This window comes from Myotis yumanensis, unplaced genomic scaffold (assembly GCF_028538775.1).
Source record: "Myotis yumanensis isolate MYYU_CA2020_CCGP unplaced genomic scaffold, mMyoYum1.0.hap1 SCAF_13, whole genome shotgun sequence".
In the NCBI taxonomy this organism is placed as follows: domain Eukaryota; kingdom Metazoa; phylum Chordata; class Mammalia; order Chiroptera; family Vespertilionidae; genus Myotis; species Myotis yumanensis.
This window is the reverse complement of record NW_027223764.1, coordinates 23,224,094-23,348,367: the sequence shown is the minus strand read 5'-3', so window position 1 is coordinate 23,348,367 and position 124,274 is coordinate 23,224,094. Positions and strand designations below refer to the sequence as shown.

At 42.0% G+C, this 124,274-nt stretch overlaps 2 protein-coding genes and 1 pseudogene across 4 annotated transcripts; 2 read left to right on the top strand and 1 right to left on the bottom strand.

The window, feature by feature from the left end:
• The first annotated feature begins 21,443 nt into the window (after positions 1-21,443).
• Positions 21,444-61,891, top strand: LGI1 (leucine rich glioma inactivated 1). Of its 3 annotated transcripts, none has more exons than XM_070432680.1 (8): positions 21,445-22,184; positions 22,573-22,644; positions 39,435-39,506; positions 39,607-39,678; positions 50,294-50,365; positions 52,867-53,048; positions 53,326-53,490; positions 56,282-61,891. In XM_070432680.1, the coding sequence occupies exons 1-8, from the start codon at positions 21,718-21,720 to the stop codon at positions 57,115-57,117; spliced, it is 1,938 nt and encodes a 645-aa protein (XP_070288781.1). In that variant the 5' UTR covers positions 21,445-21,717; the 3' UTR covers positions 57,118-61,891. The 3 variants fall into 3 exon arrangements, with proteins under 3 accessions (XP_070288784.1, XP_070288781.1, XP_070288782.1); XM_070432681.1 differs by having other exon boundaries at positions 21,622-22,184; positions 52,879-53,048; XM_070432683.1 differs by lacking the exon at positions 39,435-39,506 and having other exon boundaries at positions 21,444-22,184.
• Positions 61,892-79,774: 17,883 nt separating this feature from the next.
• Positions 79,775-96,621, top strand: LOC139021490 (solute carrier family 35 member G1-like). Its single transcript, XM_070431879.1, has 3 exons — positions 79,775-80,003; positions 84,524-84,704; positions 95,750-96,621. Exons 1-3 carry the CDS (start codon positions 79,811-79,813, stop codon positions 96,486-96,488), a joined length of 1,113 nt encoding a protein of 370 aa, XP_070287980.1. The 5' UTR covers positions 79,775-79,810; the 3' UTR covers positions 96,489-96,621.
• Positions 96,622-108,372: 11,751 nt separating this feature from the next.
• Positions 108,373-116,985, bottom strand: LOC139022179 (protein LSM14 homolog A pseudogene; annotated as a pseudogene).
• Between the last annotated feature and the right edge of the window lie 7,289 nt (positions 116,986-124,274).

Below are 124,274 nucleotides of genomic sequence, written 5' to 3'. Positions count from 1 at the left end.
GGAGAGGAAGAAGGAGAGGGAGAACAACAGACTCAGAGAACCTACCAAACCAGAAAACAAAAATGTTGTATCATAGCAACCAAGGGAAGTGTTTAAAGAAAGAAAGTGGCCAATTATGTCAATACAGAGGGAATGTTTCTCAAAATGTGTGTGGCTGCTGGAGCAACCACGTCAGAATCACTCAGGGGGATGTTAAGAATTCAGATTTCTAGGCCTTAGCCACATGTGGTTTGTAATGTCTGGCACTTGAACCAGGAATTGGTATTGTAATAGGTGCCCAGGGATTTTCATGTGTGTTCTGGAATTGTGTTTAAACATGTGAGATGTGGAATCTGAGCCAGGTTCAATTTTGGTGCCTTCATTTGAACTGTTGGGCAAATTATTTAACTTCTCTGAGCCTAGTTTTTTAAATCTGTAAAATAATGCCCACTACATATAGTTGATATAAATATGGTAGGCAGTTAGACAGACATGAGCAGAGCAAGGATGATGGGCCGGGTACAGAAGGTCGCCAGGGTGGAAAGCCTCAAGTGCCTAGCAATAGGCAAAACTGGGAAAACAAAGACCTTGCCCCCAGGGTAACCTTTCCTTCCCTAGCATATCACTGATCATGCAGTTTGAATCCTCTCCTGACCTTTCATCCCCTGGCATATAGGGACAAACAAGGAGTCAGGAGCATGGTCCTTAAGCATTAAGTCCTCAGGACAAGGAGGTTCGGACCCACATCAAATATATCTAGGTCTCAGTTGTGTTTCGGCTCCAGGCTGGGAAAAGCAGCAAAACCATACAAGCACCAGCTACATTGACTAATGACCCCTGCCCTGAGGGTGACCAATCAGTGGAGACCATTAAAATTCCCTGCCCTTAAAAGCCCTTAGGACAGAGGACCCTGTGCTCTCTTCCTCACCCTCCTCTTCTCTTTTCCCTTTATCCTTCTCTCTCCTAAATTCCAAGGGCCCCTTCTTTTACCTCTGTAGCTTATTTTCTGAGCCCATTTCTTCTACTGCTCACTTCTTCTACTCTATGACTTTCTAAATGAACTTTCTCTTATAGTTTTGAGTCTTGACTCTGAATTCTTTCCTAGCCAGAACTCAAGTACCAAGGTTGCTGAACCAAGGTCTGATCTAACTCCAATGGACTAACACCTAGTTCTGTTCTTGCTGCCACTAACATAAGGATAACCTTCACATCACATGTATACAGTGCTTAGCACAATACTTGGAACACCGTTAAAAGTCAATGACTATTGACTGTTATTATTACACTAGAGGCCCGGTGCACAAAAATTTGTGCACTCGGGCTGGGGGGGGGGGGGGTCCCCCAGCCCGGCCTGTGCCCTCTCACAGTCTGGGACCCCTCGGGAGATAACGACCTCCTGGCTTAGGCCTGCTCCCGGGTGGCAGAGGGCAGGCCCAATCCCTAAGTGCAGTCCCTGGTCAGGCTCAGAGCAGGGCCTATTGGGGAGTTGTGGCGCCACCCCCTGTCATGCACAGAGCAGGGCGGATCGGGAGGTTGCGATGCCACCCCTAGTCACGCTCAGGGTACGGCCGATTAGGGGGTTGGGGCACAGCCCCTTGTCACACTCAAGGCAGGGTCGATAGGGAAGTTGCAGCGCCAACCCCTGCCACGCACAGAGCAGGACCGATAAGGGGGTTGGGGTGCTGCCCCCTGTCACTCACAGAGCAGGGCCCATCAGGGGGGTTGGGGCTCCGTATCCTGTCACACAAAGAGCAGGGTCGATCAGGGATTTGGGGAGCTCCCCCGTGTCACCCACAGAGCAGGGCCCCTCAGGGGTTTGGGGCGCTCCCCCCTGTCATGCACAGAGCAGGGCCGATCAAGGGGTTGAGGAGCTCCCCGCTGTCACTCACAGAGTAGGGCCAATAGGGGAGTTGGGGCGCCGCACCCTGTCAACACAGAGCAGGGCCAATCAGGGGGTTGGGGCACCGCCACTGTCACACTCAGGGCAGGGCTGATGGGGAGATTATGGCTCTACCCTGTCACACACAGAGCAGGGCCCATTGGGGGGGGGGGGGGGGGGTTGGGGCGCTGCCCCCTGTCACGCTGATCCCGGTGCCGGGAGGCCTCGTGGCTCCACTGATCCCGCCCGGCAGGGTCACAGATCCGGGTCCCAGACCGCAGACAGCCTTGCCTGCTGCCGCCTGCCTTCAGTATGCAAATTAGCCGCCATCTTGTTGCTTCAGGGTGGGGGTCCCCACTGGGGTGCCTGGCCAGTCTGGGTGAGGGGCTGAGGGCCGTTTTCAGGCTGGCGGGTGACTGAAGCTCCAAACCTCTCCTTTTTTTCTTTTCTTTTTATTCTGGCATTTATTTACCTTCTATGTCTGTCACTGGAGCTGAGAGCTGACTTTCTCTCTGAGGCTCGGCTGAAAGCAGGTTTCTGGCCTTTGTTTTCTGTATTCGAAACAATGTTGCGACTCCAGCTCTGAGATCCCCGCTGACTGACAGGAGTTTTCTGAGGTTTTGTTTATCTTCTATAAATGTTACAGTGTTTCCAACTGAATCTCAGAGGCCGGCAAGGCAGGCAGGGAACGTTGGAGTCTGCAGTCACTGAAGGAAGCAAGCCTCCCTGTTCGCATCAGCTGCCTGGCTGCCGGCCGCCATCTTGGCTGACAGTTAATTTGCATATCTCCCTGATTAGCCAATGGAAGGGTAGCGGTTGTACGCTAATTACCATGTTTCTCTTTTATTAGTGTAGATAATAAAAAAGGGCAAGGTTGAGAACCATGGAATCTGGGGGAAAAGGGGGTAATTTTAAACTTCCCAGATAGTTTCAGGAGAGCAGCTTTGGAAGTTTCTGGGCATCAAAAAGGAAATACATGGATAGGAAGTAGAAGCAGCAAGTGAAAATCACAAGTTCAAGTTCAGGAAAGATTGCAGCAGGAGGAAAGACATTGGTAATATTGGTAAGAAAAAGGTTATTATTAATTTAGCAGTGGTGGGAGGACGCCTGAAGGACAGAGGAAGGAGTTTCAATGGTGCAGATAATTGAAGCACTAGAGGAAAACAGGCACGAATAGGAGCTTGGTCCCAGAGAAGATGGGAAAGAGGTTCAGAGGATAGGTATTGGGGAAGGTATGAGTCAGAGAGGCTAAATTGTTTCCTCTGAGATCAGAGGGGAGAAAGAGTGCAGGAGTTCACCAAGTGTGAACCCTGGTCCAGCAGCATCAGTACCACCAGAAACTTGTTAGGAATGCAAATTTCCAACACCAGGGGGGTGAGGGCATGAGTGGGAGGGAGGGTGGGGAGGCAACGGGGGGGGGGGGATAAGGACACATGTGTAATACCTTAATCAATAAAGAAAAAATGCAAATTTCCCAGCTCCAACCCAGACCTACTGCATCAGAAACTCTGGGGATGAGCCCCGAAGTATGTGTTTTAACAAGCCCTCCAAGGGATTCCAATGCACCTGCAGACTGAAAACCACTGAATTAGGGAAGAGTTGAAGAAGCAAGGATCTTTGAGACAAAGCGATGTAGTGTCCTGGGGAAGGTGATCGCCCAGAAGACAGAGAGAGTGGAGTGGAGGCCAAAGCAGCAGAGGAGGTCTGGGACAACAGTTGTAGGCATGTGCCAGAAAGTTAGCTCGAGATAGGTACATGCAAGGCTTGCCACCCCACAAGATGCCGTAAGAAAGTTTGTCTTACAATAACAACACATCTGAGTCAACTAGGGAAATGATGCAAAATATTCAAAAAGCTACATGTACTGAGATTTATAATATTGAAAGACTAAACACTTAAATTGTCCAACATTAGGGGAAGGGTCACCACTTAAAGGAGAAAAGTCCCAAGGCATCCAGTATAGCTTGTGAAGACTATGAGACAATGAAAGAAAACATCTGTTATACAATGCTGAATGGGGCATGGGGGGGGGGGGGGTGCCTAGGTAGTGTAAATTATGTTTACCCAAAAAAGTTCTCTTGGGGGAATGATTAGAATTTCTCAATAGATTGTCAAAGGCCACTGGGGCCAAGGACATGGCTATTGAACTTGTCCCCATGGAAGGAATGCCTGTTGTTAGGTATAGTTAGTCAGTGAGGACTTCTGGCTAAAAAGGGCTTTAATCGGGGAGTTGACAGCCGTGGGGTGGTATAGGGGACTGGGAGCTGCTTTCCATCAGGGGCACTGGCTCAGAGCCAGAGCAGATAAGATGGAAGCAGTTAGGTTTGTTCGGAGCCTGAGGCCACTGATTTGTCCAGAGCAAAGGAATGCTATAGAGAATAACAAGAGATGGCCTTGGGAAGCTAGTGGATGACATTTAAAAACTAAAACTTGGGACTCAAGGTCTGCCAAGTTTCTAGATGCTATTGAAAGTGTGGGCCAGCATATTTAAATCTGGGCACTCCTGAGAAATGTGAGACCAGGGCGGTCAGCAGTTCTAGGAGATCATTTACAGTTGAGACCTCAGCCCCCAGTCATTTAGACAAGGAATATGAAGGCAAGGGAAGTGTAACAGCTGGCCCAAAGCCACACAGCTGCAAAGATCAAGGTTAGAGCTAGATCTCCTGGTCTGTTTTTGCGTGTGTTTTTTAAAATTATGTTATTTTTATTTATTGTAAACTTGATAATATTTGTATTTATTCTGTGAATTTTCAGTACACTGTCTAGTCCTCTGTACATAATGATAGTTTCCATATTTAAAAACTAAATTGAAATATATTTATTTGTTGTTCCACTTATTTATGAATTCATTGGTTGCTTCTTGTATATGCTTTGACTGGAGATCAAACCTGCAACCTTGGCGTATAGGGTCAACACTCTAACCATCTGAGCTACTTGGCCAGGGCTAGATCTCTTGTTTTTAATACCATGCTTTCTGGATAAAAGATTCCAAGCCCTAGGCTAAAGAGTTCAGATGAGATGTGACAGGTAATAGGAACTCATGATAAGTCACTGCCTAGGGGAGCAGTATAGTGAGTGGAGTGTTTGTGGAAGGACAATGATGTGTGAGCCGGAAAGGCAGAGTCTGAAGGGAGGGGACCTTTGGGGACCAGCAGCAACCAATGGCCATGTGGTTAATTAGGACCTGGACCAGATTGCTGGCTGTGAAATTAGACAGGAAAGAACCATGGAGAGACATGGCATTCCTCATTCTCACTCCACACTTTCTCCAATTTCCTTCAGTCTGTTCCTTAGAATTCACTTCATTTACCTTCAGGCCTATTTGTGGATGCAACTCAGCTCAAAATATGGCCAGCTTGTGGTTCTTTTAGATATTTTCTTTGCTAGGCCATGCCATGGTTTATATTTTTCAGAGCCAGTGCTATACCCACTGGGAGATAAAAGGAATCAGACCCACTATAAATTTGAGTGGCTCTGAACTTAATGCTTTTTCTACAAATGAGGTGGTCTTTAACTAGGAAGCTGAGAAATAGAGGAGCCCAAGAGTATATCACCCCAATGCCACTCTTTCTTTCCCATTTCTGGCACCTCTGACACTCCCTCGAGCCTCCTGTTCCCTTTGCTTCTAGGGGACAGTCCCTGGATTCATTCAGCACAAGATGGGAGACATTCCATTCAGACCATTAGCACTGAAAGAAGTCTTGGGAGTCACCCAAGCTAAGCCCTCTGGGACCCTGGACCCATGAAGATGAAAACAAGATCAGAACCCAGGTGTCCTCGTGCCCTCTCTGAACTACAACCTTTCTCTCTCTCCTCCCCCTTCCTTAAATGCAGCCTGAAATAAAGGGTTGAATTTTTTTTAAATTTCAGTTTAAAACTGTACTAACTACACATACAGAGAGAGAGTAGAGTCAAAAGAAGGAGATAAAGTATGGTAAATGCATAGAAATTTAAATTTCACCTTAAATACAGTAATTGAATAGCATTCCCTAAGTCTCATTACTTTAAGATGGCGGGGAAGTGAGGCTCTTTTTCCTTTACGTTAGACCTGCCATCAGAAGGGATTGGTCCACACATGCGTTTCTTTGGTGTATTACTGGTCCTTCTCTCAAAACTGTTTATGTTATTCCTTGCATTTTCTTCTCAAGACCCAACCAGCTGAAAGCAAAGGGCTTTATCTTATTTATCTTTGCACGCCTCCTGGCTCTTTGCGTTGTTCTTGGCACATTGTTTTGTTCTTCATAAGGTTTTGGCACGGTGTGTGCTCTTCATAAACATTTTTGGAATGACAGTGCATAAAATAAACTGCATCCTACATTTTCTCAACTTTTCCCTTCTCACTTAAAGGAGAAAAGTCAAATAGCAAAATGAGTGTGCCGCAGCAACCAGAGTCGGTAACAACCTGCGTTTTAAAGGGAGACACCTTAGTAAGTGGTGGGTTCAGACATCCAATTGAAACCCAAGTCACTTCAGATGAGTCTGAACAGTTGAATCCAGTCTTTTGAAAGAAGTTACAAATGGAACTCAAGGTAAATTTTGGCAGAATCAAACAAAAGATCAAATTTCATGTAAACCAATTTCCATTTCTATAATCAATAAGTTGTTTTAAGTAGCGCGCGCGCGCGTACACACACACACACACACACACACACACACACACACACTCAGAATGGGTTTTACTAACAATCTTTGTGAGAATCTGCCGGCATGCTTTTCTGGAAAAGTGAGAGAGGAACAGAGCAGCTTCCTGGACTCTCCTCGGAGGCTTCAACTAAAAAGTGAAATGAGCACCGGTGCCAATAACTAAAAGTAAGGAGAAAAATTATGCCAAATCCATGGCACCAGCTGCAGCAATTAAGTAAGCAGCTGCTTTATGCTTCATATGCCATCACCCACCCCCACCCTGCTTCATTCATGCTGTTTTCAGTGGAAGGTTTGGGGGTTTTTTAGGTTTTTGTTTGTTTGTTTTTTAGGATAAATGCATCTAATTGCACAAACACGCAAACCTGCTCTTTTCTTCCTTTTTTCTTTGGCTATCCTTAACTGGGGCGAACTGAGTGCCATGAAGATCCTGGCAAGGACAGGGTAGTAAAGGCATGTCTAGAATCTAGAGCTTTAGAGAATGTTGGGGGCAAATGCAGTCATGGCAATCAGGTCTGATATGAGAGTACTGATGTATGTGTGCTGCTTGTACTAAGCAACAGATTACACCACCCCAAGGAGACCCTGCAGGTGAAGATGTGGATTAGATTTTCTGGAGGCAAGATTTCTGTTGGCATCATCCTGGACCTTAGCTAAGTAATAAAAGCAAGTTTCTCTGCAGAGTTTAGGATTGAAAAAAAGACGTCATCAGATAGTTCTAGACTGTTATCAGCATAGGACTAGCCTGAGCATCCGATGAGATATGAAAGAGTTGACAGTGAGTTGAAAAGTTGAAAGGGTTATGCAAATGTGGAGCAGGTATGAACGTTAAAACTGTTCATCGAAATCCACCCACTAGAAACCAGAGAGAAAGCATATTTGTCCCTCGGAAGTGAATTAGCATTATTCTGTGCCCGGAGCTATCATTTCCTCTTCCCCTTTTGTCTTATCTGTAAAAGCTGGCTAATGATGCTTCTTCCATCAGAGGCAACTGGGTGGCTTAAATGAGACTAAATGAGATAATGTATGTGAAGCACCTTGCTCCATGCCTTGTACATAAAAGACACTTAATAAATGTGAATTTATTTCAAGGGGAAAAATCACATACATTATCCTGAGAATTCTTCCTGCTTGCAGCCCATCAATAGATGCTTCACATTAAATTACACATTTCCAACAGAGAAAAACAGAAAGGTCACACTCAATAGGACATAATCAGTGAGGCCAACTGCTTCTCATGGGAGAAAACAGATGTGAAACAAAGACGTCCATCTTCAATCTGCTGATGTCAGAGTAGCGCGATTGCTCTCTTCCCATACTGATGACTACCACTCTGTTCTCCTGGGGTAACCTTAAAGCTGCTTTCGAATTCCCTCTAACATAGCTAGACGGCACCAGCAAAAGAAGGATCATGGAGCAAGAACTTTCGGGTACAGACAAGAAGTTCCTTGAGGGCAGTGATCCCTCTGCCTTGTTCTCGAGAACATACCCTAGTTTTATCACTTACTTGCTATATGCTACTTGGCAAGTTACTCCCCCTGTCCAAAATTCTGTTTCTTCTGTAAAATAAACATGATGATGAGCTATTATGGCAGAAACAATGTGTTCACTAAACTCTGTTTCTTTTTCCATGCGGTCATATACCTCCTGGACATTTCCCAGACTCCCTTGCAGTTAGGTAGGGCCATGTGACTGAGTTCTGGCCAGTGGAATATTGGCAGAAGTGGTGTATTCCACATCCTGGCTTAGGCCTTAAGAAACCTCCCATGGGAGCCTACCTAAGTGCTCTCTCACTCTCCCCTCATCCATTGGCAGGATGCAGAGTCAATGGAGGACTCCAAGGTCCTGGGAAGGGTGGGGCACAAGCAAGCAATCAGCCTTTCCCATATCAAGTCACTGGTATTTGGGGATTGTTTGTTACGGCAGTTAGCCTACCCTGACTAATACAGCAATGGTGAGGATCAAACAAGATAATTGATTTATAAGCACAGTGTCAGGAACCTAGTAAATGTTTAGTGAGCAATAGCTATTTATTATCATGTGACATCTGCCCTGCTTTAGGTACATAGACTTTTCCCAATGCTATTTCTTCCCCTTTTTCCAGTGACCGTGGCATCTCCGGGTGTCTAACCCTGCTTTGTCTTTAAGCCTGATCACAGTGTTAATGTGATGTTCCTCTGGACCTTGCTTTCCTAATAGCATTTCCTTACAAAAAATATGGGGACAGGGGAGATGCTTCTATTGACATGATAATGGTTCTGAAATGAGTCACAAGCATGAGGCAGTCCAGTTGGCACTGCTCGTCACAGCTCCATTTCTGCTTTCCCTGCTTTTCCCTACGAAGGCTATAGGGCTGAGAGTTAAATTAGCTCAAGAACTGACTTGGATGAGCAGCACAATCTGCTTCACTGGAGACATTTTCGTAAAAACTGTTTCTGCAGAATTTTCATGAAACTTCCAAATTTTAATTAGAAGCAGATGGGTGGCAAAAGGAACTTAAGGTAATGAGGGAGCAAGTCTTCATACAATAAGGTTAAAATCAAGAGCCATGTGACTAGCTGGCTACTTCATCAGCATAATGTAGGAGTTCTAGGTCCCCATAATTTCCTTCATTGCATGTTGGCAATGCCTGATAGCAACCCTTCCACAATTACATGTCACTTTACATAACCTCTCTTAATGTTCCCAATTCACCTGCAAGGTAGGGTTGTAAGTATGGACCTCAAGCTCCACAAAATCAAGTGATTTGCACAAGATCACACAGCTGGTAAATGGCAGAGCAAGGACTCTTTACGTGTCTTGGCTTAAGGGTTTTTCCCTTTCCACCACAATCGCTTCTGCCATTATTAAGGCTTTATTTCTTTGGGTTAAATGAATCTCTAATTAATTGATCATTCACATTAAATCTTACCTGAATCTTAGTGTATAAGAGAAGTTGTTCTGGCAGAATTGTATTTACAGGAAGAGAGGCAAGGAGAAAGAAAGTCAGGGGAAGTAGATACAAAGCCTTAGAAATACAATCTGAAAGCCACTAGGTTAAAGCATCTGCCCATTATTTCAATGCAAATGGCCTTAGAGGAACCCCTTGCTGTCATCCATACCCTATGTCCTACCAGATCATTTCTTACCAGCTGAGACAAGGAGATAGAATAACAGAGCCAGGCTAAAGAGCCCTGTCAGTATATGGCAAGGTGGGAAGGAAAGAAAAGTAGAATAAAGGATAAAGGAACAACTTTACAATCTACTTTAGGTTTGCTCTGTCTGTGGAAGGAATCAAATCCTTCTGTAGCTAATAAATATTGTGATTCCTGAACATTGGCACTTTAAAGCTACTAATACAGAGATCTAGAAATTAAAAAAAACAAACCTCAATCCTAAAAGGCCTTATATCACCTTAAAGTGTGATATTTATATTCTAGAAATATTAGAATTCCTTGCACTTGCTAAAGTATAGTTTTCAAAAGTCAAAAACATAAATATCTGACATATATTCATTCTATATTTGTATGAACACATGTCAGAGATTTAGTCAACTCAGTAGTGACAGAAGGGGAAGCTGGTTCTAAAGATAATTAGAACTGGAATCATATAGGCATTGGAGAAAGAATCTTAGAAGAAGACAGTTGGATTAGCTATAAAATTGGCTAATGCCCTGCAGGCAATAGAACCATAACTTGAGAATTACATATTTTACCTTTTAGAATTCATTTACTTCTCTACTGGGCACAAGTCCAGTAGTGCAGAAGTAACTTTAAAATTGGCCTTTGATCAACAGTAAGCAGAAATTCAAGCAAAGGTTCACTCCTCAGCCCAGCTCATTGTTGATCCTTGGCACGCCTGTAAACAGTGTTCCACTATGACACTGAGAAGACACGCAAAACTCCCTTTGCCTTCTTTCCAAGTTTTGAGTCCCAGTGGCTCCAGTTGGGTTCAGGCAGATCAGAAGTTTTGTAGTTCAAATTCTGAGTTGCCTTTGAATGTGTGAGTTTGTTCAAACAATAAGAAAAGAAGTGGAATTAACATTTGTATTAGTCTGCTAGGACTGCCATAACAAAATACCCCAGACTAGGTGGCTTAAACACAGAAATTTATTCTCTTAAAATTCTGGAAGCTGGAAGTCTGAGATTGAAGTGTCAGCAGGTTTGGTTTCTGCTGAGGCTTCTCTCCTTAACTCGTAGATGGCTGCCTGCTCACTGTGTCCTCACATTGCCTTTTCCATGTGAGTGTACCCCTAATGTCTCTTCCTTTTTATATAAGGACACTAGTTCTATTGGATTAGGGCCCCACCCTTATGACCTCCTTTAACCTTAATTACCTCCTCAAAGGCCCAGTCTCCAATAATAGTCATAGTGGAGAGTAGGACTTCAACATATTTAGCATTTACTCTGTACTAAGACTTTCAAATACACAACCTTCTTGAATGCTCATCCCACCTTTGCAGAGATAGGTGCATTTTGCAGATGGTCCGGAAAGTTAAATATCTGCCCAAGATCACCTACGTACCAAGGGGCAAGGCTGTTGTCTGACTCTGGGGAGACCATGATATAGGGAGTCAGGTTATGGAAACTCCCCAAGCTCCTCCACTTGTGGAACTTGGGAAGTTTCCACCACTTCTATAATGTCCTTATATTTGCTATTTATTGTAATCCTCTGTCCCTTGAGATGAAAGGTGCTATGGGTGTCTCTTCTGGGCAGCAGCATCTAAAGATGCCAAGGAGACTGAATCACAGGAGCAGCCAGTGCTGAGACCTAAGATTTCAGAGACCAGAGAAAGTGGGGGAAACCAATCACTCCCCCGCCACCCCCAATTCCTGGGAGCTGCAAGATGCAAGAGAGGAGGACACAGGCAGCTGACCTGTGACTGGATTGGTCAGGGGAAAGCCTGGAAGGGTCCTGATGATTTGGGAGAGACCATCTGAGGGGCTTCATGAATTCCCTCACTCCCTTCTTCATGCCCTCTCTTACTACTTACTCAATTCATATTTATTGAGCTTCTCCTGTGGCCAGCACCACCAGGTGCTGGAGGATTTACAACTACTAAGGGTCCCTTTCATGATTCTCCCTAAAGGTCCCTTTTTAAGAACAATAGTGTCTCCCACCTCCACTCCTGCAAAAAAAAAAAAAAAAAAAAAAAAAAAAAATTGCCCCTTACTAAGAAATGATCAATTAATTTTTCATTTTCCTGGGTTCAAATCCTACCTCTGCCATTGGTTAGGTTGATGGCCTATTTCACCTCTTAGCCTCAGTTTCCTTACCTGAAAAAATGGGCTAATACCTACCTCACCGAGTTAAGAGAGACAAATGATATAACATAATAGACATATGAAGGTTCTTAGCACAATGTTTAATACCCAAGCAAAGCCCGGTAAAGAAGATGAGAGTATGTTACCCCAAAAAATGCCACTATTTTTAGAATTGTTTTGAGCTGAAAGCAATTAGCTCTCTGCCCTTTCCCTTCCTGTCCAGAAGCAGGATATATTTCCCTTTGTAAAGGTAACATAAGCTCCATTTGTAAACATGTGCCCTCTCCAATATAACTTTTATCACCTGAGAGGACTCTTATTTGCATAACAAACCTTACTAACTTACAAACCTTTTTAACATAAAATTTTCTAGTCACCTTCCCATAACTTACCCACCTGCGGTTGAAGGGTATAGCCTATGTCAGGAACGCAGTCATGCTAGTCTGTTCTCCCCCTCCTCTGGCCTGGTTTCTCCTCTCATCCCTCCTTCCTCAGTTACTTTGACAACCACAGGAGGGGGGCTCTAATAAGGGTACTTTGAATAGTGGGAGACAGTTCAAAATAATAGTAGCCTGCTATGTGACAGGCATTTTCTTCCATTACCTCATTCCTTTTTTATATAGCCATCTTTGAGGTGAGTACTACTAATTATCTCCATTCTACAGATGAGGAAAACTGAGGATGAGAGTGTAAAATCTTGCCCAAGGTCACTGAACTGGTAAATGGCAGTCAGATAATGAGTTGTAACCTCCTCACTAGATGGCATTCCACTGGGTTGGGATGGCCCAAGAGATCTCCCAGGAATCCCCAGAGAGCCTCTGGAACTAGGACTAGGTCAGCCTCAGTGGTTTCCATGCCGCATATTAACAAACGATACTGTACAGACATTTTGCATAATACTTGCTTCATATGGACAAGGCCTCAAGAACTGCCCATAATTTCATACATATCAAAAGTAAGGAATCACATGATAAACATTTTGGAAACAGACAGAAGTTAGTTTGAAACTAAATAGTCTTGGGGAAGTCATTTAATCTCTGTGAGCTTCTGTTTCCTCACTGTAGAGTGAGGATGATATTGCCTCACTTGCAAGGCAGGTAAGATGATCAATTGAGCATCTTTCCTGCTGGAAACCCAGCAAGCATTGTTTCCTCCTGTTGATGTTCATCCTACAGTCACTTCCTCCCTCCACTGCTGGGAGCAGTAGGGGCAGTGCTAAACGTGGGGCATGGGAGGGGGCTGGTGCAGAAGCTTGATGCTTCCCTGTTATTGATGCCCATCCTGTGGTCACTAATCCTATGGTCATCACCAGCTCCGTCATCCCCTTGCCATTTTCTTGGGTCAAATTCCAACCTTCTTGGGTCATCATTCCAACCGAAACTAATGGGTGTAATACAGGCCACAAGTCACAGGCAACAATGGAAAGCTCTTAGTTCCACCAGAATGACAGTATAAAGCCAGGCAACACAAAACAGAGCCTTACTAAAGGGATAAGACCAAAGCAAAAGCCTGAAATCCAACATCTTGAAGTTCAATTTTCCAAAGCATGTTTCTCCTTTTAATTTCAGAATGTTAAACCAAAACAAACAAAAAGCAGTTAATGGTCTCCTTGAAAGGATGAAGGAGTGTCTGTTTTAAGAAAAAATGACTGCTAATAACTATCTTGGGAGTGATTCAGGCACAAAGTAGAAGAAGAAGAAAGGAGAATAATCACTTTTTCAACTTTATAGTCCAATAAACAAATCCCACGCTAGGGCAACAAAATCACCCCAAATTATACTTCTGGCTCAATTATGTTCACCTTTCCCATGACTTAGAATTATGTTTGTTTTATTCCCTAACAGCTTTTTTTTTTCTATTCCAGTTTAGCCAGTAGGAAGAATGGCCTACCATGGCCTTGCCTGCATTTTTGATGTTTGATTCTGAAAAACTCAAGCACATTTCCAGAGAAAATGCTAAAATCATACTTTATCAAAAATATTTTGGGATCATTTGCTTCTGTATATTTTGATTTGTACTTTATCATATCCATTTTGCTTAACTGCAGTACATGTGTCTACCATACACAAAAGAGAAAAAACAAAGTTTCTCTAAGCTTTTATTTTTACAAGGTAGTTCTCCTTTCTGAGAAGAGAAATTCAAAAGTTATAGAATGTTAGTGCTATAAAGATGGAGAAACTGAGGCCTAAGGAGATAAAATGTCTTGTCCACAGCCACACAGCCTCTCCACAGCTCTTGCCAGAGGATAGCTGTCTGTTTGTTTTGGATTCTGTATGAAGATCATTCAGCTTTCCTGAGTTAATGGATTATTGATTACTGTTTAGAAAAATGCACAAAGGAGATTTTTATGTTCCCCACTATGGGAACTTCTTTTTTTTCCATCTTGGTGGGAATGCTAAGAGCATTTGGGACAGGACAATTCTTTGTTATGTGTAGAGGTCCTAAGAGTTTCAGGATGTCAGCATCTTCAGTCCAATAATTGCAGCCAGAGTAACAGCAGTAATGCCCTCAGGCAAACACCTCCTAGGAGGGCAGCAGTGCTCTAAATTGATGCCCATAGCACCTGATGGGAATTCTAAGACCAAAATGATGAGAAGTCCTCCCCCTCCCCCTTACCCTGCCCCAGGGTCTTATTTAATTCTCTCCTCACTAAATAATCATTCATTCTGTCTTTGCAAGGTTTCTTGATCATCCAGGAATAGCCACTAGTAATGTTTATCCATTCACCAGCTTCAGGCATATGGTGCAACATGAAGCAAGAGGCAACTAAGCCCAATGTTCTCAGAACTCACAAAACCCAAATAGCTACTTACTTGTGGACGTGCAAGAACGTGCTCAACATTCTCCTTGCTTTCTAGTAATGTACTATCCAATAGGGTTCCTGGCAGGGGCAATACATGTATAGGATCCTTTCAGATCATCTAGCCCAAGAGCTTCCTTTGAAAACCAGAGCCTATATCCCAGGTCAGTGGTTCTCAAAACTTAAGAGTACATCAGAATTATCTGGAAGCCTTGTAAAAACATAGATTGCTGCACACACACCCCCTCCTCCCTACGAGTTTGTTTCCATTTGTCTGGGTTGGGGCCCAAGAATGTGTGTTTCTAACAAGTTCCCAGGTGGTGCTGATGTTACTGGTCTGGCTACACACTCTGAGAACCACTGTTCAGGGGTGGCTTCAGTACTAGCATACATCCTCAGAGATTTTAATTCAATCAGTCTTGGGTAAGAACCAGGTCTCTGTATTTTTAAAAACATTTCCCAGGTTATCCTAACATGAAGCCAGGGCCAAGAACCACTATTAGAATCTGTTATGTCTCCCTCCCTTGTTTCTTAAAAAGTTCCTTGAGCTAGTCACATTTTGATTAATCTTTATGACCCAACCTGAATATTCCCTTCCCTTAAAACCAGGATTCTCAAATTTTACTTTACTTTAGAATTTCATGTAACTTTTATTTTATTTTTTAAAAATACATTTTATTGATTTTTACAGAGAGGAAGGGAGAGAGATAGAGAGTTAGAAACATCGATCAGCTGCCTCCTGCACACTCCCTACTGGAGATGTGCCCACAACCAAGGTACATGCCCTTGACCAGAATCGAACCTGGGACCTTTCAGTCCACAGGCGGACGCTCTATCCACTGAGCCAAACCGGTTACAGCTCATGTAACTTTTAAAAGTCTCAATGTCTAGGTAGAACTACAGGCCAAATAAATTAGAACCTAGGATGCAATCCAAGGATTTTTAAAAATTCCTCAGGTGATTCCAAAGTGCAGCCAAGTTTGAGAATGGGTGCATTACAACCGCCTTACTGATCTCCCCACAGTATGCATTTCTAAATTAAAAAACAATCTTTCCCATGGTAATTCCCAAGGTCTTCCTTTTAATACTGAAAAATGCACAAGATATTTTAACCTGGAATCTTGCCATTTCTCTATCTACTCCCACTTACATCTGCATTCATGCCTCAATTGTATAATCGTCCTTTAGAGAGACCAAATTTTGCCACATTTGCCACTAAACATTTTTTATACAAGAAAGTGAGGAACTTTTGGTGAGGAAGGGGTTAAGATGATAGCCTAGTTGCATGCTGGGAACTGTAGTTCAATAGCACTGCCTAACTAGTGAAGCACTGTGCGCATCCAAAGAGGTACCCAGTTCTCCACATCCCACACAGCCTTTTAGAGAGGCAGTGACCAGTAGTGGCTAATACCATGGACATCAGAGTCAGAATGCCAGGGTCAGATCCCAGAGCCACTACTCACTAACTGCAGCACCCTGAGCAAACTACCTAACCTCCTAGGCCTAAGTTTCCTTTTCTATCAATAGAGAGGAAATAATAATACACATATCTAGACCTTGGGGTTATTATGAGAATTAAATGTGTATATATATATATATATATATATATATATATATATATATATATATTTTGCTTAGAACAGCAGCTGGCACATAATATGCATTCTGTAAGTGTCAGCTTTCATTATTATTGCCTTCTCTCTTGGCCAAAGTCCTATTCTCTTGGACCATAAGAATTGAAAATCCCCTGATTCACAGTCAGGACATAGGAGTTTAGCTGTCCTGTGAGAAATTATCCATATCTATTTGTCTTAATGGTCCTCTGGTCATTTCTCTTTAAAATCCTGAGGTTGGGTTTAAGGTGATAGGCTGGGGCGGAGGTCAAAGATATTAGCTAACAGATCCTGGCATATGTCCCATACTGAGTGTCCCTTGGTTTTGCCTGTCCAGCATCCATCCTCTCTGCTTCTGGTAGGAGCACCAAGTTTCCTTTGAGGAGCCACCCCTCTCTCATCATGTGCTCTCTTGGTGGAATTGCCACCAAGGTGCTCTGCCTCCCCATGGCAAATAGGCGGGCACTGGACCCAGCTCAGTCCATTGGGCTCTCTCCTCTGGGGAGGAACACGGGGATGAGAACTGACTGGAGAAGATTCACCTGAGGAGACTGCCCATTAGTTCCTGCCACCTAGATCCCCAAGCTCCCACAAGTTTCTCCATTGCTGAAGCCTGGTTGGACAGCCCTTACCTGAGTTCTGCCAGTCATTCTATTACCAAGGCAATAAGACCCTTTTATGTTTAGGTTGCCAGAGTCCATGTCTGTCACTTACTACCAAAGCGTCCTAAGTGACACACTCCTTCCTTCCTTCCTTCCTTCCTTCCTTCCTTCCTTCCTTCCTTCCTTCCTTCCTTCCCTCCCTCCTTCCTTCCCTCCCTTCCCTCCCTCCTCCCTCCCTCCCTCCCTCCCTTCCCTCCCTCCCTCCCTCCCTCCCTCCCTCCCTCCTTCCCTCCCTCCTTCCCTTCCTTCCTTCCTTCCTTCCTTCCTTCCTTCCTTCCTTCCTTCCTTCCTTCCTCTCTTCCTTTTTTTTCATAAACGGATTGTAAGAAATATTTTACATCACACACGCGTGTACACACACACGTACACACACACACAGACACAATGGAAACAAAGGTTTCACAAGGCAATAGTTACTTTTTAAAAGTATTTTTATTTCTTGATTTGAGAGAGAGAGAGAAATAGCAATTGTTCCACTTATTTATGCATTCATAGGTTGCTTTTTGTATGTACCCTGACTTGGGGTTGAACATACAACCTTGGCATATAGGGACAACACTTTAACCAACTGAGCTACCCGGCCAGGGCCAAAACTACTTCATTCTTTAAAATTCTGCTTATACAATCTGCTTATACTAGATTGATTTTGCAACTCACTAACGCGTCTGCCGTGTAGCTTCAAAAACCCTGCTCTGTTGAGAAAGCTGCTTAAGCTGACACCCGTTTGCATGTCTGAGTGTTTGCAAAAGGAGGCAGGGCCAAGATGGATCTTTCAAGTCTCATAATAATGATTTGTTTACTTGTACAAAGTGTGTTTCCTAGGCCACACCAGCCTGAGGGGAAAACTGAGATCAGAACCACAGCACAGGCTGTTCCTCTTTCTCTCGCTCTCTCTCTCTCTCTCTCTCTCTCTCTCTTTGCTCTCATTGGCTCTTGCAGAATCGCCCAACCCTCCACAGAGACCCCTTTCAGTTTCTGAGGATGCCTAGGGAACACTGCACATGTGCCCCCAAACATCACACTCTATCCTTCATTTTCCTTCTCTTCTGCTCCAGCTGCCTCACGGATCATTCCCCAGTCCCTCTGATGTCTGTGGGCTGTCACTGCTGCTTGGCCACTAGGGAGGAGCTGCTTTTGGTGGAAAATCCAGTGACTTTGGTGATGTGTGAGCTGAGGGCCTGGATAGGGATGCTATTGGTCTCATATCCTACAGCATCTTTGGTGCTACAGCTCTGTAAGTAGTTCCTCCTGATCCTCAAAGGCAATGCCACAGTGCCCACCAAACTGGAGAGAACTCCTTTTACTACAAGAATCCCAAAGTGGATCTCTCTTACTTTCTCTAACTTACACATGTTCAAGGGCAGGGGGCAGAACACAATCTCAACCTTGCACTCAGACCACCTTCTCTTTCTCCAGCTCCAGACCTGTTCTTGGACTAAGATTGGATGTTGCTACTCTCATCCAAACTGGTGAGTTCTTTCTTTCCCAGGAGACTCCTTGGTTCCTCCGTGCAAATAGATTCTTGGCAAGGCCACAGTCTGTCATCCTGCCCAGAAGTGCCTGCTTTCTAGAGTGAGCATAGATTTAAGCTAAACCCATTTTTATTTGAGAGCTTTGCTTCCCAGGTATCAGGAGTCACACGTTCAGCAATCAAGTCCTGTTGCAATGATGATGATGATGACAAGCATGACGAATCTTTCCCAGGTATCAGACCCCTTGCTAAGCACATTAGATACATTACTGTATTCATTTCCTCAGGAATTCTGTGTGGCATATACTAGTATTATCCTCATTTTACACAGGAGAAAACTGTGGCCCAGAAAGGTTAAGTAGCTAGCCCATGGTCCATGGCTGGCCGTGAAGAGCCAGCCCTGGACCCGCTCAGCACTCCTCTATCGCTGGGACTGGGCACTGAGCTGCCTTGGCCAAGGCCTTCAACCTCCCTGGGCCTCCTTCCAGCTCTGCTTTCCTCCTTTCGAGGGCCCTCTCCCAAAGCCCCAGGTGGGGTGCCAAACCTTATCCAAAGGTCTTCAAATGGATGGAAATTCCTATGCTTCCACCCTCCCACTTCCCACAGCCCCTCTGGGCCTGGCCAGGGCTTCTAGAGGAGGACTGGTCAGGAAAGGAAGGTTCATCAGCAATAGACCTCACCCCAGACCCCTCAGGGCTTTAGTGTAGCAACTTGCCCTCCTCTCAGTAGTCCCCTCCTCAGACCCAATTCTGGAGGCAGGAGTGGTTTCTCCTCCCTAAATGGCCATCAGCATTCTGCATTACAGTTAAAATTCTGCCCGATCTTAGTTGAATAGGGAATTCAAGTCTGGGCTTAAATGCCATAGAAAAAGAAAAAGTTACTGTCTTTTCAGAATGCCCATTGTAACTTGTCCTTAGGATCCCCCTTTCCCCCGCCCCTTTCTCCACCCTCCTCCCCCCAATCACGGTCTTTTTCCACTTAAATTGACCAAATGAACTACCAGAGAAATACAGCTGCACAGTGAATAGTTATGGGTATGATTTCTTTCCCTCATTCATTTGCCCTCTCAGCTTAACCAAGTCAGAGAGTTTGAAAGACCACTCACCGTTTCTTTGATTATGTCCACAGAGTACGAAGCCAAAGGCTGATGAACCAATCTTGATAACTTGACACATTTGAAAGTGGAACATGGGGAGTGAATTATCCTGATTGACTACATCCACCAGTTTAACCAAGTATCTGCCAGTGTCACCCCATGCAGAGTGGTGGTTCTGCCACTCGCCATCTGTGTGACCTCTTAGCACCTCAGTTTACCCATCTGTAACATATGGGGATTGGATCTGAGAACTCTAAGATCCTTCAAGTTCTCGGAGTCTTTATTTTATAGCTACAAAACACATCCTTTACAAGTGAGATAAGGTAGGGGGGAGGTGATTGTTTGAATAAAAATGATCCTCTCTATAAAACTTTCACCACATAATTATTTTATAGAGCACGTTTTCACTGTGTACTTGATGCAGGATCCAATTTACAAAATACTGACTTTCGGCCAATTTTTTAAATGACACTTTTACTGTTGCAAGTGGGACTTGCCCGTAAGTCACAGTTTCTAAAAACACTATGATAACTCCCTCCCTCCAGAGAATCCCTGACAGTGAAAGCAGTAGAATCCATTCTAAAATCATTACTTCTCTTGGACGGAGTTTTTCTTTTCTTTTCTATAAAAATTATATTTATAAACCTTCCAAAACTGTCTTAATTATAATAATCTATTGGTCCTTTTGAAGCACAAACCAGATATATCACTTTCCTGCCTAAAGCACTCCAGAGGTCTCCCATTGTTCTCCAGGGTCCTGGCCAGGTGGTGGCCAGGCCTCTGCATGTGCTGTTCCCTGCACCTGGAATGTTCTCTCCAACTCTCTCATCCTCCCTACCTTGGAACTCTGCTCTCTCATTACTTCTTCAGGGAGTTGTCAGATCCCTTTATGGTAACTCTGAGGTGCGATCTGACGTTTCCCGGGATGAGCACATCCTGACCAGGAGAGCCTTTTCCCTCTATGGTTGCTCATGAAGGCACATGGGTGGCTCTCTGCATGGACGACACTGTCCAGGCACTGACTCACAGCAGGATCTCTACCTTCATGGAGCCACCTGTCTTCCAGGTAAACAGTCGAGTACAAGAATGAACACGACTACCAACCACTGCTCTCTCCTCACAGAGCTTACAGAGAATTAAATGAGTGATTAGAGTCATTGTGGGGCGTGCTATGAGAGGAAACGGGTAGACTGTCCATGCTTCAGGTTCCCATGTAGGATGAATTTATGTCCTAATCACACATTTGCTCAAAACAACACTTTTATTACTTTCAATCTAAGCAGCTGAGAGAGAAAGATCATGGGTTGCCATCCCTGGGCCAGCATGGTAAGGGGAGCCAGGGTCTATTTACCTCTCTCCATCCTAAAAGTCTTCCCAAGCTCTTGGACTACACCGCCCTGCCCCAATGCCAGCACCTCATTTGTTTCTTCTTTAAATGAATTTCCGTTCCAAAGGTGCATACCCTTTCCCAAATACGACAGTAGTCCAGCCTACCATTTTGATTTCATGTTCATAATATTTACAGAACATCGATATCATCCCCACTTGAATAGATCCAGAGATATGGGCTAGATCATGGCAGAACTGGGACCTCAAAGCAAGTCTCCGGCTCTTGGGCCAGCGTTTCCCCCACCCTGTCTCTGCCTCCTGGGCTAAGCCAGGCCTTTTTCAGAGCCCTGAGAAGCCTAAGTTGGCTGTCTCCTGCTGGCAGAGAGTTCCTGCCAGGCATTGGGTGCTACTGCTAAAGAAGAAGGGGTTCCAGAAGCAAGAAAGGTGGATTATGCACAGAGCCAGTCTCTGCTTCTATTTTCCTCCCTCATCATGGGAGGAGGGAATGGCTGGCACGTTGGAGGTGGGGGTGGGGGACTATGAAAACCAATAATTCATGACAATTGATAAATGTCAGAAAAGTACTTACTCACATTCATTCCCTGAAAGTCTCATTCTCCGTGTGTTCTTATCTGTCTTTTAACGGTGGCATTAGTCAGGTGAATTCAGCAAGAAAGACCAACGTTTTAGCCAAATGCTGCGGAGAGAGGGAGTTTGATTTAACTTCATTTTTCCAGCCAGGGCTGGGTCCAAAGCCAGTTTTTCTGACTGGGTTGTTTGCCACACGAAAAGCAAATTCCCAGAGGTTTCTGAGACTGCCGAGCTCCGATGCAAGATGACTGCTGCCACCCACCCGCCCACCCACTCACTAATAAGACAGAACGCCGTCCTATTTTTGGTAACAATTACAGGGCCTCCCGGTGCAAGCAGAAAGCTGTTTATTTTCTGTTACATCACTTCACTTTGCCTTCGAAGGCTGGTCTGCGCTCAGTGTTTTCCTGGTGATGCAAGTCGGCTCTCTCCTCCGGCAGTTGGATCCCTCCCATCTCGCAGCACCTCACAGGTCTCTTCCCCGAGCAGTGCATTGCTGGATCGAGGAGCAGCTCACGAATCAGCTGCAGGTCCCCGTTTTGAAAAGCAGAGATACAGAGGCAAAGGGAAAGGGTGGACTCCTATGTGACCTGATCTCAGAGCAAGACAATCACCAGCTGAATTCCAGAAGCCCTGTTCATGTTTGGGGAGATTTTTCCGACTGCATGGAATCAGAGAGAAGCCAAAGGATGGGAAATGCCTGCATCCCCCTGAAAAGAATTGCTTATTTCCTATGTCTCTTATCTGCGCTCTTGCTGACTGAGGGGAAGAAACCAGCGAAGCCTAAATGCCCTGCCGTGTGTACTTGTACCAAAGATAATGCTTTATGTGAGAATGCCAGATCCATTCCACGCACCGTGCCTCCTGATGTTATCTCATTGTAAGGCCCGTAAGCATTTGCTATCTAATTTACGATTTAAAAATTCCAGCCAGTGTATTTGGGGCTTTGTATGTACTGGTAGAAGGGCATGGAGAGAGAGATTCCTCTCGCACACTTGGCCATTTGACAGTGCTAACATTTTGCTGCATTTAGAGATTTTGATTTTGATTAGCTGCTACGGAACATGCTTAGGTACCCCCCACCCTTGAACATTATTATGAGGAACCTGTAGCAGATTCATTTTCTCCTACTTCATCTGGGAAGGAACAGTATGGTACTTCATAAAATAGTGTCAAAATAGTGACTGTTTTTGCTAAACTGGATTAACACAAGGTTTGTTCTGTGTGTGTGTCTCTTTGTGTGTGTCTGTCTGTTTGTTTTCTTTCAGATCCTTTGTGAGATCTGGTTTTACTGAAATCTCAGAAGGGAGTTTTTTATTCACACCATCGCTGCAGCTCTTGTGAGAAATATTTATATCATAACTATTTTTAATATAGCATATATTTGGATAAGCCCTCTAGTAAAACAATCTTGATAGTAATGTTGTTGAATGTGATTATATTTCTGGAGAGAAAAAGATTATCAGTAAAGTGAGAGGTCCAGGGGTTTGTTTGCAGCGTGACACCAACGGTGCAGGTTGATTCTTGCAATGGGAAATTCGCTAACCTGTAATGCTGTCTACTTTCATGGCTATGTATGAAGTTGTGGGAACGTTGCCACAATGATTCCAATTTCATTCCACTATTTTACTTTCATTTTTGACTTGGGAACTTTGGTTATTTTGCCCTGGAGTTTTTGAATTAGTCAATACAGAACCCAGCATAACATATGTGCTCAAGATGTTGTCTCCCGGGGATCTGGGGCAGGCTGCTACTCTGTGTGATTTACCATGGGGGTGGCGGCAGGGGGGGGGGGGGGGGGGGTCGGGAGGACTTGGTTCTTTCTAGGTAATTCTGTAAAAGATTCATTCTGGAAAGATTGTTGTCTAATCTTATCTAATTTATAATTAGTTCCCTTGCAAGAAGGGAAAGAAAATAATATAGGGTAGTGCAAAGGATTAATCTCTGCTGTTGTGTTTTGAGTTAGCCACGAGGGAACTACATATTCAGTCTATGTCTCAAAATAGTCAAAAAATAATATTTGACTCAGGTCTCCCCACAGGCATAATGTCACATGTACAATTTTTTTTTTTCTAACGTGTAATGTTTGGCTATCGGAGTGCTAGTTCTCAGAGTAGGACCATGTGGAAGTCAAAAGGTCCCCCGTGCTTAGATGTCAGGCAACAGATCGGGCTGTCGTTAACATGCTTCAGGAGGGAATTGTCGATGAACTGCGTTTTGGTTATCTTAACTGCATGATTTAGGACCCAAGATTTTTTTTTTCTCTCGCCTTAACTGGCCATTTTGGCTGTGTGAGGTTATACATAGAGAGGCAAACAGCATGGTTTTGAAATTAGAGAGATCTGTGTGTAAATTTTATCACCACTTACTAGAAACTAGATTTGAATCTTGTGCAAATGACTAAATCTCTCTGAGCCTCAGTCTCCTCATCTGTAAAATGGAAGTGATAACACATTAAAAGATTGTTATCAGAGATAAATAAAATTTTAGTAGATAAAATGTTTGGCATAGGGTCAAATGGTTACACATTTTTAAAAAATCTTTATTGTTCAGATTATTTGGTTACACATTTTATAAATGGTAGGGTTTTAAATGTTTACATAAAGCTAAAAAATCCCTTGATCTATGGTTTTGTCTATATGAAATGCCAAAACTGGTTTGATTACTTTATTAATTCACAGATATAATCAGGTGTTTTGATATTATGTAACAGTGTTGGCTAATGCCCTTCTACTAGCTAATGTCTTTGAATGATTAACAATTAGTAGAATATTCCTAAGGGATTTATGTGTTTGATTAATGGCTAGTGATATGATTAGGGGAAGCGTTAGCACATTGAACAAACCCCAAAAAGATAGTTTTTAGCACTTAAAGTATCAAAGTCTCCAATGCTGAGATCCTTCCATACAATAAGAATTGATTGTATCTGAGAAAGTGATAAATTGTGCTGTTGTTCATTTTTTAAATAAATGGCTCATTTAAAAAGCATCCTTTTTGCCCAGGCTGTGTCTGGCCCAAAGGTGTTGACCTTTGAACTAGGAGATCACAGTTCGATTCCCAGTCAGGGCACATGCCCAGATTTCAGGCTCAATTCCCAGTAGGGGATGTGCAGTAGGTAGCTGATCAATGATTCTCTCTCATTATTGATGTTTCCATCTCTCTCCCTTCCTCTCTGAAATCAATAAAAATATATTAAAATTAATAATAATTTTTTAAAAATAAAAAGCATCCTTTTGATGAGCTAGGGCACTTCTCCCCCCATCCCCCCCCCAACCTCCCTGGATAGTTAAAGAGATAAGTCTTTAAAATTCAAGAGGTGTCAGTCAACACATACTCCTGATATTCCTACACTAGATGGACTTCAGCTCTGACACCGAAAGCCTGAATTGATCAACCTAATCAGTGAGCACATCTCCACTCTGCTTTTGCTGGGTGGACCAGCCTCGGCAAGCACAGATGCTGGACAATGTTATAGAAATAGTTCCCGGCTGCTGCAGGGTAATGTGATTACACGTATTTAGAATCACAGAGGGAAGCCAAGGAACTGGTTTTTAAATAGCCCACACAGAGTGTGTGCCATGCCCCTGTGTCCCATGCTCCGAGTGCCTATGGAACATTCCAGCCCTTATTTCTGAAAGCAGTTCAGGTTTCAGAAATAACAAAAGGGAGAGCAATTCCTACCCTGTAGGTCCTTACTTAACTCACGTTGGCTAACTTCCACGTGACAGATTTATGCTGGTGCTGATCTTATGCAGAATGGCCAGGGGTCAAAGTTTGTCTCTAATCTCCAGGACCCTGTTTCTGAAAGATTTTGCTCCCATTCTTCCTACCCGGTGTCCTCTGCTTCCTCCCATCTTTCCTGAGGAAATAGTAAGCTCATTTTCACTGAAGAAATAAATGCTAAGGCTCCAAATGTGAACTGCGCTGTAATCATAGCAGTGGTGGATATGGATAGTTCACAGACAAAGAGAGTTCTTCTGTGACACAGAGCCATCCAGTGCTCTGAAAACCCGCTATGGGCTGCCAACCCCCAGTAGGACAAGATGACCAAGGGGCCCTAATTTGCCTTTGCATGACTTTTGCCATTGCTTGGAGTTTGCAATGAATTCTAACAGCATTTGTAACAGATTACCAACCTGACCTGTCATATCCTGCAAAGTGATAAACCTCAGAATCGATTCTGTTTGAATGACATACAAAGTCAATTGGTTTCTTGCCTGTTGTTGAGCAGGGAAATGTCCCATTCCCATCACCCACCCTAACAATCTGATAAATTCATTATGGCCCCAAATGCTTTTTCAGACCTTCTGTAGAGACATGATGAGAAGTACTTTTGGAAATGTCGGCCTGGGGTACTGAGGGAAACAGTTCCTCCTTAAATTGCACACAGTGTCTGGGGAAAAGATCCTGATAGGTCGTGGCTGACAGTGTGTGTGGGAGAATAACAACAACAAAAAGCCGACACTTAGTAGAGAGAGGAGAGAAGGAATAAAATTATCCAATAAAAATTTATCAGATTAGTTGTATAAAACATATATTTTTTAAAATATCTAATTTATTGTTTTAAACAACCTTTTCCAAGAAAATGCAATTTCATTGATGTTTTCCACAGGGCAGGTTGTGAAACATACCCAGTGAGAACAATTATTCATCCTAGTTTGCTTTTCGTGATAGGGAGTGATGCTTGTAATGAATGCAATTTACAGAAATGAATGTGTTTTCACAATTACAGTCCTGTTCTTCTCAACTACAGACTGAAATCCCCAATGATACATACTCATTACAGAAGTAAAATTCAAATTTAAGAGTACAAAATGTGGCCACTTTGCCATTTGTTTATAACATTTTTAGTAACACAAATGCCTCCAACTCTTAAGAGAGTTCTAGCCCTAGCTGGTTTGGCTCAGTGGATAGAGCATTGGCGTGTGGACTGAAGGGTTTCGGGTTCAATTCCAATTAACTTGGGCATATGCGTGGGTTGCAGGCTTGATCCCCAGTAGGGGGCCTACAGGAGGCAGCCGATAAATGATTCTCTCTCATCATTGATATTTCTATCTCTCTCTCCCTCTCCCTTCCTCTCTGAAATCAATTAAAATATATATATATAAATTTAATAAAAGAAACATTTTTTAAAAGAGAGAGAGAGTTCTATTTGCAGGAAGTAAATTACAGGGCTGGTGCTGGTAAGATGCTTTAAAAAAAATCTGCACTGCTGAAACCGGTTTGGCTCAGTGGATAGAGCGTCGGCCTGCAGACTGAAAGGTCCCAGGTTCGATTCCGGTCAAGGGCATGTACCTTGATGCCCTTGACTGTGGGCACATTCCCAGTGGGAGATGTGCAGGAGGCAGCTGATCGATGTTTTTAACTCTCTATCTCTCTCCCTTCCTCTCTGTAAAAAATCAATAAAATATATTTTTTTAAAAATCTGCACATAAAAATTCAGTGTGACCAGAAAAAAAATTTCTATTTATTCTAATAAGATTTTATCTCATTTGAAGCAATAGAACTGACCCCTCTGGGGAGAAATTTTATTTATTTTTTTATTAATCCACAATCAACCTAAGTTCATAGTCCATAAAATATCAAAACTGAAAAGAAATTGGGGTTTTGTATGTAGCAGAGCAGCTCCCTCGCTGCGATCTATTGAAAGTCAGCCCTCGACACAAGGGTTTGTAAAAAAAGAAGATTAAAAAAATTTTTTTTTTCTAATTTAAAAAAAATTTTAAAAAAACCTGAAAATAAAAATGCTAACAACATGAACAAGATAAATAATAAATCCATCCTTACTAAAGATTTATACTTTAGTCCTTCAAAATATAATTTGTCCAGGTAAAAATATCCATGGCCTATCTCACCTTTATAGGGATTAGCCTCTTTTTCTATTCCTCTTTATATTACAAATATAAGACAAATGTAGCACTCTTCAATGACTACTCAAGCCAGACCTATTGGCTAAGAGGGCTTCTAGAGGAATTATTAGCTTCTTATGGATGAGCATGCTTCAGTTTGTGCAGAGCTGATGCCCCCACAGACCAAGAAGTACAACGGACCAAGAAGTAAAAATTTTAATCATCTAGGCTGTTTTGTCTAAAATTTTCCCAGTGACCCATAGCTTTGATTTTTAAATTTTTAAAAAATATATGTTTTTACTGTTTTTTTAGAGGGGGGGAGAGAGAGAGAGAAACATCAATGTGAGAAAGAAACATTAATTGGTTGCCTCCCACATGTACCCTGACCAGGATCAAGCCCACAACCTGGATATGTGCCCTGACCAAGAACTGAACGGGTTACCTTTCAGTGCATGAGACAACCCTCAACCAACTGAGCCATGCTGGCCAGGGCTAATTTTTAACTGTTTAATTAATTGTAACTGTGCAAACTAGCCCTGTACAACAGATGTTTTCTCTGAAAGTAATTCATTCTCTCAATTCTTCAGGCAAGAAACTTAGGAGTTACCTGTCCCTTCTCCCTAATTGTCCACTTCCAACTGGACAAGTCCCCTCTGAAACAGCAGGAGAATCTGTCACCTCTTCTGCACCTGAGGGCCATGGCCCTAACTGAGGCTGCACTCATTGTGTCACAGGCTGTTGTGGGAGCTTCTGCACTGGTCTCCCTACTTCTGGTTCCCATCCTACCCACTTCCTTAATGTTACCTTCCTGAAATACAGATCTCATCATGTCACCCCCATGCCCTGAAGCCTTTAAGGGGTTCCTAGAAACAGAATATCTGAACACCTGATTTGATATAAACAGAATTTGGCTATTTGTCCAGAGTCCTCTCTGACAATATTGACACCACACACACACACACACACACACACACACACACACACACACGATCAAAACAGACTAAAGTACCTAATTCCCTGGCTTCTGTTTTCTCAAGTTCGATGGGCTTAGCTGATGTCTCTAGTACTTTCTGTCATTTTGGAGCTATTTGTGCCTTATCTGCCTGTGTCTCTCATGAAGGATTACCTAGTGCTAAGCTCCTAGACAAAAGCCTGGATATTGTAAGCCTAGACCTTGCTAACCACATACAGGGTGTCCCCCGCAAAATGTATAAACAGGTTAACAGCTGATAGCTCAATTTTGAAAATGAAATGTATTTTAATAAACATTGCCTTTGTAATTATTCAAAGTGGGGACATATTATACATTTTTGGGGACACATTATATTTGTTGAATTCAATCCATGTTTCATAGATTTTATACTAAAACTCCTGTTTTTCTATCAGTAGATAGTCTTGGTTGTGTTCACACTCCTATGTTTGGTTTTTGCTCTTCTATTTCATAGAAACTAATAGTTTGGAGGTTGGAAAGTGGTCTGAACCAAAAAAATGCGAGGAGATATTTGCTTATTACATTATGGCGTCAAACATCTTAGAGATTTCCAATGTGTCAGAACTTAGAAGGCAAGGTCCAAAGCCTGTCCTTAGACCCACTGGTGGAATCTTTTTTTGTCCCACTCTGACTTCCTTTATGCTTTTGACATGTAAAAATATCATATTTAGGCTCTTAGGTTCTTTTTGTTAAAATTGAACTTACTGGGGTAACTTTAGATAATACAATTATATAGGTTTCAAGTGTACAATTCTATAATACATCAGCTGTATATTGTATTGTGTGTTTAGCCTCTTAGGTTCTTCATTTGATTTTGGAGGCTGACTAGTCTCTCCTATGAAGAATAGAATTCCCCTCTCTCCAATCTGATAGGACATCCTACGGGAAATGCTGGTTAAGTAAGCATTATGAAGATGAAAAAAATTTGATTAACACAAGGATAATTTCCTTTTTGACTTAATTATACTTGCTTAGATATAACAAGTACTTATTCACTGTTTAGCTGCAAGCAGTAACAAAATGAAATCAAAAGCTTCTCATTTCAGCAAACACATTTGGGGTTCCACTGTGCAACAAGTACAGCGCTGGGCTTTGTGAAGGACACAAAGATAAGTGGCACCTTTCCCTCCCACCTTGATATGACAGCTCTCAGCTGGCAGTGATCTCTAAAAGGGTAAATTATGTTCTGCCTGTATTGGAAAGTACTGTAAGGTAGTCTTGATAAGCTATCTTGTTTTGTTCAAAATGTTATTCAGTTGAATGGTGGTGATGGCAGTGCTTGCCAATTATTGATCCTGCGGCTGCAATAGGCTACAGAATGATTGCAAGGGCTTTACAGTGACAGCTGTGGTATCAAAATGACTAACCCTAGTGAGCCAGCAATGTGGCAAGTAGCAAAGAACACAGGTTTTTGTGGTCAGATAAACATGGGTTCAAATCCCCACACTAGTTCTTGATTTTAGATGAGCTTAACCAAGTCCCATTATCTGTATCTACAATATGGGGAATAATCATAGTACCTACTGCATAAGATTACGGTAAGAATTATATGAAAAAATACATGTAAAGTGCTTGGCACAGTTCCTATAAATTGATAAACATTCGCTATCATTATAATATCTGAAGATCACTTTAATTTGAACGACCGTAACATCAAATTAGCACCTGATCATGTAGGCTGGGTTTGCTTACAATCCCAAATTGATATTTTTGCTGTTCCACATGTAGGTATCCATCAGAACCTGCTAAGAAATCTTTCCTTCAACTACTTCTCATGGGAAAACATAAACTATTTACCTTTTGGGGGTAGAGGGAAAGGGGCTGAAATAAAACAACTGGCACCACACTTTGTAAAACAGATCAAATGTTGTTTACAAGATTAGCACTGGCCAGTCTTCAGATGAGTGGTTCTGTGGTAGGGTAGTAAAGGCCTGAACTAGAAATCATGAGAGATGGGTTTGAAATCCAGTCCAGACACTAATGGGCTGTGTGACCATGGGTTGGTCACAAAATATTCCTGGGCCTCAGATGTTATATGTGTAAAATACCAGAGCTAGATTAAATTATGGTTCTCAAATACCAATGGGGACTGGAGTGATAAGGTAAATGAAGGAAACAGCTGAGTATAAGACAATAGAGAATGGTAGTGACTACAATAAGCCAGAGAAGACATGTCTTATCTAAAAATGACATCCTCGCCCAGGGAAGTGGCTCAGTTGGTTGAGCATCATCCTGTGTACTACAAGGTTGCTTGTTCAATCCCCAGTAGGGGAAAGTACAGAAGGCAACCAATCAATGTTTCTCTCTCTCTCTCTCTCTCTCTCTCTCTCCCTCCCCGCCCCCCTTCTTCTCTCTAAGCATGTCCTTAGGTGAGGATTAAATAAATAAATAATAAATAAATAATAAAAATAAAAATGGCATCCTCAGGCCCCAAACGATTATTGCTGATGAGAATGTGGTAAATGAACATGAAGCCATATTTTCCTAATTTTCAAGGGAAGGCAGAAATCTGGAAGCAGATTTTGAAACAGGATAAAGACCAAACAAAACATAAGTTGGCATCTGAGAGCTTCACATTTAATTAACTACGGTCTCTTCCTAGCTTAAAATTCTATTTCACAAACAGTTACTATAATATAATATAGGAAAATGGTCTTGTTAAGGAAATGGACACAATTTATTGTATCAATTCTAACAAACCAGTAAATTAGATTGTTAATTGGAAATTTTTCATAATATGAAATTGGCTATTACGAAGTTATTATTATTTTTTCAAATAGTTTTTATTGACTTCAGAGATAAAGGAAGAGGGAGAGAGAGATAGAAACATCAATGATGAGAGAGAATCACTGATCAGCTGCCTCTTGCATGCCTCCCACTGGGGACCAAGCCTGAAACCTGGCATGTGCCCTCGACTGGAATGGAACCTGGGACCCTTCAGTCTGCAGGCCGATGCTCTACCACTGAGCCAAACTGGCTAGGGCACTAAGTTATAAAATAATAACGTACTTCCCAATTTCCCAAGCATTGGGACTTTACCGGGACTTCTACATGGTGGATGATGATAACACAATGTTTCAGTATCTCTCCCACAGGGCAAGGGGTGGAAAGGAAATGTTGGGCCCGATTACCTGGCAAGATGGCAGGTGTCTGCCTATGCACAATGTTATTAAAAGCAATGAGACTTTAAAAAGCTAAACAGGTTAGCATTTATATGTACAAAGAACTCCTGACTTACAGAGAACTCCTTGTAGGAGGCCATAGATTCTTCCACCTGTACTTCTGTGGCTACCATTTCTAGATCCTTCCTTGAGAGAATTGTCTTCACTGCCAGTATACAAGCCATGCAATTTTTTAAAGCAGTGAAGTTTCGTTAGAGGGCATTTGTCATTTTTATATTGCCGGATGCTAAGCACGTTATATATCTTGTCTTTTCTTTCTCCATCACAATAACCCTGCGACGGGGTTTGATTATCTCCATGTTGAAGGTAAAGTACTGAGTCCTAGACGAGTTAAGTAACCTCCTCAATGTCACACCCCTAATAACTGGCAGAATGGGGCTTAAATCCACATCCTCAATTTAACCACGTCTATTTCCTCTTGAACATGAGTCACTAGGCTTGACTTTGCATAGTTTTGTCCCCAAAATCAATTTCCCTTTCAAAGGGTCAGCCTCTGCCACTAAGGAGGGTATTCAGGAGAATGTGTCCTGATTCCTGCAGACAGTTACTGAAAAGGAGTTTCAAAAGCCCTTTCAAAGAGTTGGAGCATTGCTGGCAAGAACATGTGGTTTCCCTAGGACTCAACTCTCATTTGTATGTGTAAGCTATGGTCCCAGGGGCGGGGGGTGGGAGGAAAGAGAGGTAGGGAGGGAGGGGGAATAGACAGAGAGAGGGGAAGAGAGCAAAAGAAAAAGGACTCATTTACTTTAAAGTTACACCTTAGGCCAATGTTTTCTAACCTTGTGTCCCATCAAATAGTTGTCTTGAGAGAAAAGGGTTTTATGCTCACATAAATTTGGAAAACTGCACATTCGCTCTCTGTTTGGCTATGAACCTTGGCATGGAAAAGGATCTGGACTTATTTTATGTTGTTTCGCTTTTCTTAAAATCCCATAATATAGGTTCTGTGGCCTACACTTAGGGAATCTATGCCTTTGGTAGTCATTTTATTTATTGGCTTAATGATTTATACTTCACCTGTTCTAGAAAGTCTTGCTAGCAGAGCTTAAGGCAGGTAGAAAGGAACCCATCCTAAAAGCTACCTTAAGCCATCTATCTCCACACAAGGAGTACCTGGCACTTCGGTTAGTGCAGGTTCGTTAAGTGTGGTATCGGGAGCTCAGGCCTCACCACCAGGCTGTCCACCTGGTTAAGCAGCTCGGCACACACCAATTCTTTGGGGACCTCCCAGTGGATGCTCCATCTTTAGATGGACGTAGACTCTCACTGGCAGCCCATTCATTAGGAAAAAGACCCCTGAGCTTAAATAGACAATCTCACTGTTTTTGTATGGGGTGGGTTCCATCACAGCTATTTCCCAGACAGCTAAACCAGCATTTCCCTGGATGCATTCCATGGAATATTCGTTTTCTGTAAAGCTCAAAGCTAAAAGGGTCCCATTTTCCATAAGACTGGGAAACTGCATATTTAGTTTCCTTCTGAAGAGTCTCGTTTTACTTAAGGATAGAAAGATGCAAGTAAGTAAGAACCTCAATTAACTTCACTTTTCCCAAATTAATTAATTATTTCATGTAAAACCTTTCTACCCCAAAAGATCTTGCATTCCAGGGCATACACTCTGGGACTACTGGGCAAGGCTCTTCTAGATTTGCAGCAGATGCGGGGCCGATCTGATGGGACTAAAAAAAGGAAGCACAGACTTGCCTAGGACTGTTCCAGCCACCCTGGGAAGAGCAGGCCTGAGAATAGAGTCCCAGCTCTGCAGTTACAAGCTTCATACTACCTTACCTCTCTCACCTCAGTGGAGAATATAAAACCTACAGTATAGTGTTCATTTGAGGCTTTGAATGAGAACTCAGATCCTCAGAGGTGGTAAGCTGCTAAGGATGAGGCATAGTACAGAACAGGTTCTAGATAAAATTGAAGTCCCTTCTTGGTGTTTCAGGACCAGGGCGATGCAGATTGAATTTTTACAACACGGGAGACGGGCTGTTTACTAGGAGTTATGCCAACTTCTAGAAAGGAAAAGTTTGACTGCCCTGGGATGAGAGGTAATAACTAAAAGCAAAGAGGTAGGGCCATACTCAGATCTTTGCTGGTGGACATGCCAAGAATAGTTGTAAGGGAATCTTTGCAAATCTAACACCTACATTCTCATCCTGGCCCTGCTGCTGACATGGGTTAAGTCATTTAACTTCTGCAGGCCTCACTTTCCTCACCTAAAAAAAGAGGAAATGAACTATATATCTCTCTGGGGTGCCCCCACCTCAGATTTATGTGGAGCTAAAAGTAAGATTATTTATTCCCCATCAACCCAGGTTGAAGAGGTGGTAGTAGACTTAAAGATCAGCTGAATTACACTGAAAATGTTTTTCAAGGATCAGAGTCAAAAAGAACTGTGAAGCAATGTGCTGCTGTGTGATGCTTTCCATTTTAATGCTTTCCTATCTTGAGAGCATATCTTTAAATATTCAAATGTAAATTATTCAAGTTATTCCACAGCACCTGAACTTACTGTGCACATTTAACTAAAGTCATCAGCCTATTATTAATTATCATTCAACCATCCCTATTCTTTTGGAAAAAGGAGGATATTAGTAACAACCAAAGTGAATCATTCAGGCAGAGGCAACTCAACAAGTTGGCAAGCCCTCTAGCTGTGCCCACAAATATTCCAAAAGCTTTAACCTGTGCATCTTGCTCTTATGTACATATAAATGCACATATAAACATACAGACACACATCTGTACCTGGAAGTGTGCACACTCACGTTTATTCACACTGCCCGTGGTCGCCAATTCCATGGTGGTGCCTATCACAGTCCCCTTGGGCAGGTGACAGTCTTACTGAACCATTTCCCTAGCAGTAAAACTAAAGTCCTTCACTGTATCTAGAGTTCATCCAGCCCTGACATTTCATGCCAATTTGCTTAGATATTCTTCGGCAGAAGCACTGGAGACAGGCTCATATACATCATCTCACGCGAGTCTTAAAAATCTTCCAGGAAGTCTTTTTGTTATTATAATACTTATTTTAACAGGTGATGAAATATATTCACCTACTTAATACATCATGTGCATAATAAGTGGCAGCTACAAGCTTAGAAACTAGATTCTTTATTCTCTATCTAATCAATGCAGTCTTCAGTGACAGCCTGGTGCTCACTCTTCTCTTCTTCATCCAGAATGGTCCTCACTGAGGTGGGAGGGGAGAGGATATTGTATGGGACAGCCCCCTAAATTATCTCCCCTTCTTAGACAGGAGAATCTGCTTTGGGTTGGGAGACAGGATACAGCCCACCCATGGGCCAATGACAATTCTGATGGTAATCAAGATGTCACAGATGACTAGACAGAATTTAAAGAAGTGGGTGTCGGTAGAGCCATGGGACCCTGGCGTGACCATTTGAGCAGTCTGATTTGAGACAAAGAGAAATTTTATCAGCAGGGTTACCATTCTCATGCAGCCATCTATAGACTTAACACTCCCCATGCAAAGCCCATAGCTACTATTCCAGGAATGAAGCCCACAACGCTGCAAGTAAAGAATCATGCATCTCTCAAGTTAGAAGTGACCTAAAAAGTTATCTAGTCTAGACCTTTGATTTGACGATATAGAGAGGAGGAGTGATGCTCAAGGCCACTCAGAGGATTCATGGCCATGTGGGAATTATAACCAAGGCTACCTGGTTCCCTCTTCAGAGTGTTCCTTCCTAGTTCCTAGAAGAGGTGAGAAGCAGGGTAGGAAAGTGATTCAGTGACCAATCAGGACACGCATGTGCTTGTCCAGTACTTTCACTTCTGTGGACCCCCATCTCTGGCCTCTCAGCTGGATGATGGGCAGCTTTAGCTTTGACCTCCTTCTGATGTAGCTGGATCCTCATTCTCTGTCCTCTGCTCCCCAGGCATAGAATATAACCAGAATCCCTAAGGTTGAGAACAAGTACTAGTATTTTTAAAGCTCACCAGGTCATTCCAAGTGTGACCAAGATTGAGAAGTACTAGAACACAGATCTAGAGGGCTCCCTGCTCCAGCCTTCACACACACTTCCCTTTTGCACACACATCTCCTCCACATTGTGCTCTCTCCTAAGTGTGTCTTGTACACACTTCTGCCTGACATGGATTTAACTCAACCCAACAGCATCCTTTCTATTCAGCCCTTCTGCCAGCTGGCTCTATCTCTGCTGATTCCTAAACCCCATGAAGGGACTCATCTTTAGTCCAACTCATCTTTTTGACCCAGGCTACTTGGGCTATGCCATGCTGACCAACCTCAGAATTAGCTACTCTGGGTAAGAAACTGAGTCCTTTTTGCCCTAATAATCTGAGGAGAGAGACAGAGGTTGTATGGTATAAAACACAGCTACCTGGGCTGCCCCAAGTCTATTGTTTGTGCAGATGGGATGGAGTGGGCACAGTTTTTCTTAATAGGGACTGTGGGATTCTTTAACATATCTGATACAAAAACAAGTCATAATATTGAAATCAAACATATTCAGAAGAATCCATAAAATATTAAGGGTCAGAGTTTCATCCACTTTATAGGACATGCGCTTGTAGAGTCTTTTTAGCTTTACAGAAGATAATTAAATGGATAGCCCACTAAACTGATTTAGAATGCATGTATAATTTTACACATCCTTATCCATGGAATCCTTGTCCACAGAAAACCACAACTGAATTTAGAATTGAAGGACTGATATTCATTATTATCTCAGACAAAGGGAAAATTTTTCACTTTTATAAGAAAACTTTTTATCGAAATATCATATACATAAAAGTGCAGACCTGGTCTGTGTGGCTCAGTGGTTGAGTGTCAACCTAAGAGCCAGGAGGTCATGGTTCGATTCCCAGTCAGGCTAGATGCCAGGGTTACCGACTCGATCCCCAGTGTGGGGTGTGCAGAAGGCAGCCAATCAATGATTCTCTCTCATCATTAATGTTTCTATCTCTCTCTCCCTCTCCCTTCCTCTCTGAAATCAATTAAAAATATTAAAAATAAAGAAAAGTGCATATACCCTAAGTATACATCTCAACTTTAAAAAATTAAAACTTCATATTTTTAGAGCAGTGCTAGGTTCACAGAAAAATTGAGAAGGCTTAGAAATTTCCTATATACCCCCTACCCTGACCCATGCATAGCCTCATCCATTACCAACTTCCCCCAGCAGAGTGATAGACTTGTTACAATTGGTGGACCTACATTATCGCCCAGAGTCCATAGTCTATATTGTGGTTCACTCTTGGTGTTGTACATTCTATGGGTTTGGACAAATGTATAATGACATGTATCCATCATTATGGTGTCATACAGAGTATTTTTACTGCCCTAAAGTCCTCTGTGCTCTGCCTATTTAACTTATCCCCTGCCATGATTTTTCAATAAAGTGAACATTCTTATAACCAGCACCCAGAAACCAAACATTACAACTATTGCCAAAGACTCCCTTTGTGTCTCCTTCTAGTTACTACTTGCCTCCTAGGGTAACCACTATCCTAACTTCTGCCAGCATAAATCAGTTTTGCTGGGTTTTGTTGCTTATATAAATACTATCTTATAGGTCCTATATTATTGGAGATACTTTATTGTGCTGTGTTTTCTTTTCCTGGACTTAAATTTGTGGAAGTCATCCATATTTTTACATGTAGTTTAAGTTTTAACCAGAGGTTTAATCCTTGAAATCTAGTTCAGCGAACATTATTCATCCAGAAACTGTGCTCAGGGCTGGGGACACAAAAGCAAATAAGGATAAGTCCTTGCTCTAAGGAACATTCAACCTAGTAATGTGGTAATGCCCAGAATTTAATGTAGAGTGAATTCCTCTTTGTTTAACAAATATTTATTCAGTGTCCATTATGGCACATGTAGTATTATAGATGCCAGGGATAAGCAATGAACAAACAGATAAAAATTCTAGTGGAAATACCTATGTTTTATTTCCCTGACATGCGTGGGCAGGTTCTGCCCACTAATATACATTTCCCACTCTGTTTTACATCTGATTCAACATAAGGAGAACTAGTGAGAGAAGCTATTTCTTCTGGTGACTTGAAGTGCATGATTATGAAGTTGCTGGTCCACCCACGGGACAGTTGGCAAACCAGTGAGCATGGGGAGTATTTCTCTGTATCTATTTCTGCCTTATTCCATTCTCTCCATCCCTGATGCTGTCTGTACAGAATGAAATGAAAATCTGGAGCCTCAGGAAGTCTTTGGATGTTAGCTTATCTTGGAGTAAGGGCACGTAATCTTCTTGTTTTACAGAACCATGAAGTAAGAGGAGGCAATTGCCAAAGTTGTGACTAAAATCATATACACTTGAATTTGTTTTAATAACTAAGGGCATCTAAAATGTATGACTATTCATCAGTGTTGACTTTTCAGTGGTGAATTACTTGAGTATAAAGCTATGACACCGGAGGGAGGAAGGTAAAAGAGAATACATCATCACTCCAGGATTGATAATTTAGGAAGAAGTGCAAGAGATCATCTAGTTTCATTTGCTTGGTTCATGTTTCCCCCCATTTTTATGAAAAATTTCAAGCATATAAGCATATAAAAAGTAGAGACAGCAAAGTTCACTTCTGTGTACCCATTTTTCAGCTTCAAAAATTATCACCTCATGCTCAATTCACCTCTAAGCCATTGCTGTCTCCTCCCCTGATTATTTTGAAGCAATTCCAGATATCAAATAAGTTATTCATAAATGTTCAGAAAGTGAGGTCTCCTCCTTTTAATCTCATTAGTTAACAGGCTCAGAGAGATGAAGTCACTAAACTAGTTAGTGTGTGTTATTTTTAATCGCTAGACTACAAAAGTAAAGGTCAAAAGTATAATAACAGAGAATATTGAACTTTTAATAGTACAATTAAACAGTATATATGAGATGTGAATTGTCAAATCATGTCTAACATCTGGTCTGTTCCATGATCATGGTCACATTTTGGACAATAATTACAGGTGGAATATGAGATTCCCCTGCACAAGAAACTTAACATGTAGACCGAATGTCATTTGAACCCATTATAAATTTGTCATCAGTACATTTAAAACCTTATTGTTCATTTGTATCAATACTTTATCTAATGATTTCCAGAAATTAATGCTCACTCTAAAAATAAAAAACCTGCTTCGTGTTGTTTAGCCTATGATCACCTCTTTTAAGCCTCCCATTCAGAAAATTGGCAAGTTTTCCAAAGAGTTCGACAGGGTGTGAGGACTGCTGGTTCATGTTCCCTTTCATTGGTAATTTTGAAACCAAATCCCTGTGGATTTTGAAATTGTAAATAAATTTGTTCAAGTTAGTGTTCTTTTCAACTATTTAGTAATAAACTGGATCTAAGACTCTTCCTACACCTCATTATTTCACACCTTCAGCCTGTTCTGTTTTTTAAGTTTATTTATTAATTTTTTAAATTTATCTTTATTGTTGAAAGTATTGCAGATGTCCCCTTTGGGGTTTTTTTGTTTCTTTTTCCCCATTAACCCCCTCTCCCCTGCATCCACTTTTCCCAAGTCTTCACCATACTATTGTCTGTGTCCATGGGCTATGCATATATGCATATACATTCCCCAGTTAATCTCCCACCCCCACCCCCACCTTCCCTCTGAAATTCCTGTTCTATTTTCATAGAAGGAGGTTAGTTGATGTTCATTGAGCCAGTGTCAATGGCTCATCTAAGAGATATCATAGCGGCTTAAAACCCAGAAGCACCATTGTTTGGGCTGGTCAGAATGTTCCAGAAGTTTTTAGGGCAAAGGAAAAATTCCTAGTGTTTTTTTTTTTTTTAATGAAAATGCATAAAATGTTGATTTGGCTGTCATAGTGCCCAAATTGTATCTCAAAAAGTTACCGAGTGCATGTGACATCCATCACTGTGAGGAATGGGCCACAAAGCCCGCCTTCCTGGATGAGCATTTGGTGAGGAGATAATTGGGGATTTTTTAAAAAGCTACAAAAAATACCTAAATAAATAACACTTTAGAAGGCAGACATAAGACATTTTTCTGTACACAACTCCCACTCGTTTCTTTGAGAGATAAAGCAGCATAAATTGACAATCTGTCAGTTTAACCATTTTCATTGTGTACTTTTTCTGGGCAGGTTATTCACATCGAACTCCTTTGATGTGATCAGTGATGATGCTTTTATTGGTCTTCCACATTTAGAGTATTTGTAAGTAAAAACAACAACAACATTTTTTAACATAATGATTCAGGACAAGTGCTCTCAGATTTTTACAGCTGTCTGACAAAAATGTTATAACCTATTGCAGATTCATAGAAAACAACAACATCAAGTCCATTTCAAGACATACTTTCCGGGGACTAAAGTCATTAATTCACCTGTAAGTATGAAAGTTGCTATTACTTCTTAAGTTTGCTAATAACCTGTGGTTAAAGTGAGCACTTTGTGGGTATCCACGAACATTTAAAAAACCCAAACAATTTCTCTCCATGCACATTTGTATCTCTTCATGCACACTTGTATTAGCCAGTGTGTGTCCAGGAAATTGACTGCTATTAATATGATGAGTCTAAACCAACCGTATTTAGGAAAACAATCTAATGCAGGGCAATTGTGTGACTAAAATAACTTTCTTATTATCTAAATCATTATTCACTTCATGGATAATTATGGGTTGATTGTATAGCTTAATTTGATATTTTGCTGATTTCTTTTTCTGTATATGCCCTGACTTTATATATATTTAAACATATATTATAACCACAGGCAAAGTGTACACAGTACCTGACAACATGTTTATAAATTGAAATATTTAATTATTCAATGGGTGATTAGAGGCTGTTGTTCTTAACAGGAGGCAATTTTGCTTCCTAGGGAACATTCAGCAATATCTAGAGACATGTTTGGACATGTTTGGTTGTCAAGCCTGGAGGGTGTAACTGCATCTAGTAGATGGAGGCGGCGATACTTCTAAATATCCTACAGTGCACAGAACAGCCCCCACAACAAAAGATTCTACAGCCTAAAATGGCATTGTGCTGAGCTGAGGTGGAGAAATCCTGACCAACATGAACCAAATAACTTGTTTCTCCTGGCCTCCCTGCCCCCTTACACACACACACACACACACACACACACTCACACTCACATACACACAGATGTAATCTTCAGAAAACTAGAAGGTCATGGGAAGAAAAGACATTAACATTTATAAGTGACTACTATTATATTGGCCATTATGCTTTACTTCCTAGTGGACACACTAGGATGTAGGCTCAAAGGGCAGGCATTGTGTCTGCTTTGTTCCCTGCTGCACCTGGGCCTAGAGCAGAGCTGGGAATAAAGAAGGAAGGGAGGGAAAGGAAGAAAAAGAGGGAGAGGAAGGGAGGATAAAAAAGGGAGGGAATAAGAGGGAGGAAAGGAGGAAAGAAAAAAATCTGTACACACCATAGTGAAGAACATTTATTTGTTTGAGTAGAGCCTATTATATCTATCAACTGAAATGGAAATTTAAATTTGGCTCATAATGATGCCTCTTCTGTAGAGGTATGAAGACCATAAGAAAGGGACATTAGTACAGCATGTACTTAATATTTAGACATTGTTAAGTTCAAGAGAACACCAAAGGCAGCCTTAAGAGAGAGGTATGAATCTTAAGGGTCAAACAGACAGTGCAAGGGAAATCCCACCTCTCTGGCCAGGTCCTGGATATGGGAAAGAGGTATTTATGGGAACAGGTTAAAACTGACTGAGTGAATATAACCCTTAGATCTCTTGTATCTTTATCTAACACTGGGGGTTGACTCATATGGCATTGCCAATATTAGACTGTTTTTGTCTATAAAAATGGCAATGCCATATGATTCATCCTAAATAGTCTCTAGGATGTGCCACACAAAGATGAATAAGATCCAGTTCCAACCTGGAGGAGCTCAGTCTAACAAGAGGAATTGGACAAACAAATATGTTCTCTCTGGTGCCTTTTCCCCCGAGTTATTTATTTCTGCTCTTTTCTTATTCTCTCCTTCCTCCCCTCTCTCCTTCCTTCCTCTCTTCCTTCTTTTCTTTTCTTCCATTTTTTCCTTTCAAGGAGAGATGATGAGTAGAGAGGATTTGAAACCCAAATGTTCCCCTGACTGCTCAGTACATCAAGTTCATTTTCCATTAATTACCACTTATAAATAAATCTGACATTTGTTTGAGCCATTAACTTCCTTTTTTAAGATTTTAGGTTTCAGAGTGCACTTTTCTCCACCTCAGACTAATTCTTCCCAAAGGCAGATATTCAAGCAGTGAGGAACCATCGCCTCACCCTCTAACCTGCACATGCTGCAGGAAGAGTTTACAAAACTTTTTCATATTCTTGACCTCATATAGTTTCCTGATGGCCTTAAGAAAGAGACGGAACAGTAGCACTACCCCTGTTGACAAATAAGAGCATGGCGACACACTCTGAGTTTAAGGAGCTCCCACTTTAGTAAGCAGTAAAGCCAAAGTTTCCCAAGGTCTTCACTGAGCCACCCCGTGCCCTCTTCGCCGTCAGTTGTAGCAGGACCAGAAAGCTCTCGAGCTAGTGGGATCCTTCCATGGCACATGATTTGAGGAGCAACCATGGCTATGGAAGAAAGATAAGATCCTGAAGACAGAGGCCCTACCCTCACTCTTAATTTTCAAAAGCAAATAGTTGGGATTACACATATATTTTAGATCCAAGTAGTTCCCATTCTAGCCTAACATTAAAGCTGCTCTGAGGGACCTATCTGAGCATTTATATAAGTTCAGTTAGCTCCTAAAAAAGCAATGAACTAAAAAAAAAAAAGCAATGAACTTATCTCACCTTCTTATACATGTCTCAATAGACTTATCTTCTAAAGAGACATTTATAGACAACTTAAAAATTACTCTATGAACCCCTGCCTCCCAAGCTAGCCCTTAAAAAAGGGAGAGTTTTTTTATATTTAAGTCCTTACAAAGCAAGTCAAATCCTGGGACCCTCTCTCAATTATTTTATTTTAGATACTGTCCTAATGTTATATATGATTAACTTAAATGTTTGAGTAGTTTATATATTTCAGTAAGGTTTGAATTTTTCTGATGACTGTGTATTACTTTTGAAATCAGGAAAAAAATAATTAAAAAATAGTTGATGGCCAATGATGACAAAATATCTCAACATTAACTGGTTTCTGTATATACCCATGAGTTTTTTAGTAATGATTCCCCTGGGCATCCCATAAGTGTCACCGTGACTAAGGCTCAATGGAGGCGGGATATTTGCATGCATTTGGGAAAAACTGTCATCAATCTATACATGCTGTGAAGCACCTCCTGGTTGCTCAGCACTGTGGGAGTACAAAACCCATTAAGAGAAGCCCCCAAACTAAGGTGCCTGTGTGTTCCCAGTCAGGCAGCATGTCTTCATTTCAGTTTCACAACGACATGCATGTAGAGAGGCAGTGAGATGTCGTGGCTAAGAGGGTGATCTGCGCACCAGACTGCCTGGGTGCAAAGCCTGGTGTTACCCCTTACCAGCTGGAGGACATCAGAGGTCACTTAGCCTCATTGTGCCTCACATTTCTTATGTGTGAAATGAGGGTGATAATAATCATCTGTAAGAATGGGGGCTGGGAGAATAATGTACTTAGGAGTACCTAGATCCTACGGTTGTTATGAGAGTGAGTTAATTTTTGCAAAGTGCTTAGAGCAGAGCCTGGTATGCAGTAAACTCACTGCCTAACCTCTCTATTGGTCCTCGATCAGGATTCCAAATGCTGCAGTGTATTTATGCCCTTTAAACATTTTGTATGCAATTAAAATAGCTGCACTTTTGAAGCACCACAAATTCAGTGAGACACCAACTCAAATGGAGGATCTGCACTGCGAGGAGTCGGGGAGCACCCAGATGGCCGTGGGCGATGCTTTCTTAGCAGCAGAGCCCAGTGGAACTGAAACAAACGTGCTGTCTGAGCCAGTCTGGTCTGCTTTAGAGAGAAGACTTCCCAGTAGTTTCCATAGTCATTATCAGAGGTTTTCTCAGGTTAACCATGAAAACACCGAAGTGGAGGAATGGTCATTATCTCTGCTGGGAAGGAAAGGCTGCCGCTGAGAATGCTTGAATCTTCTCGGCTGGCTCAAAGCAACTAGATGTTCATTTGGGCAGTTTTCTGGGTGTTTTGAAGAATGTTTCTTAAGTAGGCTCTGAATCAGGACCTAGAGCAAGGTGCTTACTTGAAGACACACTTTAAAGAGCTTCCCCATTGCTTTGGAATTATTACCAGTGAGGCTGAGAGGAGGGAGGGCACTTTTGGGTCCATATGACATGAGGGTGGGTGACCATGGTAATTCACAGGGCTCTGCACTTTCTCCTTAGCTCAGTGCCTTGGTACAGGGGGCCTCTGCTCTTTTCTTTGTCTAGATTGGTGCCCTTCCTTTCCTCCTCTCCAACCTGCCCCATTCATTCATTTCAGTATCTATTGAGGGCTTACTTTGTGCCAGGCACTGGAGAGGCAATGGTGAGAGTCCTTCCAGTAACACTACATAATCATCCTTAAAAAATTAACATTGATGAAATGTTTCTCAAACTTCTCATTGCTTTATCTTCACTCCTCTCCCAATCAGTCCTACTCATCCACCTCCTTCAGATATTCCAGTGCACTCCTGCCCTCTATAAAAACCCATGGTCAGACTCTCTGACTCTTATCTATGGAGCTTAAAGTATTAACTCTCTGAGTATCATTTTATTATTATTAAAGATGAAGCCATATGCCTCCCACAGTGAAAAGTACTATAAAGATGTGATTTTAGAACTAAAAAAGAGCCTGGAGATCATTCTGACCAAGTGATCATTCCCTTTGTAGAAAGGGAAACAGCCAGAGCTCAAACCCAGATATGTGATTCCGGGCCCCATACTGTTTGCACCATACTCTGCTGCTGAGTCCAGGGAACCCTGAAGTCAGGCTGACAGGCAGTGGGTCAGCTTGGGCAGTAGCATAGTTTCCTTCCATCATACCATGTAGAAAGTCTTTTTCCCATCAACTCTAGTAGCTACCTCTATGTCCCTGCCTTTCTCTCCCTCGGTATTTTAAGTTTTCTTCCTCTTATTGCTGACAGAACTCATATTCAGTTTTAATATCCAGCACTGACGTGAACCTTGCCCAGCAAAAAGACTTGCAGAGGAAGGAGCTCTTCCACATCAATCCAGGATTCCACTAAAGGAGACAGAAGAAGATCTTAAGACTTGGGGAGTACTAGACTGGCTCTCTGGACACACTTGTTTTCCACATTAATGCCCCCATGAGATGGGCTTTGTATTAATGATTAAAACAAAATATGACAAAATCTTAACAGGGGTTGCCTCTGCCAGAATAATTATTTTTTTTCTCCTTTAAAATTTTTTTTCTTGTACTTTCCAAATTTTATTGAAGTGAAGAATAATAATAGCGATTACATGTTTGTGTTTATAGGTATGTATATATATGTGTACATGTGGTATGTTACACATAGATATAACATAGATATCAGTAAAAGATGGGACATTTAAGAATATAAGGCATAGAGTTCTTTCTACTCAAAAAAAGACAGAAAGGTGATTTCATCCTCCTGAGTTGAGCATTTAAAAGTGCTTAGATATTAAATATTACTGGTTTTGACATCAACCACAATGAAAAAGATTGATTTTGTGGTCTTGACATCTGACATAGGCATAAAAATTCAGCTGCAGACCCCTAGCCGTTTTGGCTCAGAGGATAGAGCATCAACCTGCAGATTGAAGGGTCTTGATTCTGGTCAAGGGCATGTATCTCTTTTGCAGGCTCAACAACCGGCCCCCAGTTGGGGTGCCTGTGGGACGCAAGCAATTGATGTATCTTCTCTCACATCGATGTTTCTCTCTCCCTGTCTCTCCCCCTCCCTCTACTCTCTCTAAAAATCAATAGAAGCCCTAACTGGTTTGGCTCAGTGGATAGAGCATCGGCCTGCGGACTGAAGGGTCACGGGTTCGATTCCGGTCAAGGGCATGTACCTCGGTTGTGGGCACATCCCCAGTAAGGGGTGTGCAGGAGGCAGCTGATTGAGGTTTCTCTCTCTTTGATGTTTCTAATTCTCTATCCCTCTTCCTTCCACTCTGTAAAAAAATCAATAAAATATATATTAAAAAAATAATAATAAAATAAAAAATAAAAATCAATAGAAAATTATCCTAGGAAGAGGATTAACAAAACAAAAAAAATTTACCTGCAGATACAAAATTTTCCTGGAAACCATTTCAAAGTATGTGTATAAAAATATTTGTAGCTACAGGTGTTAATTTTCACAATAAATGAAATAGGTTTTCTTTGCTCAGTTTTGCAGATGTCAAGACAGAAACCCAGAAAAGTTAAATTAAGTTGTCTAAAGACACACTCCTGAAAGTGATGAAGCTAAAATTTAATCCCTTGTCTACTTGAGACCCAACTACTACACTGCTCTAAATGATGCAAAAACAATAAAATAAAATAATAGCTACAACCAGTTTTACAAAAGATAAAGAACATATTTCAACTATAGCTTCCACTGAGGAAAAGGGAATAATAATAATATTAAATTGTTACTCTGTGAAAAAGGAGGGCAGATGAAGGGACAGAGGAAACCGAGGAAATTTAATGAATTTGATTTTCCATTTTGCTTTCCAGTGGCAAAACTCAATGTAGAGATGGGATCTGAATAATCAAATAATGCTAACATCAACCCCCAAAATAACACTATTGCTAACCCCAGAAATGCTGTCTCAATATCTCTAGTTGTTGATATAACCAAATAGGCACCAGATCTCATTCTATTCCCCGCCGCCCCCCCTCCCCCTTTTTTTTGGCATAAGTTAACATCACAGGATTTACCTCTTTTTCTTCCTGGTAGCCCTGGCCCAGAGCCCTCAGCAGCTCTCCCTGCAAAGAATCTCTCTTAACCCCCCACATGCCTTTGATGTTTTTTGGAGGCTCCAGACCCTCCTGAAGGCTGACTTTAAACTGGCACAAGGAACCCACAGGAATGGTTCCAAGCCTGGCCTGACTGTAGTCCTAAACTTCCCCAGATATGAGGGCCTTTAAGCCATGTGGGAATCATGGTAAAGAAGGCAGCTCCAATTATGATAAGCAAAATAAGCCATCAGAGAAAGATAAATATTACATGATCTCACTCATTTGTGAAATATAATGAACAACATAAACTGATGAACAAAAACAGATCCAGAGACAGAGAAGCATTGATCAGACCGTCAAACCTCAGAGGGAAGGTAGGAGAGGGTAGGGGTAAGGGGGAGAGATCAACCAAAGGACTTGTATGCATGCAAATAAGCCTAACCAATGGACACAGACACAGGGGGTGAGGGTATGAGTGGGGGGGGGTAGGGGGTAATGGGGGGATAAGGACACATATGTAATACCTTAATCAATAAAGAAAAAAGAAGAGCCCTGACCGGTTTGGCTCAGTGGACAGAGCATTGGCCTGCGGACTCAAGGGTCCCAGGTTCAATTCTGGTCAAGGGCATGTACCTTGGTTGCGGACACATACCCAGTAGGGGGTGTGCAGGAGGCAGCTGATCGATGTTTCTCTGTCATCGATGTTTCTAACTCTCTATCCCTCTCCCTTCCTCTCTGTAAAAAAATCAATAAAATATATATTTTTTTAAAAAAGAAGAAGAAGAAGAAGAAGAAGAAGAAGAAGAAGAAGAAGGAGGAGGCAGCTCCATCCTGAAGCCCATCCCATGAAAGAAGTTGCTATCTCAGGCCACCTAGGCACCCAAGTACTGACAGTGATAGTCATTCACATTCCAGCCTAGAACTCTGGGCCTTTATGAATGCAGTCAAACAATTGGTTTAGGTTGACTGAGTCCTCACTGGACGGAACCATTACATATACAGAGGGGTCCTTTTAAAAATTCAATGTTATTCTTTGTTTCTTCTGAATTTAAAATAAAAATACATGCTCGATTATTTAAAACCCTCACAATCCAGGCATCTATATCGCAAAAGTGAAAGATTCCAGCTACCCCAAGATGTAAACTCCATCAAAAGTTTTTATATCTCCTTCCAGACCTTTCTTTATGCATCTATAGACATATATCCTCCCTCCCAGGTGGGATTACAACTATTCTCCAACTCCTTTTTTTTTTCCCATTTAGGCATTGTTTCATGTCTAATCATAGAAATCTACCTCATTTTTTAAAAAAATCTCCTGCAAAATATTTCATATTAAGCATCAACTATCATTTATTTACACGGTCCCTTATTAATGGACAAGTAGGTTGTTTCTAGTTTTTGCTGCTATAGACAATGCTTGATTAAATATCTTTTCCCAATTATGCAGAAGGCCTCCAATATTTCCAATTTCTCTTTCCTTGGGAATTGGTAAAAAATCCTAACTGGCCACAGCAAATAACTGTGCAGTGGCATGATTTCATATTTCCTTTCTTAACTTTTCAGGCTCTGATGATCCCCTTCTATGTGTCCTGTGCACCCTTCACCACCTACCTATCAACCTGAGCCAGAAGGTTGCTTTATATCAGTGCCCTGTTACAGCTTTTGAAGAATAATTCCCAGGCTCTGTCAGCATTCTTTCCCTAAGATATTTTCTGCCCAAGTCCTGCTGTCTGCTTTCTTCTTTTCCAAATGTAACCCAATGTCGCTGAGGCCTCCAAGAAACACAGGGTAGTATCTAAACTCCAATTCACTGGGCATCCAGAAGTCTCCCTCTCATTTCTGAGTCTTACTTACTCTTATTTCTGCTTCTTTTGTGAGTTCAGGCAGCCTTCCCATGCGTACCCCTTACCAAACCTAGTCATGAAGCTCTATCCTATCTCCTTGAGGAGTCAGTGTTTAATTGAATTTTGGTGATGGAACAGAGGAGGGGTCTGATTGAGTGTAATAAACCCATCCACCATTCTTCCCTCTGGCACCCCTCATACTGCACTGCCTCCCTCACCCTTTGGTTCCTTTGGTGAGAGCCTCCCTATCACAAGACGTCCTCAAGAAGCATAATGCCTCATTTTACAGTCCATTAGGCCAGTTTGCCTCATCAGCCCATCTCCCAAATCTGTTGATTATAAGTCCATCTTGCAATGAAAAATTACCAACTCTCTATTCCAGAAGCCCCAGAGCTCCAAGTCTCTATCTCTGACCATCTCACCAGCTGCTTCTGCAGTTAGCATATGAGGCCTAGAGCTCTACTCCTTTGGACAGGAAGTAAAACTGCTAGATTCCTCCATTGTTTAAAAGAACCACGTTGGGCAGCAATGCAAACAAAGTGCTTCTTCCTATGCAGCCCTAGTGGCAGCAGTAATTCGGGACTTGCTGTTTCATGCCCACTGTCCCCTGACCAGCCTCCTCCAAACTCCTGCCCTGAAGCCAATGACAGTGTGCTGGTTTCTGGGGGAAGTATGTCCACTGAGAAGTTAGCATGAGAACTTAAGGCACGTGGTGCCAGAAAGTAAATTGAAACACATAACTTGGGAGTGACTCTGAACTGGTTGAAATCTCTTCATTCAACCACCAGGCAGTAAGGTGAGTTATGGAAACATTCTCTTGAATAGTCTTCTTTAGCATTTTATTATTACTATGCAGCAGTTCATTCGGATGATCAGTTTTCTCAATGCTGTGTCTTGGGCAATGGACAGGCAGAAGGCCTTTTCCTTCTTTTCCCCGCTCCCTCCTCCAAGCTGCCCTTTGAGAGTGGTCCAAGAGCCAGATACCATCCTGAGTTATCTCATTTACTACTTCTGACAATCTTATGACATGAGTATCACTCATCCACTTAAAAATGAAAAAAAAAAACTGAGTCTCAGAGAAGATGCATAACTAAAATCACACAACCAGTAACCAGTGGACCCAGAATTCAAACCAAGCTCAGAATGACTCCACATCCGTGTCCTTCTTCACAAAATAGACTGCCAATGAGGTGGGAACAATCTCAGTTCTCATTCTTAGGTGCCAAGGTTCATTGAAAAAGGTCTTCCAATCTAGTTGTAATTTCCAAAACTCAGAAAACAACATAATTAACTTAAAAATATGTTTTAAAAGTCCTGAATGTTTACACTGGAAAATCTCATATTAATTAGTTAGGAGGTAGAAGACACAGAAGACTTTTAAGAGTGTTCTAAAGGGAATTTTCATTCTCAAGGGTTTTGGAGGCTGACAGCATAGGCTTTTTTTGTTTTACTTTTTGATTTTTATTGTGAAAAAAGACCACTTCTAAGAAAAGTTTATGAAACATGAATATGTACAATGCTGGTTAAAAAATAGAAATTTACGAGTAACTAGAACCCTTCCCCATCAGACAGCATCTGCTCTTTGCTTGTTCACATTTCTGCAATATAGACACATTTCTCTTTCCTTGATGCTGTCAGAACTCTTTGACTTTGGTTAAAAATCAAAGTTGGAATCATATGTGGAAATTTAAACTATCTAGATGTGTAGTTTATTATGAACATGAACAAATAGAAGGATAAAAAGAAAGAGTCAAGTGTTTTCTCCTAAGCCTAGTATTTAAATTCAAATCAGTAAACTACTGAAAAACTTTCTTTGACTTTGATTGAAATCATTCTAGTGATTCATGAAAGAACAAATAGAAGGAGAAAAAGAAAACAATTCCTGTGGTAATAGGGCATTTGGGGATAGACCCTGTCACCCATTTAGTCATCCTTTGGGAGACATCCCTTAGACAATGAGAGTGTGAATCTCTTATCTGTTCTAAACAGAAAGATCAGTTCCCAGGCATCATTTTGTTACTGGTATTTGGGGGTGGGGAGGGCATGATAAACATGATACATGAAGTACCACTGAGTGTTGAAACAAGGAGGCAAGGACTGAAAATACAATTGCAGGAACCTGACTAGTATCTTAGCAGAAGAAGTAATTTAGTATAGCCTGGGAAGAACAAAAGGGACTCATAACAAAGCTTTATCATAAAATACATTTATTTAGTTTATGACTACAGTTTACTTCACTCTTTTTCTTTCCCCCTAGGAGCCTTGCAAACAACAATCTCCAGACGCTCCCAAAAGATATTTTCAAAGGCCTGGATTCTTTAACAAATGTGTAAGAGGACCTGATTAATTAATTAATTAATTAATTTGTAATAGTTAACAAAGAAGCCTGGTATTGATTATTAAAATTTTTAATTGGCTTTAAAATTAAATTAGAATTTTAGAATTTAAGTTGATTTGAATTTTGAATTTACTTAGACTAATGTTTTTTTCTATGATTTTTACCACTGGACATTCTGAAAATATAGTGCCCAGACGTTCCTTTGACAAAGCAAAGTGTGTGTCTGTATGGAAGGGAGTGATGATAAGGAAGTTTGAGGGAGTGAGACCAGGGGGCCCAGATAGAAATCTCAAGATGCCTTTTTTCCCATGAGGTCCAGGAAATGGTGCTACAAAGGAAAATATAAAGGAGTCTGGGAAACAGAGTAAAGATGAAAGGTTACACCCATGGGTTGGTCAGTCTACAGAGAAATGGAGCAGGAAATGGGGGAAGGGAGGAAAGTTTGACTTTTTTCTCATTAGACTGAACAACAACTCTAGGCTTAATCCCCAGGAATTTGGCTTAAGCCCCAGGAAGGGAATGAACTTAATTATTTTTGACCCCTTTTCAAACAAAAGAGCTTTCAAACTTTGACTTTTAAGCCTCAGAGTGAAAGATCTTTGTAAGGAATTTGTATATCTTGCTGTAAGCAAAGCAAGTAATATATGCCTAAAGCTCTCAAAAGCAATTTAGCTTCATTAAGTGCCTTCCAGAATATTTGAAAGTTATTTAAATTCCATAAGGTAGAATTCAGGAACAAATGAAAGGACATATGAAAACAAAAGATTTCTTACTATTCAGGTACTTTGCTATAGACTATTCAGAACAACTTTTCTCCAATAACAAAAAGTCAGAGTCAAGTGTTTTCTCCTAAGCCTAGTATTTAAGTTCAAATCAGTAAACTACTGAAATACTTTCTTTGTTCCTTGTAGTATTCCCCCAGCCCCTCCTCCATGCCTATTAGCCCAATTCCTGGTTTATTTCCAAGGGAGTGCAGGGATCAGGACATTTCCAAGAAAGTCTCTAACAGACCACAGTTATCTGCTCTGGTTAACAATAGCCCAGAAAAGTTGACACATTATTCTGGGTCAGAATATTCTTGGGAGATGAGGTCAATACTGGCAATGTCTTAGAAGTTAGATGACACCTCTGGGCTGACTTGGGGATACAGCTTATTTGGAGACCCTTTGTCTTATCCTTATGTCAGCCTGTACCTCACACTAACAAAACAAAACAAAAACAAAAAGCCATTTGAAATTGTCTCAGTCTCTCCAGGGAATCCTATAATGGGTTTGGCTCCTGGGGCCTACTTTGATATGCCCAAATCAAGAATTATCTAAGAAGTACAGGATTATGCCAACTTGACTTTTAGTGAACTTCTTGGTTTTCTTGACTACGTCTCCTGAGAAAAATTTTAAAGCTTCAACATTTAAAAAATGTTTATGTGCTGTGTGAAGAGTAGGCAACACTTACTGTACAAATTCTGTGTGATGAAGAAGGGTTTTAGGAAGGAGATGGACTTTATGAACAACAGCAGTGCAAATAAATAGAAGTTGGTAAGTTGGAATCATATGTGGAAATTTAAACTATCTAGATGTGTAGTTTATTATGAACATGAGCTATTGCATGTCTGCGTTAACTCTGCTGTGTCAAAGTCATTTCCTATTAAAATTGAATTTGTAGACCATGAAATAAGGTCAGGATTAATGATGTCTGTGAGGAAGAAGAAAAGCAAATAACTCACTCCATTTAATTAAATATGATACAATAATCACTACATACTTTCCTCTAGACCTGTGCTGTCCAGTATGGTAGCCACACATGCGGTCACTTGAAATGTGTTCCTAGTGTGATTGAGAAGCTGACTTGTAAATTTTACTTAATTTTTTTAAAATTTAAATTTAAAAATTGATTCTCAGTTCAATTATTGGAATACTTTTAAGGCTCTTTGCAACAACTTGGGCGTGTGAGTCTATTTTTTTTAACTGGAAATTTTATTAAATCTAAGGACACATCAGGTATTTCTGATGAAAATTTAGCATCCAAATTGAGATATGCTATAAAATGAGTATAAAATATACATTAGACTTCAAAGACTTAATATAAAAAAGAATGTAAAATATTTTATTAATAATTTTTATAATGACTACATATCAAAATGATAATATTTTGTATATATTGGGCTAAATAAGATATATTATTAAAATTAACTTCACCTGTCTCTTTGTACTTTTTTAATGTGCCTACAGAAAATTTTAAATTACATATGTCGTTCACATTATATTTCTATGGACAGCACAGCTCTAGATCCAGCTACCTTCGAATCCAAGAGGGAGTAAGTTAGGAGGTTCCTTTGACTGGGATGGCCTGTAATGGTACACTGTGGTAATTCTGGGCTCAGAGTGAATTAGTCAGGTTCAAGGTGGATTCTGGGGCATTCTGGCACATACTAATGGCTGAAATAGAAGTCATACTGTGAAGGTAGGACCCTCATAGAGCAAAAGCAGCTGAAGTTTGTCTTTCAGGGACCTCAGAGGGAATTCATTTAATTGTGACTGTAAACTGAAGTGGCTGGTGGAATGGCTAGGCCACACCAATGCAACTGTCGAAGACATCTACTGCGAAAGCCCTCCAGAATACAAGAAGCGCAAAATCAATAGCCTCTCCTCCAAGGATTTTGATTGTATCATTACAGGTAATGTATTCCAAGTTATTCCACCTCATGAAATTAAAAGAAGGGCTACACTTTTTTGCATGTGCAGGAACTGATATTTTTATATCTCAAAAACCAACTAAGCAATTTGATTTTTAAAATATTATGAACCATTAAAATGTCATGCATTTAAAAGCAAAGTAAAATTGTCATTTTACTACTTTTCTAAAATAAATGCATTTGTTATGGACATTTGATATCTAGCCAAGGAGCTAGACTTTAGCACACAGTTACTCATTGTCACTTCCTATTTTTGCAGAATTTGCAAAGTCTCAAGAGCTGCCTTATCAATCACTGTCCATAGACACTTTTTCTTATATGAACGATGAGTATGTAGTCATTGCTCAGCCTTTTAATGGAAAATGCATTTTCCTTGAGTGGGACCATGTAGAAAAGACCTTCCGGAATTATGACAACATTACAGGTATGAGAAGCCTAATCATATTTTGAGTGGAAAGTTAAGCTGCTTGGACCAAGGACAACAGGAAAAGATGAGCGATATTGGGAAGGCTTTGAGACATTTGAATCCCAACTCTGCCATTTACTAAGTGATCTGGAATTGTTCCCTAAACTTTAATTTTCTCACTTGTAAATCTGAAATATTTACAAGGTTATCAAAGATAATGCAAGCATATATTCAAGAAACTTACCATAGTACCTAGTCTAGCAATAAAAGGTGGATAATTTTTCCTGGAGGAGAAAGTATTGGACTAGGAATCATGAGTTCTAATCCAGGTTCTGCCACAAACTAGGGATGCTACTCACTCTCACTGGGCCCTCTTTTTCTTAACTTTAAAATAAGAAGGTTATTTTAGACCAATTAGTCTCAAACTTTGTTGCACAAACATTACTTCTGTAAAATATTAATGTATGCCTGTGGCAAAAAGGGTTTTGAGGTCAAATACATCTATGAACCATATCTCCCTCTTGGAGATTCAGAATAATACACATTAGAGGCTCTGAGAAGTCCTAACAGTGAAAAAACAAGCCTCTTTCCAGAATTTTTTGCATTTAATTTGACCATGGAAACCAATTTTTTTTTTGCCATGCAAACATTTACTCAGGTGATCTCTTAGGTTCCTTTCTCATTTCAACAACTTGAAATTTTTTAAGTCATAAATTAGAACATGGGACACTCTGTGAAATATTTACATCAGCTTTAGTTCCTAATACCTTTAAATCTACTCCTAAAAGCTCCTAGACAAAACTGAGAGGGTCATAATTAGATTTTGTTGGTGGTCCTTGGCCCATTGCCCAAAGGATCAATACAGGTCTGAGCTTGCTTGAGACAGAGGTACCCAATGAAGGAATCCCCTCCTAACTGATACCCTTCTAGAATCCTCCTTCTTTCTTAAGGAGAAAGGCTATGCTTCCCTTTCTCCCTAAACCTTCCTTGTTTTCCAGTGGATTACAGTAGGCATTTGTGTAATCTAAACCAGTTCTTTTTACCTATGTGCAGTCCATCAACAGCTTTGTTGTTGTTGTTAATCCTCACCCAAGGATATTTTTTCCATTGATTTTTAGAGATAGTGGAAGGGAAGGGGAAAGACAGAAGGAGACCAACATCGATGTGAGAGAGACACATAAATTGGTTGCCTCCCACATGTGCCCTGATGAGACCGGGGATGGAGCCTGCATTGGAGGTTCATGCCCTTGATCAGAATCTAACCCCAGACCCTTCAGTCCATGGGCCAACACTCTAACCACTGAGCGAAACTGGCTAGGGCTTGAATGAATCTTTAGATGAGCACTTGAGAGAGAAATGAATCATGTACTTGCAACTTCAGAATGCATCATCTAGTATAAAATGACAAACAGATGTCATGTATATGGTCAACATCCTGTCCCTCACCCCCAGACAGATATTGCTAATCCACTGTGGTGCTCTTTCTTGCAGAGTGCAGCAGTGGCCACAGAATCCTTCTCAACACAGTTCTCCAGGCAGTTGCTCTTATCATCATCAGTCAGTCATTATGGGTACTTAGGTAAAATCTAGTGACCAGCCCTGATCTAGTTTCAACCCTCTCTGTACAAAAGAGAAAACTAAATCCCACAGAAGTTAAGTAACTTTTCCAAGGTCACACAATCAGTTGAGTCCTGAAAAGGGTCACAAGTAGAATAATTCTGTCTCTGGATGGAGTCAATTAGTAGAAAGAGTTGATGCAGAACTTAGTGCCTCAGAGCCCCCTAGGCTGCAGACAGAAAAGACCAGGGTCCTACATTTGCCCCGCTTCTCTTTGGATTTCCTAGAATCAAGCTCCCTTGAGGAGTTCAGAGTATATTCATAAATATTAAACTCTTACCAAAAGGATACTGAACTAGGCCACTGACAGACCTCATGTTGGTCTCTAATATTTCCCAAAGTAACATTCATGAGCATCATCTATGTACTCCTCCCTCTTCCTTCTCTTCTCTCCTGCCACCAGTGACCTGAAGATGCAGAAAAATGCCAAGTGGCATCACTTTCCTTTCTCAGGGGAAAGTCAGGTTATTCAAGAAGTAGTTCGCACTTAGAAGAAACCAATTACAGACAGAGCTGTGGGCTTCCCAAACCACCATTCAAACCTCCACAGCCGTGGGCAAACTACGGCCCGTTTGAAATGAATAAAACTAAAAAAAAAAAAAGACCGTACCCTTTTATGTAATGATGTTTACTTTGAATTTATATTAGTTCACACAAACACTCCATCCATGCTTTAGTTCCCACCCTCCGGTCCAGTTTAAGAACCCATTGTGGCCCTCGAGTCAAAAAGTTTGCCCACCCCTGCTCCTAGAATCTTGTGGGATCTAAGTCCAAGATGGAAACCCTGGAATACCTAGCTGCCCACCCCATAGCGATGCTGGTAGGCCTGGGTTTGAATCCCAACTCTGCCTTCTCCTAGCAGCATTGAACCTCTCTGAGCTTCAGCCTGCTCATCAACAAAACGGGGGATAATAATATTTATTATTTAACCTTTTGGAAAATTTTAATGAGATGATTTGGCAAAGCACATAGTAGGTGCTCAATAAATGGCTGTTTTCACTACAATTACAAAGATTAACTCATGATGTATTAGGGAGAGCAATGTTTTCTTTCTGCAAGAAATGAGAGAAGGAAACTCAGGCTATAGCCATGTATCCTAAATATCTAGTGCAGGTTGGATGTAACATGACAATGTCTGCATGCTCCAAAAGAGGATGACCATCCAGCTAATCTCTCATTTGTCTTTTCCCAGGCACGTCCACTGTAGTATGCAAGCCCATAGTCATTGAAACTCAGCTCTATGTTATTGTGGCCCAGCTATTTGGCGGCTCTCACATCTATAAGCGAGACGGTTTCGCAAATAAATTCATAAAAATCCAGGATATTGAAATTCTCAAAATCCGAAAACCCAATGATATTGAAACATTCAAGATTGAAAACAACTGGTACTTTGTTGTTGCTGACAGTTCAAAAGCTGGTTTTACTACCATTTACAAATGGAATGGAAATGGATTCTACTCCCATCAATCCTTACATGCGTGGTACAGGGACACTGATGTGGAATACCTAGAAATAGCCAGAACACCTCAGGCACTGAGAATGCCTCATTTAATCCTGTCCAGTAGTTCCCAGCGTCCTGTAATTTATCAGTGGAACAAAGCAACACAATTATTCACTAACCAAACTGACATCCCTAACATGGAGGATGTATATGCCGTAAAGCACTTCTCAGTGAAAGGTGACGTGTACATTTGCTTGACAAGATTCATTGGTGATTCCAAAGTAATGAAATGGGGAGGCTCCTCATTCCAGGATATTCAGAGGATGCCATCACGAGGATCTATGGTGTTCCAGCCTCTTCAGATAAATAACTATCAATATGCAATTCTTGGAAGTGATTATTCTTTTACTCAAGTGTATAACTGGGATGCAGAGAAAGCCAAATTTGTGAAATTTCAGGAATTAAATGTTCAGGCACCAAGATCATTCACACATGTGTCCATTAATAAACGCAATTTTCTTTTTGCTTCCAGTTTTAAGGGAAATACACAGATTTACAAACATGTCATAGTTGACTTAAGCGCATGACACACAAATTCTGTGGCTGCCATCAGAAACTTTCTACAGTACATGGTCCGGATGAACTCAATGCATGATGACTCTTCTTATCCCACTTGCAAAAGAATGCCTTTCAAACACTGAGACTGCTAGAACCAAGCACTACCAGTATCCCCATCTTTAACTGTCCAGTCCAGTGGTGTGGGAAGTTACCTTTTATAAGAGAAAACTGAATTGTGTAACTGTTCTTTGCAGTGAAGGCGTGTAAATAAGCATTTAATGATATCTGTTACTCCAAACAGAAATATTAATATGTACTTTTCCATTTATTTATTCATGTGTTCAGAACTGCCAAATAAAATGTTTACATTTTCTTTCATATCCCAAGGTAAGTACTTAAGGGAGTTTAGTTTTTTTCTTGGTGATGGTGTATTTAGGAAATAGTTTTATACCATAAGGTTATATTTGAATCAAGAGTTTATGTTGTGACTAATGAGTGAAGGTGAAACACTGATATTGATTACCCATAATTTATGAACAGGTTCATCAGTTGATTTTGAACATTCAAAGGTGTTTCCAAAAGTCATGACTTTTAGGAACACTTTGAGGTAAAGTGGTGACAAATTAAAAGAAGGGTAGAGAAATTTGCTTATTACAAGAAGACTAATTTGAAATAAAAACTGTAAGATCCATTCTTTCCTGTCCAATAGCTCCAGCTACAGCAATCCTTCAAACAACTTACAGGATAAGTTAAAGCCAAGATTTGGGCTTTTCAAAAACCCTATTTAGGGACTTTCTAAATGTCTGACTCTAGAATCATCTGACAGCTAATTGAGATTGTAACCTTATAGCACTTGCCTCAAATGAAGGCCTCTTGATTTGACCAAGGACTTCTAGAGACCAAGTCTGATATGTTATTGACATGCTGCAGAGTGCCCAGGAGGATCATATTTGATTTTCTAAAACCCTGCTTCTAGATCACAAGGGTCGTAGCAAGTAGCACAATGCCTGTGCACTCTATGGGCTCTCAGAGGTGCACGTGTGTCCTCCTGTTATAATAATAAACTTTATGAGGCCCTTTGATCTCATCAATCAGTATGTATGGAGTACCTAATAAGGTATCATTCCTGTGGTGTTGAGGAGAGAACTGAAGGAGAGAAAGGCACCGTCCTTGCCCTCTGAGTCCTTAGAAGGCTCATTGGGGGTTTAGGACACAACAGAGCAAGCAGTAAGTGCCAGTTATCATCTGAACATCCAATTGTAAGATTCAGGAGAGCATCAAAGATGTCTTCCTGAAAGAAGTGGTCCTTGTTTGAACTTAAGGGAAGATAGGAGTTTAAATGGGGATCATGACAGAGAAAGTATTCCTGGCACTTGGTTCTGCATGCTGCCTTTACGGAAGGGAACAGAACTTCCTCCAGCCCACTGTTCCCCAGAGTCTTTGACCAAACGATTGTGGGAAGGTGTGGGTAGGGGGACAGCAACCCCTCTCCCAGCCCTTATCTGGCAAACTTAAGGCATCAAAGGTACACACATCATTATAGAATCTCCCAGAAGCAATACCTTAGGGAGTTATGCACAGGAACCTGACTCCTTTATAACATGGTAAAGATATTAACTCTGACATCAGGGTTATGGGGGAGGAGAAGAAGGCTTACCCACTCCCGATCCTGCACAGAGGGAGAACTGGCCTTTGAATGCATTCCTTTCCTCAGTTCCTATTTTCTGTAAGCAGCGTATATGCTGTTGGAGAACACCTGCTTTGTAGAGACAGGGATCAAATCCAGCCTTGCCATGTACTGGCTTTGTCTACAGACAAGTTATTTAACCTCTCGGAGCCTCAGTTTCTTCATCTTTAAAGGGACAATAATGCCTACTCCAAGGACATGGAAGAATTAAGGAGCACATGGCAGATTGAACTTTTCTAACTATATCTCCCGTCCCACATGTGCTATGAGAACCTTGCCCTCATCCCATCAAGAGGTGGTGCCTAATTCCTCTGTTCTTAAATCTGGACGGGCAACCAATAGAATGTGGAGGAAATTATGCAGTTTGACTTTGGAGCTGGGGTTACAAAATGATGATGCTTTTGCCTTGTGAACCTGAACTGCCATGTCAAAAGTCCTAGCAGCTTGAAGCCACCATTCTGTGAGGAAGCCCAGGGTTTGGTCCGCAACCTCCGCTGAGGTCTCAGCATCAACCACCAGTCATCTGAGTGATGGCTCCAGCGGATTCCAGCTCCCAGCTGTCAAGTCACCACCAGCCATCGAATCTTCCCAACTGAGGCCCTGGATGTTACGGAGCAGAGACAAGCCATCCTACAATCACCTACTCAAATTCCTGACCCATAGAATCTATACACATAATAAAATGGTTGTTTTAAACAGCTAAGTTTTGGGGTGCTTTGTCACACTGTAGCAGTACTGGGAATAGCACTTGAAGTGCTTAACCCAGAACTGGCACGAATTAGCACTCAGCAAGTGCTAATGGTTCCACACCCATAGCATGAGTTTGGGTCACACTCTTCCTTTACTGTCTTAATGTAATTCACTGTCATTTTATTTTTAAATGCTCTCTCCTGTTTTTAATATGTTATCGTGTTCTTACTCTGTGCCAGGCACTGTGCTGAGTTGAGGGATGCGGACATTAAAGACTTGCCCTGCTTGTTTTCATAGGAGCACTGACTATTCAACTTGGCAAACCAACTCTCTACTTTACCCTAACTCTGAGACCCAGAGATGTGAAGCAAGTGGGGTGAAGTAGGCTACAACCCAGGTCTCCTGACACGTGGTCCAATCCTTGGTCCATAACATGGCGCCACCTTTCAAAACTGCCCCCTTCATTTCAAACCTGGGATGTGGATGGGGACAGAGGTGAGGAAGCTGACAGAGAAAATAAGTGTTTAAAAGACTGAGGAGAAGGACAGATGGTAGGGTCCACTTTTTGTAGGAATTGACCAGTCTTTTCTGTGAGTTGCCCTCTCTGCCTGTGTCCCTCATCTCCTCTACACTGTACCACTCTCCAGCCATAGACGATTGGGCCTGGAGTGAACTCCTGATCCAGATGTTCAACCCAGAAGCTGGGTGGGCTCATATCTAGTTATCCCTTCTGGATATCTGGCATTATGTCTTTAGCCATGGCACCAGATTTCAAGGTGATGATCTTATATCAGGTTCCCTCAAAGCAGCAGGATTTACTGAGCAAGTGCTTTCTCTACATCTGAAAGATAGTGAGAGGGGCACAGGACAGGGAAAGATGCCATTTCAAAACTCTGGCTTCAGTCCGACCCCATGGGGAACTCTAGAGCATGAATTGTAATGCAGAGCATATCCTGCCTTGAGGCAAGGAGGATGGACTTTCATAGCCCCTCATCTGATAGTTAATGTCCAAAAAGTGTGGGGCATAATCTCTTAGGCATCTCTAGCAGAGAAGGTTGGCTAAGGGCAATGCTCCACAGAAGGGTACAACTGTGAGTTGTTAAGTAGAACCCATGTCAGCTGTAGGATGGGTGCATCAGCCTAGTAAAGGGCATGTGGGTGGGATACCAATAGCATAAGCCACAGGGACACTGACTGGGGAGCTGAAGACACCATTTTGGAGCAGCCATGATTGTCCATGTACCAGAGGAGCAGAGAAGGTTGGTCTCAAAAGTGAGTAGGGAATGATGTAGAAGCTCAGAAAGAAGCAGAAGTGAGAAACTATACAGTCTGAGGGATGGAGGAAGGGAAAGGGGTAAGAAAAGGGAGAGGAAGAGAGGGAAAATGAGAGTATAAAAAGGAAGTGGGGGAGAGAGTGGAGGAAGATTGGGAAGTATGGTGTCCCAAGTTGGGTCACCTGAGAAGTTAATGCACAGACCTTTATTAGGTAGTACCCTTGAGAGCAACATCTGGAAGGGAGGGGAAAGAAGAATTTGGCAGAGAGAAGCTGAGCTGTGATGCAGGTCCCATCAAGGTAACCCTGTAGGGAGCTCTAGAGCTGAGATGTCTCTTCCCAGTTGTCCCAAGGGGACCAGAGCTTTATACCTTTGTGTTGATTACTCTCTAGATGTGGCCATCCTTGGGAGAAAGTATGGCTTTAGATGGGGCTGTTTTCTTAGCCAAGGCAATCCCCAAAGACAACAGACAGCAGAGGCTCATCTTACAGCCACAGCTGGAAAACAAACTCTTTATTCTTGAATGAGGATGGGTGGTGCAACACAGTCTCCATTGCAGAAGAAAGAGACAGAAAGAAGGGCGAGTGAGAGAAAAGGGAGGAGCGGCAGCCTGGATTCCATTTCCTGCTTCATCCCTCATTAGAATCAGTGGCACCCCCTGCCCTTGAATTCCTTTAGGTACTTCTGTAGTCTTCTAATAACAACCACCCCGCACCCCCCCACACACACACACACACAAACACACTTTATTTTATTTTATGTTAGTTTGAGTGGATTTCTATACTTACCACAAAGTTATCTTCAACTAAGTCAGAATGTTTAGGCACAATGGACTATAAATATAGATGTGTATAGATGTAATGGTGAGTACTAGATATTTTAATCTCTGCTATTCACACTGTAAAACTTCTATTAATCTATCCTCAAGTTCATCAATTCTTTCCTCTATTATCTCCAACCTCAACTTTCTTGAACAAGTAATATTATTTTAATTAGATCAGTGCTTCTCCACGTTAAATTTTTTTCCAATGTTTACAAAGGTTTGGACCATAGAGATTTAAAAATCTCCAATGCATTTTAGACCAATGTAATCTGTTTGTATTGTGAACCAATATTTTTGGAAGTTAGAATAAAAGTGAATTACTAGAAAAATGATCACTTGCTTGGTTATTGTGGCCATGTCAAATGGCCTATAAAAGTTTCTAAGTGTTTCCTCTCAAGTTCTGTGCTTATCTCATCCCACACTGATTCTAAACTTTTCCTAGACTGGCACTGGTCCTAGGACCACATCTATAGGTACACTAAACTAGTCAACTAGAGCTCAACGCACTCATCTCAGCCTTACAGTTATACATCAGTTTTAAAGTGGGATATACATGCATTTTAATATGGTTGCTATCAAGGCTATGGGGCATCAAGGGATACCACAAGCCAAGAAGACCTACAAGGCCTTAGAAAGTCCTGAAGGTGGAATTTAAAATCTAGCCCAGCTTCTCCTCCCACCCTCCAATTCACCCACAAGTTGCAGTTACCCATGCAACTTGACAAGCCCTATTTTATCTAAGTGCGTGCTTCTGTGCCCAGGCTGTTCTCGCCACCTACAATGTTCTTTCCCCACTCTTCAATTTAAAAAATATATATATATATATATGTTTTTATTAATTTTAGAGAGAGGAAGGGAAATAGAAAGAGATAGAAACATTAATGAGAGAGAAACATCAACATCGATTGGTTGCCTCCTGCATGCCCCATCCCCACACTGGGATCAATCGAGCCCACAACCCATGCATGTGCCCTGACTGGAAATCAAACCAGTGACCTCCTGGTGCATGGGTCGACCAGCCGGGCTACTTTTTTAAACCTTAGTCCTTCTACTCCAATCAGTTAGATGGGATTTCTCCTTTCTCTGGTTTTCTCAGCCCATTGTTTTTACCATGAGCAAGGCTCGTAATTCATTTTGCCTTGCATAATGGTTAGTTGTTATATCCATCTCTCCACCAGGTTACACATCCCTGAGATCAGGACTGTGTCTTAGGCATATGGCATTCTTTCTTCTATCTCACCCCACCCTCCATCCCCTAGAACAGTCCTACTTTGCAGAAAGTCCATAAAGTTGATGGAAATGAAATAGCTTTAAGCACCTTCAGCCTTCCTGTTTGCATATCTGAGAAGCGGCCACATCCCCTACTGTGAATTCCCAGCCCTACAAAGAATCTTGGCTACAGATTACCCCAAAAGAATAGGCCTGCCCATGCCCACCTGCCTCCCAAGGGTAATTGGTTGCGCTGGAAGACGAAAGAGACAATATTTCTTGAGTAAACCCTTATTGAAACAGATCGTAGGTCTATCTAAAACCTGGTCCACAGAACTAAAGAATGGGAACTGATTTAATTAATCTATGGAGACCCAAAGAGCAAAAAGCTTCATACTAACACTTTCAGAAAGTCTATGCCCTTTGAAATTTGTATCCACATCCTTGGTCTACACCACTCAGAGATCCCCAGAGGGAGCATCTTGCCTGGCTGAAGTTTTTAACAATTGTTCCCAGCAAAACTGTGTCCCAGAAATCAGTCCTCTGGACAGGGCCTGATCCCAGGACAGCTGTCCTCTGTACTTCAGGCTCTTGGTCCTATCTATCCTCACATACTTAAAAATTCTAAAACAAACAAAAAAACCAACTTTAATATGGAAATATTCTTTAATATTTTCATGTAATTATAATAATAAATGGCATTTATTATGCACTTACTCTGAGCCAGGCACTATACTAAGTGCTTTATCTACAGTATTGTTCCATCCTCTGTAATATTATAATAATAGTATTATTTGACAAATGAGAAAGTTGAATCTTAGAAAAGGTAAATAACTTGTGTATAGTCATATAGTTAGTTAAGAAGTAGAGTCAAGATTCATTCAGATAGTGTCCAGCAGTGGCACCATGCTATGAAGTGCTTAAAGACAAAATATATATTAATAATTCAGAACTCTGTGAACTGCCAGATGGATACCCCCCTCAGGAGTCTGGAGTGCCCCTAGTACCCTAAGGCTATTGATTGGTATATTTACACCTATCGACACAATAAGCTCAATTTCATTCAAGACACTTACTGAACACCTACTACTTGCAAAGCATTATGGTAGGTGATACAAAGAAAGCAAAAATGAACAAGAAGTTGTCCCTACCCTTAAATGATTTACACACCACTAGGGCTTATTTCTAAATTTCTTATTTGCAGCATCCAAAAAAATAAAAGAGGCAAAGTAAGTTCTATAGCAGTGATGGCGAACCTTTTGAGCTCGGCGTGTCAGCATTTTGAAAAACCCTAACTTAACTCTGGTGCCGTGTCACACATAGAAATTTTTTTATATTTGCAACCATAGCAAAACAAAGATTTATATTTTTGATATTTATTTTATATATTTAAATGTCATTTAACAAAGAAAAATCAACCAAAAAAATGAGTTCGCGTGTCACCTCTGACACGTGTCTCATAGGTTCGCCATCACTGTTCTATAGGGATCTAAAGGAGAAGTGAAACATGATCCATGTTTTCCTGCTTTTTGCCTATAGGTCTATCCAGTTGGTGCCTACAATATTTCTCTCTTTGGGACAGTGGACATAGTGGTCAATAGCTTGTGTTTTAGACTCAGGCAGACCTGGATTTGCATCTCAATGTGGCCACCTACTAGTTCTATGACCTTGGGCAAGTTAATAAATTTCAGCTGTAAAATGTGAGTAATGATCATCATAGAGTAGGATAATAGATTTAATATAAGCCTTCCAACTTTCCCAGGAGGAGGTTACTATTAATACCTACATTTTACTGATGAGGTTAGTAACTTGATGACGTACACACAGCCAGCAAGCCTGAGCTGGGAGCCTGTACCTCACCACTCTATTCTGCTAACTTGGGGAATATTGCAAAAGTGGTGTATTGCTGTATAGGAGCTGTAATCATTGTCAGGTTAGGCAGAGGACTCCTGTGTGCCATCACATCCTTCTCTGTGAGGGCTGAGGTTGTCTGAAGACTTCCAGAAGAGGTGAGACAAAAATTCCGGTGATCCTGCCATCAGAGGCAGCTGAGCCCTCTAAGAAAGGGGCAGACAGATAGCCCGAGTGAAGTGAGCAGATCACCCCAGCAGCATCCCCAGCTCCAACATGGAAGACAGCAGGAGTCAGGCATTCCTAACACTGAGGAACTTGGGCCCCTAGGAAATTACCTATGCTTTCATAAAACTTTCTCTTATTAAAATGTGCTCAATGTTGCCCTAACCGGTTTGGCTCAGTGGATAGAGCGTCAGCCTGCGGACTCAAGGGTCCCAGGTTCGATTCTGGTCAAGGGCATGTACCTTGGTTGCGGGCACATCCCCAGTAGGGAGTGTGCAGGAGGCAGCTGATGGATGACTCTCTCTCATCGATGTTTCTAACTCTCTATCCCTCTCCCTTCCTCTCTGTAAAAAATCAACAATATATATATTTTTTAAATGTGCTCAGTGTTTGTATCAGTAGAGGGAACACTGTGTGAAAAATGTTCAAAATAGCACTCCAATTTTACTTTCAGGAATCACCCTTACCTCACTCTCATTCCACCTTGGTTCTCATCCAGGGGTTCCAGAGTGGGCACATGACCCAAGTGCTAATATTCTGTCTGGCTTTTGGATATAAAAAGCCAGAATATTATCCCTGAATGATAAAATGAAGCAATTTCAGCAAAGTCATATTAAATGAGGAGACATTTGGGTGTAAGTTGCTGAAATCCAACCAAGCTAGTTAAAACATGAATATGAGCCAAGCTTCAGAAATACTTGGACCAGATACTCAGGTGATACTTTCTGAATCTGTCTTTCTCTTGGCTCTATTTTCCTCTACATTGCCTTCTTTGTAAGTCAGTCTCTCCTTTCACAGTGCAGAGATACCCACCAGCAGCTCCAACATTACATCTTGCCAGTTTAGAAACACAGTGCCTCTTTCCCCGTAGTCCTCGCAAAAGTTCAAGGCTGGTGCTCATGGCCCAGTGCTTGTCCCTGAAGCAATTGCTTTGGCAAAGGATAGAAGGCTCTGATTGGCCAAGCTTGGGTCATGTGCCCACCCTGGAACCCATGGATGAGAACCAAGGTGGAATGAGAGTGAGGTAAGGGTGATTCCCTAAAGTAAAATTGGAGTGCTATTTAAAAGAAGAAAAGACTGCTGGACAGGAAAAACAGCAGTCATCAGCAACCTCTACATGATAACCTCTACTTAGAAAGTCAGTTACCAAGGAAGAGGCCACACCCTCAGATGTGTCACTAAAAGGTTTTGAAAAGCCTTTCCAGCTCTTATTTTGCAAAACTTGACAAAATATAATCTCCCATCTTTCTCTGTTATTCATGATGATTCACTCTTACAACTTCTATATACTTACATTTTTTAATGGTGTTCTCTCAAATATTCTGTTTTAAAATACTTAAATTGATATCCTTTGTTTCAAAATGATGTTCTGCCAAGTGAAGTCTAGCTGCGAATTTGGAGTGAGTGCCCCTGTGCTGGGGGATGAGGCCAAGAGTTCCTAGATCACTGCCTGTTCCCCTAGATGTGTTGCCCTTTCTGATCAATCTCCATCTGGCCAGGGCAGCTCTCTCCTTGCTTTTACCACCTTGAGCTTGGCTTTGCAGATTAAAATCTTAGAAGCTCCTTAGTGGCCCAGGACTTTTCCTGACTTAGCTTTCCAGCAGGTATCTAGCCATTAACTGAAAATCATCATAGGCCAATCTCAGCAAAGTAGCACATGAAACACTGACTTCTGTTAACAATGGTTCTCCAATCTGGGTGTTCCCCAGAATCAACTAGAAAGCAAACCACAGATTCCGGAGATCCCATCTGAGACCTACGAAAACTGAATCTTCAAAGAATGGGACCCGGGCCCTGCCAGTATGGTTCAGTGGTTGAGTGTCGACCCATGAACCAGGAGGTCACCATTTGATTCCCAGTCAGGGCACATGCCTGGGTTTCAGGCTCAGTCCCCAGTAAGAGGTAGCAGGAGGCAGCCCATCAATGATTTTCTCTCATCATTGATGTTTCTATCCTTCTCTCCCTCTCCCTTTCTCTGAAATCAATAAAAACATATTTAAAAAAAAAAAAAGGGACCTGGGAAGTTTTTTTTTAAAACATCCCTTAGGTAATTCTGGTATTGACAGCCTATCACCAGTCCACTGACAGGGATTTAGGGGTCCCTGCTCTAAATAACCACAGTGGACAGACCAGCAGAATGTCAAGAGCACCAAGCCTATGGGAACAAAAGTTAGCCAAAAGCTCTGAAATATGCAAGCTTTAAGTATTACCCTGGACAAGACATTTGAGGTGGGTATTTTTGGCCTCAGTTTTCCCTGTAAGATATTGGGACTGGGTTAGGTCATCCTAAAGGTCCTTTCAGCTCTGAAAATTCTGTAACTCTCTGTTATAAAAGGAACAAAACATTAGCTTGGGAGTTTGGAGATCTTGGGCCAGTAAAACCACCTTTATAGCTGTGTGACCTTGAAAAGGCACTCTCAGTGCCTGGGCCACACTTTCCTTTCTTTAAAAATGAGTTGGTTGCAGTACATGAGTTCTTTATTTTTATAATTCTAAAGTATCTCTGTGATAACAATTAAGCCTAGATAATCCTTCAGAATAATCTGCTGAGATGTTAAATATGAACAAGTCGAGGATTATCACAATTCCCTGTTGACTTGGGTTTACTGCGTTGAGGATCTGCCAGCAGCATTTGGTATGTTGGTGTTTAATGGATATGACATTTCACTATACCAAATGGAAATGGAATATTTTTAGCACAGAATCCACCAAGGTTCAGTAAAGAGGGCTTATTCACTGAATGGAGTGTGAACAGCCAAGATACTATTTTAAAAGACCAGCTATAAAAACCCCTTCACCTCCACTATCACAAAATAGACATATGTGCACTTATTTTCATCACAAAGCTTGAAGAACTTAATTCCTTTCTACATCTTCTAAAAGATAGTATTCCATCTATTTTAATAACTCTACTGGCTCACACACATTGCCTGCCTTTACATGGCCTGCATACTTATGTTTAATAGGCCAAAGACACTGTTAGTGATTGAAGGCAATAGTAATAGCTATGATTTATTGAGCACTTACTATGTGCAGGACATGTGCTGAATATTTTACATGTATTTAGTCATTCAACCCTTGCAATGATGTTATTATTACCACTATATTCTAGAGAAGGAACTGAAGTTCAGAGAGGTTCCGAAGTCTACTCGTGGCATGTTGCTAATCGATAGCAGAGCCAGGATTCAAACCCATGTCTATCTGAAATCAGTGCCCTAGGAATTGACCACTATATTTACATTGATTGTGTCAGTCAAGATAGGCTGGGTTATTTGGTAACCCTTTGGTAGTGCTCCAGTATGAATAGTTTAAAATAACAAAGACGCCCTGACCGGTTTGGCTCAGTGGATAGAGCGTCGGCCTGAGGACTCAAGGGTCCCAGGTTCGATTCCGGTCAAGGGCATGTACCTTGGCTGCGGGCGTGTCCCCAGTGGGGAGTGTGCAGGAGGCAGCTGATCAATGTTTCTCTGCTGATCGATGTTTCTCTCTCATCGATGTTTCTGACTCTCTGTCTCTCTCCCTTCCGCTCTGTGAAAAATCAATAAAATATATTTAAAAAATATAACAAAGACATTTCTTATGCTATTGAAAGCACTGTTTCAAAGCATCACCATCTTTATACACTGATGTACACAATGATGGCCTAGCCACTATATGGGACATTACTAAGTAACTACATCAAAGGGAAAGAGAGCCATGGCAAAGCCTATACTGGATGCTACTATTTTTAATGGAATTCCTTTACTTGATTTAAAAATATATTTTCATATAATGCTTGGATACTTTTTATCTATTTTTTAAAATATGTTTTTATTGATTTGAGTGAGAAAAGGAGAGAGAGATAGAGAAACATTGAGAGAGATACATCGATCAGCTGCCTCTTGGACACCCCCTACTGGAGATTGAGTCCACAACCCCGGGCATGTGCCCTGACCAGGAATAGAATCAATGATCTCTCAGTGCATGGGACAACACTCAACCAACTGAGCCACAATGGTCAGGGCTGGATAACTTTTTAAAGGGACTTTTTCCCCAAATAGAGATTAAAAGGGATTAAGCTCCCTCTCCACCGCATTCTAGTTATCTTAAAGATGCCACTGTTGGTTTGATAAGGATTTTGCTGTCTCATCCTCCTAATCTGAGGCCAATAAGCCTTGTAGTCATCAATGATATGGGCAGATGTTTATAATATTTAGACTGGTGTGAGAGCAAAGTGTAGACCACTTTTACCAGTAAACACACGCATTTGCTAAAAGGCTCTTCCATGGCAAAGTGGTAGGTGTATCCTCCCAAAAGTGCATCTCAGACACTGCACTGCCAGCCTGCATCGGAGTGTTTGAAGGGCCAGAGGGGCCGGCCCCAGACTCAGAGGAGATCTATATTATAAAATAAAATTTGGCATATATTATGGTCCCTAATGACCCAGCATGTTGGGGTATATAAACCTAGTCTCTTTTATCTCCAGGGTATCTGATTTCATCTCCATCAGCATCTTTCCAAATCTCTTCTTCACTTTCAGTTTAAAGGGTCAACCTAATGCTGATATTTGAGATTTCTGCAATGCTCAGCTACCACATCAAGGATGCGGTAGCTGATGAATCATAACAATAATTATTATTATGCTATAGCTAGTGGCTTTGTGTTTAGAAGCCCCCTAATAGGACTATCACAATATGTGGGGACAAGGTCAAGCCATATCATCGTTTGACAACAAATCAAATGAGAGTCAGGGCATAGCTGATGAGCTCAGACATTTTCTGACCATATTTCAGGGCCCTTCCCAGAAATAACCCATTATCCATTATGATGTGTGCCAGAATCATTCACCTGAGCATGTTAGATAAACTCTACCTGGAAGCTGCATCATGGTCTCATGCCCCAGTCCTTAATAATAAGAGGGTTTGGTACCTGCTAAGGACTGTTGAGGAAGGGGAGTTAGGGGATAGGAATTGCAGCCTTTTGGGGAGGGGGACATGACCCAATGGCTAACAGGAAGAACAAGCCCACTGTGGCCAGCAGAGGGCAGCAGAACCATGCTGCCACTGCAGGTGGCCCCAGTGACCCACAATGTGGCAGCTGCTATGGATATCTGTGTTCCAGGAGATATGAATCCGGGGGGTGGGGGAGGCTGGTCCCCAGAAAAGGTACAGCTAAAATGGAAAAGGATGTTTGGGGAAAGAGATGTCCTTCCCAGAGAATGGCCAGCAAGGCTGTTCTAGACATTCCAATAACAAAGGCCAAGGGCTACCAAGGTTCAAGAACTGTAATGATGATTAAAGTCTTGCTAAATAAGCTTTGCCAAAGTCCTACGTCTGCCAGATGAGGAAGGCAGCAGGGGCCAGAGGAAGCGTGTGAAACTGACGGAAATATTTAGTACTAGCATCTTGCTTTGGTATTCCAAATAGACTTTCTCTGTTCTTCCCTGAAACCAGTCCACTGGCTTGCCTCCTGAGAGACTGGGTTAATCCTTCAAAGCCAGGTCATCCTAAGAGGGACAGTCAGAATAGCAATTTGAATCATGCACAGCTGAACACTAGAACATAGACTCCCAATGACTCACCCAAGATATAAACAATTAATTAAGTCCAGCCTGGAACAACTGCCCATCCTTCCCTGCATGCCCCAGCAGATTTACCACTGGGTCTCTTGTGTCACAAATGCCTACCACCTCCCCAACAAAGAGGGGGCAATACAAACACTTCGCTCTCATCTTCCCACTAGATGTCCTGCCTCCCATCCCTTCTCTGGAAGATCAGTGTTCTCAATCAGGTGATGGTGAACAATGCAAGGTTGGTGGTACATACAAAGAGAGGGTCTGCTTCATACCACATTAATTGCTTCCCTTTCTTCTTTGGTTAAACCAGAGATGACTGTAGTTGAATTTTACTGCCTTTGAAAACAGCAAGACTCACTGAGCTATGTGTGTAGGGTCAAGTACAGAGTACCACTCAGAGTTATTGCTGGTTGAAATGACCATCCTAATGGGTCTGCGCAAACGCTCAGATGCTCAAGGTTATCTAACTTCGTTATAAAAAATATTAAGTCTAACAAGGCAAAATTGCTGCTGTCATGGTATTCTTAGCTCTTCCCCTAGCCCTAAAAGCTAAAGAAGGTTCTGCTGTTACCTACTCAGTTTCTCCCTTTCCCACTGTCCTCCCAGAAGACTCTTGTTTGGGGGACTCCCATGAAGCAGAATTGGGAGGAAGGTACACAAAGAAACTCACAAACTAGGTTGATGAAAGCTGTTCAAATCTGCGTTTTTTAAGAGAGGCCCAGAAGCAGCTGTGTAAGGGAAGTGAGTGGGCGAGGACACGAGGACTCTAAGAAAGTGTTTCTGTGGGTTACAGTCCATGACATTAAAAAAAAAAAAAGCTTGCTTGATTGTGTTCATTTGATGCAAGTCTTCTTTGATAATGGAGCCCATGAATCTAGAATTATAGAGGAGACTAACATAATTCTGACTCTTCTTTTGAATGGGTATTTGCATAATTTGAGTAGGTTATCCTGTAGCTCAGGAAGATCATGAAACATTATCTAATTCACAGAATCAAGCAAAACAAAAGCCAAGTATTTGTCAAAATTCTATTGTTTATGATCTTTGCTTCCATGTTATTATACCTAAAGCTTTCTGCAATAATTTTTGCTATTTCAAAAATATTGGAGTCATTTCCACTCCATCTCTCTTGGAAATTTTCTTCTTCTGGGTGCCTTTGGCTTTAACATATCATTACATGGCTCCAGTCTGCTGAGGGGAGAAGAGTTTGCCACCCCAAAATATGCCTCTTTGGGATACTGATTCTTTTTATTTTAATTTAAATTCTTTATTGTTGAAAGTATTACACACGTCTCCTTTTTCTCCCATTGACCTCTCCCCAGCCACTCCCACACCCCAGCACATGCCTTCATGTGATATTTATTCTTTTAAGCTGGTTATTTTTAGGAGAAGAAATATTCAGAAAAAAACTTTTGATCTCCCCCACAACTGCCTAAAAGGAATTTAGATAGAGGACGTGCTCCAGGAAGGGAGATATCATCACAGGTAACTATAGTTTAATATGCACTCACATGTGCTAGACAGGGAGGAACCTAGCCCTTTGGTCTAAGTCCTCTGTGTGTCCCCTTGTTACAGATGGTCAGGCAAACATTTATTTACCAAACAATTGCTTTTCTGTCTCCATGTGAATTGCCTTTGAAGTCCCAAACCACATCCCTCCTTCTTAGCGCCAGAAGGCATATAAGCCCAATGCGCTTTCAGGTCATATTCCTATGGCACCCTACTCCCACCCCTGCATGTACATCTTTAATACATTTTGATCATTTTCTCTTGTGAATCTGTCTCTATTAATTGGATGACTAGCCCTGTGGTAAGAACTCAGAAATGTGAGAGGAGAATTATTTTTGCACCCCACCCTGTCCTCTGAAACCTCTCACTGCAGCAGGGACTCATCGGGCTGATGTTTTCTAAGTTGATGTCTTCCCCATGTGACATAACCATATTCTTGGCTCAGTTCTTTTTTTCTGTCCCAAAGGGACCCTTTTCAATCCCAGAATTGGAGGCATTTAAAGAAGAAAACAGTTGCTTAGTGTTATTATAGCTGCAAGGCCAAAGGGTGCTTCGTTAACTGCTGAATGTGGATTTAGGTTGACACCAGAGCAAGAGGCATGGGGTCAGGAATGGCTTGCCTAAAGAAGAACAAAAAGAAGAGGTAACTGGAGAAAGTCTCCTGGCCACAGATAAAAAAAATTTTGATATCTGAGATGCTGGGATGTACTTCTCTCTCTCTCTCTCTCTCTCTCTCTCTCTCTCTCTCGATTTTTTTCTCTTCATTGAAGGAGGATAAGGGCAGAGAAGAGTAGGAATTCACTGGGAAAATTACCTCAGAAGCAGACTATAGAATAGGGCACCACAGAAAAAGGTCCCCATGTAACCATGGTGACAAGCTGAGAAAGGAAGGGGTGGGAGAGAGGGAGCAAAAAGCCTACTGGAGAGAGGGCAGGAAGGAATGCAGGGAGGGGAGGGGACACCCAGATCAAGGGAGTGAGTGACAGAAACTGTGAATCTTCTAAGCCAAATTCAGGTTTTTAAGGGAAGAAAATTGGTTTATGACTGTAATTAACTAGGAAGGCAGGAAGCATGTTGTTGCATATTCTTTTTACATTTTGAAAGTGTGTTAAATGCTTCTTTAGAGTTCAGCTATTTTAACAAAGCAAGATTACAAGTGAGCAGTGGAAAGCTGTGGTTTAGTTAGGGGTGGGCTGGGGAGGGTTGGAAGAGGAAGGAAGACAGACTCTGAGCAACCTACAAGCCCAGAGAGGCCTTCATCTGAGTGAGCACAGCACCCAGCTGCCTCCTGGTGGCAGCTGTCTAACTGGAGAGTAGAGAGCTGGAATGGCAAAACCAGAGCCATAGAGGCAGGGTGGCCAGACTCAGCAAATAAAAATACCAGACCCCCAGTTAATTTTGAATGTCAAAATTAACATTTTAGTATGTTTGTTCCATGACAACCGTAATAAGGTGGTATCCACTGATTAAATATCTTCTTGTTTTTCTCATCCCCTATATCAGTGATGGCGAACCTATGACACGCGTGTCAGAGGTGACACGCGAACTCATTTTTTTTGGTTGATTTTTGTTAAATGGCATTTAAATATATAAAATAAATATCAAAAATATAAGTCTTTGTTTTACTATGGTTGCAAATATCAAAAAATTTCTATATGTGACGCGGCACCAGAGTTAAGTTAGGGTTTTTCAAAATGCTGACACGCCGAGCTCAAAAGGTTCGCCATCACTGCCTTATATATTAAAAACAGAAAGGAGAAAAGGGAAAGGCAGAAGGAAGGAAGGGAGGGAGGGAGGGAGGATCAGAACCCCAAATGGTTGGTTTCTAATTACCTATCCACATTCCATCCTTCTTGCTCCCCTCTCTCCTCACTATTGTAGGACACTCCCTAACTATTCCCTACAATATGTCTTCAAAAAATCAAGTCAGAACAAAGCCACATACAATCAATCCAAACCTCTCTGGTTCCTTCAACCTCAGACAGACTTTTCCTGGGAACTGACTGTGTATTATGTCACCCCTCCAGCCTCACCCGTGAATTGACCCCCACCTCTAAGCTCCTTGCTGGCACTTTTTAGGGCTCTTACCTATGATTGATGCACGATTCCTAAAGCATTCACTAATTAAGTGACAGATGTCAATAAATCCTGTCACTGTAACATTTCAAAGAAGCATTTTATAAAATGAATCAAATGTCTGTGGTTCAGTACCTGGTGGGTGCTAATGGTGTTTGTTCTTTGATGGCCCCCAACTCCTGACTCCAGCCACAATCTAACTAACACTGTAGAAAAGACTAGAAACAAGGCAAGAAATTGGTTCACAGAGCTCCTTAAAACTTTGATCAGATCATAACATTCTGTTTAAAACCTACCTTTGCTCTCCTGTTACATTTAAAACAAAACTCAAAATGCTCTGTGAATTTTCCTCCACCCGCAAAGCTCACTCCATTCCTCAGTCGCTGAAATTCAGCCTCTGGGAACCCCTTTCTGTTCTTTTCTTTTTTAAGCACACTTGTATAATACAACAACAACAACAAATGGTTAAGGACAATTTCCTCTCTTGCATTGTAATAAGCACATTTATATTATACATTTTAAAAATTATTATTTTTAGTAGATGCACAATATTACATTGAGTAGTTATGTTTATGAAATATTTCCCTGCTGTTGGGAAATATTTCCAATATATGCAGATTTTTATAACCAAAAATAATTACCTTGTGCATAAAGCTTCTTTCCCTTCCTTAAGTAAGACTTCCAGATGCAGAATTACTGGATCAAAGGGTATTTTCTGTGAATTCATACACATATTGCCATTCTCACTTTTTAAAAGGCATGAAAGCCTCTGGATAAAGGAATCAAAGTAAGGCAAGAGCATAAATGGAGTCAAGACAGTCTCTTCAATAAATGGTGTTGGGAAAATTGGACAGATACATGTAAAAGGATGAAACTAGACCACCAACTCACACCATACACAAAAATAAACTCAAAACGGATAAAAGACTTAAATGTAAGACGGGAAACCTAAAAATACTAGAGGAATCCGCAGGCAGTGAAATCGCAAACATATGCCAAAGGAATTTCTTCTCTGATACTGCTCCTAGGGCAATGGAAACTAAAGAGAAAATAAACAAATGGGACTACATCAAAATAAAAAGCTTTTGCACAGCAAAGGAAACCATCAACAAAACAACAAGAAGACCCACTGCATGGGAGAACATATTTGCCAATGATATCACCAATAAGGATTTAATCTCCAACATTTACAGGGAACTCATGCAACTTAACAATAGAATGATAAACAATCCAATCAAAAAATGGGCAACGGACCTAGATAGACACTTTTCGAAAGAGGACATACAGAAGGCCGAAAGACATATGAAAACATGCTCAAAGTCACTAATTATATGAGAGATGCAAATCAAAACGACAATGCGGTATCATCTCACACCTGTCAGAATGGCTATCATCAACAAATCAACAAACAACAAGTGCTGGAGAGGATGTGGAGAAAAAGGAACCCTTCTGCACTGCTGGTGGGAATGCAGACCGGTGCAGCCACTGTGGAGAACAGTATGGAGCTTCCTCAAAAAACTAAAAATGGAACTCCCATTTGACCCAGTGATCTCACTTCTAGGAATATATCCCAAGAAGCCAGAAACACCAATCAGAAAGGATATATGCACTCCTATGTTCATAGCAGCACAATTCACCATAGCTAAGATTTGGAAACAGCCTAAGTGCCCATCAACAGATGAGTGGATTAAAAAACTGTGGTACATCTACACAATGGAATTCTACGCTGTGGTAAAAAAGAAGGAACTCTTGCCTTTTGCAACAGCATGGATGGAACTGGAGAGCACTATGCTAAGTGAAATAAGCCAGTCAGAGAAAGATAAATACCTCATGATTTCACTCATTTGTTGAATATAGAGAACAACATAGACTGATGAACAGGGACAGATCCAAAGACAGAGAAACATCGATCAGACTATTAATCCCCAGAGGGAAAGTAGGGGAGGGAGGGGGCAAGGGGAAGAGATCAACCAAAGGACTTGTATGCATGCATATAAGCCAAACCAATGGACATGGACAACAGGGGGATGAGAGCATGAGTGGGGGGGGGGGGGGGGGAGGATGGGGATTTAATTGGGGGGGGGATGAGGACACATTTGTAATACCTTAACTAATAAAGAATTTTTTAAAAAAAGTTCTCAAAGTAAATGCACTCATAATCTTTCCTGTACCCCAAATCCATAACAATGAGATATGACATTAAAATACATGTTTATATGCTTCTTTCAAAATATAAGAAGAAAATCTCAACAGCTCAAACTGAGAGTAAAATTTAAACAATGAACAAAGTATAAAGCACAGGGACAAAAGGTAGGACTGGAGCCAGGCAAGCAGGGCTGGAGTTAAATACCTTCTGTAACAGGAACCTGAGCTGGGCTTCCTACCCAAGAACAGTGGGTGATAGAACTTCATCCATGCATCTAGAATTGTGGCAGAAATAACTACTTACTCAGGGCCACTGTCCACAGCAGAGTCCCCTTCTGGTCTGTACCAGGTGAAGTGTCACCCCAGACATGGAGAGCTCTGAGGTGAGCTGCAAACACATGGCCTGGGTTGAGTCTGGTCAACCCATGAGACCAAGGCTAAGGCAGCTAAGAAACTGCTTCACAGGTAAGAGAAGTATGCAACAAAATTCCCACACAATATGAGCTTTCCAGGAAAAGTTAAAAACCACACTTGATACAATAAAAATAGTCAAAAAGGAGAGCTTTTTATCCTGAGGTGACAGAAATACAACAATATAAAACCAACTTAAAATAAAGTTCTGTCTAAAATCTTCAAGGAAATAAAAGAAGATAACATCATTAAATCAGAAAAGAGATTATGAAACTAAAATAGGTAAATAATAAAAAGAACATTAGAAAATTATCAACTCCCAATGTAAAAATGAAACCATCCTAAGGAACTGTACTTCACAACACTGACAGAAGAGGGTGATCTTGAACTAGGAATGTAAATTACTCTAACTCCCTGAAATAAAAAGAACCATCTCGCCCTAACCAGTTTGGCTCAGTGGATAGAGCGTCGGCTTGCGGACTGAGGGGTCCCAGGTTCGATTCTGGTCAAGGGCATGTACCTTGGTTGCGGGCACATCCCCAGTAGGGAGTGTGCAGGAAGCAGCTGATCGATGTTTCTAACTCTCTACCCCTCTTCCTTCCTCTCTGTAAAAAATCAATAAAGTATATATTTAAAAAAAAAAAAAAAAAAAGAACCATCACAAAGCCATAGGAAGCTACACTAAGAGAGGAAAAAATGAGAATCAAAGCATCTTAGCTGGAGAAAATTCTTAGCAAAAAACAACCACAAAACACAAAATTCCAAATGGGATTAATATCTTAAAACAAGCATTTGGAATATAAAAAAACACCTGAAGTCGGAAATTAATAATTCAATAACAGAAATGAACAAAGCGATAGATAGATAGATGATAGATAAATTTATCAACCAATGGTAGAACTCAGGAAAGAAAAAGCAAAATCATCTTAGGAATTAAGGCTCAATTATAAATTCCCAATGGAGAAAAGATTTCAATGAATTTTAAACAACAAAAACCCACCAATCTCATAGAAAAAGAGGTCAAATTTGTGGTTAGGTGAGGTTGGGGGAGCGGTAATTGAAGGAAGGTGGTCAAAAGGTACAAACTTCCAGTTATAAGTAAGTACTAGGGATGTAATGTACAACATGACTATAGCTAACACTGCTGTGTGATATACATAAGGAAGCTGTTAATAGAGTAGATCCCAATAGTTCTCATCATAAGAAAATTTTTTTCTTTTTATTGTATTTATATGAGATGATTGATGTTCACTAAATGTATTATGGTAATAATTTCACAATATATGCAAATCAAACCACCATGCTGTACACCTTAACCTTATACATGTTAATTATCCTAGATAATAAAGAGGTAATATGCAAATTGACCATCATGCCTTCACAAGATGGCTGCCTACAACCAGGCCAGCAGGGGGGTTAGTAAGGGACAACCAAACGACTGAACAAGCAGGCTGCATGGGGCGACCAGGCCGGTAGGGGGGTTAGTGAGGGACAACCAAACAACTAAACAGCAGGCTGCTTGGGGCAACCAGCCGGCTGGAGGGCCATGAGGGGAGGGGGGGCAGGTAGGGGCAACCAGGCAGGCAAGAAGGTGAGCGTTTAGGAGCCAGAGGTCCAGGATTGTGAGATGGATGTCCAACTGCCGGGTTAGGTCCTTTCCCCAGGATTGGGCCTAAACCAGCAGTCGGACATCCCCCAAGGGTCCCGGATTGGAGAGAGTTCAAGCCTCTAGTTTCTCAATAAAACTGAAAAGGAAACTTAAAAAAAGAAAGGAAGAGTGGTGTTAGCATAATGATTGACATACAGAATTCATGGAAAGCTTTCAACTAGAAAGACCACTTTCAACCAAATACAGAGGCCTCCCTGTGGTCACCAAAGAACTGTAGCAAGCAGGGAACCAAACCTATCTGTTTCCTGCTTATTCACTCTCTTTTCCTTTCCTCTTGAGTCTCCTTTGGATGGAAAGTAGTGCGTTTTTGGATATGGCTAATCATCATAATCTCTGGGAAAAGAGTGTTACAACAATACAGATCTAGGAAACTGAAGACTCTGGGATAATATGCTGAGCATGGCAAGGCCTCAGAGAAGCCAGAGTCACGGGAGAGTATGGGAGAGCAGCAGGTCATCCACAAAAATCTGCTCTGCAACCCCCACCCTCCATATGCCAGCTGCTTATATGAGGTAGCACAAACATTACACAGGGGGGTAGGCAAAAGGAGTAAGAATGGGTATGCAAGCCCTAACCGGTTTGGCTCAGTGGATAGAGCATTGGTCTGTGGACTAAAGGGTCCCAGGTTCGATTCTGGTCAAGGGCATGTACCTTGGTTGAGGGCACATCCCCAGTAAGGGGTGTACAGGAGGCAGCTGATCGATGTTTCTCTCTCATCTATGTTTCTAACTCTCTATCCCTCTCCCTTCCTCTCTGTAAAAAAATCAATAAAATATATTTTTTTAAAAAGAATGGGTATGCAAAATGACTATTACAGGTATGGGGGAGCTGAAATATAATAGGCCTAGACATTATCACCAGGGAGGAAAGGTCAGGGAATGCAAACCCCATGACCAGTGATATGCTAGGGAAGGACAAAGTTACCCCTGGGGCAAGGCCCCACCCTACAATGGATTGTCTCTTGCTAGGCACCTAGGGCTTTCCATCCTGGTGACCTTCTTCTGTACCTGGCCCATCCTCCTCACGTCTAACTGCCTACAACAGAAGGACCCATAACGAATGCCTACTGTTACAAAGAACATATAAATGGTTCTACCCAGTCCTATAGATATATTTTCCTTATGGTTATGTGCTAATCCCATACCCCCTTTTTCAAGACTAGAACCAGTAAAATTCTACCCTCCGTGGCAATGAGTCATGGATAAAACAGGGCTTGACAAAGCTTCCAGAGGTGATTATGGAAGTAAACGGGTCCCAGTCTCCTAACCTCCTGAAGGGCTGCCCAAGAGAAGGGGCCCAGTGTGCCTGGGAAAGATGACTCCAAACCTCTGGCCAGTCTAGCAAAACCGCAGCAGAGGGGTGAACGCCTTCGGGTCAGCTGTGGCCAAGAAGCCCCATCTGAGACCTGGCCGACCTCCAGCGGCACAGGTGGGTAAGGAGCTGGAAGTGGGAGGACGGCGAAGGACAGCCCTACCCCGGTCCCTGTCCCGGTCACGGGAGGGCCCCGCGCGCCCCGCCCCGCCCCGCCGCCGGAAGAGCCAGGCAGCCGAGCTCCGCGCCAGACTCTGCGCCGGCCACGGGGAGAGCGCCGGCCGCGCAATGCGGCCCCTCGGTAGCACCCGGGTCGCGGAGCTGCGGGAGCCCGGGCTGCCGCTCTCAGCCGACACATCCCCGTCCGCGAGTGAAGAGTCGCCGGCCGCGAGGGAAGAGCCGGCGGGGGCCGTGGAAACCCCGGGCCCCAGCTGGTGCGGGCTGTGCCGCTCCTGGCCGTGCGGTTCGCGCGCGCAGCTCGGTGAGTGCGGGTGCGGACAGTGGCGCCGGTCTCGCCCTTGGGGGGCCTGGGGAGGGGGCGGTACCACGACCCCCTACTCTCCCCTGCCCAGAGCCCCGGGATCCCGGGAGCTGTCACCTGGGGGCAGCACAGCAAAAGTCCCCTGCGCGAAGCCCGAGAAAGTTTCTGATTGTTTGGAACCCTTTGGGGATTCTAAAACTGTTAAACTGTTCCTATAATTAAAGTGTTGCGGGCCAGTCGGTGGAGTCAGATTGCAGTTGGGCGCTCCTGGCCGAGGTCGGAGGTTGGGTGGTCAGCGAGAAAGGCCATCCCACAGCCTGCCCTGCTGGGAGGAAGCTAACCATGAAAACTGATCTCAGTGGTAAACGGTGTACCCCGAAGAGGAAGTCGAAAAACATTCGAGTGTAACAAATGTTTGTCCCAGAATCTTGGGAAGGCAGAGTTGGGGTTAGGAGGACTTGTTAGCAATTGATGCACAAGAAGGCAGAGGTACCATCTTACTGATGTGGTTAAGGGGTTCATGGACTCGTCCCCCAAACCAAGGACCCGTGGGAAAAACCCATGATCTCCTGCAACGCCTTCCTTTGACAAATGAAAGTGAGGCCCAGGAAGGTGAGGGCTTGGGCTTTTTGTTTTGTTTTGTTTTTATGAAGGTCTGGTGTAGGTCCCTGCAGCACCAGCTTGCCAGAAACCTAGCCTAGGGCCCTTTCTATTAGCCTCAAGCACGTTTCTCCTTGAACTCCACCACCCACTTGGAGCAGCTGCTTGGAAGAAGAGGGAAATAAGCAGATGTCCTTTCAAGACAGTTACACAGTCTGCACCACCTCGTCTTCTGGGTCACCTCCCCTAAGTGTGACTCGGGATTTCTATGTCTCTTACTGCACCCCAGCTTCCCTCCTCTCTGTATGCCCTTTCTCCAATTTAGAGATAAACTCCCGGAAAATGACTCTTGCTCCATTTTTGTCCTAAACACTAACAGAAATGAACAGAATTCTATTCTTTTATGCATGGTAGAGCCTCTCTCTAGAGCAGGAGTTACCCCAAGTGGGGTTGACCAGATGTGCAGACCTTGAAGAGGTCAGTTCCTCACCTTGTCACCCTATGGCTAAATGTCATTCTGAGGGAATGCTGAGTCAGGCTTTGCAAACTCTTAAACCTTTCCCCTGTTTGTGAATGGCAGAGGAATACTGTTCACTCAGGCGGCACATGGCAAAATGACAAACCAATATAAGTGATTGCACTTAGAATGTGTGGGCTCTTATAACTTCAAAGAAAGTTGGTAACAATAAAGGTTTAGCAATAGTTATTAAAAGGGGACCAGATGATATTCCAGAAACAGGATTGCCACAGAAACACTTTAAACCACAGTACTGTTGTCATTGAACTTTGTGACAGTATCATTTTAGTTTCTTAAATCAACTGGTTATCTCAACAAAATTCATTTTCAAGTTCAGGCTGAAACTGTTACCAGTGTTTCTTACATTCTTGGATAACCTTCACAGACAACATACAGCTACCCTAAGACATCTATTTACTTTCTTGAGGGGCTGTGTGGATCTTAGACTGAAGCAAGAAGCTGTCTTGGGCCTGTGCCTTACATTCCCCTGGAAGGAATGAGTTCCTTAGCAGTGATTCTCTAGCCAGTAGAGCTTTGTGCAGTTTACGGCGATCCTGCTCCAGTAGGTCTGGGGCAGGCTTGGGAATTAAAGTTTTAGGGTGGGGTGAGTGGGAACAGATCAACCAAATAACTTGTATGCATATATGCATAACCCATGGACACAGTTGGTAGTATGGCGAAGGCCTGGGGTGGGGAGCGGGGGCAGGGGCAGGGGCAGGCTAGAAGGGGTTAATAGGGGAAAAAGGGGACATATGTAATAGTTTCATCAATAAAGCTTTTTTTTTTTTTTAATTAAAAAGTTACTAGTTGGGTCTAATTCCCAACCAGGATTGCAAATCACCAGTTTAAAGCAGAGATTAGAGAACTGAGCAACTTTTCTGTTTTCTTCTCACACGAAATTGCACTATGGCCAATTAATTTGAGTTATTTAGAGTCACCAAATTAATAGAAATGCTTATATTAGGATATGAACTTGAAGCTTATTACATAAGTAAATGCCTGTGGATTATGCTACTCTTGCTCATCTCCATTGACAGAGTATTGAAATTACTATTCAGTAAGAGACTGAGGGTTGCCTGTGTAGAGCCAGTTCTCACCCCCATTAACAAATAATCAAGTTCAGTAAGGCCTTATACCAACTGTCCTGTCCCCATCGGGAAGCATGGGCCTTAAGAGTTTATAGGCAAGAAAATATGTGAGTAAAAGTGTTTTAAGGAAAAGATAATCAGAGCCAGGGGTGTGAAATTAAGTTTTCAAAGAGTTAAAATAGCATGTTAAAATATTCCTGGAGAGAAATTGCAAAAGATCCTTTAAATATAGACCAGGGAGATGTTTTCTGCCCTTGATCTTGTTCTGTTCTAAGGGTGAAGGTTCTCTGTATGGGTTGGGTCTCTTTGAAGAAAAACTATTTTATTTGGACTTGAACATCTGAAATTTCAGAGGCTAAATTCTAAGGCTGACTGCAGCAAAAACGTGTATGAGTGGTGCTTAACTTAGCAGTCTTGTAAAGTTTCCTTTTCATGGGCTGAGTAGGTATGTGTAGTTTGTTTCTGCAGTATCTGAGCACATGCTTACAGAACAGAATGTGGAGATTCTGGCACTTAGACAACATAAAATCTGTAACATGACAGCTCAATCATTCTCTTCAGCTGTGTACCTAGAACAGGAAGAGGTGAAGCCTCTGACCAGCATGGGATGTGTTACTGTGAAGGTCAGGCTGTAGAATGCCACCAGGAAGACTGCATCATCACACTTTGTAAATGTGTCACTTGTGGGCAAAGATATCTATCTAACACTAGAATCTTGAAATATATTACCTGGTGTTTGCCTTTATAATGGAAGGACATTTTAACACACACACACACACACACACACACACACACATCATTATGTAATACCATTCTACAGTGGAAGAATACATTGTACATTCCTAGATGGAATGGTGATCCTGGTTTTACTACAAGTTGCATGTCCCCACACGTCCTTTAGCTCTGCGTGCTCTTAGCAAATGAGAGCCAGTCTTGTTTACTTCTTATTCTCTCCTTTTTGTGTGTGAGCGTTCAGGTGTGGCCTTTTAGGGACTTCTCTGCTCACTCTACTCCATTTTGCTCTCCTGAATGCCAGGGGGTGAGATTGAAAGAAGGTTCTACTCCTGTTTTAGGCAACTAAGACAGAGGAAGTGGCTAAACAGAAGTTTAATGCTCAGTCAGACTATCAATAAGAGATTGAATACTTGATGGCCTGGAGAAAGCAAAAGTGTCCTGGCTCAGGTCAACCAGGTAGTTGGTATTAGATGACAATTCTAATTTTAAAATGTATTTAAAAAGCACTTTGGGCCCTGGCCGGGTGGCTCTGTTGCTTGGAGCATCCTCCCATACACCTAAAGGTTGTGAGTTTGATTTCCGGTCTGGGCACATACCTAGGTTGCTGGTTCAATCCCTTGTCAGGGTGCGTATGGGAGACAACTGAACGATGTTTCTCTTTCACACTGATGCTTCTCTCTTTCTCCCTCTCCCTCTCTCCCTCCCCCTCTCCCTTTCCCTCTCCTCTCACTTTCATCAATATCCTTGGGTGAGGATTAAAAAAGAGAAAAAAAAGCACTTTGGGGTCAGAAGGGTAGGTAGCCCCCCCTCCCCTTGACCTGGAAGAGTTTATGCTCTAAATGAAAGATAACATTGTAAACCATGAGAGGTTTAAATAAAGATTTGACTAATGGTTCAAATTAACAAAAGACAGAGCCTTTCTAAATCATGCTGTTGCCGTGGTTTTACCCTCTGCATTTTCCTTGATTCTCTCACATCCTTTCATTCGGCAAATATTTATTCAGGGTCTTCCATGTGCCGGGCATGAACAAGACAGCTGAGGCCCCAGCCCTGGAGGAGCTCGCAGGCTTGTGGAGGAAGTCAGCTCATCAACAAGTAGCCATAGAACAGTTATAAACTGCTTTCCAGGAAAGATCACTTTCTTCATAAAGCACAGTTCACCAGTGAGATGATATAAAACATCATTTGGATGCATTTTTCTCTAGCCATCTTGACAAGCATTTCTTTTTATTATTATTATTTTTTTATCTTTTTGACAAGCATTTCTTAAAAGATTTCTCTACTGTCTTTACTTCTTTTTGACTTGTAGGTGAGGGGGTGATTCTTCAGGGAGTTAAAGGAAATCCATTTTATAGGGTGAAATTACATTTCAGAAAACACAGGTTTAAATTGTTTCCTTGGTCTATGGTTCTTCATTTTTGGTGGGAAAAATGTTTCCGATCCAAAAAATAGACATGCTTAGGAGGTGATATTTGCAGCTTGTTAGCCATTAACACTGTCCCATTTTTCTCAGTTTCTAAGTGAAAATGATAAAGTATACACTTGGAAGTAAGGACTAACCAGAATTTAATCTTTTTCAGAAGCCAAGAAGAAAGCACCCTGTCGTGGACTTGGCTTGTTTTACACATTATTGTCTGCCTTCCTTTTCTCAGTGGCCTCTTTATTTGTTAAAAAAGTGCAAGACCTCCATGCTGTAGAAATTAGTGCATTCCGATGTGTGTTCCAAATGTTAGTCGTTATCCCTTGCTTAATATACAGAAAGTAAGTATTTCTTAAGGGGCAAAGTAGATAGTATTAATAAATGCTTGTAAATCTTTTGACCCGTCCAAATTTACTCTATAGTATCTGCTTTAATCCCTCTCATAGATTTGCCAGTCCCTACACCCTTTGGCTCTGATTACTGAAAAGTCACAAAGATCCCACCTAAATAAGATGCTCAGAAGCACACACAACATGCCCAACAGAGGGGGAGAAAGAGATTCAGTTATTCTTCACCCTCATTTTGAAAACAAAACTCTCCTAGTATAAGTCCTCTCATCGTGTACCACCTTCCCTTCTTAGTATTTGGAAGAAAAAGTAAACAAGAGGATGTGGTAGTGTCATCTCCCAGTGTCAGAGGTTTCTTTAGGTAGAATAGGTTGCTCTGCTACAAGGGCAGACAGAAGGCTACCATAGTAATATTTAGGTCTAAGGTGCTGTGGGAAAGGGGAAAGGTAATCTTGAGGAGAGGCTTTTTAACTGCTTTCCATATTCAGTGTCCTCATCTGTAAACTGAAGGGAATGACATTTATCCTCTACCTGCCTGTGGTTACAAGAATCAAATGGAATTTATTATAGATCAGAGTGTTTTGTAAAAAATGTAGTATTGACTTGTAGGTGAGGGATGTTTCTTCAGCGAGTTAAAGGAAATCCATTTTATAGGGTGGATTTATAGATGGTCCATCCCATCTTCTTCATTCATGTGAATTCTGCTCTCCCCCCGCCCCCCCCAAACACACACACACACCCTCCTCAGGTTAAAAGTATGCCTCTTCAGTCTATATACTAAGGATTTGGTGGAAAAGGTTAAAATTTGCTAAGATCGATATTGTCAGAAATTCCTGTGTAAGTGTGGACAAGTCATAATATTTTAGGGAATGTCGGTAAGACTTCAGACATTTCTAAGTGTGGCAGTAGACTTCGGATGGGAACCCAATCATCTTCCCCATTTTGGAATAAAAGTATTGTCAGGGGAAGGCACTAGAAAAATTTTCTTAAATCCTTGGTGATAATTTAGTTTGACCCATTTCAAATTTCACTATTGAGGAAGATTCCTAGCTTCTCAAAGTATGGACCAAAGATGACCACACTTTATTTCTGACTCCAGAGACCCAGGGTCCCCATGTCTGGCCTACATGCTGCCCTAAAGATGTCCAGCCCCAACACAGATCAGCAAGATGCACCTAGCCAGGAACTAACACAGGACTCTGTTTAGCAAATATTTAATTGGAAAAACTTTGATGGCAATTATTATACATACTGAATGCTGCAGGTTCTTTTTCAGTGTGTTTTAACTCTTTTCCTAAAGAGAACAGTGAAAAGTTGTCTGACATCCAATGACTTAAAGAACATGTAGCATTGCTTCCGCTTTTATAGAAAAACTCATAAGAATGCACAACGTCCAGGACCAAGTTTTCTTATATGGGGCAGCTAAATCTTGAAATTGTACTTATTATGAAAGTAACGCGCTTTCATATATTTATATATTTAATATAAAACATGGGAAAAATAAATATAAAGAAGGAAAATTACTATACTAGAATGAGGTCTAACCACAATGAGCATTTCAGTATATTTTCCTTTGTCTTTTTTTGCAAGCATACACAGGGTGCCCCCCAAAACTGTATTGTGGGGAAGCATGGGACTTATTTGGAATGTCTGTAAGGAGGCTTCTCCTAAAGGTCGGGGGTCTCTGAGGGGACCTTGCCGAAGGTGGTAGCCCCTACTTTGACTTTTCCAAACGAGTCTGATCCCCCGAGGTGTTTTGCTAGAATCTCTATGTTTAGTCTTTAAAGACCCAACCTTGTAGAAGCATATACTTTCTCAAGGATACTTATCCTATTGATTGTATCTAGAGGTTAATTTTAGTTCAAACTGTTATTACAGTAAAAAGCCAACAAGGCAGGCAATCAGGGATATTTGTTCCTAAAGTAAAAACAGTCCCTTGCTTAGCCTCTCTTTCACAGAAATCTGTGTCAGAGCAATCTGTTCATCCGTCGCTCAGGGTCTGCTGGTCAGCCCCAGCAGCTGGTGCCCCCCATGTGAGGAGGTCAGGAATGCAACAAAACGCAGTGAAACCCTCAAAAACAAAGAGAAAAGAAAATGAAAGTAACTGTGCAGTAAGTCGTTGGAGCCCTCTTGGGATTTCCAAGTTTGAGGGAATTCTTTCTCAGCTAAGGTTTCATAATGGGACAACAGTTGTCCACAGAACAGCAGCAATATATCACAGTGCTGAAACAGTTATTAAAAGCAGGTGGTGCCTCTGTTACAGAAGAACAACTAAAAAGCTTATTAAAAATTGTTTTGATGTATAATCCTCGGTTCCCTGATGCATGAACACTAGACCTTAATCCTCTGGGAACAGGTGGGCAGGAATTTAAAAAGAAATCAGGCCCAGGGAAAACGAGTGCCCTTACCATCATTAACTATGTGGGCTCTTGTTCGAGCTGCATTATGCCCACTTCATATTGAAGATCAAAAGCCTACAGAGCGACAGGAGGACTTAACCACTTCCCCTTCCTCCTGAAGCAGAGCCTGCAGAGCCTATAATACCTAAAGCCCTGCTGCTGGAGGAAATATTTCCCGATCCTACGCCTCTGATGTGGGAGAGCTCATCAACTAGATCTTCAGTTTTGGGGTCCTATGTCAGGCAAGCCATGTTAGAAGGAGAGCTTTTAACTTGCCCAGATATACAAAATCAACAAGATAATAAAGTTTATGAGCCGCTCTTTTTTAATACCTCTAAAGAAATAAGGAAAAGTGTTAGAGAAAATGAGACTAACAGTCCATTTACAAAAGGACTCCTTAATGCCTTGTCTGAAAATTATCACATGACTCCTTGGGACCGGCAGATTTTAGCCAAAACAATTCTAGATGCCAGTCAATATCTATTATGGAAAGCAGAATATAATAAGATCTGTGAACAACAAACTGTTTATGGGTGCTCACTGGCCACCCCACCCGGGAGCCCTCTGGGCCACATTCTAGCTATAAGTCCCGGGCACTAAAAGACATCTTCTAAAAAATCCATGGAAAGGACTCTGGTTTATTAAGTCTTATCTGTAGGTTGTGCATGCCTATAAATGTTGTTCATAGAGTCTCTGTTAATTGTTGTTTTGTGTCTTTGCTGTTTAGTTTAATTTGTTTAAAGATAGGGCATATTTCACTGTACTACTTGTAACAAGCTGAGCTCATAATAGGGATTACAGGAATTTCCCTCAGCTGCCAAGAATTCTTATTCTTGGGGACCTTCCTGCTCTCCCTCTCAAGACATCAGCCACTAGAAACTCTTAGGTAGTAGAAGTTCTTGTCTCTGTAATGTAACTTGGTTCCTGATTAATGTTTTTTACTTGCTTTTTTATCTTTAAAGGACTTAGTTTGTATTTCACCATTTTATGAATATAAGGCATCCTTGGCCTCTACTGTTTAGACTTTGTATCACTCAGAACCCATTTACTGTACTGGGTTCATGTAAAATAAAATTCCAAGGCTAGTGTCCCAGTCCACCCTTTTGTGAGTACTCATTCATTTACTGTAGGGTTTTTTGTTTCTGTTTTTAAGATCTCTTCTTACTATATACAAAATTTCATATTGTTAATCTACTCAAAAAGAGAAAAAATGTGGGAAATAATTATTTCAACTCCCCAAGTATTTATCCTAAAAGGCTAGAGCTACAGAAATACCCTTGAATAAGCTGCAGAAGCGGCAACAGTGAGGTGAAGGAAAGAGCACTCTCCTTGTAAAGAAAAAAAAATGGTACTTTTACACTAAAGCTTTTAAAGGCCCAGAAGTTACTATAGTCCTGGGAACAAACCCCAGGACCTCCTATCTCCCCACATACACACCCACCCTTTCTCCAGACTCCTAAGAGTTGTCAAGGTCATATTATCTCTATTATGCTTCTTAACAATGTGAGTATATTTTCCATTGGAAAAATAAGCCTATTTCTAAAAGTAAGGAAAAGAAAAAGAAATAGTTTTTCTTATATTTGCCTAAGTAGCAAAGGTTTAATATACACACACACACACACACACACACACACATATATATGTGTATATATATATATTAAACACAGCCATATATATATATATGTGTGTGTATATATATATATATATGTGTGTGTGTATATATATATATATATATATATATATGTATACTGGAGGCCTCAGGGTCCCTCAGCTCGGCCTGTGCCCTCTCGCAGTACAGGAGCCCTTGGGGGAGCAGTCCTAAGCCCATAATCAGACATCCTAGCACTGCCACCAAGGAGGGAGAGGCTCCCACCGCCGCCGCTGCGCTCACCAGCCGTGAGTCTGGCTTCTGGCTGAAGGGTGCCCCCCCTGTGGGAGTGCACTGACCACCAGGGGGCAGCTCCTGCATTGAGCATCTGCCCCCTGGTGGTCAGTATGCATCATAGCGACTGGTTGTTCCGCTGTTCAGTCTATTTGCATATTAGCCTTTTATTATATAGGACTATTGGCCCAGTGCACGAAATTCATGCACAGGGTGTGTCCCTCAGCCTGGCCTGTACCCTCTCCAATCTGGGACCCCTCAGGAGATGTTCAACTGCCGATTTAGTTGGACATCCCTCTCGCAATCCGGGACTGCTGGCTCCTAACCACTAACCTGCTTGCCGGCCTGCTCACCCCCAACTGCCCCCCCCCCCCCCCCTTGCTGGCCTGATTGCCGCCAACTGCCCTCCCGGGCCAGCCTCATGGCCCCCAACTGCCTTCCCCAGCCAGTCTCTGTGAAGGTCTCCTGGTCTAATTAGCATATTACCTTTTTATTAGTATGGATTATTAAAATATTTTTGCCTAAGAAGCAAAGGTTTTATATATATTATTAAAATAATTATGTTATATTAAATAAATTACGTAATACTGTTTAATAATAATAATAATGGCCCTAACCTGTTTGGCTCAGTGGATAGAGCGTTGGCCTGCGGACTGAAGGGTCCCAGCTTTGATTCCGGTCAAGGGCATGTACCTTGATTGCAGGCACATCCCCAGTAGGCAGTGTGCAGGAGGCAGCTGAATTGATGTTGCTTTCTCATCGATGTTTCAACTCTCTATCCCTCTCCCTCTCCCTTCCTCTCTGTAAAAAATCAATAAAATATATTTAAAATAATAATAATAGTAATTATATATAATAATATATTTGACTACCTTCCCAGGATTTAAATTTTAAGATTTGCTTTCTCTCCTTATAAAGGAAATTTTATACTTAAGATATATGGGAAGCTCTGTCAAATAAAAAAATAATAATTGAGGGGAGACCAAGATGGCGGCGTAGGTAAACACCGGAGACCGCTGCCGCAAACAACCATTTCAAAAATACAACTAAAAGACTGAACGGACATCACCCAGAACCACAGGAAGGCTGGCTGAAGAGAGACTCTACAACTAGAAGGAAAGAGAACAGCAAATCGAGGCTCAGAGGCGGCGCAGTGTGGAAAATACAAAGGTACCGAGGTGCGCGCGCAAAGCGGGCTGGTGGCTGAGGGCGAGGTTGTCGTTTTCTGTCGGGAGTGAGTCTCAGACTCTGGGCTCCAGATCCGGGCGAGTCTCTAGGGACCCAGACTCAAACGGGAGAAGCGGGATTATCCGGCATCAGTTGGAACCTGAGGGCAGCTTTCTCTCCGAGGTTTGCAGCGGCTGCCGGGGTTCTGAGAAGCAGAGCCTCTGGGAACGGGACTGAGCGTGGCCATAACTGCTCCCTCCGCCCGCCCTGTTGAGCCCGCCCCGCCCAGGCCCTGCGCACAGCCATTTGCCGATCGCCTCAGGCAAAGGCTGGATTAACGCCTCCCCAGAAGGCAGACGTTCTCCATACAGCTGACTCCTATAGCCAGTCGGCCTGGGGGTCAAATCCCTCTAGTGTTAACTACAACAATTAAGGCTTGGCTAGAACAAGACTGCGCACAGAGACCACAAGGGGGTGCACCAAGAAAGCATAAAAGATGCGGAGACAAAAAAACATGACAGAAATGGAGGATATGGAGCTAAGAATCGCAATTTTGAGGGCTTGCCATAAATTTGTGCAGAGCCTCACGAAAACTAATGAGACCCTCGATGCTACGATAAAGAAATTAGAAAGTAAGCATACACGGACTGAAATAAAGAATATTATACCCAATAGCAGACCAGAGGAGTACAATAATCAAACCAAAGATTCGACAAAAAACACCCAATTGGAAAAGCAAAATGAAAAAAGAATCCGAAAGTGTGAAGATAGTGTAAGGAGCCTCTGGGACAGCTTTCAGCGGTCTAATATCAGAATTATTGGAGTGCCAGAAGATGAGAGACAGCAAGATATTGAAAACCTATTTCAAGAAATAATGGCAGAAAACTTCCCCCATCTGGAGAAAGAAATGGACTTACAGGTCCAAGAAGCGCAGAGAACCCCAAACAAAAGGAATCCAAAGAGGACCACACCAAGACACATCATCATTAAAATGCCAAGAGCAAAAGACAAAGAGAAAATCTTAAAAGCAGCAAGAGAAAGAGGCTCAATTACCTACAAGGGAATACCCATACGACTGTCAGCTGATTTCTCAACAGAAACTTTGCAGGCCAGAAGGGAATGGCAAGAAATATTCAAAGTGCTGAATACCAAGAACCTACAACCAAGATTACTTTATCCAGCAAAGCTATCATTCAGAATTGAAGGTCAGATAAAGAGCTTCACAGATAAGGAAAAGCTAAAGGAGTTCATCACCGCCAAACCAGTATTATATGAAATGCTGAAAGGTATCCTTTAAGAAGAGGAAGAAGAAGAAAAAGGTAAAGATACAAATTATGAACAACAAACATGCATCTATCAACAAATGAATCTAAGAATCAAGTGAATAAATAACCTGATGTACAGAATGAACTGGTGATTATAATAGAATCAGGGACATAGAAAGGGAATAGACTGACTATTCTTGGGGGGAAAACGGGTGTGGGAGATGCGGGAAGTGACTGGACAAAAATCATGCACCTATGGATGAACACAGTGGGTGGGGAGTGAGGGTGGAGGGTGGGGTGGGAGCTGGAAGGAGGGGAGTTATGGGGGGAAAAAAGAGGAACAAATGTAATAATCTGAACAATAAAGATTTAATTAAAAAAAAAAATAATAATAATTATTATATTCTATTTATATGCACATTAAATAAATTCTAATATGCTTTCATTTATAACTGTTATAAATTATAATATAGAATATTATATTTTGCAAAAGAACAAAATTCCATGTGATTTACATTATTCTATAAAGTACCTAGATCTATAGAAATACTAGCAAGAAAAATCAAAAGAAACAATTTTATTATAAAGCTGAATAAATAAAAAATAATTATATATTTTTGTAACTTTTGTTGAAAGTATTGCTAATTCTTAAACTTTTTGTTTTTCAGATATAAGAAAGCATTTTAAAGCAATTTAGTAAATTACATATTTCTCTCCCTACCTGTCCCTCCAAAATTTAGCAATTTTTAATAAGTAGCAATACATTTCTTTAAATTCAGTAAGACCTATTTCCAATTATAGCTATATTAACCAAGATAAAAACTAACAATAGGCCTGCTTATAGCAGCCATGCTTTTACCACCTTTTACAGGACTTAGTCCATCCAGCATTCCACAGGAATCCCTTATAATCCATAGGGGCAGGCCATTATTGAGTATGCCCATTCAACATTAAAATACATACTAGTAAAACAAAAAAGGGGGAATATGGGACTCAAGAACCCAATGAAATATTAACATGGGGGAGAGGATATGCGTGTATTTCTACCCCCACAGGGCTGCTGTAGATTCCAGCTCGTCGGATTGAACTCTATCATCGCATGGCACAGTGACTACCATAACTCTCTGGCCAGTATAGTATAACTTTTATTAATAATCGTACTGACAGTAGCCTGATTTGCACCACCTACCCCTATGTCTTTGTTATGGGCCCCGATCTACTAATAAACCATAGTTCATCTTTTCTAATACAGGTTAGAAAGGAAGCTTATTTTACATCCTGTATTACCACTCTGAATATTACTTCATTGAACATCAGCACTATTATGGACTTAGAAGACAAGCAGAAGTCCTGATACCTGTTAATCTCACCAGGAAATGGCAAGGCTCATCAGCTATCGAAGTCTTAGAAAGAGCTTTGAGTCAATTACGGCCCAAAAGATTTTTGGGAATGGTCATTGCACCCATTATTTTGGCTGTTATTCTTATAACTGCCAGCATCGCTGTGATGGCCCTTTCTGAGTCTATGCAGATAGCCACATTTGTAGACCATATGGCCTATGATATAACTAGGGAATTCACTATACAACAGCATATAGGTCAAAAAATATTAGCTAGACTACAGGCAATAGAGGCAGCCATTGAATAGGGAAAAGACAGGACACTATAGCATACGGGCAAGTGCTTAATTGTGATTGGGAGCATAAGCACATATGTGTTACACCTTTGAAATGGAACAGTAGTCACCATCATTGGATTGATGTTAAAAAGCATCTATGGAAAGTCTTTCATAATAACCTTACTGAAAAAGTAAACATGTTGCAAAGGCAAATTAAAGAATTCTTGTTTGCTATCAATAAACATGGAAAACAGACCATTGCTTAGAATATGGTAAAGGAGCAATTAGAGTGGATAGACCCCACCACATGGTTTCCTAAAATCAATTGGTACCTGATCAGACTAACAATTAACTGTCATTGTAATTCTCTTTATTTTTCTTACTAGAGGCCTGGTACATGAAATTCATGCATGGGTAGGGTCCCTAGGCCTGGTGATTAGGGCCAATTGGGGCTTTCCTTCATTCTACACTGTCCCCTGGTGGTCAGTGTACGTCATAGCGAGTGATTGAACTCCCAGTCGGACTCCCGAGGGGACACTTTGCATATTAGCCTTTTATATATATAGATAGTTTACAAAATCAGAACTCAAGCAGTGACCGTGCTTCGCAGACCCCAGCCTTCCAAAGAAGAAAGTTCACTACCGTAGTGAACTTGGGGGATGTCCGTCTGTCTTCTGCAGCCAGCAAAACAAAAAGCGGGGAGGATGTGGGAAAGCACGGGACTTGGTTGGAATGTCTGTAAAAAGGATTCTCCGAAAGGTTGGGGGCCTTTGAGGGGACCTTGCCAAAGGTGACAGCCCCTACCTTGACTTTTCCAAAGAAGTCCGATCTCCCAGAGTGCTTTGCTAGAATCTCTATGTTTACTCTTTAAAGACCTGACCTTGTAGAAGCATACTTTCTCAAGGATACTTACCCTACTGATTATATCTACAGGTTAATTTTAGTTCAAACTATTATTACAATAAAAAACCAATGAGGCAGTGCCGGAGGCCGGTCCATCCTTGTTGCTTGACACAGTCGCTGCAGGGAAGAAACATCTGCACAGCATATGTTTCAAGGCACCTGGCATACTGTTCTTAATATGTTTGCTCCCCTTCTTAGTGCTATGTGTTCTAACTAGGGCCACCTCCCCGAGAAAGGTTGTTTCCCCAGGTGGGGATATTTCCCTGGAGTTAGGTATTAACAGGACTAAGGAAGGGAATAAATCAGTAAAACCCCCTAGTGTTACAGAAATACTGTGTACTACTTACGAAGAACTGAGACTAAGACTGTTGGCAATAAATTTGGGACTTGCTAGGCCCACATCCCCAGGGGTCTACCCACCAGAGAAAGCACCAAAGCCTATGCCCCTGAAAACCTGCCTATGCAGGGCAGTCCCAAGGAAGACCATCAGCAAGGCTAAAAGGACATAACCTTTACTTGGGATAATCTCCTTCAGTTACTTCCTTGTAGCTTAACAGTAGAACAGTAGAGTAGTGACCTTGGAATGGAGATAACAAACTAGCCCCAATCTTTGGAATAGAATGGATAGGATTAAAATCAGCAGAGCTAGTTAGAGATAAGATTTTTGGCAAAGGTCAGATAAGAAACTATGGACATGAAACAATGAACTGTAGAAGGTCAAGGGAGGACCCAAAACATACCATGATGTAACTATAGAGGCATGCTTATAGGATCAAATGGTATAAATACAGATGTAATAGGAGAATAAAGAGAGAACCTGGCTATGCTGATCATCTGAACACTGTCTCCGTGTCCTTCATTCATCGCCAACTCCGTCCACACCTTTGGGAACCCCTGGATCGCTGGGGCTGGACCCTGGCAAGGCAGGCAAATGGGACTGCTTTTACTTCTAAAGTAAAATAGTCCCTTAGCCTCTCTTTCACAGAAACTTGTGTCAGATCAATCTGTTCATCTGTCATTCGGGGTCTGCTGGTCAGCCATGGCACTGTATTAATACTTTAACAGCTGATTGTTGTTACATTTTGAAAATGAAGTGTATTTTAATAAACACTGCCTTTATAATTATTCAAAGTGTGTATACATTTTGGGGGACATCCTGTATATACATGTAGCAAATAATATCTAACATGAGAAAAAAGAAAAAATACATCTGTATTTACTTAAGTATAATGATACTGTTTATGTAGATCTCTTGTATTATTTTTGCTTATACTGTGAACACTTTAATGTCATTAGCTATACTTAGAAAACATTTTTTTAAGGGATATAATAGTTGTGGACATTATCATATTTAATTTGCTATTCCCCTATTTTTGATAGCTAAGGCTTCTAAAATACTTATTAAAATCTAGAGGCCCAGAGCGTGATATTCGTGCACTGAGGAGGGGGTCCCTCAGCCCGGACTGCACCCTCTCACAGTCTGGGAAACCTTGGGGGATGTCCGACTGTCACCTTAGGCCCTTAGCACTGTCGCAGAGGCATGACAGGCTCCCACCACCGTCAGTGCACTAGTCAGCCGTGAGTCCAGCCTCTGGATGAGTGGCACTCCCTCTGTGGGAGCGCACTGACCACCGGGGGGCAGCTCCTACATTGAGCGTCTGCCCCCTGTTGGTCAGTGCGCATCATAGCGACCGGTCATTCCGCCGTTCGGTCAGTTTGCACATTAGCCTTTTATTATATAGGATTGTAGTTTAAAAACAATTAGCAAGTTTTGTTTAATATGCATTCCTTCATTTGAATTTCCAGAACTGGGTTTATAGGCCCAAAAGATCTACGAATCTTCCTCATTCTCGGAGGAGTCCTCGGTTCTACCGCCATGATCCTTTTATACTATGCTTTCCAGGCAACGTCCCTTGCTGATGCCACGGTTGTCGCGTTTAGCTGTCCAGTGTTTACATCTATATTTGCTTGCATATTGCTCAAGGAAAAATACAGTCTTTGGAATGTTCTCTTCATTGCATTCGCCATCACCGGAGTGATCCTCATTGTGAGGCCGCCATTTGTGTTTGGTTCCAACACTGCGAAGATGACTGGAAGCTACTCAGATCATGTGAAGGGCACATTGGCAGCACTTGGACATGCCGTATCTAATGCCTTGACTCTCGTTATCCTCAGAAAAATGGGGAAATCTGTGGACTACTTTTTGCCAATCTGGTTTTATGTAATGGTTGGCCTTGTGGAGAGCGTCATCATCCTCTTTGTATTAGGACTGTGGAGGCTGCCAAACTGTGGGATAGACAGGCTCTTTCTCCTACTGATCGGGCTGTTTGGTTTGGTGGGTCAGGTGTTTCTCACCAAAGCCCTTCAAATAGAAAAAGCTGGGCTAGTAGCACTAATGAAGACCATGGATGTGGTTTTTGCTTTTATCTTTCAGGTTATTTTCCTGCATGATATACCAACGTGGTGGACGGTGGGTGGCGCACTCTGCGTAGTAGCCAGTAGTGCTGGAGTGGCCATTCGTAAATGGTGCCAGGGATCCAAATGAAGCATCGTTGCGGAAATGTGTATTTTTTTACAAGTCCACCTTCACCAAGTACAAAAACAACATATGCACATACCTGGAAAATTAGCACTTACTTAATTGATTATATTTAATAAATTTCATAGTTTAAGTATCATTTTTGATATGGTATGTCTTTTTTTTTTCATCCTCATCAAGGATATGTTTATTTATTATTTTTTAAAATTAAATCTTTATTGTACAGATTATTACAGTTGTTCCTCTTTTTCCCCCCCATAGCTCCCCTCCACCTGGTTCCCACCCCACCCTCTGACCTTACCCCCACCCCCCACTGTCCTCATCCATAGGTGCACGATTTTTGTCCAGTCTCTTCCTGCATCCCTCTCATCCCTTTCCCCCCGACCCCCCAAGAATAGTCAGTCCACCCCCTTTCTATGCCCCTGATTTTATTATAATCACCAGTTCATTCTGATCATTAGATTATTCACCTGATTTTCAGATTCACTTGTTGATAGATGTGTATTTGTTGTTCATAATTTGTATCTTTACCTTTTTCTTCTTCCTCTTCTTAAAGGATACCTTTCAGCATTTCATATAATACTGGTTTGGTGGTGATGAACTCCTTTAGCTTTTTCTTATCTGTGAAGCTCTTTATCTGACCTTCCATTCTGAATGATAGCTTTGCTGGGTAAAGTAATCTTGGTCGTAGGTTCTTGGTATTCATCACTTTGAATATTTCTTGCCACTCCCTTCTGGCCTGCATAGTTTCTGTTGAGAAATCAGCTGACAGTCGTATGGGTACTCCCTTGTAGGTAACTGACTTTTTTTCTCTTGCTGCTTTTAAGATTCTCTCTTTGTCTTTTGCCCTTGGCATTTTAATTATGATGTGTCTTGGTGTGGTCCTCTTTGGCTTCCTTTTGTTTGGGGTTCTCTGCGCTTCCTGGACTTGTAAGTCTATTTCTTTCACCAGGTGGAGGAAGTTTTCTGCCATTATTTCTTCAAATAGGTTTTCAATATCTTGCTCTCTCTCTTCTTCTGGCACCCCCATAATTCGGATGTTGGTACGCTTGAAGTTGTCCCAGAGGCTCCTTACACTATTGTTTTTCCGGGTGGGTGTTTTTTGCTTCTTCATATTTCAAATCTTTGACTTGATTCTTGCGATCTTCTAGTCTGCTGTTGGAACTCTTTATAATATTCTTTATTTTAGTCAGTGTATGCTTAATTTCTAGTTGGTCTTTTTTCATAACCTCGAGGGTCTCACTAGATTTCTTGAGGGTCTCACTAAATTTATCGGCAGTTTCTAGAAAATTCTTGAAAAACCTTAAAAGTCTGGTTTTGAACTCTATATCCAGTAGTTTGCTTTCCTCCATTTCTGTCATTTATGACCTGTTTCTTTGTCTCTGCATTTTTTATGCTTCCCTGTGTTGATAGAGTGGCTTTCTGTGCTAGGTGTCCTATAAGGCCCAGTGGCTCAGCCTCCCCAATTACCAGAGGTGGACACTCTTGGTGCACACCTTTGTGGGCTTTGTGCACAGTCTTGTTATAGTTAAGTCTTGATTGTTGTTGGTATCACCTCCAGGCCAATTGGCTTTGAGAATCAGCTGTGTCTGCAGTGGGAGAACTTTTGTGCTAGAGACACCCTTCTGGGGCAAGACTTGCTTCAGTGGGGCTTTGGTGCTCACTGAGTCTGCCCCCTGAGTGTGTCCCTTATGGATCTGAGGAGTTGTAATGTGGATGGTCCCACTCTCACCACTGGGTACACTGGCTCTTGGATCTCTAGGGAGGTGCTAATTTAGCCTCTGCCTGAGGCTACCCAGCAGGAGCCCAGCTGTGAAGCAATACAAGCTGCTGTGGGGCCTTGGGCCTTCTTTTGGAAGTTCTGGGTCTCTCTGACCCAGCTGTAGTTTGTTAGGTAATTTTCAGATTGCAAAGGGCCAGGCCTTTCATATGCAAAAGCCTCTGCGCACAGCTTGGGTGGGGCGGGGTCTCAGGAAATCAACAGGGCGGAGCAAGCAGCTATGGCTGCTCCTCAGTCCTACCCTAAGAGGCCCCGCTTCTCAATGTCCCGGTAATCGATGCAAGCACCTCTGAGAGAAAGCCGCCCTCGAGTTCTGCCCACTGCCAGACAGTCCAGTTTCTCCTGTATGAGTCTGGGTCCCCAGAGACTCGCCCGGAACTGGAGTTCAGAGCAGCTGAGAGCTTGAGACTCCCTCCCGATTGAAAAAGACAACCGTGTCCTTAGCTGCCAGCCCTTTCCACATGCGCCTCGTCCTCAGTTGCCAGCCCTTTCCGCATGTGCCTCCGTACCTCTGCACTTTACTTCCGCACCTCCTCTGAGTCTCAGTGTGCTTTTCTCTTTCCTTCTACTTGTAGAATTTCCACTCAGCCAGCCTTCCTGTGGTTCTGGATGATGTTCGTTTTGTCTTTTAGTTGTATTTTTGAAGTTGTTGTGCAAGGCAGCAATTTCCAGTGTTTACCTATGCCACAATCTTGGTTTCCTCCGGATATGTTTATTGATTTTTTTTTTTTTTTTAGACGAACAGGGAGAGAGAGAAACATAGATTAGTTGCCTCCCCTATGAACTATAGTCAGGGATCGAACCTAAGTATGTCTCCTGACCAGAATTGAACTGGAGGACACTCCCAACTAACTGAGCCAACCGGCCAGGGCTGAATATGCTATCTTTAATTAGTGAAGCATAGCCTGTTGGGGTGGCATTGGTAAGAACAGCTCATTAGTTCAAGAAACACTTAAAAAAATGTTATGACTCTAGTATAAATATATGTAAGTTTTTAAAGTGTATTTTTTGTAATGATGGAATTTAGGTCAGGAGGAAATTTTAGATGCTCTTTTAGCAGTGTAGAGGCTAAGAAACTTATCAGTAATAATGCTGCTATGATTAGTATGTTGAAAATTCATTAGAAACATAATTCCATTTAGGAGGCCAAAGCTGAATGGTGCCTACTTAATGGTGTTAAAAATACAAATAAGGTAGCCTTATTTTCAAAGCTTTCATAAATGATTATTATTCTTTTAAGCCATATTTGTGCCTTTTCATTTTAATGCCAGACTTTCTTATATATAAACATTTTGAAAAGTTTTTAAATCACCAAATTTGACTAATAGTTTCTCTTTCAGTGGCATTAGCAACTGTAACTGTCATTCTATAATTTTAATTGTCTTCTGATTTTTGGGGTGTTGTTTTTTTTTTTTTTTGGAAGCCACACTAAGTTGTTTATTTTTATTTTTCATTTATTTTTAATATTTTTTTTTATTAATTTCAGAGAGGAAGGGAGAGGGAGAGAGAGATAGAACCATCAATAATGAGAATCATCGATTGACTGCCTCCTGCACAAACCCTACTGGAGTTCGAACCTGCAACCTGGGCATGTGCCCTTCACCGGAATCGAATCTGGGACCCTTCAGTCTGCAGTCTGACGCTCTATTCGCTGAGCCAAACCAGCTAGGGCTAAGTTGTTTATTTTTAATCACAAGAAAGAAATCTTGACATGGCCAATGTGCACATTTCCATCCTAAAGTGTTTTCTCACTAGAAATGTGATTTTTCCGTAAATTCCCTTTGAATTTATAGTGTGATGCCAAATAAAATTTTCTCAGGAATTTATTAGATTGAACCATTTGAAATGACAGAGATTTTACCTTTTAACTTACAAAACACATAATTTCTTATGGTTCACCCTAATAGATACCTCCCTTACCCTCTAAGCCAAATACTTAGAGGACTTCGGAATATATATTTTAAAAACAACTTTCTAAAGTTCAGCAATCATATTCAACTTATTTTTATAGTATTTTTGCCTTATGGGATTATTTGTAATAATACTTCACATTATATGTTAAATGTAAAGAACTATGAATTCTATGGTTGTTTGACTTTTGTAGTTTCTTGAATAGAAAAAAAAATCTATTAAATTCTAGTATATAAGTATGATATTAAATGTCAATGCTGTATCATGATATTAATATCATGAAATAAAATGACAAGTTTCATATCTGGAACTTTAGCAAGCCAATACTCTGCTGTTAAACAGAGAATTGAATATTTAGGAAAGCTTGGGAATTAATCAAAAAGTGGGAAATGCATCCAAATGATCTTTTTGTAACAATGAACCCTTTATTGCTGAAGCTACAATGGTCTCCAGATCTTTGTCAGATGTAGCATCTATTATTTTAAGCCTTCAGATTTGAAAGATTATAGGTTCTTTCCCACCCTTTCATCACAGTTCTTCCAAAGTAAGAAGGAACTTAGCTTCTGAGGTTTATGCCTTAGTAAGAAAGGATCTTCTCCAATAGTTCCAAGAGGGAATTTTTGGTTTACTGATCGTTCCAAATGCTCCCCATCTGACAAATCCTAAATAAAGTCTATTTAGGGAAGTCACACTATCATAACTTTATCCTAATTCACAATATAGGAGTTTAGACTTGCAAAAGCATCATTTTGCAAACATCTTAGATAATTATAGAATTAGCATTTTAGAGCTCAAGGGTTAAAAATCCTCTTGTAGGAGCCACACTACATAGATAGGAATGCTAGGGAGGGGACCTGCCTGAGGCCTTGAAAGTTACATCCCTTTGGTCCTGGAAACTAGAGACATTTTATTTCAACAATGTAGTTTAAGTACTTGAATGTCACAATATATGACCAAGGTTGGGGGAAATGTTTCTTCTCCCAACTTTTATAGGGTGTGATTCTTAAATACTTTTATAATGTCCAAGGTATATATAAGGATATGTATTGTAACCATTATGGGTGTGTATTTTTTGCAAAGATTGTAGTTTATCTTGAAAAGGGAAATATTTTCATAAATTGTTTTTATTTTATAAGTACTAATAAAGTGGAAAAAAAGCACCATATTTTGGTTTTTATGACTATAGCAAATGTGCTAGCTAATATAACTTCCTTTTTCATCCATGTGCTTCAGAATTCATTTTATAAAGTAGACTGACCTCTGGCCACTCAGCTGTGATGTACTCTTCTAGTTACAAACTGTCCCTCTGAGACTGTCACATCAAATCCAGTATCTCTAAAGGCTTCTGTTCCAGTGAGGACTTCATTGTTCTAGACCAGGGGTGGGCAACCTTTTTGTGAGTGCGTGCCAAAACCAGCAAAATCTCTGACTCAAAATTCTTCTGCGTGCCAACCCTAAATTTTTGAGAACATGTTACGCCTACTTAATATCTCTTAAGGTGTACGTATGTGAAGAACCTTGAAGAAATAATAAAATTCATTTGAGCGACAAAAACAGTATATGATGATGAAAAATACATTTATTTTTTAATGTATACATGTACACTGATAGTTCGACAGAAAACTTTATGACTCCGTTTGATATTATCAGTGGGATTTTTGCTGCTGCATCACCGATGACGGAGATTTTACATCAAGTTTATATTTCGTGACCTTCAGAGATATGCACAAGCTACTACTTTCATCCGTCAGGCTACTCCTATTACGAGGCTTAACAAAATTCATCACTGAGAACAAAGATTCACAAGCGTATGTGGATGAAACCAAAACACTGGTCGGATCTAGGAAGGCAGAGAGAGTTAAGGCAGAGGCATAGAAATTGCTCTTCCCCTCTCTGGTCAATCCATGTCTATGGTCTTTAAGATAACTTGTTATGTAAAATTATTTATTTATCTAAGATGCACCTACACTTAATTTATCTGAAAAATAAAAAAGTCGATACTAAGAAAAAAAATTGTAAATGGAAGATTATAAGAGAGGGTTTCGCGTGCCAGCAAAAGTTACTGGCGTGCCATGTTTGGCACGCAGGCCAGGGGTTGCCCACCCCTGTTCTAGACCCTCCAAAGCTTGGAACAGTTTTGAATTCTGTACTTGCTTCCATAGCTAATTTATTACTAAATTGTGGAATGTGTGTCTTAAAGTGATGTGGATTCATTCTTGGCCATTTCCACTGGTACCACCTTAGTCCAAGATTTATCATTTTAGCCCTAACTGGTTTGGCTCAGTGGATGGAGCGTCGGCCTGCGGACTCAAAGGTCCCAAGTTTGATTCCGGCCAAGGGCATGTACCTTGGTTGCGGGCACATACTCAGTAGGAAATGTGCAGGAGGCAGCTGGTCGATGTTTCTCTCTCATGGATGTTTCTAACTCTCTATCCCTCTCCCTTCCTCTCTGTAAAAAATCAATAAAATATATTTTTTAAGAAAAAAGAAAGAAAGAAAAACACAGGACTAACAGCCAAATTTAAATTTCAGACGTAACTGGGTGTCCTATATTATAAAAAAACAACAACAAAAAACGATTTATCACTTCATAACTGAATCACCACAACCAGGTATCTAATTGGGTTATCCATGTCTAGACTCTCTTCCACTCAGATCCTTGTCACACTGCCATACTCATTTTCTGAAAGCCCTGCTTTCATTGTTACTCTGGTTACTGTGGTGAAACCACAATGGTGCCTTATTATACACCACACAGCATCACATCCTAATTATTCATCTGGCTCTATTCCTATTTTTGGAACTTGATTTCCCATGTCCCAACACAAATTTGATACTTGGACGAATCTTCCCACCAATTCCCACATTTGCCAAGAGATTCCTTCCTGTGTTTCTCCTGGGTTCTTTGCCTCCTCTTCTCTGCCTTCTAAAGCCTCTTAGCCTTCAATAACTCAGCTTGAGCTTTTGTTTCTTCCACTATCTGCTGCTCCTTCCACCCACACTAGTCCACCTTGGAAGAGTCCATAAAGCCCTGGATTAGGAATCTGATGATGTGAGTGGTTTTATCGATGTCCAGCTGGGCAAGTCACTTAGTATCCCTGAGCCCATTTTCCTTGTTTGGTTCATTTGTTAAATAGAGTAATGTTACCTGCCCAACCCATGTTACAGATGAGTGCCATAGAAAAGACTGTAGACAATAAAGGAGGACAGAAATGCTAAGTATGGAACTGGCTAATATTATAGAGTTGAGCAATCACTCTCTCTTCAACATGATGCCTATGCCAGGGTCCTTATTCCTGAGTAGTCTCACCAGGAACTGTAAGAACAGCCTTCCGGATTACAAACCTCATTTGGCTCTCTCCTGCTAGCACAGAATTTTATTGCTGGGCAGCTCTAATTTCCTGGCTGATCTGTAGGGCTGCCAAGCGTCATCAGCTGTTTTATGCATAGGGGTTGCCACCTTTCCAATTCTGACTTTAGCTCTAGCCCTCTGTATTACACTTGCCTCTGGTAAGGGGCATGAGCCTGATTCTCTGTGTGTTTCCCATGCACTACTTTCTGTACTCAGCATAGCTTTTCTACCCATTTATTTGTTCACCCAATAAACCTAATTGGTCTCTTGAAGGTAATCTAGTGGGAAGAGTCAGATATTCTGGATAACATGCTGACCTCTGTCTAGATGTAAGGTGTCATGTCATTATTGGGCATTAGAACTGGAATAAGCTGGACATGTGAAACCCCAAGCACTGTTGTAAGGCCCCTTTTGTCACTACATCAAATCTCATACAGCTACCATAATTATTCTGGTCCACAAAGAAAGACCCATTCAAGGGTTAGCCTCACTTTGAACACTAAGTTTGGAGCTGAACTTTGAAAACCAATTCACAAAAAGCTCATGAGCCTTGGCACTGCCCATCATCTCCTGGAAGTTGGAGATGGGGCTTTACAACAGGAGGATAAGGAGCAGCCATATGTGGTGTCAAGACAGGCAGAAAGAGTTGTAGCACAGAAGTCCAGTCCATAGAAAAATGGTCCATGGGTTTCCCAAGGTTCCCTGCCAGCTATCATCTATTAAGCCAGATTTGGAACAATACTAACAATGTTCTTCTCACTCATTTTAAAATAATTTTTTTCCACAAGAATGTTATTTATGTTAACATAAAATAGAAATGTTTTCAATAAATAAATATTTTAATTTTTAGTTTGCTTACAAATATGGTAGATATCTCTTATATAAAACCCACATAAACAGAAACTCTTTGAAGTCCTCAGTGATGCTTTAGAGCAGTGGTTCTCAACCTTGGCTGCACATTAGAATCACCTGGGAATCTTTTTAAAATCCTGATTTCTGGGCCTCATCCTCTGGAAATTCTGTTTCTTTGTTATGGGGTGAGGCCACAACATTAGTAACAAAGAAACAGAATTTCCGGAGGATGAGGCCCAGAAATCAGGATTTTAAAAAGATTCCCAGGTGATTCTAATGTGCAGCCAAGGTTGAGAACCACTGCTTTAGGAGGTAATTATTTAATAAATTAATTTATTTATTCTTCAAAAGCATTTATTCTTTTTTTAAAAAAATTATTTATTGTTGAAAGTATTACATATGTCTCCTTTATCCCCCATTGACGTCTCCCTGGCCACTCCCGCCCCCCAGCACATGCCCTTGCCCCACTACTGTCTGTGTCCATTGGTTATGCTTATATGCATGCATACAAATCCTTTGGTTGATCTCTTACCTGCCCCCCTCCCTCCCTTACTTTCTCTCTGAGGTTTGATGGTCTGTTTGATGCTTCTATATCTCTGGATCTATTTTTGTTCATCAGTTTATGCTGTTCATTATATTCTACAAATGAGTGAGATCATGTGATTTTATCTTTCTCTGACTGGCTTATTTTGCTTAGCATAATATTCTCCAGGTCCCTCCATGCTGTTGCAAATGGTAAAAGTTCCTTCTTTTTTTACAGCAGTGTAATATTCCATTGTGTAGATATACCACAGTTTTTTAATCCACTCATTTGCTGATGGGCACTTAGGCTGTTTCCAAATCTTAGCTATTATAAATTGTGCTGCTATGAACATAGGGGTGCATATGTCCCTTCTGATTGGTGTTTCTGATTTCTTGGGATATATTCCTAGAAGTGAGATTACTGGGTCAAATGGGAGTTCCATTTTTAATATTTTGAGGAAACTCCATACTGTTTTCCACAGTGGCTGCACCAGTCTGCATTCCAACAAGCAGTGTATGAGGGTTCCTTTTTCTCCACATCCTTGCCAGCACCTGTCATTTGTTGACTTGTTGATGATAGCCATTCTGACAGGTGTGAGATGTTACCTCATTGTCCTTTTGATTTGCATTTCTTGTATGATTAGTGATTTTCAGCCTGTTTTCATATGTCTCTTGGCCTTCTGTATGTCCTCTTTTGAAAAGTGTCTATTTAGGTGCTTTGCCCATTTTTTTGAGTGGTAGGAGGTAATTACTTTACATGAGGTCATTAAGATGCAGCCCTCCCTATAGAATTAGTGTCTTTATCAGAAGAGAAAGAAACCAGAGCCCTCTCTCTGTCCATGTAAAGATACAGCAAGAAGGTGGCTATCTGCAAGCCAGGCAGAGGGCCCTCACCAGGAACCAATTCTGCCAGTATCTTGATATTGGACTTCCTAGCCTCCAGACCTATAAAAATAGATATCTGTTGTTTAAGCCACCCAGTCCATGGTATTTTGTAATAGTAGCCCAAGCTGACAAAGACAATTTATAATTTTGAATTTCCTGGTGACCTTATTAAATTATGTAAAAGGAAATGTGTGGAATTAATTTTAATAACATATTTTATTTAAGTTAATATATCCAAAATATTATCATTGCAAAATGTAATCGATATGAAAATTATTAGTAAGATACTGTGCATTCTTTTTGTCACACTAAGCCTTCAAAGTCTGGAGTGGGTATTACAGTCATAGCTCTGTTTGCGTCCAACCGCAGCAGGTCCAGGGATCCCCAAAGGTGTGGACAGAGTTGGCAAAGAAGGAATGACACGGAGACAGCCTTCAGTTGATCAGCAGCCTAGTCAGGGCCTCTAGCCAGGATCTCCAGCCAAAGTTCTGGTTAGGATCTGATGTTTATTGTCTTGTTACATCTGTATTTATACCAGTTGATTTTAATCCAGTCAATTTCTATTGCAAAGGTTAGGGCGTTTCTTATCTCCATTCCAGGGAGTAAAGATTATGTAGCTTAAGCGTGATTATTTGTAGTTAAAGTGATTAACTACCCACCCGGCACTTAGTTAAGGGGTTGTATCCCCTCCCTAACCTCAGGGAAAAATCCCCACCTGGGGAAACAACCTTTCTCGGAGAGGTGACCTTGGTTAAAACACATAGTGCTAAGGGGAGCAAACATATTAAGAACAGTATGCCATATACGCCAGGTCCTTTGAAACATATGCTGTGCAGATGTTTCTTTCCTGCAGTGACTGTGTCAAGCAGCAAGGATGGACCGGCTTCCGTCAAATTCCCCCTTTTTTATTTTTTAAATGATAGCGCATGCAAATCAGTGGCCACCTCTCAGATTGGGCTGTTTAAGACTCGGAAGAAGACTGGCAAGCAATGACAGTGACCATAGCTATAAACATAGTGGATGGAGAGCACAAGGAGCCCCGTTCCTGCAGACGGTTGCCGGCCTCTTCAGTCAAGGGATTACAGCTGTCCTCAAGTTATTGGTTTGATAGTCTTTGTTGGTCTGGCTAGTGGGCAGCGTCACTGGCGATGGGCTTCCCGAAGCGTCAGCGAATTGAAGGGCTGCGTCAAAGGGTCCATCAGGGCCGTGCTTGATGGTGGTGTCAGTGTCCGAGAACGAGTAAGCTGTGCCCTCTGGGTCAGCTGATATGGAAGATGGAGGGTAGTAGAGAGAAAAAGAAGAGAAAGCAAAAGAACTACAAGGCATGGAAGTGTTTAGAAAAAAGAGGGAGAAGAAAGAGAAGAAGGCAGCATCCTGACACAGCCCTTTCCTTCATCTGCCCCTTTCCCTGTGGTCCAAGGTAGAAATGGGAAACAAGTCCTGTTGCAGTGAGAGGGCAGCTGCTGTCAGCCAGTCTCTGTCTTTACCTGGGTCCCGATCTGAGCTGGGCGTGGGAAGCGGGAAGCAGCCATGGGGGCAGGAGACCTCCCTCAGAAGGGGCGAGTGTTCAAGCCCTTCCATAATTGGGGGGGGTGAGGATCTTTGCCCCCCCTCTGTTGACCCCCAAGTTCTCTCCTGCCGGCCCCTCTGCAACTGTGCCTGTCTTAGGTCGTTCCTCCCTGAGGAATCTTACCCGTCTTTGACTAACCAGCCATCCTCCGGGGCCATGCAGGGTGATGTGAGGTTCAGTTCTGTCTCCTTGGTAGCCTATGCCCCCGTGGCCTCCACGCCCAGCAACTGCCTTGGGATCCCCTTGCCTGCTGGCAGGGCCCTGGCTTTGATCACATATCTTGGGGAACCCAGGTTTTGTCTCCAGGGAGGGCCCAGCTCACACCATTGGGCGAGAGACAGATCCATGTTACCAGTCACCATGACCTCAGCATGAACAGAGAGCTCAGGCAACAGCTGTGGGCAATTGGATTGTAAGAAGAGGGTCCCTCTTGACATGAGGGTAATAGGAGCCAATACAGGACAAAGGAGAGTCCTGGGACAGGGCTTTCTCAGCCCAGGATGTCAGGCTCTTGGCACAAGACAACTCCATGTATGGGGAATATACCAGACACTCCCAGAAAAGAGAGGTGCCCTTCCTGGAACAGTAGGGTAGGGAGATTCTAGAAAAGGCTGTGTTCAGGAGAGAAGGAGAAAGGCCAAAGAACCAGCAAACAAGTAGTTAGATTTAAAAAAGAAAGAAAGAAAAAGGAAAAGGAAAGGAGATGCAGGGCAAAGCTGGGACATATGGAAAGACAAAAAGGAGGCACATGTGATCCTCCCAATGGACAGGTTGTTCCAGCTCAGGGCTGCACATCTGCTGCAAATGGGCACTGGTCAGGTGTGCTAGGGTGAGGCGGAGACAGGGGGCGGTGAGACATAAGGTTGGACTAGATGGTCTGGAATCCACTCAGGTGAGTCTGCGTCCTGTGGAAATATACAAGCATATCCTCTCCCCCAGGTTAAAAGTACATCAGGTCCCTTCCATGTTCCTGTAAGTAAGTCTCTCTATTGACGAGGGCTTTAGGTTAATTCACCTATTTCCAAAGACTTGTTTGTAGACTATGCAGCAACTTTGTTGTCTTTCCTATATTCAAAATCTGCAAATTCCCTGCTCCCACGACCTCCTCTGAATCCACCACAAAATCCTTGAGGGGTGGTGGAGGTACAACCTCTACCATCACCACACCCTCAGCCACCAAGGAAACCAAGACCTCCTCTGCCTCTGTACCGCCCCCCCCCCCCCCCATGGCCTCGGTTTGGACGAAGTGGGATTCCAAATGTTTCAGCATTTAATCTTCTTTCTTCAGCCCAGGTTGGTCTCCATTCTCTATTATCATCACAAGAAATATTATCAAAGAAGGATTTAGTTTTGTCATAATAGCAATTAGGTCGAAGTGGATCTTCTTCATCTGCATTTCCTTCACTGTTTTCAGTATCAACACCCGAGTCTCCTTTATCTTCACCATTTATAGGCTTCTCCTGTTTCTCAAGTTTATCTTCCACTTTCAATTTAAGTTAATTATGAAACTCTCTGTCAATTTCCTCCTTGTTAAATTGTGCATTTGCACTTTCAAAGTCTTTCTCAAATTTCATAGGACCATCTCGCCGAAATACCGAATCTTCCCCTGCCACCTCGATGACTCCCACACCCTCTCCTTGGACCTGAAAGAGCACCTGGAACTATTTGTCTCTTGCTATCATTTCTGAGTTGCTCATTTTCTGGTCTTGAAACTTTGTGTATATCAGCTCGCCTGTGCTCTTGATTCTTTATTGCTTTTTGTCTGGTAGATGGTAAAGGCCTGGTCAATACAGGGCTCCTTCTCCCAACAGGCGCTGGAGCAGGTAAGTGGGCCGAGGCAGTCTCTACTGCTTGTTCCATGGTAGGGCTTTTTCTCAAAGGATCTAACTGAGGGGTTGAACAACCTTGAGATAACTGTGTTTTTACAGATCTTGTATCCTGTGTAAAGGCAGAACCAACTGCAATACTTTGGGACAGGGTACCGCTGTTTGATGTTTCTGTTCCAAAGGATGTCAAGGAGCTTCCAGCAACACCAACAGCACCAAATTGCTGCTCAACTAATGAACTTGGACTGAACTGACTGTACATCGACATCCTGCCAAAAGGTCCATAGGAACCCACTGACTGGAATGAAGAAGTAGATGAGCCTAGTGAAGACTGAACGATAGCTGGGTCCTGAGGCAAAGAACATTGTGGTTTTGGCGGCTCACAAGCAGTGAGGTCTTTAATATCACTTCCACGGTATATAATGTATTCAAAGACTTCATCTCGAGGTGGTATTGGACAATCTGTTTGTCTGTCTTCTGTACCAAAGGACCGAACTTTGGCGAGAGCTATGGTGGAGTTCTCGGTGTCGATGGTGTAGAGTATGCCCTCGTAGCGGATCTCCGCCTTGGAGATAAGGCTGATGTACGGGGTGTCCCCACTAATGGTGCCGCCACCAGCTGGAGAACCTGGTTTAGGCTTCCTTTCTAATTTAGGGAGCCTGTTTTGAATGGGAGGGCTTTTCTCCTCTCTACTGACTGGAAAGGACCAAGGGTCATGTTTATGATATTTATTCTCCTTCCGATCAGTAGGCATAGCTAAATTGCTCTTAGATTGAGCTGGAGACAATAATGATGTTTCCTCTCTAGGTGGAGCTGAGGGACTATTTAAAGTTTGAGAAAGTTCAACCGTTTCTGCCTCTGGTGCCAAGATGTCACAAATTGAATTCCAGAGGGAAAGGGTATCTGCCGGGACCTTCTCAGATCCATGGTAGCTGTAATAATTCTTTAATTGCTCTCCTACTTTAGTCCAAGTTTCTAAATTAGCAGTTCCATCCTCAGGAAGCCATTGACATACATCTTGTATAAAACTTTCTGCCTGACTGGGAGTAACCTTAACTCCTCTGCTAGCAAGCATATGTGTTAAAAGATTAATACAGAGTCTTTCTTCTTTAGACTCAGTATGACCCATCTTGTCAATCTAAGTTCTATACTAACTACCCGATTACCCTACGTATCCTCTATAGGGGGGGTCTGCAGCACCCTACGGTGCAGTCCTATCCGTCCCAAGTACGGGGAGACTTACCTAGGAGTCCCTGTTCAGGTGCCAGATGTTTGGGTCCAACCGCAGCAGGTCCAGGGGTCCCAAAGGTGTGGATGGAGTCGGCAAAGAAGGAATGACACGGAGACAGCCTTCAGTTGATCAGCAGCCTAGTCAGGGCCTCTAGCCAGGATCTCCAGCCAAAGTTCTGGTCGGGATCTCCAGCCAAGTTCTGGTTAGGATCTGATGTTTATTGTCTTGTTACATCTGTATTTATACCAGTCGATTTTAATCCTGTCAATTTCTATTGCAAAGGTTAGGGCGTTTCTTATCTCCATTCCAGGGAGTAAAGATTATGTAGCTTAAGCGTGATTGTTTGTAGTTAAAGTGATTAACTACCCACCCGGCACTTAGTTAAGGGGTTGTATCCCCTCCCTAACCTCAGGGAAAAATCCCCACCTGGGGAAACAACCTTTCTCGGAGAGGTGACCTTGGTTAAAACACATAGTGCTAAGGGGAGCAAACATATTAAGAACAGTATGCCATATACGCCAGGTCCTTTGAAACATATGCTGTGCAGATGTTTCTTTCCTGCAGTGACTGTGTCAAGCAGCAAGGATGGACTGGCTTCCGGCATAGCTCATTTAATCTGAGACAAGCTACGTTTCAGGTGCTCAGTGACCACATGTAGCTAGCAGTTACCATGTTGGACAGCCCAATTCTACAAAGTGCTGGGAGGAAAAGAGGGGTTATAATAATAACCACCATTTCTTGAGCCCTGCTATTTTCCCTTAAGAAAGACTTCCAGATGCAGAATTACTTGATCAAAGGATATTTTCTTGAATTCATATACCTATTGCCATTCTCACTTTTTAAAAGGCATAAAAGCTCTGGATAAAGGTCTCAAAGTAAATACACTCATAATCTTCTTTCCTGTACTCCAAATCCATAACAATGAGACATGATATAAAAATACGTGTTTAGCCCTAGCTGGTTTGGCTCACTGGATAGAGTGTCGGCCTGTGGACTGAAGGGTCCCTGGTTTGATTCCAGTCAAGGGCACATGCCCGGGTTGTCAATCTGGAGTGGGGGACACGTGGGAGGCAACCAATTGATGATTTTCTCTCATCGCTGATGTTTCTCTCCCTTCCTCTCCCTTCTTCTCTAAAAGCAATAAAAATGTATTTAAAGCTGAACTGGTTTGGCTCAGTGGATAGAGCGTCGGCCTGCGGACTGAAGGGTCCCAGGTTTGATTCAGGTCAAGGGCATGTACCTTGGTTGCGGGCACATCCCCACTGGGGGGCGTACAGGAGGCAGCTGATTGATCTCTCTCATTGATGTTTCTAACTCTCTATCCCTCTCCCTTCTCTGTAAAAGGTCAATAAATTTTTTTTAAAAATGTATTTAAAAAAATACATGTTTATATGCTTTTCAAAATATAAGGAGAAAATCTCAGCAGCTCAAACTAAGAGTAAAATTTAAACAATGAACAAAGTATAAAGCACAGGGACAAAAGGTAGGACTGGAGCCAGGCAAGCAGGGCTGGAGTTAAATACCTTCTGTAACAGGAACCTGAGCTGGGCTTCCTACCCAAGAACAGTGGGTGATAGAACTTCATCCATGCATCTAGAATTGTGGCAGAAATAACTACTTACTCAGGGCCACTGTCCACAGCAGAGTCCCCTTCTGGTCTGTACCAGGTGAAGTGTCACCCCAGAAATGGAGAGCTCTGAGGTGAGCTGCAAACATATGACCTGGGTTGAGTCTGGTCAACCCATGAGACCAAGGCTAAGGCAGCTAAGAAACTGCTTCACAGGTAAGAGAAGTATGCAACAAAATTCCCACACAATATGAGCTTTCCAGGAAAAGTTAAAAACCACACTTGATACAATAAAAATAGTCACAAAGGAGAGGTTTTTATCCCAAGGTGACAGAAATACAATATAAAACCAACTTAAAATAAAGCCCTGACCGGTTTGGCTCAGTGGATAGAGCGTCGGCCTGCAGACTGAAAGGTCCCAGGTTCGATTCCGGTCAAGGGCATGTACCTTGATTGCGGGCACATCCCAGTAGGGAGTGTGCAGGAAGCAGCTGAATCGATGTTTCTCTCTCATTGATGTTTCTAACTCTCTAACCCTCTCCTTCTCCCTTCCTCTCTATAAAAAAATCAATAATAAATAAATAAATAAGTAAATAAAGTTCTGTCTAAAATCTTCAAGGAAATAAAAGAAGATAACATCATTAAATCAGAAAAGAGATCATGAAACTAAAATAGAAAATTATAAAAACAACATTAGAAAATTATCAACTCCCAATGTAAAAATGAAACCATCTTTTAAAGCAGTGGTTCTCAACCTTCTGGCCCTTTAAATACAGTTTCTCATGTTGTGACCCAACCATAAAATTATTTTCGTTGCTACTTCGTAACTGTAATGTTGCTACTATTATGAATCATAATGTAAATATCTGATATGCAGGATGGTCTTAGGCGACCCCTGTGAAAGGGTCGTTCGGCCGCCAAAGGGGTCGCGACCCATAGGTTGAGAACCGCTGCTTTAAATTAAAGGAACTGTACTTCACTACACTGACAGAAGAGGGTGATATTGAACTAGGAATGTAAATTACTCTAACTCTCTGAAATAAAAAGAACCATCACAAAGCCACAGGAAGCTACACTAAGAGAGGAAAAAATGAGAATCAAAGCATCTTAGCTGGAGAAAATTCTTAGCAGAAAACAACCACCAAACACAAAATTCCAAATGGGATTAATATCTTAAAACAAATATTTGGAATATGAAAAAACACCTAAAGTTGGAAATTAAAAATTCAAGAACAGAAATGAACAAAGCTATAGATAGATGATAGATAGATGATAGATAAATTTATCAACCAATGATAGAACTCAAGAAAGAAAAAGCAAAATCATCTTAGGGATTAAAGCTAAATTATAAGTACCCAATGGAGAATAGACTTCAATGAAATTTAAACAACAATAATAACTCACCAGCCGAAACCGGTTTGGCTCAGTGGATGGAGCGTCGGCCTGCGGACTGAAAGGTCCCGGGTTCGATTCCGGTCAAGGGCATGTGCCTTGGTTGCGGGCACATCCCCAGTGGGGGGTGTGCAAGAGGCAGCTGATCGATGTTCCTCTTTCATCGATGTTTCTGACTCTCTATTCCTCTCCCTTCCTCTCTGTAAAAAATCAATAAAATATATTAAAAAAATAATAATAATAATAATAACTCACCAAACTCATAGAAAAAGAGGTCAAATTTGTGGTTAGGTGAGGGTGGGGGAGGGGTAATTGGAGGAAGGTGGTCAAAAGGTACAAACTTCCAGTTATAAGTAAGTACTAGGGATGTAATATACAACATGACTATAGCTAACACTGCTGTGTGATACATAAGGAAGCTGTTAATAGAGTAGATCCTAATAGTTCTCATCATAAGAAAATGTTTTTCTTTTTATTGTATCTATTGAAGTATGGTAGCAATCATTTCAGATTGAAACTGTAGTTTAACTCTAACCCTGTTGTTTGGCTTAACAATAGAAAAGTTACTTTGATTTTCTGAATTGTATAAATTATCCCATTCGATTGAATGACTATCCCATTGATTGTTATCTTACTGGTTTTAGAAAGCACATTCCTCTGTACCTGGGAACCAGGACAGCACAATTATCCTAAATTGTTTTAGTGGCCACAGATGGTGCATTCCAGTTGACTCAGTGGTCCTAAGACCAGGACAGTGCAATTACTCTAAATTGCCTCGATGGCTCTAGATCAGCCGTGGGCAAACTACGGCCTGCGGGCCAGATCCGGCCCATTTGAAATGATTAAAACTAAAAAAAAAAAGACCGTACCCTTTTATGTAATGATGTTTACTTTGAATTTATATTAGTTCACACAAACACTCCATCTATGCTTTTGTTCCAGCCCTCTGGTCCAGTTTAAGAACCCATTGTGGCCCTCGAGTCAAAAAGTTTGCCCACCCCTGCTCTAGATAATGACTTCCTGCCAACTCAGTGGTTCGAGACCCAAGCGCTCTAGATAATGTGTTCCTGTCAACCCAACGGTCCCACATGATGTGTTTCTGTCAACTCAGTGATCCTGAGACCCAAAACTGTAATTAACATGCTTAATTTCTGCTTCTGTAAATTGCTTTTTTGCAAACCAGGTTCCTCATTCCAAACCCTGAGATGTAATCAATACCTTTGTGATTTTTTGCCTATATAACCTTGGAGCTGCAACCATCTTACGGCTATGAGATTTGGGAATGCCCCCTCATAGTCCCGGATTGCAATAAATGTGACTCTTTAATTTGACTTCTTGAGGTGTCCTTCTGTGATTCGCGGGGTACATTACAACACTATATGAGATGATTGATGTTCACTAAATGTATTATGGTAATAATTTCACAATATATGCAACTCAAACCATCACGCTGTACACCTTAAACTTATGCATGTCGATTATCTACACTAATAAAAGAGAAACATGGTAATTAGCGTACGACCGCTACCCTTCCCATTGGCTAATCAGCATATCCTTATGCAAATTAACTGTCAGCCAAGATGGCGGCCAGCAGCCAGGCAGCTGGAAGCGAACATGAGGCTTGCTTGCTCCAGTGACTGCGGACTCCAACGTTTCCCGCCTGACTTGCCGGCCTCTGAGCTGGCAGTTTGAAACATTCTAACAAATATAGGCCGGGATCTCAGAGCTGAAGTTATACATTGTTTCGATTATAGAACCGAAACAAACCAGATACCTGCTCTCAGAGCTAGAGAGAGAGCTAAAGCTGGCCCAGAATAAAATAAATAAAAGGAGCGGTTGGGAGCTTCAATCAACAACCGCCAGCCTGAAAGCAGCCCTCAGCCCCTCATCCAGGCTGGCCAGGCACTCCAGTGGGGACCCCCACCCTGATCCAGGACACCCTTCAGGGCAAACCAGCCGGCCCCCAGGCCTCTATCTATATAGTAAAAGGGTAATATGCCTCCCAGCACCAGGATCAGCAGAGCCGCGAGGCCTCCTGGCACCGGATCAGCGTGACAGGGGGCAGCGCCCAAACCCCCTGATTGGCCCTGCTCTGTGTGTGACAGGGTAGAGCCATAACCTCCCCATCGGCCCTGCCCTGAGTGTGACAGTGGCTGCGCCCCAACCCCCTGATTGGCCCTGCTCTGTGGGTGATAGAGGGCGGTGCCCTAACTCCCCTATCGGCCCTACTCTGTGCATGACAGGGGGGAGCTCCCCAGCCCCCTGATGGGCCCTGTTCTGTGCGTGACAGGGGAGAGCTCCTCAACCCCCTGATCGGTCCTGCTCTGTGCATGACAGGGGGGAGCTCCCCAACCTCCCTGATGGTCCCTGCTCTGTGTGTGACAGGGGGCAGCGCCCCAACCCCCTGATTGGCCCTGCTCTGTGCATGACAGGGGGTGGCACCACAACCTCCCCATCGACCCTGCCTTGAGTGTGATAGGGGGCGGTGCCCCAGCCCCCCAATCAGCCATACTCTGAGCGTGACTGAGGGTGGCATCGCAACCTCCCAATCCGCCCTGCTCTGTGCATGACAGGGGGCGGCGCCCCAACTCCCCAATCGGCCCTGCTCTGAGCCTGACCAGGGGCTGCACCTAGGGATTGGGCCTGCCCTCTGCCACCCGGGAACAGGCCTAAGTCAGCAGGTCGTTATCTCCTGAGGGGTCCCAGACTGCAAGAGAGCACAGGCCGGGCTGAGGGCCCCTCCTCCATTCCCCCCCTCCCCGAGTGCACAAATTTTTGTGCACTGGGCCTCTAGTTTCTCAATAAAACTGAAAAGGAAACTTAAAAAAAAAAAGAAAGAAAGAATAGTGTTAGCATAATGATTGACACATAGAATTCATGGAAAGCTCTCAACTAGAAAGACCACTTTCATCCAAATACAGAAGGCTTCCCTGTGGTCACCAAAGAACTGTAGCAAGCAGGGAACCTACCCTGTTTCTTGCTTATTCACTCTCTTTTCCTTTCCTCTTGAGTCTCCTTTGGATAGAAAGTAGTGCGTTTTTGAACCAGGCTAATCATCATAATCTCTGGGAAAAGAGTGTTACAACAATACAGATCTAGTAAACCAAATATGCTGAGCATGGCAAGGCCTCAGAGAAGCCAGAGTCACGTCATGGGAAAGGCATTAGGGAAGAGATAGCTTTGAATGATGGCCAATGTTTGCTTGAGAAGATTGGGAAAGGTTTGAGCACTTTAGAATAATAAGTCTCTACAGGCTTAGAAGCAAGAGAAGCATGGCATGGGAGGACACTTACTGTTAGAAGGCTCCTGAAACTCAGAGACAGTGTTGTTTCTGGATCTGGTGGCAAGTTCAGGAACATTCCTCCCTAGCTCTAACACATAGTTTCAAGTTTCTGCTGCCAGACGCCCCTCTGGAAATAAGCATAGGAAACATCTTATAGGGTTTAATCATATCTCAAATGTATCAACTCAATGTACTAAATATTCATCTGTCAGAAGTTCACAGATTGGTGCTCCAGTTGGCAGGACACTGAAGTCCAAAGGCTCACATTCATGGTTTCCACCATTGGCGAAGTCCTCCTCTACAAACCCATACTCTCTTCCCTGCCGGTGCATGGAATGGGTGAGTGTTCTCCTAGATGCCAGACAATACCATGAAATTTTCTTTTCCCTCTTTGCTTTTATTCCCCCCCCCCCCCCCCCCCCCCCCCCGCCCCACACACACACACACTTTTCCAACTAGCCGTAATTCAGGACCCCAGGGTGGGATGTACCCAGGTCCCCTTTCAGATCCCTGGAAGAAGGTTGGAGGACAGAGGACAGATAAGGTGCAGCCAGCTCAAATCTTCCCAGGAAACTTGCTTTCTGTCTGGTGGTTGTCTCAGGCTGACACCCAGCATATGGCACAGAGGAACTTGCACACGTGCCGCTACCATTCCCACATGGAGAGATCACCACCTTCATCGGTCATTGCCTTCTCACAGCAGTGGAAATCCAGGTAGTTCTGCCAGCAGTTCCTGCTTTGGTTCTAGCTGGGGAAGCGGCTGTCAAAAGGGGCAGTCTGGTAGTTCTTGGTTCTGGTCTTGATGTCTTCTGCCTTGTTGCTGACTCCTAAAGTTGCCCCGAAACAGCTCCTAGTTCAATGTGACCCTCAACAAAGACGGCCTCCCCCTTTATTTTATCATTTAAGGAACAACAAAATTTGTGGGTAAGAAGAATCTAGGTACATATTTGGGGTTTCGGCAAAGTGATTTGAGGCTTATGAGGAATGTGTTGCCTCCAAGGAGTGGGAAGTTAGGATTGTCACTCGTGGCATGCACCTGGGTAGAGCAGCAGGCACATGTGGGGAACACTGGAAAATAAGGTTGGATAATTGATAGCAATTTGCCAGGGTGGAATGCTGAGAGCTACAGTTTATCTTCTCAGTCCATCTTCCTAGACCAGTGATGGCGAACCTATGACACCATTTTTTTGGTTGATTTTTCTTTGTTAAATGTCATTTAAATATATAAAATAAATATCAAAAATGTAAGTCTTTGTTTTACTATGGTTGCAAATATCAAAAAATTTATATATGTGACACGGCACCAGAGTTAAGTTAGGGTTTTTCAAAATGCTGACACGCCGAGTTCAAAAGGTTTGCCATCACTGTACCTAGACTAATTTTATTCTTGTCATTCAGGTCTCAGCTCACATATCACCTCCTTTAAAAGGCCATCTCTAAATACCCATTCTAATATCACCCTATTCCTACCCTGTCGTTCTCCATCACATTACACTATTTTATTTGGTTTAGAGTACTAATCATATATTTAAAATTATGTTAAGTATTTATCTGTTTGTTATCTTTGACCTCACTGAAATGTAAATTGCATGAGAATTGGGTCTATGTCAGTTTTGTTCATAACTATAATCTCTAGCCTTGCATTATGCGTAACATTTAGTAAGTACTCCATAAAACAGTTGTTGAATACATAAGTGAGCTTACATTTTTTTCCCATTAAGCATCATGAACAATTGTTAATCCATGCCAGAAACATAAACATAAATGCTATGATGATAGAAGCACCAATGCCACGGGGGTCCATAGCTTGCTCTCGTCCTCAGAATCCACGTAGACCATTTTATGAATCCTGAACTACATTTAAAAGCCATTGACAAGTTCAGTAAAGAAAAAGACAAAAGTTAAGTATTTACGGAGTGTTTATTAAGTTGTTTCACAGGGTTTTCTGATTTGACATTAAGAGGAAAATCAGCAAGTCAGTCTATATCCAACGTATATCCTAGAGGTGGCAGGTAATAAATATTCATGAATTTTTCATTTTAAAACCTTTAGCATAAAAAATAAATCTTTAGCCCTAGCCTGTTTGGCTCAATGGATAGAGTGTCGGCCTGCGGACTCAAGGGTCCCAGGTTTGATTCTGGTCAAGGGCATGTACCTTGGTTGCAGGCACATACCCAGGAGGCAGCTGATCGACATTTCTCTCTCATCGATGTTTCTAACCATCTATCCCTCTCCCTTCCTCTCTGTGAAAAATCAATAAAATATATATATAAAAAAATCTTTAGATAGATATATTTACCTCAGAACAAACAAAGTTAAGTAAGCCTTCCTAATTAATAAAAACTTATTTTTAAAATTAAATAAAACTTGCCACAACCTGCTTATCTAATGAAGTGCTTAGTTACAATTTAGATGGGGAAGAAAACAATTCAATTAATCTCTAAGAAGTCAGAGTTCAGTCAAGGACAAAATAGTATTTTTAAAGCTCCCACATGTCAATGAAGATTGACAGACAGTCTATCAAATACAGCAGAATGGATTGGTGTTATGACAGGACAAGCCCAAGGAACTATGGGAGTTCAAAGAAAGGGTCTCCAGCTCTCCCTGGGAAACGAGTCAGTGAAAACTTCATAGAAGTGGAGACAGTTGAACCAAATCCTATAATTCTGCCCTCTTTGGTTTTTTCCCCCTCAATTTCACCATCACACTGATGTTTTGTTTCTGAACCCAACTTCTCTGATTGATGCCCTGGATTTGGCATCCTTATTAGTGGTTGGTGTACTGGTCCTCTGTGACTCTAAAAAGATCCACACCTCACCCTAGCTGGTTTGGCTCAGTGGATAGAGTGTCGACCTGCACTGAAGGGTCCTGGGGTTCAATTCTGGTCAAGAGCATTGGCCTCGGTTGTAGGCTTAACCCCTGGCCCTGGTCTGGGTGTGTGTGGGAGGCAACCAATTGATGAGTCTCTCGATGTTTCTCTCTGTCTCTCCCCCTCCCTTCCCTCTCTCTAAAAATCAGTGGAAAAATATCCTTGGGTGAGGATTAACAAAACAAACAAACAAACAAATAAATAAACAAACAAACAAATAAATGATAGACAAACCCACACCTCTTCCCTCCAGTAGGCAAATATGAACAGATGATAATAAATGTTGTAGTCCCCATTCCCCTCAGAGTCAAGGCCCTCCACCATTTGGCACCATCGTTTCTCTAACTTCTCTTGTCATGCTCTCCCCTTTCTTACTTAGCTCTAGCCAGACCTTTTTGTTGTTCCTTGAACACTTGAAGCATACTAAAATTGAGAAGGCTAAAAGGCTAATTCCAATGTAACCCTGATATTTGGGGGGGGGGGGGGGGGGGGGGCGGGGGAACTTTAGCAATCTGAATCTGTGCCAGCAAGCCCAGTGTACATTCTTGATAACGTATAATTAAGTCACTGCCTCTTTCCAGAAACTGGTCTTGCAAGACCTGTTACCTAAATACAGAGGCCATAAACTATGAATAGTGCACAGCCCCGGGGAGGGGGGGGGGGTGTGGTTATTAGTGCTGGTGCCAGGCAAGATCATTAAATATGGTCTCAAGACCCCCAATACCTGGGGCCTTTTTTTGCAAAGCCTGCGAAAGGACCGGAAGCATAATCCATATTTGAGGGACAGGCACCAGAAAAAATATAAAAGAGAAGCTCCCTGCATGTTACTTGGCTCAGACTTGGGAAGTTATTCTGCTGAGTCCGCCGGTGTAATAAACTATGTAATTCCTTTTCTCTAAAGCGTTACTTGGTTTTTCTCCGGTCTTTTGCAACATCTCAGGGCCTTTGCACTGGCTCCTTCCTCTGTCCAAAGCAACCTTTGCCAAATATCTGCGAGGCTCATTCTCTCACAGTCAAGTCTTAGCACTGACCATCCTATTTAAAATGCAAACCCTGCCCCTAGCATTTTCATGCCCCTTTACCTTGCTCTACTTTTCCCTAAAGCACATGTCATGTTTTATCATTCTCAATAATTTACTTCTTTATTGTGTTCATTATGTTTTTACTAGATTGTAAGCTTAAGAAAAAAGAAGGATATTTATGTTTTATTCACTCAACAGCCTTTATCAGTAGTTATCACATGTAGGAGCCCAATAAATATTTATTACTGAGAGAATATTGGCATTAGCAGCCTAAGAAAGTTATATCCGAGGCCCCACACATTAGAAAGCACAGAACTACCTCTCTGCCTTTTAATTATTAAGCTGCACAAGTGTAAAACACTCATTTTCATTTTACCCTTCAGTCAACAAAGCAATAAAGGCTCTTGAACTTGCTTAATGAGTCCTTGAGAATGATGGGTAATTGATGTGAAGCAGCCTAGCCACCTGCCAGGTAGCTGCTGGGGTCACCTGATGAGCTCCTCAAAAGTGGAGCATCCCCCCCCCCCCCCCCCCCCCCGAACATCTGTCTGAACAAGCCTGGGGCGGGGGGGGGGGGGGGGGTGTAGGTGAAGAAGAGCTGAGACAGTTTCTACTCTAAGGCCTTTGTTCTCATTGCCTATAGGGGGTCTGAGGCTTTGTTCCCATTCTCTCAGCCTGGGACCCTCATTCTGGACCCTGGTTTATTAGATTCCTCAAAGACTGGTCCCAAAGCTGTTTAATTAGAATCCAACTCTGTGATTCCATCCAGGTTCACAGGATAACTAGGTCTGAACCTTGCTCTCTCGAGTCTCTTCTCTGGCCTGTCATTTCCTGGCCGATGGCACTCAATGTTTCTTTTTACAGAACAGATTGCACCAGTCAGATTGGGTTTGAATCCAGCTGGGTCATTTCCTGGTTGATTGACTTTGGATAGTTTCTGAACCCTTTGACAATATTGAATTTTACCTGAGTTCTGAGAAAACAGAGAGGATTAATAATTCCTTCCACCTTTTATATTCTGGGAAATAGCTAATCTCTCAGTGTTATTGTCATAATAAACTAGTTAATATTAATAACAGGAAAAAAAACAAAAGGAAGGCCAGCCTTTATAAGCTGGTCATCTGGGCAGCTTCACCAGGAAGCTGCAGCTTCATGCTCCCCAGGGAACCACTCGTCTATTCCTTGCATCTCACTGGGAGGAAAAACCAAACAAAAGGGGAAATAGGCATATATACAAGGAAGTTGGGGGTGACATAGGAAAGATGCTTGCCTGTCAGTCGAAACTGAGAAAAATATAATTGGCTAGGGCAGTGGTTGGCAAACTGCGGCTCGCGAGCCACATGCGGCTCTTTGGCCCCTTGAGTGTGGCTCTTCCACAAAATACCACATGCGGGCACACACGTACAGTGCAATTGAAACTTCATGGCCCATGCCCAGAAGTCGGTATTTTGTGGAAGAGCCACACTCAAGGGGCCAAAGAGCCACATGTGGCTCGCGAGCCGCAGTTTGCCAACCACTGGGCTAAGGGGATAGAGCCACTGCAAGCATGAGAAACCCTACAGGGTTAACTGGTTAAGCTCGTAGTTATGATCCCCAGACGAAGAGTTCTCTCACTCTTGTTCTGTTCTTGTGCACTTCCTGCTCTGTGACCTGCACTCGCCCCATGCACTGGCCTGCCATGTGACCTTAAGCAACCACATGGCCCATGGCCAGGCGTAATCTACACGTGTGCAAGGGACTGCAAGAACACAAGCTTAGCTAGCCAACTGCTGCACTAGTCTGTTCTCTAATATGGAGCAAAGGCTCTGGGTAGTGGCCTTAATTCTAGCCCTGTTAAAGACAAAATTGAACTTTTTCCATGGCAGGATGGAGGGAAATGCAACATTGGAAACCCAGGGGTTTTATTCCATGAAAATAAAGATCACTCAGCCTCCCATGTGAGTCTCAGGAAATTCCTTTTCTTGAGACATCACAAGTACTCCACTTCCACTGGTAACAGATGGGGACACAGAGGGCATCCCATCAATAACAAAAGTCAATCTTGCCCATGCAGATTCCATGATAAGATCTGTCCACACTCTCTCCAGGGCCTCCCTAGATTCATTGCCTTGTTTACCTGCTTCTAAAAAAACCCCCAGACTCCCTTCTCCTTACTGCAATAGCCTAAATAAAACTAGCTCCTAATTGCCCAATGCATTGTCTTTCATACTTTTAAGCCTTAATTTTCCTATTTATAAAAGATCATCGTAACTACTTCTTAGGACTGGTTGTGAGGAGTAAATGAGATAATGTGTGTAAAGCACAGTAAGCTTTTAATAAATTTTTTTAAATATATTTTTATTGTTTTCAGGGTGAAAGGGAGAGGGAGATAGAAATATCAATGGTGATAATCATTGATTGGCTGGCTCCTCCACGCCCGCCCCCCCCCCCCCGCCCCCCCCCCCCCACCAGGAACCGAGCCCACAACCCGGGCATGTGCCCTTGACCGGAATCAAACCCGGGACCCTTAAGTTCAAAGGCCGATGCTCTATCCACTGAGCCAAACGAGCTAGGGCATAAATATTTTGATAAAATTATTATACCTATTATTAATTCCCTCCAGCCTAGTTCTACCAGGCCTTTCTCCTTAGGGTTTCCTGTGCTGATTAATGTCTGATGGGTGTTATCATTAATGTGCAACTTGCTGTCTTTACACATTTCCTGTTCTAGACATTTTCTAAAAGCTTTTGCGGGTTGTTCATATCTAGCCCTACTAAGCCACTATCAACCACCGAACACATCTAGGAGCATATCCCAAATGCTGTCTGAAAACAGTGTATCAACACCCCTCCCCATTCAGAAATGGAATTCTGAACTGCTTCCCCAACCCACCCCCACATTTGTTCTCCGAGATCTGGCTTTGCTTTTCCCTTCACATTTGATTCTTGGTAGTTTTTCTTACATTGAGTGTCGCTTCTTGCTTGTTCAGCTACTTGCCTCCAGGTTCTACTGGTGGTCGGTGTGAGTCAACTTCAGCTCAGGAGAGGGCTAGAGCTAATCACTGCCTCACGATGCTTTTGCAGAACCTTGCCAGTGCTTAGAATTGGAATTTCCTGGGACCTTTTTAATATTTCCCATATGCAGGTGGCTCCCCAGACCAATTAAGTCAGGGCATCTTGGTATGGATTTTTTGTTGGGAAATGGCTTGTGTTTTTGTTTTTCCAATTACATTAACTAAGAAAGTTTCCTTAAAGTTTTCCTTGCCTGACTCATCCTAAATCTTTGGATGCTTCTAAGGGGAAGTCTGCTAGTAAGGGAAAGTAGAGGAGAAGTTAAGTGTCTGTTATAAACAGCTGATTAGCTTGATATTTTATGGATGTGTATTTTAGATCTATAATTTTATTTTATAAGCTACACCTTTAAAAGCAGTTAACATTTTTAAGCAACTGAAATTAATTAAATTTATAATTGCTGCCCCTCCCCCAATAGTTGTAGTGAATTCTAGCAAAGAGCACTAACATTAACTGCTGATTTTCTACAGGAAGCAAAACAAGTCCCCAACTGCCCCAATCTTCTTTTTTCTCATCTCCTAGTCAATGTAAAACCTTCCCCACCTCCCCTTTTAGCTGGAAACTATGAGAAAATACTCAAAAGCAATCTTGTTTGGTTTTAGTAAAAAGCCAGAGGTGAAATTATGATCCAGAAATTTTTTAATCTTTATTGTTGAAAGTATTACATATGTCCCCTTTTT

Excerpts from the sequence above, each read along its gene's own strand:
- LGI1 (XM_070432680.1), top strand. The coding sequence starts at position 21,718 with ATGCAAGTCGGCTCTCTCCTCCGGCAGTTGGATCCCTCCCATCTCGCA. Across the intron at positions 22,185-22,572 it reads CCTCCTGATGTTATCTCATT|ATCCTTTGTGAGATCTGGTT; the intron begins GTAAGGCCCGTA and ends GTTTTCTTTCAG. Across the intron at positions 22,645-39,434 it reads ACACCATCGCTGCAGCTCTT|GTTATTCACATCGAACTCCT; the intron begins GTGAGAAATATT and ends TTTTCTGGGCAG.
- LOC139021490 (XM_070431879.1), top strand. The coding sequence starts at position 79,811 with ATGCGGCCCCTCGGTAGCACCCGGGTCGCGGAGCTGCGGGAGCCCGGG. Across the intron at positions 80,004-84,523 it reads CGGTTCGCGCGCGCAGCTCG|AAGCCAAGAAGAAAGCACCC; the intron begins GTGAGTGCGGGT and ends AATCTTTTTCAG. Across the intron at positions 84,705-95,749 it reads CCTTGCTTAATATACAGAAA|AACTGGGTTTATAGGCCCAA; the intron begins GTAAGTATTTCT and ends TTGAATTTCCAG.